Below are 135,276 nucleotides of genomic sequence, written 5' to 3'. Positions count from 1 at the left end.
GGGTTTGGGATGGTGGATGGAGGAGGGGGGTGGGGGGTGGGGGTGAGGGGGGGTGGTATGTCATACTGCCCTGACAGGTCAGGCTGTTTATAGGAGGCTCATTTAGATTCCCCCTCCAGAGGCAATGCAGCTCTGCCTGTCTGCTCCTGACTGACAGGTAAGTCCTTGTGGTGGCTGCTTGCCCGTGGAGCAAAGGGCAGCGTGATAGAAACAAAACAGTCTGCTAAGGTGGAAATTTCCTCTAATGAGTGCTTAACCTTGATGACATGGGGTCATATAAATATAGCCTTATGCCTAAACACATGGGGTTGACAGACTGCTCCACATTTCCAAGAATCAGTATACTGGCATTAAGGATTCTATTCTAGTCTAGTCTAAACTACAAAACAAATGATGTCACATGGACTATTTTATCAATGTCCTTACTTCCTTTCTGGGCCTCGAACGTGTCAGTTGTGTTGCTGTCTATGTATTTCAGAAAGCTCTCAGATTTAATCAAAAATACTGATGAGGTCAAAAGTTTTCAAACACCTTGCAGAATCTGCAAAATGTTAATTATTTTACCAAAATAAGAGGGATCATACAAAATGCATGTTTTTTTGTTTATTTAGCACTGACCTGAATAAGATATTTCACATAAAAGACATTTACATATAGTCCACAAGAGAAAACAATAGTTGAATTTATAAAAATGACCCTGTTCAAAAGTTTTCATACTCTTGATTCTTAATACTGTGTTTTCACATGAATGATCCACAGCTGTGTTTTCTGAACAATTTGTGGGACCTTAAGGATTTTTTCTGAATAACAGCAGGCAGTTTAACTGTTCAGAACAAACAAGGGACTCATGAACAACTACCACTACACACACACACACACAAATCACAGCTGTGGATTATTCAGGTAACAACACAGTATTAAGAATCAAGTGTATGTAAACTTTTGAACAGGGTAAATTTTATAGATTTAACTAATAATTTCTCTTGTGGACTATACAGTATGTAAACATCTTTTTTTAAAAAAAACAACTAAAACCAGCCTCAGCTGGTTGGCTGGTTTTAGCTGGTCATCCAGGCTGGTCTGGTCAGCAGGCTGGTTTTAGAGGGCTTTTGGCCACTTCCAGGCTGGTCTTAGCTGATCAGGCTGGGAGACCAGCTGGAACAACCAGCTAAAACCAGCCTAGCCAGGCTGGGAGACCAGCTAAAACCAGCTACTTCCATCCGACCAGCCTAGGCTGGTTTTAGCTGTGTTTTTTTTGTTGTTGTTGTTGTTTTTTGGTAAAATAATGAACATTTTGCAGATTCTGCAAGGTGTATGTAAACTTTTGACCTCAACTGTATCTTATTTTGTGTTCCAAGGATAAACAAAGGTCTTACAGTTTTGGAACAACATTAGAGTGAGTATTTAATGACAGATTTTTAATTTTTGGGTGAACTATCCCTTTAAGTAAACCACAAATATAAGAATTAATCCAAGTAACTCAAATTATTATTTTTAAGCTACTACTACTATGTTGCAGTGACACATGTTAGCATGCTAAATATAACTTCTTTTACTAAATATAATGCATGAGATGAGGGAATAAGAAGTCACTTGTCACTGCAATGACAATAGCACAGCTACTGCCATATACTGTAGCCACCCACAACCTAAGCGCAAGCTGCACTATTCAACACAAAACCAAAAAAAAACAGCAAAAATAAAGTCTTCTAAATTAATATCCAACAAAACTGAACATTAAACCTAAAATAGCACAATTTCTGCATGTACTCTCATGCTGGGAACCAGAAATCCACTAGTTTTAAACAAAAATGACTCATGTTTTGGCAACGCAAAACGGTTGTTAAATTCTGCCTGACCAATAAATAAATCAAAAGTTGTCCTTAAATTTTTAAAAAATCTTTTGACTTTAGCTCATTTTAATGAAGTAAATTGTGCACAAGCAAAAGTGGACTGAACCTTGAACAGCCACAAAACATGGTCACCATTTAGAAGAAATGAAAAATTCTATGCATGTTTGATTACATTTTTTAGTAGAGAAAAGATGGTGGTGCGTGAAGTAATGTATTGTCAGTGGAAATGAGTAATGAGCAGGAAATGTTCTTGAAAAGAACAAATGGAAGAATAAACACAGTACTGTGAAGTCTCCACAGCTCCAAAAGGCAAAAAATACATATAACTCATAGCAAAGCCTGAGGCAGATTTTTTTTTCTCACTTCTAATTCTGTTTTATCATCAAGCTAAAATCTAGCAGTGCAGCAAGAGCAGCAATGAGGCTTCCACGAAACGTGGAAAAAGAAAAATTTGCTTACAGATGGTCATGGGCTAAACACTTTGATGGAATGTTTTGTGTTTGGCTCTGGCAACCCAGAATGACCCTCATTATTGGTTTTGGTTCTGCTTTTACAGTTAAAAGCCGATATTGTGTATCAAATGGTTTTATAAAATGACAAACATACTGTAATAAGGACTTCCCAGAAGTTCAGTCTATTTTCAAATGATGAGCCAGCAAAATCCACGCTGCACTGACTCCAGGTGCCTTGTGATTCAAACTATAATTAAAGCAAATAACGAAGCTAAAGACTCATTCTTAATAAAACTGAAGAAACTGAGGATGCCTGGAAAAGTAATTGATTAAACTATCAAGTAAAACAATGATCGATTAAGCTATTGATGAATCACTTGTTAGGAAGCCTTGTCAAAGACGCAGAACCTCATCAGGTTTTGTCGAACAGGCCCAGGCTCCATTGATTAAGCATTATTAAGGAACGCATGCTTTTGTATTGACTGCCTATTAAATGCATATCTGCAAGCAACGGGTATGACAAATGATCAGGGTGTTTAGAGACTTCATTATTCATAAGCCATTCCAGGAAGATGCTGTAACATAATGTAAATAATGCTCCTCTCTCCCTCACCGAACCCCTCGGGATGCCATCGAACAGAGGAGAGTGTAGTGGAAATGACGAGGAACTGTGCGTTTCGGTAGGAAGTAGGTGTTTAAATCCCTTCTATCAATCGCTGAGGCTTAAAGAGACAATCTGGAAATGCTGATCCCAGCAATTAGTGCTGTTTAATCACATGTGGGTGGAAACACATTAAACATTCGCATTAAGAGGGTGCTGATATTTTGATGTACCACCAGCTGCCAATATTAGATATTAAAACGTGTCGCACATGGTGCAAAAATGGGCATGCTGGACCATCTTGTCGAATTGACACGACAGCTGCACTACAAATTCTAAGATATATATATATATTTCCCACCATATCCTACTAAATGTGGCTGTTGTGGCATAAAATAAGTAAAAGAAAAAAGTCATAAAAGCACCAAAAATGTGGTCCAGATTTATCCAAAATTTAATGTTTTTTTTTTTTTTTCACTTGTAAACTATTGTTCAAGTTTGGTGTCAGTAAGATTTAAAAAATAATAATTCTCTTCTGCTTATTGTAAAAACAGTAATAATGTGAAATATTACCACTGAAAATAAAGTTTTATATTTTAATAGAATTTAAAATGTAACTTATTCCTGTTATGACAAAGCTACAGAAATAATTTTAACATGATGATTTGGTGCTCACATTTTTTTATAATTACAAATGTTGAAAATGTTTTTTGGCAAAACTTTGATGCATTTTTTTCCATATATTATTAAAAATATATATACACTACCAGTCAAAAGTTTTTGAACAGTAAGATTTGTAATGTTTTTTTAAAGACTTCTCCTCCGCTCACCAAGCCTGCATTTATTTGATCCAAAATACAGCAATAGCAGTAATACTGTGAAATATTTTTACTATTTAAAATATCTGCTTTTTATCTGAATATATTTAAAAATGTAATTTATTCCTGTGATCAAAGCTGAATTTTCAGCATCATTACTCCAGTCTTCAGTGTCACATTATCCTTCAGAAATCATTCTAATATGTTGATTTGCTGTTCAAGAAAGATTTATTATAATTATCAATATTTAAAACAGAATGAAATTATAGAAATTAATACTTTTATTTAGCAAGGATGCTTTAAAGTGATCAAAAGTGATGATAAAGACAATTGTAATATTACAGAAGATTTCTATTTCAAATAAATGCTGTTTTTCTGAACTTTATATTCAGCAAAGAAAGTTGAATCAATTCTACTCAGCTGTTTTCAACATAATAATAATAATAATAAATGTTTTTGAGCACCAAATCAAAATATTAAAATGATTTCTGAAGGATCACGTGACTGTAGTAATGATGCTAAAAATTTAGCTTTGAAATCACAGGACATATTTTAAAATATATTCAAGTAGAAAACAGTTATTTTAAATAGTACAAATATACATATATTACTCTGGATCAAATAAATGCATGCTTGGTGAGCAGAAGAGACTTCTTTAAAACATTAAAAATCGTACAGTTCAAAAACTTTTGACTGGTAGTGTATGAATATATACAGTATAGCACCTGAATTATGAAAGACAAGTCAAATGTCATTGGTTGAGTCTCGTAACCAATAACCATTAATGTTAATCAGTCGAATGCATCTTAATGCATTACATCTGAACATTTTCTAAGTAACTATTAAAGTTTCATCCTGTTCCTCACTCAAAGCTACCATATAGCTTCAGAGGACTTGAATGCATGACATTCTGTGATATCACAAGGCTCTCTGATCATTCTGGGAGCCTCATCCCTGATGGTGTGAATTGCAAATTGCGAACTGGAACAGAACTGCCCGAGTAGAGATGAAAGAACGCCATTGTAAGTGGCTGCCAAGTGCCAAGCAATGTCAAAATACCATTCAGAGATGACTTCAATGCTTTCTCCTGTCCTCCATCGCACCTACAACAGATGCAGCCATGCACATAAACGCTACAAGAGATCTTATAAATCTCTGATTATTTGGCTCCTGGATTTCCTGAAGGCATATAGTGGCTAAGTGGCTCGCTCAAGGCCAAATAAGGATAGCGCCATGGCACGGGAATTTTTAAAAGTGATTTTCACCTTGCTGGAAAATCTCAAGGGGATTTCATTCCCAAGGTTCTCAAGTACATTACCTGACCTGCAAAACAGAGCATGTGTCCGATGCAGTATATCATGCACAAGACAGCAGTGGTATGTGAAAGGTCTTGAGCCTCTAGTTCAACTTCTATGACATGGACGACTGCAAAAAAGCCTGCCTTTTCTTTCATGCTTCGCTTTGATGTCAAAAGTGCTGCTTTTCTCTCTTTTTTTAACATTCTGTCCTTGTTTGCTTCAGGTATGTCTATCTGTCTCAGTTTTTCAGTCTCTTTCTCACTCGCTCCCTCTGTTCTTTGCCCGGCTCATCTCTCTAGACGCCACACTAATGAGCCCAGCTGTGTGAGAACATCAGCGAACCATTTATCGGAGCTTATGAGGGTTTTGCAGGAAGAGGTGTGTTCGGCTATAATTCAAATTATTCAAACCATCTCTCAAAACCACTCAGCACTCGCTCCCACCTTTCATCACTTTCACCATCCCCTCTATCACTTTATCCCGCTATCGCTGGCTGTCGATCAACGGTTTTTCTTTCTTCCTCTCCGATGGAGCTTCTACTCAGCGTCGTCCTAATCTGTGAATCTCATCGGAGATATCTGAAACTGTTTGTAGACTTTGAAAACCCCATTTACGAGAACTTCAAACCATCATGGGCAGATGAAAATCTAATAAAAGTGACAGAAGAAATGTGTATATTAAGATGGGAACCACTAATCATTTCATCAGAGTGTTCCAGACCCCGTACGTTCAAAGAAAATGGCAGATATCTCTCTCTATCTTTCATTTGGCGGCGAGTCTGAAAGTCTCCATTTGGCTGGAGCAAACTGAATATTCTTTTCTATACATTTTGATAATATCCTTTAAAAATAAAGTCAAAGTAGCTAGAATGGATCCTGAATAAATGCCAATGTTTCCATCCCTTTAAAAAGCACTTTACATGACAGGTGTTTTCATCACGCTTCCTACCTACTCATTATGTTACGGCCGGAGATCGCAAGAGGTAATGGGCGTTTTGGGTGATATTCAGGGTTGTCCTTGAAGTCAACTTTCTTTTCAAGCTGTTTTCAGCTGTTTGATGAGAAAACAGGTGCTTCTTAACAAACAAAGGGAGAAGGATGTCTGTATGAGGATGAGTTTGCGCCTCTGTTGAAAGCTCAGACAGGCAGATGGGTAATTTGTGTCTTGCAACAGCATAGATGTGAAGTTATTCTCTTTGATTCTCTCTCGCACCGGTCGGTGCATCAATGGAGATGTGGCGAATACGTGAAACCTTAATGCATAAACCTTTACAGGAGATCAAATGCTGAACAAAATAAACAAATGTTTAACAGCTATACTGACATGCTTAATTTACAAAAGAGAACTTTGAGACCAAATGCGAGTCATTCATAGGCATGAAACATGCAAGCATGAGTTTCCAGTCTGAATACCAAGGATGCACCTGTTTTTCCTCTTGCCGATGGGTTCTAACCCAGAGTGGAGTTTGTGTGAAAGCTGATCCCCAGTCAGTTGTGGTCGACCACCGCAGTATTGGCTTCTCGTCTGACATTTGTTCTGAGATCAGATTAGTGAGGAAAAGCGTCCTCCCTTAGGAACTAATGGGGTTTTTATCTCTGCGGTAAGGTATGTGAAGCTCGCTCCACTGTCAGAGGACCCCTAACTTGTTATATGACCTATCGCTATCTAATACACATACCCACTTTCAGATACGAGAAGTAGTGGCCTGAAAAGTGCTGTTTTCATGGAAACACTCGCACAACCGTCTCACTGAGGTCTGATTAGGCTCAAAGATTCTCATACATTGTCCCTGCCGTTGTAACCATGGTTACATTTTCTACAAGTGTTGATTGTTCTGTTTTACTCCCTGAATCAAACAAAACTAGAACTACTAGATCTCGTCTGCTCATTTTCTTTTCATCTCTCCATTAAAGGGACTGGTCAATCTAAAAAAGAACTTTCTGTTATTTGCTCGTTCCAAACCCTTATGACCTTCTGCTTTCTATGGCGTAAAACAGATATACTGAGTGTATGATATATATACAGTGCTGCTTGAAAGTTTGTGAACCCTTTACAATGTTCTATATTTCTGCATATACAGGTGCATCTCAATGAATTAGAATGTCATGGAAAAGTTCATTTATTTCAGTAATTCAACTCAAATTGTGAAACTTGTGTATTAAATAAATTCAGTGCACACAGACTGAAGTAGCTTAAGTCTTTGGTTCTTTTAATTGTGATGATTTTGGCTGACATTTAACAAAAACCCACTAATTCCCTATCTCAACAAATTAGAATATGGTGACATGCCAATCAGCTAATCAACTCAAAACACCTCCAAAGGTTTCCTGCGCCTTCAAAATGGTCTCTCAGTTTGGTTTACTAGGCTACACAATCATGGGGAAGACTGCTGTTCACAGAGTGCTGTATCCAAGCATGTTAACAGAGAGTTGAGTGGAAGGAAAATGTGTGGAAGAAAAAGATGCACAACCAACTGAGAGAACCACAGCCTTGAGAGGCTTGTCAAGCAAAATCAATTCAAGAATTTGGGTGAACTTCACAAGGAATGGACTGAGGCTAGGGTCAGGGAATCAAGAGCCACCACACACAGACGTGCCCTCTTGTTAAGCCACTCCTATACTACAGACAACATCAGAGGCGTCTTACCTGGGCTAAGGAGAAGAAGAAATTGTTCCAAAGTCCTCTTTTCAGATGAGAGCAAGTTTTGTATTTCATTTGGAAACCAAGGTCCTAGATTCTGGAGGAAGGGTGGAGAAGCACATAGGACAAGTTGCTTGAAGTCCAGTGTTAAGTTACCATAGTCTGTGATGATTTGGAGTGCAATGTCATCTGCTGGTGTTGGTCCACTGTGTTTTTTGAAAACCAAAGTCACTGCACCCGTTTACCAAGAAATTTTAGAGCACTTCATGCTTCCTTCTGCTGACCAGCTTTTTAAAGATGCTGATTTCATTTTCCAGCAGGATTTGGCACCTGCCTACACTGCCAAAAGCACCAAAAGTTGGTTAAATGACCATGGTGTTGATGTGCTTGACTGGCCAGCAAACTCACCAGACCTGAACCCCATAGAGAATCTATGGGGTATTGTCAAGAGGAAAATGAGACACAAGAGACCAAAAAATGCAGATAAGCTGAAGGCCACTGTCAAAGAAACCTGGGCTTCCATACCACCTCAGCAGTGCCACAGACTGATCATCTCCATGCCACGCCGAATTGAGGCAGTAATTAAAGCAAAAGGAGCCCCTACAAAGTATTGAGTACATATACAGTAAATGAACATACTTTCCACAATTCACTAAAAATGTTTTTTTGTTTGTTTTTTTTAATTGGTCTTATAAAGTATTCTAATTTGTTGAGATAGTGAATTGGTAGGTTTTTGTTAAATGTGAGCCAAAATCATCACAATTAAAAGAACCAAAGACTTAAACTACTTCAGTCTGTGTGCAATGAATTTATTTAAAACATGAGTTTCACAATTTGAGTTGAATTACTGAAATAAATGACCTTTTCCACAACATTCTAATTTATTGAGATGCACCTGTATGTGATCCTGGACCACAAAAACAGTGATAAGGGTCAATTTTTTTGAAATTGAGATTTATACATAATCTGAAAAATATCATTGATGTACGATTTCAACTATCTGAATATCTGGAATCTGGGGGTGCAAAAAAATCTAAATATTGAGAAAATCACCTTTAAAGTTGCCCAAATGAAGTTAGCAATGCATATTAATAATCAAAAATTAAGTGTTGCCATATTTATGGTAGGATATTTATGGCATAAAAGAAAAATTGATCATTTTGACCAATACAATGTATTTTTGGCTATTGTTACAAATATACCCAATGATAAAGACTGGTTTTGTGGTCCAGAGTCACGTATATGAACCAAAACATAATCAGATATTCGCTCGAGTCCTGAAAGTAAACAAAGAGAGCCCAATCGAACAAATGAGACAAATATATTTTCTTTGTTTGAAAATAATCCAATAGTGCATATCTGTAAGTATGTGAACCTCTAGGATTAGCAGTTAATTTGAAGGAGAAAGTAGAGTCCATTTATTCAGGGAGATTTTCAATTATTGGGATGACTATCCGGTGTAAGTGCCTGGCCTGTTTTATTTAAAGAACAGGGATCTATTAAATCTGATCATGTTTGTGGAAGTGAATCATGGCATGAACAAAGATGATTGTTGTTAGTCATCAAGGTAGAACATCTATATGGAAAAAAATCTCTAAAGAGTTTGGACTCCACATATCCACAGTCAGATTGTGTACAAAAGGAGGAAATTTAAGACTATTGTTACCCTCCCAAGAAGTGGTCGACCAACAAAGATCACTCCAAAAGCAAGACGTATAATAATCTGTGAGGTTGCAAAGGAACCCAAGATAACTTCTAAGCAACTAAAGGCCTTTCTGACATTGGCTAATGCTAATGTTCATGAGTCTATGGTTGTTCAGAGAACACTGAACAGCCATGGTGTGCATGGCAGAGTTGCAAGGAGAAAGCCACTGCTATCCAAAAAGAACATTACCACCCTTTTGCGGTTTGCAATAGATAATTTGGACAACCCAGAGAGCTATTGACTACTGAAGAAATATTTTTATGGAACGATGAGACCAAAATAGAACTTTTTGGTTTAAATGGGAAGCATTGTGTTTGGAGAAAATAACAAACTGAATTTCAGCATAAGAATGCATATCCCATCTATGAAACATGGTGGTGGTAGTATCATGGTTTGGGCCTGTTTTGATGCATCTCAGCCAGGATGACTTGCCATCATTTGTAGAACAATGAATTATGAATTATACCAGCAAATTCTAAAGAAAAATGTCAGGACACCCAAAAACTGAATCTCAGGAGAAAGTGGGTCATGCAGCAAGACAACAACCCCAAGCACACAAGTCCTTCTACTAAAGAACGGTTAAAGAAGAACAAAGTTAATGTTTCAGAATGGATGAGTCAAAGTCTAGACCTTAATCCAAATGAAATGTTGTGGAAGGAGCTAAAGCAAGCAGTTCACAGGAGGAAACCCACCAACATCACAGGGTTTAAGTGGTTCTGTACTGAGAAATGGGCTAAAATTACTACAGGTTGTTGTGCAGGACTGATTATAAGTTACAATAAATGTTACCTGCAGTCCTGCAGTTATTGTTGTAAAAGTGGTCACACCAGATACTGAAAGCAAACGTACAAATTTGATGTTTTGGGTCACATTTATGCAGAAATATAGAAAATTCACAAACTTTCAAGCAGTATTCAAGTATATACTGTATGAAAATAAAAATTTTGCCTTGCTGTTTTTTTTTTTTTTTTTTTTTTTTTTTTTTTTCGAAACCATAAAGTTCTAAACTGAAGAATGGAAGAATGACTGTCTGTTCCTCACATTTTTTTTCCATGGAAGAAAGTAAAGGCTCAGTGGTTTGGAATTGCAATATTGAGCTATTTTTATTTTTATTGAAGCCACAGTTTTAGGTTTTTGGATCAACTATAAGTAAATAGATAATTCTTTAAAAAATAAATAAAGTGATAGATAGATAGATAGATAGATAGATAGATAGATAGATAGATAGATAGATAGATAGATAGATAGATAGATAGATAGATAGGTAGATAGATAGATAGATAGATAGAGCCAAAAAATCTGTCATCCCCAACATAAAGAAAGAAACAACATGTAACATTAAATGTGAGAAGTTAAATGTGCTTTTAAATGTGAGAAGTTATTCAGTGTGAGATATGAACCATTTCTCTCTTTTCAGGATCCAAATTTTCACCATCAGACTACATAAAATGTGCCAAATACTGTATGTGTGATGACTGCGCAATTCACACTGACAACACACATGACAATTAAAGTTATCGTCAACATTGTATCAAAGTTTTAAAACACTGTTTTATAATAGCCCTCTTTATTTCTCCAGTTTCTTTTGCTCTTTCATTTTATCATCTTTTGTTTCCCTCTGTGTCGAAGTTTTGTGGTTGGTCTCGCTGCATTTGTCATTGATACAGCACTGTTTGATATTGATCAAAAAAGCTCAAAAGCCACAAAGAAACAGATGTGTGGAAAGATTCCCAAAGCAGCCACACAAACACAACCATGGACTGTACTGGAGCTCTAAAGTATTCATGACAGCTCAGATCCTAATGTGTGTGTTCATGCCACTGCAACACGGTTTTCTGCATTACTCCAAGAACTACATGTTCAAACTGCAACACAAATGCTTTAACCTGTTTAAATAATGGATAAAATGAAGCCTAGATGCATCACACTACCAAAACAGATCAATCATGCTGCCTCACTTCACAGTGTTAAGTGCCTGGAGATGGAAGCAGTATCAACAGTTACATTTATTAGTATTGATGAACCAATAAAAATACTTCTAACACATTTCTGACATGTTCATCACAACTGGGTCCAAAGGAGACTTTGATGTCATGACAACACTGCTTCACACTATAAGTATTTTCTAACAATATACAATACCGTTCAAAAGTTTTTTTTTAAAGAAATTAATACTTTTATTTAGCAAGTATGTGTTAAGTTGATCAAAAGTGATTTATATAAATAAATGCTGTTTTTTTAAAGCTTTTTATTCATCAAAAAATCCTGAAAAAAATCACGTTCCAAAAATAAAAATAAATTGGTCAATACAACTGTTGCCAACATAGATCATTCTAATAATAAATCAGCATATTAGAATGATTTCTGAAGGAACATGCGGCACTTAAGACTGAAGAAAAAATAGAAACTTATAAAACTTATAAACTTATAAAAAACTTATAATATAAAATTTCTATAAAATAGAAGTTTTATATTAATATAAAAATATATATTATATATATATATATATATATATATATATATATATATATATATATATATTAAAAATAATAACATTTTGCAATATTACAGATTTTTCTTTATTTGTAATCAAATAAATGCAGCCTTGATGAGCATAAGAGACTTCTTAAAAAACATCACAAGTCTTTTGAATGGCAGTGAATATGTAGATGTTTATGTTTGCCTGTACTTATTAAAACATGCTTATTCCATGCTCTAATGAATTTATAAAACTATTCTGCCTAATTAATCTCAACATCAAAGCCACTGAGCTTTGGTACTGACATGAAGAGCTTGATGTACTGTACAAACTTGCGATTGCTGCAGAACTGCATCACTAGAAAGAACAGGGCTGATACTGCTGGTTAGAGAGAACATAGACTCTCTTGTTCTGCTCCAGGTCTCCAAATCAGGGCCAAAACCCTTGGGAGAGAGAGGGCAGCATGTCCTCTGGCTCCTCTGGATGAAGTAAATAAAGTTTTATCTCTTACCTGTCTCTCAAAAACTCCAAACTGCCTGGCACAAATCCAGTGAGCACTCCTAAGGCATAAGAGGCAGCAGGGGCTGACCTAATCACCGTGGAGACGCTGTCTAACAGATGGCATTATGGGATGTGGGGAGAGGGGGGGATTTGTCAGTGTGCTGCTTGTTTTGCTCCTGGCTGATTCCAAAGGTGTTACTTTCAGGAAGCTGATGATCTGTGAGTGGTGGAAAGGAAGAGAGGAAGAGAGGGAGACAGAGAGAAAAGAACTATTCATGCTTGAGTATAAAGCATTAAAACCTAGAATCTATTGGATTGAATCTTGGGTATTAATATAGACTTGTGAGTCAAGTTCAGGTGGTGGGTCACACAACAAAACAATGGTTTAAAACTTAAACTCTGGGTTCAGATGTTCTGGGTAGTTCACACAGCTGAAAAGATCAAACTAGGCCACATTTACACTGTAAAGCCTAATTCTCAGATTGAAGACATTGAAGTCAAAAGTTTACATACACCTTGCAGAATCTGCAAAATGTTAAGTATATATCAAAAAATAAGGGGGTTCACACAAAATGTATGTTATTGTTTATTTAGTACTGTCCTGAATATGATATTTCACATAAAAGATGTTTATATAGTCCACAAGAGAAAATAATAGTTGAATTTATAAAAAATGAGCCTGTTTAAAAGTTTACATACACTTGATTCTTAATACTGTGTTGTTACCTGAATGATCCACAGCTGTGTTTTTTGTTTAGTGGTAGTTGTTCATAAATCCCTTGTCCTGAACAGTTAAACTACCTGCTGTCCTACATAAAAATTCTTCAGGTCCCACAAATTCTTTTGTTTTTCCAGCATTTTTGTGTATTTGAACCCTTTTTTGCAATAACTGTATGATTTTGAGATCCATCTTTTCGCACTGAGGACAACTGTGGGACTCATATGCAACCATTACAGATGAATCTCCACGAGGAAAAACAATGCATTAAGACCCAGGTGTGAAAACTTTTGAACAGAATGAAGATGTGTACATTTTATCTTATTTTGCCATCCCCAAATCATATTTTTTCATTTTGTACTGACATTCAGAAGCTACAGAAGATAAAACAAGTTACATTTACCCTACCCAGATAGCACACGTACATCTGTTAAAGATCACTTGATCTAGAAAGTATCTGCTGTGTACTAACACAGCAGATTTAACTGTTCAGGCAAAACAAGGGATTCATGAACAACTATCACTAAACAATAAAACACAGCTGTGGATCATTCAGGTAACAACAAAGTATTAAGAATCAAGTGTATGTAATCTTTTATGTGAAATATCTTATTCAGGTTAGTACTAAATAAACAATAACATGCATTTTGTATAATCACTCATTTTTTGGTAAACTAATGAACATTTTGCAGATTCTGCAAGGTGTATGTAAACTTTTGACTTAAACTGTAAACTGTATTTATATTAAAGTTTTAAGGTTTTTTTCCACATATAGTACACTTTAAAGTCTGCATTACTATTTCTTCGCTATTGTGACAAATAACTAAGTGAAGTGGCTTCTCAAACAAGAAAAAAAAAATTGTAGGGCAGAACTGTACGTGCCCTTTTGTTTGCCAAGGAAGGAAGAAAAAAGGCAATGGGTTTTGGGGTGAACAAAAAACAAAATTCTATGAGAATCTATGAGTTGCAATTTTGATTTCTTGAATATTCATTCATTTCATTTCCTGAATATTCATTTGCTAAAAAGCTTCAAAGGACCCCTAAGTTTGCGCCAGGCCTTCATTCATCAAAGACCTTCTGCACCAAACCAATTCTCTCTCATCAACAGAACTTCTGCGGAAATGCTCTGGATTCTCAACAAATTGCGTATGACTCTCTTTCAGATGGGCGAGACATGCCAGATTCAAACCTGGTCTCAATAATTCAAACATTAAATATCATCAACCCCTTTTTACAATAGTGCTTTTGAACTAAGAAAATGATGTTTCCTTCAGGCTGTAGATCTGCTGAATATTAAACATTGCCATAACTTCATGCTTTTATTCTTTTCTCCTTTACCTTTAACCTTCATCCTACACTTAACTGTATGTGTGTGTATATTAGAATAGTTTAGATGTTTTGCGTAGTTAATAAAGTCTTGTATCTATTTGATACATAGAAAGATTACTCACCTCATGTCATTCTAAAAAATCTGAGAGCTTTCTTGCCCTGCATAGACAGCAACCACCACGTTCAAAGCCTAGAAAGGTGGTAAGGACATCGTTAAAATAGTCCATGTGACATCAGTGGTTCAACCGTAATTTTATGAAGCTACAAGAATACTTTCTGTGTGCAAAGAAAACAAAAATAACGACTTTACTCCACAATTTCTTCTCTTCCGTGTCTTCATGCATCATGGTACTTTCATGAATGTGAGTCGAAGACTGACACCAAAGAGAAGAAATTAGAACGCTCTCGGATTTCATCAAAAATAACTTAATTTGTGTTCTGAAGAGAAAGGTCTTATGGGTTTGGAACGACATGGGGGTAAGTAATCAATGACAGAATTTTAATTTTTGGGTGAACTCGAATTGGCAATGACTTCTTTAAATGTCCTGCTCATGTCCTGTTAGAAACATTTCAGCAGCAGTCAAGTTGTTTCTCCTTTAAAAAATACAGTAAATACAAGAATGTGCAGTCACGTAACAATAACAAAAAAACATTCATGAATAAGAGAAGAATCAGATAGGAGTATTTAGACATTGCAGGTCAAATGCCAAGATATCAGATACATATTGGATTTAGAACCATGTCTGAAAACGGTCCAAATCGGATGCAAAAAATGTAACAATATGTAACAATATCCATGCAAGATATTGGTGAGGGGAAAAATCGTAATTGATTTACCACACAAAATGCTGATCAATAAACTAAAAAAAAAAAGAAATTGAGTATTTCACTTCTTTAGTTTTTCGCTACTTCAGCTGGTACTTGATTAAAATAATCTAAACTCAATTAATGTAGATGTTAAGGCAAGTTAGTAGCGCTCTAGATCATCAACTGACAAAAAGTCAACCACTTTGTGGGAAAGTTCACCGGTTAAGCTACTCAAAAACCCTTGAAGTGGCACCTACTACATGCATCTCTCAAAACTCATATCCAACTCTGTTCAACAGGGCAGTGTTCACTCTCGATCATCTGCCACATTAGCATCCGTGTATATATCTGCCATTTTCTTTGCCTGACTCCATTAGCGATGGCTGTATATCTTTGACTCCATATTGACTTTCTTTCATCTTCTAGAGGAAACTCTATAGCTGTAGATTACAGTCTGACCCTAAGGCTCCCTGCTCAAGAACAGAGAGAAACCCTTGCCAGATGAAGGTATAAGGCATACGCACACACAAAAAAGCCTATGACAGGACGAGAAAATGCTGTCATGTTTCTTATAGTCTGAAAGTGTCTAAAGCATTCAGCCAAGCACATGTTCCCTCACCCACTCAACACCGCCTCTTTCTCTCTCACACACACACTCAATTATACACGTGTGTATGATCACACAGGAATGAGTAAGTCTGTGCTCTCTGGAGACTAGCGGTTTATCAGCTTATCACTGCTGACTGACGCAGCTCGCATTCTTTCTTTCTATCTCTTTATATTCCAGCACATTCAAACTGACTTATTGTCCTTCGTTTGAAAGACAAGCCTCCTCTAAACATCTGTTTCACAGTGAGCGTCGCAGGTGAGCTAAATCCACGTCTCCGCCGTCATTATGAAAACACACACCCTGAAGAGACCAACAGGAGGGAGGATTTACACCATAGGATCATTTTCGGTGTCTGAATGCAAAAACGTGATGTGTGTGTTAGGTTTTACCGTCTAATTTGGCGCTACCTGGTCTCCATGTCCAGACATCTGATACCAAATGCAGCTTGCCTGGGCAGGTAGGAGAGGAAGTGGAACGGATCGATACACTTGTTAAAGATTGCAGATAATGAAAATATGGAAAAAATATATTCCTGGCCATCAATTTTTGATGAGAAGAAAGCCCATGGATGCAAAAAGACCCAAAAGACGCAAATGTAGAAATAGTACACCGGATAAATAATTGAATGAGTATTCTCATTGATTTGTCAGTCTTATTTATTTTTCATCGTCTTCAACTCTTTTTTTAAAGGCTAAAATCTAAAACAATGGATCTGAAGGTCATAGCTGTGCATGGTGCGTTTGCACTGAATTATGCTTTATCTTTGTAATGCAAGCTGTCAACAGTCTTAAAGGGATAACTCACACAAAAATGGAAATTCTCTCATTATTTACTCACTCTCGTGTCATTCCAAACATGTACAGTTGAGGTCAAAAGTTTACATACACCTTGTAGAATCTACAAAATGTTCATTATTTTAACAAAATAAGAGGGATCATACAAAATGCATTTTATTTTTTATTTAGTACTGACCTGAATAAGATACTTCACATAAAACACGTTTATAAAAATGACCCCGATCAAAAGTTTACATGCGCTTGATTCCTAATCAACCAGAATGATCCACAGCTGTTGTTGTTTTTTCAGTGATAGTTGTTCATGAGTCCCTTGTTTGTCCTGAACAGTTAAACTGCCTGCTGTTCTTCAGAAAAATCCCTCAGGTTCCACAAATTATTTGGTTTTTCTGCATTTTTGTGTATTTGAACCCTTTCTAACAATAACTGTATGATTTTGAGATCCATCTTTTCACACTGGGGACAACTGAGGGATTCATATGCAACTATTACAGAAGGTTCAAATGCTCACTGACGCTCCAGAAGGAAACATGATGCATTAAGAGCCAGGAGGTGAAAACTTCTTGAATTTGAAGATTAGGGTAAATTTAACTTATTTTGTCTTCTGGGAAACATATAAATATCTTCTGTAGTTTCTGAAGGGCAATATTAAATGTAAAACATATGAAATTTAGGCAAAATAAGAAAAATGTACACATTCTGTTCAAAAGTTTTCACCCAACGCTCTTAATCCTTTGAACCTTCACAGAATCAAGTGTATGTAAACTTTTAAACAGGGTAATTTTTATAAACTATTATTTTCTCTTGTGGGCTAAATGTAAACGTCTTTTATGTGAAATATCTTATTCAGGTCAGTACTAAATAAAAACTAACATGCATTTTGTATAATCCCTCTTATTTTGTAAACTTTTAACAGCTGTATTTATGCAGAACACAAAAGATGATATTTTGAAAAATGAATCAATGTTTTATTTTATCAAGAAAAATGAGAAAGTAAGTGGGGACCAAAACAATGCTAAACACATGAATCATTTTCTGCACAAAATTTATTCAAAATATTTTCTTTTGTGTTTTAAAGCGAATTTGCAGAAGTAAAAAATTACAGTTAGGCTATAAACAAACTACATTATGGTCACATTAACTTCATTAATTAATCGACAGCTCTTTTAATTATTTCTACAAGTCGAAAGTTTAGAATAATAAAACAAAGCTGTAACAGCAGACTAGAGTTTACCTCATGTGATGATGTCCTCAACAACCTCTGTATTCCCATTTAGCCACTTGTCATCTCTTTCAAAACACCTAAAAAAACAGAGGAAAAAAAGATGATGGGAGAGAGAACATTTTTTTTTCTGTTGTTAAATGAAACATGAAAAATATCATGAGCTTTGCTGAACCACAGCCCTGATTTCAGGGCAAGGCATTTAACCAAAATCCATCATCTTTTAGGGAGTTTAAAAATGCTAACATGTTTACAGGTTTTAGGACACTCTAAAAAATAAATGTTTTAAAAAGAAGTTTTTTGCAGCAATGCCATAGTAGAACCATTTTGGGTTTCCCAATGAATCTTTCAGTAAACAGCTCTTTAAAGAAATGGTTTTTCTTAGTTTGAACCTTTATTTCTACTGTAAGTTTGGAACCAGGTTTGGAGTTCATTTTTGGGTGATCTATCTCTTTAAAACTGCTGAAATGTGGAATTAAAAAAAATGCTCATTGATCTTGCATTCAGTATTTCAGTGCATTCTTGTGCATTCTTGAAGAATGCACTGAAATACTGAATGCAAGATCAATGAGCATTTTTTCATTATAAGTGCATTTCTAAGCTAGTAAGCATTCTGTATTGTCTAGTTACGACATTTTGCAGAGTTTAATGGTTTGTGCAAGGTTTGCTGATTTACTTCTCTAGTCTAGTCCTACAGATGCTTGTATTAGATACAAACAAAATACTTCAGAAATCAGAGCTCATCATTATACTATAAATGTTTGCTTTTAGATCTCCATGGGAACAGCATAGAAAATATGTCATTAGAAGGCACCTGCTTTCGCAGGCTTTCATTAGCTCAAGCTTAGTTTCAAACGCTAAGGGGGTTTAATAATATGCAGACCAGACGAAGCTCTGCACGAAGGTGCAAAAGAGACACGTTGAGACTTGCACGGAGGCGTTGAAAATGTCTCCTGCTCCGTCAAGATAACCTTTACATCAAACAGAGTAACAGCTGAAACTCCCAGAGAGAGAGAATTTAGTATTCTACAGAATTTAAATATATGCAGAAACATCCTACACATTGCAAGGGGGGAATTAAATAAATAATGTGAAATAAAGCAGGTGGAATAAAGCAGATACTCGCTCATAATTAATATCATAAAGACAGTACTTAGTTCCCGCTTTAAAGTTAAGCTCACACAAGACACATTGCAACATCCCTTCAAATACAGTATATGCTCATAATCAATTACAAAGTTCTTCAAAACTGACTCAAAGTAAAAAGAATAAAGGTGAGTTTGAAAAAGCTTCACAATACTTTAATAAAACAAGGTCTATATGCACAGGGAAAGCTGTTCTTCAATGGAAGTTCAAGGTCTGAAATGTGCCATCTTCTCCTCATCATGAGCTGTCATGTGACTAACCTCTCTGGAGCTGCAGAACATTTACATCATGGCAACTCTGACATTACCAGAGCATACACACAGTCCCAAGTCTTCCTGTGAGGTCAAAGACAACAGAAAAATGTCAAAAATGTCCACGTCAGTTTAAATTATTTATAACATCTTGTCAGAATATTACAAAAGCACATTAACTTATACCATTGAACATTGCTACAAAAAACACAGTGTTACAGAGTACAGATGTTCAAGACAATCACGTAGTGGTAAAACATTGGCTATAATATAATGGAATCTCAGCGATTTTTGAAAAGCCATCAATTCACAAGAATGCTTTTTTGAACCGTATAGTATAATTTCAACATCTACTAGGAGTCTCTCAGTGCATCAGGTTAACCAGCCAAACTTTGACCTTTTTCTTTTATAGCAGCCAGCAATGTATCAATGCCATAGCTTGAGAGACAGTGTGCAACATAATCTATTGCTTGCCATCACACACTATCAGTAATAAATGTGTATTTATATGAATGTATATAGACATGATATCTGCCCTGTTTTCATCATGCCACCATATCTAAAAATATATTTTTGTATTCAGGATACTTTATCCTTAACTTCTACTTGTATTATGTAAGAATGCTATATAGCAATATTCAGTCCTTTACATTTATTGCGTCTCAATGTTTTAAAAAGTCTGGTTGGAGTAAATGAACATCACAATTTCATTTAAAATTGATTTATTAAATTAATTAAACACCGACCTTGACTCTAAAGCGTTCATTTCTACATCACATGCCTACTGAAATGCAGTGAATAATATGGAAAAGATGCACTACCATTCTTTTTTTTTTTTTTTAATGCTTCTAATACTTTTAAAAATATTGTTTATGCTTCAGGCTGTATTTATTTGATCAGAAATCTAGCAAAAATAGTTATATGTGACCCTGGACCACAAAACCAGTTATAAGTAGCATTGGTATATTTGTAGCAATAGCCAACAATACATTGTTTGGGTCAAAATTATTAATTTTTCTTTTATGCCAAAAATCATTAGAATATTAAGAGCATGTTTCATGAAGGTATTTTGTAAATTTCCTACTGTAAATATATCAAAACTTAATTTTTGTTTAGTAATATGCACTAAGACTTTTTTTGGACAACTTTAATGGTGGTTTCCTTAATATTTGGATTTTTTGCACCCTCAGATTTCAGATTTAGTTGTATCTCTGTCGAATATTGTTCTATCAAACCATACATCAATGGAAAACTTATTTTTTATAAACTTTCAGATCTGAAATCTGAATTTCGAAAAAATTGACCCTTATGACTGGTTTTGTGGTCCAGGGTCAAATATTGTGAAATAATATTATAATTTAAAATAACTTGCTTATTAATGACTGCAAAGCTGAATTTTCAGCAGCCATTTCTCTAGTCTTGTGTCACGTGATCCTTCAGAAATCATTCTGATATGATATCAAGAAACATTTTTAATCAATGTTGAACACAGTTGTGCTATGTAATATTTGTCTAATATTTCTATTTTTCAAGATTTTTAGAAAGCTTAAAAACACAGAAAACAGAAATCTTTTGCAATTATATACAAAAAAACTTTACCCTCACTTTGAATTAATTTTTTGCATCCTTGCTGAACAAAAGTATTAACTTATTTCACATTTTTAAACGGTAGTGCATATACACTTCTCATTATGGAAAAGTATGCATGCACATGCATACATTTACACATGAATAAGATGACAAAATGGAGATTGCATGAATCATCACTTGACTTAACAACGATTAACTGAACACTAAAACATCACAATTCCACTTAAAATGTATTTATTCATGTAATTAAACTCCTTGACTGTAAAGTGTTTATTTCTACATTACAAGCCTACTGAAATGCAATGTATATTATAAAATACTGTAGATACACTACCATTCAAATTTTTAACTTAATTTTTTTATTATTATTCTTCTAATGATTTTAAAAATATTTTTTATGCTTCAGGCTGCATTTATTAGTGAAATAGTGAAAAAATAGTGATGCTGTGAAATATTATTCCAATTTAACCCTTTAACTGTCACCATCCCCTCTGTAGGACGCCTAAGTTTACTTCACTATATTACAAAAAAATCCTAATCTAATCATGACAAACCATACGTCGTTGGAAAGGTCTAAGACTCCTAAATAGGTACTTTATCATATTTTTGTGTTACAAATTATGTAGGAAAAGTAATAGGTTAATATATGTCAAGAGTGCTTGATACATGAGTTCTGACCTTTGTCACAAAAGACTTTCTTCGTCACCTTTTTCCCTATCAGGTTTTAGAAATCATAAGAAATTCTATATCAGTTCAAAACTTAAAATCTCAAAATTCATCCTTCGAAAGGCATTTTAAAATCAGACATTGCATTACCACGGAAAATGTACATTAAAATCATATTACAAAATGTTTTCATTCATGAATTATAAAAATTTAAGTCTGGATAGTGCATTTTTATTTCTGTGTTCAAAAATGGGATGGACAGTTAAAGGGTTAAAATAACTGTTTTGTCTGTTAATGATTGAAAAGCTGAATTTTCAGCAGCCATTTCTTTAGTCTTGATCCTTCAGAAATCATTCTGATATGCTATCAAGATATGATATCAAGCAACATTATTTAATCAATGTTGAACACAGTTGTGCTGCTTAATATTTTTCTAATATTTCTATTTTTCAAGATTCTTAGAAAGTTCAAAATAACATAGAAAACACAGAAAACTTTTGCAATTAATAAAAGTATGAATTTCTATCAATGGTAGTACATACACTTCCAATTTTGAAAACGTATGCATGCACATGCATGCATTTACACATGAATAAGATGATAGAATGGAGATGTGTAAATCATCACTTGCCTTATCACATCAAGCCTTTGGAAAATTAACCGAAGAGGTGGAGGGCGGCAGAGTTCTTGCTTTTCCTCATCAGTGGAAACGATTCCCATGTCCGCCATTGAGTGAAGGGCAGTGGAGATGAGAAGGCAGATTATGCTAAAAAATAAAGGAGAGGAGAGAATGTTTGCAGCTTAAAGGGTACGCTTCATTTCTCTTCATTTACTCTGAATTACCCCGGAGTCCCTCGGGAAGCTTGTCTTGCCCGGTGCCCTTCAGTTCATTTTCACAGAGCCTTGAGAAGTTCACACTTACTTTACCTTATAGGAAAATGAAGACCCGCTATGGGTATAGGTTATGTAAAGTTAAACGAATTCAGTCTCAACACCAGCTGTTAACCTGTGGAAGATAACAGAGGGATTGAGAGGGTGAATATGGTGGTTTGAATATGTTTTATTTGAACCGGCAATCACTGTAAACACCACAATTTTTCTGTGTGAAAGATATTATTTTCTTTCATAACCAGGGATATAATTGCAGTTTTTTAACTAAACTCTCCTCAAATATTGTCCTAGCCAGTTCTGATATTTATCTAAAATGTATAACTTCCTCGTGGCTTATTTACAGAACACGTATACCTTTTTTTACTCTAGACAAGTCAGAAGTACTGCCATCAACTGCGTGACATCTTAAATGCATCTCTTTGATGTGATGTGCCTTTGATCTCCTCTCTGCTTTCTTCTTTGAATTGTAGGATATTCACTTTTGATTAGACGCAATACACGAGTTTTATCAAGAGCGCATATGGATTGAAAGGTCAGACAGTTGCATATTTATAGTCTCAATCATTGTAATTCAATGCTTACTTATTCATAGACTCTTCTAAAGATACTGCCACCGCAAGCTGTCAGCCAAACCAAACTTCTTCATTAGCAGATCCTACTGCGTTCTCCATCTGTACATCTAATCTTGAATCAGTTCACACTTGGAAACCAGTACTGATGTAGTCAGACTTATGACTATGAGCGGTTTTTGTGTACACGTGCGTCAGATGGTTAGAGAAAGCGAGCGGCCTGTGGGTGTAACTATATCCAACTGGTGAAAAGCGGTCAGTTTAAAAAGCAATATAAACAAAAGATAGACATATAATAAAGACGTGAAACTGGCTTTTCATGTGTCATCAGATTTTATCTACTTCATTTCCTCACTTCTGTTTCTGTAATATTAAAGTGAATTGAACTCCAGCATGGAGTGGATGTCTCATGGCATTTCTCCCACACAGAGAAATCGCCCTCTACTCAAGCTCCACAGCGGGAGATCAGTAGGTCAGACCTGTTTTAATGAGACACACAGACAGCACGCGTGAGAAAAAGAAAGACAGCGACAGTGTATTAGAAAGTTGTGTTCACATCCTTGCCGCTCTTTACTCTGGAAAGGATCAAACAAACATGTCCTTCAGATATTTACTCAGTCTGAAGCTCATGTTTTCTCATCACACACACACGCCGAGTACTCCCCTGGTGCATCAATATGTCATGGTGATTTCAATTCACTCCTTGGCATGAAGGAACTCTCAATATCACCCCAAAGATCTGTCAGCACCTGCTCAACACCAGCCGAACAAAGCGGACCATCCTGAACCAGAAAAATGACTTGTAACGTAAACATATTGCAACCCACATACTGGGTTGCAAGTCAAAGGTTTGGAATAATTACATTTTAATGTTTTGGTGGAACATTATGCTCTAAAAGAGTAATATTGTTTATCATTTAATTTATTCTTCTTGTGACATATAGATGTATGAAATCAGATCATTTAGGGTAAGTTCAATAAAAGTCTGACAAATATGTTTTATGATTGATCACCCTTTAAATATCAGGAGACAATCAAATGTAACTGTCATTAATAATTGTCACAAGGGTCTTTGCCACTATGAAAATGCTTTGACATCTTCGTGGATGTGATCCAGCTTCAGTTAAACAACTGATCTCAGCAAACACAAGGAAAATCCACTGGCAAATGAGAATGCTCTTCTTAGGCACAGGCCATAAATAATACAAGTCGCATACACAGTTGAATTAATGATATAGCCTGAATGAATATTAATGTTTTTTGTTTAAAAATGTGGCTACAAGATAAAGGCCTGTCTCTTTAGCAGATACACTAGCGTGTCGCCATAAACATGGGTAATGCTGTTTTATCAATTTCGCATTTTTGGATATTCTAGTACTTCTAAGTTATTGTTTTTGCATTTTATACAGTGGGCAACACAGTGAAAGAAAATATAACAAGTCTCCCCAAGGCATGTTACCTAAATCCTAGGCACGTTATTTTTGACAGGGGTTTTCAAACTTTGATGTCAAGACCCCCTAATGATCTCTTTTTTTTTTCAGAGGGTTCACCTTCATAAAAGATAAAAAGGCATATACACTACCAGTCAAAAGTTTTTGAACAGGGAGATTTTTAATGATTTTTAAAGAAGTCTCTTCTGCTCACCAATCCTGTATTTATTTGATCCAAAGTACAGCAAAAACAGTAAAATTTAGAAATATTTTTACTATTTAAAATAACTATTTGAAAATATTTCAATTCTTCAGAAATCATTGTAGTATTCTGATTTCATGGTCAAAAAACATTTATTATTGTTAAAAACAGCTCAGTAGAAAATTTTCAGGTTTCTTTGATGCACAGAAAGTTCAGAAGAAAATTATTTTGTAACAATAAATTATAAATGTCTTTATCATTACTTCTAATCAATTAAAAGCGTCTTTGCTAAATAAAAGTAATAATTTCTATAATTTCTTCATATATATATATACTGACTCCAAGCTTTTGAATGGTATTGTGTACAATTTTACAAAAGCTTTTTATTTCAGATAAATGCTAATCGTTGGATCTTTATTTTCATAAAAGTGTCCTGTTTTAAATATTAATAATAATAACAAATAATAATAAATGTTTCTTAAACAGCAAATCAGCATATTAGAATGATTTCTGAAGGATCATGTGACACTGACGACTGGAGTAATGATGCTGAAAATCATAAAGCTTTAAACACAGGAATAAATGACATTTTTTAATATATTCAAATATAAAGCAGTTATTTTAAATAATACAAATATTTCACAGTTTCACGTGTTTCGAAGGAGAATACTTTAAAAACATTTAAAAATGTTTTTGTTAAGTCTGTACATGTATAGATAAAAACCTGAATCAGATAAAAATAAAAAATAAGATTAAAAAAATAGCGTTAAAAAGTCAATTTAAGAACATTTTAATATTTTTATTAACATTTCTAAACAACTTTTTTATAGCCCTCCCTTGAGGCTTCTTGGTCTAAAAACTTTGATTTATGTTATCTCAATAAGAAAAAAAATAAAAGCTCAGCTAGACAATATCTTTTCGTTGTGGAGCTCTCCGTGGTCCTGAAATCGAGAGCACGCCACTATCCTCAAGCGCATAGTATCCAACGAGCGAGTGACTGAGATCAGCACTGACCGAGAGAGAGAGAGAGAGAGAGAGAGCAGCAGAAAGAGAGCGAGCGCACAAGTGTTGGATCAGTCCTTCAGAGGGATCTGAGGAAACGGCAGGAGGCGCGCGCTCATTCGCAGCTGCATCTCATTGTGGAGTGAAGTCAAAGCGCTACCTTGACGAGACTTAACGCTTTTCCCTAACGGTTTTAACCGGCGGAGGTACGTCGGAAGTGTGGAGCGGAGTACTTTTCCAAACATGAGATTCCACAACAGCATCGGAATGTTCCTCCTCACGACGCTGAGCGCGTTAACTTCAGTTTTATCGGCGAGTAACTGTAAGTTAAATTCACTTATTCTTCGAAATACAACTGTTAGACAATATGTCCTTGTATTAAACCCATCCAGACTCATTCAAACACGAGAGCTTTGAACAAATCCAGTCAGGCTGTTAAAAAGCAGTTTAAATACGAAAGGCAGCCAATACGAAAACTGCAGTATCTTTATTTATTAAGTATTAACGAATTACATTCATTAAATCTGTTATGTGTTTTGTATAACAGTTGATAACTTCATTGTGACGTTGTTTGGGATCATGATTTTAATGCCTTCGCTGAAATTTGACGTTAAACTCTCTTATAATTGTGCATTATTTTATATGCTAACTTTAAATATAAGGCCGTATTAGTTATATGCCATCACAGCTGGTCTAAGCTTACACATAAATGTCGTGAACCCTCTAGAGAGACAAGATTCGGTTCTTCGATAAATATACAGAAATTATCATGTCAAAAGAATAAGAAAGAAAACAGATTCATACAGCGTGGTAAATGCTTTCAACTCTCTTACGCGCACACTCGCATACACACTACAAAGCTTCCACGAGCTGAAAGACACTTCTTGAAAAGTCACGCGCTGAGTTGCTCGCTCTCATTTACCATTTTATTTTATGTGTTTGGAAGCAAGCGTGAGAGATGGGAGGAGTACTACACTAAGAAAAAAAAATGCAAGCGATGCTTGTGAAGATTGCGATCGAACAGCTTCAGATGCTCGCACGAAAGGATGCAGTGTGTGTGGGTCAGGTGTTGTCCACGTCCTCCGAGAATAGTTAAAACCTAAAATCACCAACACTGGGGAGACTAGCAAATTGTGCATGCTAGGAAAATCGCTTGTAAAGACAAACAATGTCTTAATGAACATGCATAGAAATGTATATGTCAGGTTTAGGAGTAAAGACAGAACATGTTGTTAGCTCTGTATACAATAGAATAAGCAATAGAAGGCATGGAAAATCCGAACTATATTAGGAAAAACGTTAAAGCTACACTTGTGGCCTAAATGCTCTAATAATATAGAAAGCTGTCATAACCTAACTTTGTAATTTTTGAGATTGTTCTCACTTGGAAAAGCTCATAAATTGGCCAAACATATTTTGGTTTAAACCCATTATATCCTTATATTATTATATCCTTATTTGGTTTAAACCCATTATATCCCTTATATCCACAGGTTTAAGATATATTCATCGCCATATGAAACCCATTGAGTTTATGAGAAGTCCTCACTAATATAGTGAAACCACTGTGTGTTTTGGGGTACTTTGAAAGAATGTTGAAGGTGCTGCAGAGCAGTAGGTTTGTTTGATTAGTGTGTGAGTGTTTTGAACGTTGCAGTGCAGTAGCCTGGAAATATGATTGGTTTTGGTGAGAGAGAGTTTAGTGCACTAAAGCAGAGATTTTTAAAACTTTTTTTTCATTCCAAGTACCACCAATTATTTTGATTTCCTAGCATGGAGCTGCCTTCTTAAAGTATAAAAGTTCTGGAAATATTGTCATGTACAAAGCCATTTATACTGCAAGAGCAAGATATTGTTAGCAAAATTAAATGAGTTTTAAAGTGTCATTGTACCAAAGCCGAAAGAGAGAAAAATATCTCAAAGAAACTGAAGTGACTAAATAATGTGAACATGTTGTTATAAGGATTAATATAATTTGTGTAGGCTATAATATAGTAATAATAATAATAAAGCTGTGATTATCTTATTTATTTATTTATTGGCTATATTCTCTACACTCCAAAAATGCTAGGTTAAAAACAACCTACCCCTTCTTGGTGTTTAACTTAACTATTGCTTACAAATACTGTATTTCTTGCTTAAAATGAGCCCAAAAAGGGTGGAAATTAACATTTATTAATATGCTCAATAAGTGAACATTTATTCATAAGTTGAATAAATAATAATTAAATACCATACGTGACCATGGACCACAAAACCAGTCATAAGGGTCAGTTTATTGAAACTGATCATCTGAAAGCTGAATAAATAAGCTCCATTGATGTATTGTTTGTTAGGATAGGACAATATTTGGTTGGGGTACAGCTATTTGAAATCTGTAATCAGAAAAAAAAAATCAAAATATTGAGAAAATCATCTTTAAAGTTGTCCAAATGAAGTTCTTAGCGATGCATATTACTAATAAAAGAATTACATTCAGATATATTTACAGTAGGAAATTTATAGAATACCTTCATGGAACATGATCTTTAATATTCTAATGCCATAAAAGAAAAATCGATAATTTTGACCCACACAGTGTATTTTTGCCTATTGGTACAAATATACTCGTGCTACTTAAGACTGGTTTTGTGGTCCCGCGTCACATATATTTTTAATTGCAATAAAAGTAATAAATGTTCACCTTTTGATTTTGGCTAATGCCTCTAGTAATTGTATGTCTGATTTTTAATTTACAACCTATTTTAGGTTCATTTTAAGCCAGCCATATAATAATTTTTAAACAGTAGTTGAGTTAAATAAAACTATCCAGTTGCTGGGTTTGTCCATGTATTACCCAGTGCTGGGTTGTATTTAACCAAGCATTTTTAGAGTGTAGGTTATATAGTATGTACCGTAAGTGTAGTATAAGTTGTGTTCAGCAGTGTTTAGTACAAGCTGTGGGTGAAACGGGTGACTTGTCAGACTTCCAAAAAGGGCAGATCATGAAAGCCCATTTAGCAGGAACATCTGTTACCTTAACAGTCCAATTGTTTGGTGTTTTAAGAACAACAGTCTTTACGATTATGTGTACACAAAGCTTGCCAAGACTTCATCAGTAAAGAAGAATAGTGGATGAAAACTGAAAGTGAGTGACAGGAACCAAGAAGGATTCTGAAAGAAAAAAAATTCTGTGCAAACAACAGAACTGACAAACAACCTCAATATTCACCTTGAAGTCCCTTTTTCCAAACAAACCAACCACAGAGTGCTTCACAAAGCAACACCCATTAAAGATCTGCAACTGCTAAAACTTTAATCACAAACAGTGCTGCAAAAATGCAGAAAAGATGCTGTCATGATCATAAAACCTGGACAGTTGGAGCACCAAAATGAACTTCTGACCTGAATATTATCAAACCACTGTGGGCAGTTTTAGAGAGAAGAGTGAGAAACAGGTTTCTTTCTTCAACAACTGCCAGATGTTCTGACAGATGACACTGGAGACTGTTTAGAAGTTGTATGAATCTATCATAAGACGGTTGGAAACTGTATTACAGGCACATGCTGGTAGAATGCCTTTATAAAGAAGCATTGCCTATTCTGCAGTTATTCACAATATTCTGTCCAACCCCTGTATTTCAGATTTATTTGTGTTGTGCTTTTACAATAAATTTGGTTTCAAAGCAGTTTTACATAAAATATTGCCTTTTAGTTCACTTCCAGAATAAAAAGTTCTGTCATCCAAGATGTTTATTAAGGTTTTTGTAAATTAAGGTTTTTGAGGAAAACATTCCAGGATGTTTCTCCATAGTGAACTTCAATGGGAACCAATGGGTTGAAGGTCCAAACAGCTTCAAAGGGCTCTAGCTGAGGAATAATGGTCTTATCTAGCGAAACAATCTGTCTTTTCCTAAAAAAAATTATAATGTATATACTTTTTAACCACAAATGCTCATCTTGCACTAGCTTTTGAAGCTGCATTGAACCTGCAGTCTGGACCTTCAACCTGTTGGCCACCATTGAAGTCCATTATATGGAGAAAAATCCCGGAATGTTTTCCTCAAAAAACGTAATTTCTTTTAGACTGAAGAAAGAAAGACATGAACATCTTGGATGACATGGGCTGAGTAAATAATCAGGAAATTTTCATTCTAGAACTGAACTAATTATTTAAAACACAGCAAAACTGCTGTGATTAAGCTAAAGGCAACAAAAATACAAGCTACAGTACTTTTAAAAATGACTGAGAAGGTGTTTTCACATAACTATATCATTTTATCCTATTATTGAAATAGAATTAAGTAAAAAATCTCATGATTTTCAACCACTCTTTAGAAATCAAAATGAAACTATGATAGCTTTGGTAAATGTTAAGTTTATTTACTTGTTTACAGTATATTTTTCTGAGATGTTCAACCTGACAAAAGCGAACCTGAGGGAACTCCATGTACGCTTCATGATATATTCGATGTGAAATGTCTAATGAGTGGCGCTAAAAGAGTGTTCATTTTTTTCTCCCAGAACAGATGAATGTACATATGGTACGTTTTAGGTGACATTGGTTTTGTAGGTGTCACTGCAGTTCTGACATTTTGCTTTTAGATTTCTCATCTTTCAGCTCTTTCATTGTGAGTCATGTTTTTCACATGATTTGTACCCAAGGATTTCACATCCAATTCCACATCAAGTCCAATTTCATTCCAGCTGAGTTATGAGCGAAACATGGAGCACTAAGCATAACTATAAAAAGATTACAAGTGCTCGCTGTTTTACCACCTTTAGTGTTCATTTCTGTAGGAAACTGCAGTGATATGTACTTATCGGTACGTATTCCGTTCTTGCGAAAAAGTTCCCTCATATTCGTCATGAGATCAGGTAGGAAATGTTCTCTTAACTGCAAGTGTGTTAGGGTGCATTAAAGGAATTAGTCAGACTGGAAAGTGTTTTTGGGTTGAGTCGAGGATATGAGTGTGATGTTTGGAGTAGTGCATGAGTGTGACGACGTAGTGAGTGTTTTGTTGGAGGAATGTGGAAGGCTGCTGTCGACGAGCAATCAGCACCGCCCATGTCAGGCAGAGGTGCTGCAGCTTCTGTAAGACAGAGAAGTGGCGTTTAACTCGCTCCCCGCTGAGAACAAAAGCCCTCTGCGGTTTTCAATCTGTCTCTCACAGACTTCAGCGCCCACGAACAGGTGTGTGAGTGATTGAACTTGTGGACCCTTGCCAGGAGAAAATAACTTTCCTTTAAATAAGTTACGCTTTGGAAAAAGCGCTCTGAAATAGACAGAAACTGTGAGATCAGGGCTATATGAAGAATAAGACGAACCCCTAGAGTAAATGCAGCTGATTATACAGGGAGAATGCTTTTAACAAAACTTCAGAGTCGAAATGGCAGGCAGAAATGGATTTTAGTCATTTTTATACCTGTAAATGAAGCCGCAATTATTATAAGCAGCACTTTCGCTTTGTAATGTGACAACGTCTTTCTAGCATCATACTACAGAAAAGCAAATTGCACTGAGGTTTCTTAGGCATTTGCTAGGTTTACATGCATGTTAGCATTACACTGGTTGAGCAGCAGAGTTGTTTCTTTGCCTGCACAGAATGTTCTTCCACATACCAATTTCTTTAAGAAACAGAAAACATGCTTACACAGGCTTACAGCTGTTGATGTAGATTAAGGAATTTAGGCAGCCAAGTCAGCCTGAATTATGCTCTGTCTGTGTGATTCTGAGTCATGTGTTTACAGTCTTTTCTACTGAGTGTTACGTGTGTCTTGTGGGTGTTTATTTATGATGCTGTTTTCTGTTGGTTTTCACCACATTCATGAAATGCTGGAGGGACGTCTTGCGATATTTATAATCAGTTTTGGGCGTCACTCCAAATACTGAAGCTAGATTTTAAATCATGTAGCTTTTCAGCACTGAAGCTATTTTATTGATTAGTAGCGGGGCAGAGCTGACAAACTCTACAGCATTTAAGCGATCAAGTCGTGTTTTTCTGTCGGCTGTTTTGAATCAGGCCGGATTCATGAAAATCTTCTTAAGGATTAGTTTTAGATAAATTCCAAGTTCATAGGAATGTTCCTAAGTGTAGTTCTTGAAATAGTCTTTAGAAGTTCTCAAATATTTTCTTAAGAGCATATATATTTTATACTTTTGTTTATTTGATTGTATCTCACTGATCAACTCAATGAAAAACACACCAAGGCTTTGTTTTTGTGCTGCCTTCAGTGAAAGCATATGCAAAATATGTAGATATTATTGTGTTAATTAATGCTCAATTAGCCCAATAAATTAATTAAACGTCTTACTTTTGAAGACAAGTTAGAGGTTATCCAGTCATTTATGACTATCATTTATTATTAAGAAGATTATTTTGAAGTTTTAAGACCATGATTTTTTTTCCTTTAATTTTTTTTTTCCAAGTGCAAAGTACTGAAACCCTATTATAATTGTTAGAATGGCCAAGGATCAGCAATCTCCACATAAAACTGATTGTGCAGACCAAACTGTAAGTCGTAAAGACTTGAAACTTGGAGGGATGGTAGTACCCACACCCCAGACAACGTCACCAAGGCCCAGCCCAATCGGCCTGATGGGGGCACCGCAGCAATCAAAAGTATGAAATCACTCTTAACACCTAAACTGTCAGTTGCTCATGTTTTTGTCTTATGTTGTTGGAATCCTTGGCTCAGATTTGATCGTGAGCCTGCAGAAATTTTGGGGTATTTTGGATTTTTTGCAAATCCTGCTTTTGCGAACTAGTCCTAGGTTTTTTCACTCGATTGGAACTAAACCAGTGCAGAAAGATTCTCTGGAGAGCGAATATCAATAATTATCCAAAAAAAAAAAAAAAAAAGCTCAATCTGAGGTCACAGGACAAAAATCACAGAGTCTGGCCACTTTGTGGCGCTGTAAGAGAGAAAAAAACATAAAAATGGCTATATCTATGCAACCACTTGTCTTATCAACATAAAAATCACTGTGCGTGGTCTTGGTCCAAAGTGTCACATGTGTCTATAAGGACATTTGCGTATTTAAAAAAAAAAAAAACATGGCTGCCATTGGCCGACGAAGTTTGAGCACCTGTTAGACAACGTTAACGGAGGCCAATCAGAATGAAACTCAGCGGGCCTGTTTGACTCACTGCCCCAAAGTTCTGTGAAAAATGGCAAAGAAATCGGCCACTGGGGGGAGTGATACCATGTTTTTCAAGGGCGTAAATGGTTGTACATTGCGTGGTTTTTCGCACATACACGTGATATTCATATCATACGATAGAACTCATCATTCCAGACAATTTTGCCTCTAGAACCACTGCTGTCAATCAAATCGTTTGTTAAATGATTGAGAAGATGTAAAAACTTTTATACTTTTATAAACTAGTCCTTGGTTTTTCAGTCAGTTTGGAAAAAAACACTGCAGTACAATACTCTAGAATCTCTAGGTCAATAATTATCAAAAAAAATTTGAAATTTACCCTTTGGGAAGCTATAACAGGGTCGTTTAGAAAAGTGGCCTTACAAATTTACCCAGAATCCTATAAAGCCTAATGGAAAACTCAAAACTTCACAAAACCTGGTTAGCCCATGCGACAAGTGATTCTAAACAAGCATGCAAAGTTTTAAGGAGATCGAACCACAGTTGGCACTATAACAGTCATAACTGTTAAAAAACAGAATATTTCTATGGTAAATTACCTGGATTTGCCAAAAATGCTTTTTTAAATCATTGATTTAGGTGGTAGACTTTTATTCATAAGAATGTTTTGTGAATCCAGCCCCAGTGATGCCTGATTCATGAATCACTCTTTTTGAGTCAGGTCTTTTCATCGAAACGGTCAGGAAAATTGGTTTGCGTTTCTGTTTCAGTCAAGACAGTTCACTCATACAGTTGGAGTGGTTTCTCCCTTAGTGAAACTTCAACGTGAAATATATGAGCATATGCTATAAAGTGATGAAGTGAACATGCACACAGACACAGCCAGCAATGAATCCTTTGGGACAGGACAGAGGTGATACTCTCCTAATCCTCCATAAGGTATTCAATTAAAAAATGGCTTTCACCCTTAATTCCAGGGCCTATGTTTTATCCTCCAACAGATCCAGCTCTATATGATGGTGTGCAAGAGCGCCTATATAAGAAAAGCTCCAGACTCAAATCAGAGCAGAGCTGTTAAATTAAGAAAGGCGCAATCTCTATAAAGCATGAATGTTAAATGTAAATTAAATGAACACAAATCCAAAGCACTGAAGGCTTGAAATGCCAACAGCAGATGGGCATAAGTAATCACAAAATGCCGTGTGTAAGAATGCATTTGTTTGGGAGTGGCTATGATGTCTGAAATAATCAAAATTCAGCTTGCCAGGAGATCAGTGTAATTGTTTTCTGCTGACCTTAAAGCTGCGGGTTCAGTCAGTGTTGTCTGCAGGACGTTGCCCAGATCCACAAGAAATGACTAAAACTCTGCATGCAAAAAAAATTTAATGAACTGACTTTGATTTGACTGCATCGTCATCACTGACCTCACTTTTACTTTGTTTAAATAAACACAAATTATAAGTATCAGTATTATTATTCATTTTGTGTGCATTATGTTTTAGTACACTGAGAAAAAATTGCTGGACGGCAAGTAACACATTAAATTAAGCATTCAATTTTAAAAATAGAAAAACTGAAATTGCAATTTCTTGTAAAACATACTCCAATATTATTTTTTGCTAAAATACAGTGTAATATGACTGACTAGTCTTGAGATTGCATACTCCTGAACAACATCTGTACCAGTTACCATCACTAGCACAAACTCATCTCATGTTGAGTATGCGTCATTAAAAATGTGCTCAGCCTCAAGATATTAAGAGTTAAGCATACATCATGCAGTATGTAAGGCAGGCATGCTAAGTAGGGCTCCCTCTCGCTTGATGGCTGGATTAGCTCTTGATTTCAGAGGAAGTAGCTCAGCCCACAAACTGCAGCTGTTAGGCTTGCCTCATTCTGTTAAAACGTCAGAATTACTCAAAGTTCTACCACTGAATTATCTCAAACTCTGACGCCCAATAATGCACTAATGGATAGAGAGGGTGGCTAAAAATTAACTTTGTATAATTAGATCATCAGGTAAACATGCAATGAAAACATTTTGTATGTGCATGCATTTTGTGTCCTACTGTACATTACATGAATAGAGTCAGCGTAAACTGCTTGCTATTTGCTCATTATAAGTTGGCAGTGTTTACATATTACAGGTTATTTATTTTCTCCAAACAACCGAGACAAGTACAAGAATATTGGTTTTCTAAATAAACTCTATTACCTTCACAGTCACTTAAATTGCTCTTCACTGTCAATAACGTCAGAGCTGCATATATATAGTCCATGTTGTCCTAATAGCCACAGAGTGTTTGTGAACTTTCAGAGGATCACTGAAGCAAGGTGAGCTTACTGACTGCATAAAGAGATGTGTCTGGTGTCATACTGTCTAAGGGAATTGCTCATGTTAATTTATATTCAGTGTGGAGTCTTCGAGGATGTTAGATACTCTGGTGTAGTTTCTTTAAAAAAAAGATTACAAGACTGTTTCTTTTTTGGAATATTTTGCTGCATCTCAGTGATTCTCATAATATTTTTTTAAACAGGCTTTCTAATTTAGAATATTGCTCGGCCTGTGCAGTTCTTAGTTATATTAGGCCAATTTAATGTTTGAATTTTGAATTTGTTCCCCTTCATTGACGGAAATTTATGTCAATCATAAGACAACGCTTCTCCGCCATTGATGGATTTTTCCGGCATTCCGTGTTTTCACTGGTCTAAGATAGGAGGCACTGTTACTCATCGTCTGAAAGATTATTAAATCTCTGAATCATAACATGGAGAAGAAGACGCAGAAAAAAGCGATTGTGTATGTAAGCAGATGCATATGCAAAATAATGCGATCATCAAATATTAATCATTACATTAATCAAAACTGCCTAACGTTACAGAATGAAATGATGATCCAGGAAGTGGTTTAGGACTGTGCAAGCTTTGGATGCATTGATGGGAGCGATCAACTCCATCTATGCTTTGCTAATGAATCTGAATCTGTAGTCTTTTGAAAAAAAAAAAAAAAAAAAAAAAAAAAAGCATTACTTTTTCAGCTTTTTGTTAAAAATGTTGCTTTTTTTATTAAACTGTCATGTGGTGTGACATGCTAAATTCCATGTAAAACTTCTTGAAACAGCACTTTTCAAATTGTGTTAATTTTTTTGTGCATTTTCGTTGACATTAATTGAGAGACTGTATGAAAAACTTGTAAAAATCCATCCATCCACTTCATCTATGCTTTGATAATCAATCTGAATCTGATCCAGAAGCTTTTTGTTCAAAATGTTGCTCTTTTATGAATCTTGGCCACATTCAAGTGTTGATAAAAAACAGAATGCATAAACAGGGCTCTATGTTTACTTTTCTTTTAAGGAGAAAATTTTGGAGCACAGTCAAAATTTCAGGAGCACCTTCTAAAATTTGACTCCTTAAAGTGATTTACATTTTGTTTTTACCTTTGTAATGGCATTTTTCTAACTTTATTAAAAGTGTGTCATCTTTTATGTCAAATATTTATATATATATATATATATATATATATATAAGCTTGTTAAAATTTCTAATTAAAACAACAGAATAAGAACAAGTACAATAAAAATGCGTTACCATATGAAATCAGTATTAAAATTAATTTGCACTACAGAGGTGGCACAGAAGAACACAAAAGTGGCTTGTAGGTGTACTTTCATATGTTTAATGAGGCTCAGAGGTGGCATGAGAGCAATCAAATTCATAAATTCATGTTAATTAATTATTAAATGATTTAAATAACTGCCAGTAAGTGGTGGCAAGTCACTGATTTAATACTGAATCATGAATTCATTTGACTCGTTAGAACAGCTGATTCATTCAGGAATGGGAAATTGAATCACTGGCTTGCTAGATTTGTTTAAAAACACACGTTCATTCATAAACGAAACATCGCTCTGCTTGAATGGAGATGCGCAGCGGCTCACTTGTGAATTGTTTCAAACTATTTTTCACGACGAAATAGAGAAAAATCGGGCAATGGTGTTATAGTCAGACAATGTAAGTCACTGAATATTAACTTCTTGTTTATTTAACCGTTGTATTTAATCAATATCTCATTCACTCATCTTAGTTCATCACAATCTCACAAAGTTTCATTATAATCAACCAAGCTCTCTACGCTGCACAATGAATCTCTTATTCACACTCTCTCTACACTTTGTTTATGAAAGGATTTGTGAGATATGCCTGTGATACATTACTTAACCTTGCAAAAACACATTGAAACCTTTGAGGTTCCCCTGCTTTGAGGCGCACTGCTGCTCCTAAATATTTTTTCATAGTCGCAAACAGTAGTTTTCAGTTGCAAATACACACTGAAATGGTCGCACTGTAGAGCTAGAATAAAACATTTTGTTTTGTTTAAAAGCAGAGGTTCTGTTCTGTCTTTTGACATATGTGACCCTTGACCACAAAACCACAAAGTCTTAAGTAGCACAGGTATATTTGTAGCAATAGCCAAAAATACATTGTATGGGTCAAAATGATTGATTTTTCTTTTGTGCCAAAAATCATTAGGATATTAAGTAAAGATCATGTTCCACAAAGATATTTTGTAAGTTTCCTACTGTAAATATATCAAAACTTATTTTTTGATTAGTAATATGCATTGCTAAGAACTTCATTTGGACAACTTTGAAAAATTAACACTTATGACTGGTTTTGTGGTCCAGGGTCACATATTGCATGTGCCTATATTCATATGATAAAATTGTGGGGGCCATGAAAAATTTGTGAAAATGATCAAAAATGCTGGCAGTGGCTGCCAACTTTTTTACCTTAGTACAAAAACAAACTTTTAAAGTGATTTGAAATTTGGTCCCTGGCAGAAAATATCACTGCGCTAAACCACTTACCAGGATTTGACGCTGACTTTTTTCCCCAAAGTGGCATATGCACTTCAAAGATGAAAAAGTTCATGCTGCACATGTAGGGGTCTAATAAAGTAAATCTTCAATAAAGGCATATAAGGAGAAATTTACAGAATCATTTATCAGAATACAACAACAACAACAAAACACTAGATTTTCAAGTATTTCTGCTTCATATTTATGTGATTATTTAAACGCCTACTTTAAAGTGTATAAACTGTGCAAACTCCTAATGTTAGTCTAATCTAATCTTATTCTATTCTTCCAATGTGACAATAATTATTTAGTTTTAATTAAAGATTAATGAAGTATATTTTACAAGAAAATCCTATTTGAGTTTTTGTACTTAAAAATCCTTTGTAACTGTTTCATCAGTAAATTCACATTTGCAATGTACCAAAAATAACCAGGAAAAACAAAAACTTTATGCATACTTATAAACAACCCAAATATACACAAGAACTCTTATTTTGAAATGTGTTTACTATTGCTTATTCAAAAAGATGAGGGAGATAGAATATGTACTCTTACAACCATCTACAACATATTACATGTAAACACTATGAAATAAGCCTTGTCATAATTCATCAACAAACCATAACCAATCTATTAGCATAAAAGCATAGTATTCATTAATTGGAAACTGCTCTGAAACTGCAAACTTGTAGAATGATCAACAGCAGAGGCAACAGAGTGTGGTAGTTGCCAAACCCTATCTGATTTTTTACATAGTTTAGGTACCCGCATTGACTTTTCACACACGTGTTCCTAAATACAGCTTACAGTTCACACACATCTATTTTTGGGTGGAAATGAGAGAGAAACACTTGCACTGTCGAGTCTTGCAGAGCTACATGAGGTTCAGATCTTTCTGCCTCTTTCTGCTTTCTGTCTATCTCTCTACTGATCTTTGAGAAACATGATAGATGAGTTATTCCAAGGATCCAGTCGGGTGGGGGAGTTTGGCGAAAGGGCCCTCCCAGACACACACACATATCGAGAGGACCCTCCCACTCACACACAAATGAAGATCAAAGAAGGCAGGCAGGGATTTACAGAGATTAAAGCAAAGTGAAGGACAAACAAAATCCTCCCGAGTTTTGATGAGGGGAAATTAAGGCCACGGCTCAGCATCGGATGAATACAAACAAATAGAGTGCCTGCCAAATGACACATCTCAGGAAAAGAAAAAAAAAAACATGCACATGGCAGTAATATGTTTTCAGCTTCATTATATCATTAGGATCTGTTATCATAAAAAGGCTGTTTGGGTTGTGTGACATGGTAAATTTCAGGAGTAAATTTCAAGACTACTTTAAACAGCATTTTTAAAGCATTAATTGAGACTGCATAAAATATTTGTACTTTTAAAAATCAATCTCCCTGCAGGTCCATTAGATTGAACTAGTGAGATGTTAAAAGTGTTAAAATTGTGATGTTTAAAAAAATCGTTCATGGCCCTTTGCCCACTACCCTCTAGACGTTTTTGGAAAGAGATCTCAGATTCCTTTTTCTATGGTTTGAATCTCCAAAAATGATATCATACATCAAATCGCTAAAGCTAAAGGACCAAACAGAGTTATTTGTCAGGCAATCTTATCAAAGCTCCTATTTACACTGCAAGTACTGCTGTCATTCTGCTGGGAGATGATTTAAACAATGCCTGGCGGAAACACTGAGGAAACCCGTTAATCTGCCATTAATCTCCCACCTTAATCAGAGCTATCGTGGCGGCCCATCAGATGGGTGATCGATCCCGCAAGCTATAAATAGCTCAGAGCGGTGTGGGCTAAACAACTCTCTGATGTGATGTACGTTCATTAGACCTGGTTGCTCAGGGTGTTTAGCACATCCTGTCCTCTCAGTGATGATTATAATCATTCCCTCTCTTTTTTTATCTTTCATGCTATCCAGCACTGTTTACAGCTGTTAAAAACTGGCCTGTGATTTCTCTGTAGAGGGGTCGGCAGACTTTTTGACATGAAGTGCCATGTCAGTGTCCGAATTAATTGTGTTATATCATATAGACTGTAATACATGGACCCAAAGAGTATTGGTACATTTAAAAGTATTAAAAATGTATACATTTGCATACAATGACAAATTAATATTCAAGTGTTTTGATATAGAAAAGCTTTTTGAAAACATCGCTCATTGATTTTTAATGGATGCATAAAATCAACTATGCATATGTTCCACTATTGTTTGACCACAAAAAAACATCTAAATACTTTATATCCCTATTTTAAACCATATGTAGGTCACTATGATTTCTGTGATGTGGAAAATGCAGATGAAATCACAGAATCCAGTCATAAAAATGGAATTCACTGTACTGTAACACGGAATGTTATGGAATTTGCCAAATTTTGGACAAATGGATCAAAAGTATATCAGTTTACTTAAATCAGATGGTGATTTATACTAGTGTCTGTGAATATTAAGCTGCAAAAATACTATTTAAATATGAATCCTGCATGTTCTGCATATCTTTGTGTGACTGAATGGCCCAGATGTGTGTGATGCTCACTGTGTTTTCAGCGTCCGCGGTCTCACTTAAATGAGAACGTGATATAATAAATATCATCTCCAATGCTGCAATGAGAGTCACTTTATGAGCATTTTACAGATTGAGTTGAGAAAAACTGCTGTCATATCATATACAAACACAAATTAAATTCTTGCTGGCAACCCATGTTAAAGGAGAAGTCCACTTCCAGAACAACAGTTTACAGATAATACTCACCCCCTTGTCATCCAGTATGTTCATGTCTTTCTTTCGTCAGTTGTAAAAGAAATTATATTTTTTAAGGAAAACATTTTAAGACATTTAAAACATTTTTAATTTTAAAACATTTTAAAACATTTTTTCTCCATATAATGGACTTCAATGGTGCCCCAAGTTTAAACTTCCAAAATGTAGTTTAAATGTGGCTTCAAACGATCACAAATGTGGTTGTAAACGATCCCAGCCGAGGAAGAAACCATCAGTTATTTTCATAAAAACAATACAATTTATATACATATTGTCTTGCTCTCCCTGAACTCTGTGTATTCTGGCTCAAGTTAGGGTATGTCGAAAAACTCAGATCGTATTTTCTCCCTCAACTTCAGAATCATCCTATATCGCTGTTTTACCTTTTTTTGTTAAGGGTGTTTGATCTTCTTTGCATGTTCACTTTGCAAAGACTGGATGGGAACTTCTGCAGCGACGTAGGATGATTTTGAAATGATTGTGAGGTTGAGGGGGAAAAAAAGAGTTTTTCGACATACCCTAACTGTCTTGAGCCAGAATACACAGAGTTCAGGGAGAGCAAGACAAGACGAGCGTTTGAGATTAAAAAGTATTTAAATTGTATTTTTTGAATGAAAATAACTGATCATTTCGCTATATAATACCCTTTTTCCTTGGCTGGAATCATTTACAACTGCATTTGGGATCGTTTGAAGCCGCATTTAAACTGCATTTTGGAAGTTCAAACTCGGGGCACCATATCAGTCCATTATATGGAGAAAAAATGCTGAAATGTTTTCCTCAAAAAACACAATTTCTTTACGACTGAAGAAAGAAAGACATGAACATCTTGGATGGCAAGTCTTCATTAAGTACAACTATTGCTAATAATATAATTATTATTAAACCTAAATTTTTTAAGGAATAATCAATCACACAAATTTTCTTCCATGTTTTAACAGAACCTGTTGTGCATCGCTTTGTTTGAGTTTAATTTTCATTGGAAATTAAATAAATGTTTTAGGCCTTTATAAATCGTAAAATAAAATGTATTATATAGAGACATAAAAATGTAATTTTTATGCTTTTTGGTTAATAAACTTTAATTTTAAGCTGCAGTCCGTAACTTTTTTTGTGTTTAAAAGTTACAAAATGTATAAAATAAGCGAGTACATCATGAAACCATTTTCCAAACCATGTTTTTGGCTTATCCTGAATCACTACAGTACACCTAATGACCTTACGTAGACCTGCCCCTTTTTAGTGCTGCATTTCCTGTCTTCTGTCTTCCGGTTGTATTTTCTCAATGATCTGACGGATTTATGAATGAACTGCTCATTTTAAAAATGTTCTGGTCTACTGACATTTAAGATTTAATTTGTTTTAAACATTACAATGCTCACGATAACTGTTTTATTTTACTCTTAGACAGTGATGCCATAGATATATACAGAGCACCCCCCCAATGGAAGTTCAAAGACAATATTGTAAAGATGGTGACATGCTTGTTTCTCTGGAGAATATGGTCAATAATATGTTTTAGACTGGTTCTAGTAGGAACGGCTGCGAAGTAGCCCAGTACCTGCGTGATTCATCATAGATATAACCAAAGAGAAATAGCTCCGGCTACAGTGTTCTGCAAGAAGTATGCAGTTCTGTTTTTTAACCACTAGAGTGCCAAAAGTTATGAACTGCAGCTTTAACCATTAATATTGAGTCCAGAAAAATAAAAAACGGAATCTAAAAAATAATTAATTTGGATACAAGTAAAACGGAACTTGGGGGAAAAAAATTAAAACTTATGCAGTGAACCATATCTATATTTTTTACCATTTGAAACTTAACTCCTTAATATGAAATCTTTTCCTTAAAAGGTAGGGTCCCTGTATAATACTGCACTATTGAAGTAATATCCTTTTATTTTACAAGGTATTTTTAATGTGCAAAAAAAAAAAATCTAAACAGCAGACCCAAAATGTGTCATTGCTGCAGCACTGCTGTGGGCGTGAGTATTGTAGGACTGTGCGAACCTCAGAACAGCAGATTCGCTTTGTAGAGCATTCCAGTTTTAGTACAGCGCAGATCATTTTCTGGTTTGCGCTGTCTGTAGGTTGCGCAAGTAAATAGAACAGATCTCTTTGCTGTTCAGTGGGCTGTGCAAGTAAACAGATCCGCTCTCCAGTGATTCGCGCTGTGCGATTCGACTGAATAGTGCAGTTTCGTCCCACTTTTGGAGCGTTTGGCTTCCCAAACAGCTTTAGAACTCAATAAAACCGTCTGTGTGATTACAAAGTAGAGTTGCTGAAGGATTCATGCAGATGTGATTGACTTCAGCATTTCTAAAATAAACAACAAAATAAAATTACAGTATATGCATAATATTCCTCTCGCTTCTCTATTATTGCCTGCATTCCAATGATTACACCTCCGTATTCCAATGGCTTGCCCAAATTCCTTGCCTTCATACTCTTTCTTCACATGCTGGTCTTATTACCAGCATTCCCTTAAATTCTTCCTCTCATTTCTGTCTGTTATTCCTACTCTCTTCCACTCTTTTCTACGCCCCCATGACCACATGATTAAAGCTCTCCTGCCCAAGTCACACTGAGGCAGCACAGTAATAATGTCTGACCTTTTGAACAATGACCATGTGAATGCACTCTCAGGTAGGTCAGGAAGAGTCCTTCAGAGACACGGACCTGCCTGATACGTCACTGAATCAGGCCCACCTTTCTCAGGCCAAAAATTCCACATAATGTCTGTCATTCAGCTACTTCAAAATGCTGCTGCTGATGGGTTATTTCATGTTGGAAAAATATAATTATGTCCCTGTTGCTAGGCAAACACTTTACTCTTCTGGATCTGTGGTCTCTGTCATCATTATGTTGGGATGTCAGTGTGTGACTGTGTGTGTGCATGTGTGTGTGTATATGGCCAAAAGGGAGTGAGAGTGATGCGAAATTGTAGATGTGGTGATTTTTAAAAAAAATGTTGAAAGGTCAATGAGATGCTGCTGTAGATGAAGAGGCTTGAAGAGAGCTGCTTTTGTTGTTTTAGCCATGAAGGGCCATAAACCATTTTTTATGAAAGATAAAAGCACACATTTTGATTGGCTGATACAGTGAAAGGGGTCTAGCTGAGAGTACTTATGAAACCACCAACAGTGGTGGACTTGCAACAGTTTATTTTTCTGTTTTTGAAGAATAATATTTCATAGTACTTTTTGGTATAAGTAGTTAGCAGCGTATATAAATGCATGATCTGATGTCACATAAACTAAATCCATTGAATGCTTAATTATCAAATTGTCTGTAATGACTGACGAGGATATTTATAAGTGAGATGAGTTATCATTATTTGGTCTTGAACTAAATCAGAGGTTTCGAATTCTGTTCCTAGACAACTACCATCCTGCGAAGTTCAGTTCCAACCCTAAAGTTTCCAAAGTTCAACTCCAACCGTGATCACACATGACGAATTGCGTGCTGCCCCGAGAAAAAGCATGCTTAATGGCCACATCTGGAGACTTGAACCAGATAAATAAGATTTTCAAAAACACTTAATAGTTACAGCCAGCATGTTAGAGAAAACTTGGAACTGAACTCTACAGCAGGGATTCTCAGCTGTGGCTCTCGAAGTCCACTTTCGTGCGAGTTTGGTGCCAACCCTAATCAAACACACCTGAACAAGCTCCTCAAGGTCTTCAGGATCACTAGAAAGTTACAGGCAGGTCAGTTTAACCAAGGTTGGAGCTAAACTTTGCAGGAAAGTAGACCTCAAAGGCCAGAGTTGACAACCTCTGCTCTACAGGATGGTAGGTGGATCTCCAGAAGCAGGATTAGGTACCTTTGAGATAACTTTAAGAGAATTCAGTTCTTAAATTTGTGATGAAAGTGAAGTAGCAAGAGATCTTTTCTTCTGAGAGAAGCCTGTTGTCTCACCCCAAAGTCAAGTCATTACATTTTGATTAAACATTACAAGATCACATTTTTAAAAAAAAAAAAATGAAACATATGCTTAGAAGAATCATTCCGAATGAGATCAATAACATCCACTTAGAAAATAGTTCTTGAAGCAACCAGTGGCAGACCCTTCCCACATTTGCTGTGAAGTCAATATAGTGCCTATGATTAAGTTTGTGTTGATTAAATAGTACAAAAAAGGCTAAACAGGTTTTTCTTCTGGGTGTTCTAATAGTCGATTGATGCCTTCTTTGGGAAGAAAATTACTGACAGGAATAGTCTTTGATGAAACAGTACTCATTAATACCTTTCTCTAAAAAATGCTGGTATAAAAACACCCAATTTGGGTTACTTGACAACTCAGCCCTGGGTAAATATTGAACAGAACACATGCTGGGTAATTTTGACTCAATTGGTTGGGTTAAGTGTTTTTACCAAACATGCTGGGTTATTTTATTTAAGTCAACTATTGTTTAAAAATTATTATATTGCTGGTTTAAAATGGAATGGAAGTTATGAAAACACACACAGAATTACTAGAGGCAACGGCAATAATCAAAAGATGAACATTTATTATTAAGCAAGAATGCATGGACAAAATACAAGACAAATTGAATTTATTTTGTTTTATTATACAACATAGTTTACAATGTTACATACATTTAAACTTGTTTAACAAGCATTTTAGACATAAAAATATAACATTTAAAAGTATAATTTTAATTAAAGTGTATTCAACCATTCTCTTTAATCACTTTTTACTGAAGTAGCGTGAATTCACATTGCCGAAATCTGAGCCGGGGAAAAGGCTGCTGTTCGCCGGGTTAACTGCGAACTTCAGACTGCACCCACGCGTTGCTGAAAGATGCCACACTGTAAAAAAAAAAAAAAAAAAAACAATTTGCTGAGTCAACTTAAAATAATTTGTTACCCTGTTGCCTTAAAATTTTAAGTTCAGTCAGCTCAAATAAGTTTAGTCAACTTGAAATCTTCACAACTTAGATATTTCAGCTGACTAAACTAAAAATTTGGTTTGTTAAACTTAAAAGCTGGGCGTTAAAAAGGTGAGTTAAAAAATAACCCAATAAAATGACCCAACGGGCTGAACCCAGCATTTGGGTTAAAAAAAAAAAATAACCCAGCATTTTTTAGAGTGTTGCTTAAATGAGGTTAATACAAAATTAAACATATATGACAGGATCTGTAGAATATGTATCGAATTTCAAAGAAAATTCATTCTCTCAGCTTTTGTTATGATTGTCAGTTTCTCTCAAAATGGGTCAACAAGCGACTGAAGAAAGCCAGCAGGATCAGTTTTCGTGGTGTATTATGTCCTATTCTTAGCCCTTGTTCATTTTTTCCTCCACATGTCATGTTTCTAAATCTTGAGTAGGATTATTAGTGTAAATATGTCCATCCCTAGTCTGTGGTTATGGTAATTAAACATTAGTACAATTTTGTGTGCCCTTATCATCCGTAACATCTTCAGGTCTAGACACTCCATTGGGAAATTAACTTTATTTAATGAAAAAAATAGTGTTAGAAATATCGCTGGAGTCAACAAGACCTCTAGTGTGTTTATAATCTTGACACTGGCTGTTTATTAATTTTCCCACGCAGAAAGGGCGTGATTACTTTCAGGACATGCAGAAGTCCGGAAATATGCGCTTCAGTGAAATTTATAAGGTCCTTCTTGTGAATTCAGACGTGAAATATTTGGTTGTACCCATCAAATGATGTCATACCCTTGAGGGTGTCACATAAACGTCAGGTGTATCATTTGTAATCTGCGAGGTTGTATTTTCAGTGCAAACAAATCAACCTCAGATGAACTTTGCAGAACATTTAGTAGGACACTTTATCACTTTCTTCCGTGAACTTTCTTAAAATGCTACTTATTACTGTAGGAGTAAATCAGAGGAGGGGTGTGCTGCGTGTCATTTGCTTAGCTGAGAGTGAAAGGACGATGCCGCAGCTGTTCTCTCTGATGCAGCGGAGAGCACTGCTGACTCAGATTATAGCTCCCTTATGGTGACAATAACGCATGTGAGCCCCCTCACAATGGCGAGACTTCTCTCTTTTCTCATTAAGTTGAAGAGAAGGTGGGAGTGTGTATGTGAGAGATGGCGAGAGAGGAGGAGGAAAAACAGAAACTGAAGAGTGGGTGAGCAGAAAGATGGGCGAGATTGAGGAGGAGAGAACAAAGGATATGGAAAAATGGTCATAGAGAAGACAATTCAATGTCAAATGAGTGATTGTCAGGCAAAATGTTGCCACAAACGCAAAGGCTCTCTAAATAAGGATATATTTTTACTCTGGTCCATGGAGAGTGCTGCAAAGTGCTTACGCTGCTGAAACAGGAGAGAGCTTTAAAATGCTCCCTGGACACAGCTAATGGCTCCCTAACCTGCTGTTCATTGTTTTGTTATTCTGACGATACATGCATATTTCGGAGGCTCGAGACTAATGTGTTTGGGCTGTCGAGCTGTGCTTCATTAGAGTTCTTTTGATCTGTGTGTTTCCATGGAAAAGGCCATTGAAGGATGCAAGAAAAGCAAATGACGGAATGTTTATTTACCAGTAAGGTACAATAGGTAGAATACATCTGGTGTGGTCTCGCGTGACCTTTCTGACATTTAATCTCTGTCCGTATGAAAGCAGTTTGGGTGCTTAATGGTTGGTTGCATGGTTATAATGTCTATACATGGGTGATGTATGAAAAGCAGTTTGTAATTGGTTGTACATTCCTCACTTTACAACTGAAGGCCATAGAAATGTTTTTTTTTTTTCAGTCTCTTTCATCCAAACCGAAAATGGCCTTGACCTTTAGCAAATGGGTATTCTTGCCAACACACTGAGCAAAAAATCAAAAGACTAAAATTACCACTGCTGTAATAAACTGACAAGATTTGAATGAACTGTCTGATTCAGCTGGTGCTGTCACATAATGTACCCAATATCTCACATTTGAACCTTCCTTTTCCCAGCTTTGGTTTTGAATCCTATTATGAAAATCAAGATCTTCAAGTGTAAAATTCCTGACAATCCAGACATGCAACATGTTGAAGTGAATTCTTTAAAAACAGACTGGGGTCAGTGACTGACTGGCACTGACAATGCAAGCGGATGAAAGGCAGATTACATGTGACAGCTTGCAAGACTCAAGACTTTAATTAACTCTCACAAACTGGCCGTCTTTGCAGAGAGCAGATGTCTTTACATCACACCCAGCAATATGAGACTGCCACTACAATTAAGAGAGAGACAGGTTGTTCCATTTCAAATTTGAACCCCATTAATGAGCTCAAATTGTCTTTTTAGTATACTGTATCCAGCAAAGCAAACAAACAAAAAACAAAATATTTGATTAGTCTTTAGTAGGGTCGACCAATTATCGGCCTGGCCGATTATCAGCAGCAATATTAAGCATTTTTATTAGGGATGCACAATATGGAAGTCACAGCATATATTCCAAGATGATAATCTAATGTTAAACCTATAAAAATGTTTTTAAAAAGCACATGGCTCCATAGCACCATCACATTACAATGTCGCAATGACCATCATTTGTCAGCGCCTCAGTCCTCAAAGTTTAATGAGTGTTGACATGTAGCTGCCAACTTTAGCTACATTAAAAACAGATGGACGCAATTTAAATAGGTTCCTATGGAGACCGGAACAGAAGAGCATCCAATCAGAAATTTGAATTTATAATGGAGGCACTCATCATTTACTCAGGAAAAAGGTCTATATCGGAATCGGCCAATAAAGGTTTTAAATGTAAATATTGGCATCAGCCTGAAAAATTATGCCAACATGTGTTGCCGATAAGACAAATAACTCACCTGAGCTCAGGGTGTGTTAGCGATTAGATTACGTCAGCAGTGTGGCTCATTGTTGAAGCAAAGTTTTGCCTCAGTAATGATAAGGTTCACTGTTTTGGATCATGTACAGAATGACACGTTCAGTGTGTGATAGCGCTAACAGTAATAGCACGGGTAGTGGTAGCAGAGGCAGCCTTCCCCAGGTCCCAATGCCCTCTTAGGAGTTTTAAGGAGTTTTAATTCTGTAGCGGGTGCTGTTGGCCTACTTCTAATAAAATGAAAGTAAAATACACAAATAACATTTAGACTGTGCTTCTGAATAAATAAAGCAGTAATTGATGTCATAAATGAGTATGTTTTGGTCAGAAGCTATAATTTACATGATTAAAAAAAAATACATGACACTTGTAAAATTAAAATTTTATATATACTGATTTATTCATTAGTGTGTATTACGTTATATTTTTTAAACAAATTATGTGCTCTAAAGGATTTTTAGAATTTTTTTCAACTTGTTTGCTTTAGACCATCTACAAATGTTATATTTTTCTGAGACAAAAATGCAGTGATTGATAAACATTGCATATATAGTTATTTCAAAGCTTCAATGTACTGTCATTATAAAAGTACTTCATTATTGTTTATTTAATTCTAACAGATAAGTTCGTGTTTAAAACTAACCCAAATTAAAAATAATTTGCTTATAATTACCAGAGACTTGTTGTTGTTTCCAGACAAAAGGAAATATATCGGCATCGGTTATCAGCAAAAATGCAATATCATGCATTCCTTAATTTTAAATGGTTCTTAATACTGTGTGTGGTTACCTGGATGATCTACGACTGTTTTTTTTTTTTTTTTTTGTGATGGTTGTTCATGAGTCCCTTGTTTGTTCCAAACAGTTAAATTGAGTACTGTTCTTCAGAAAAATCCTCCAGGTCCTGCAGATTCTTTTTCAAGCATCTTTTGCATATTTAAACCCTTTCCAGCAGTGACTGTATGGTTTGGAGATCCATCTTTTCACATGGAGGACAATTGAGGGACTCAAACACAATTTTAAAAAAGGTTCAAACATTCACTGATGCTCCAGGAAAAAAAAAAAAACACAATGCATTAAGAGTCAAGGGGGGTGAAAACTTTTTGCATTTGAAGATCAAGGTAAATTGTACTTAATTTGTCCTCCGGGAGACACCCAAGTTTCTTCTGTTGCTTCCGAAGATGATACTTCAACAAAATAAGAAAAATTTGGACATCTTCATCCTGTTCAAAAGTTTTCACCCCCCGGCTCTTAATGCATCGTGTTTCCTTTTGGAGCATCAGTGAATGTTTGAACCTTTTTTTAATAGTTGTGTTTGAGTCCCTCAGTTGTCCTCAGTGTGAAAGATGGATCTCAAAATCATACAGTCACATTTTGTATGATCTCTCTTATTTTGTTAAAATTTTCACACATTCTGCAAGGGGTTCCCAAACATTTGCATAAAACTGTATATATCGGTTTAAAATATTGGATATCGGTCTGCTTGATCTGTTGTAATCGGTATCGACATCTGTCCTGAAAAACACATATTAGTCGACCCCTAGTATTTAGTGCATGCAATAAAATTATAGAATCATATGGAATCATGTAATAAAACCCTTAGCTCTTTTGCATTTCAAATGAATAACTAAAGGTTTTTGGTTTTAATGCAAGTTTTCATTGCATTTTTCTCCAGATTACTGCGAAGAGCCCCTGGTGACATCACTACCCCCAGCTTCCTTCCAGAACTCATCAAGATTCTCTGACAGAAGGTCACCACACTATGCTAAACTCAACAGAAGAGATGGTATGCGCTTCTGTCTTGTTGTTCTCCTGCCCTCTTTGTACCAAATAACATCCACAGTTGTCTGTGTTTATGTGACTAGAGAATTAAGCAGAAGGGAAATTTGTCCTTGTCAGAGGAAAGTGTTGACGTAAAGCTTTTTTATGAATACCTAACGTAATGCGATTTGGCTTCCACAAACACTGCAAAAAAGTATTAGAAAACTTCAGACTGTCATTGGAGGCAATGTAACAGTCTGATGGTGTCCATGAGCAGTACTGATGTGAAAAGCTCTGGTGATTAGCTGTGCCTGAAGCTACATTTTAAGATTTTAAAAGTCATTTCTCAAGTGTGACAAGACAGAGACAAACATAAATCTCTAATGACAATACGAAACAACCACTCAAAATGTAAATACGGACTCAGAGTAAGGGAATTGATTTAAAAGAAGTTTAGAAGTTTTAGTAACCAAATGTAATTTGTCAAGGGTGTTTTTTCTCCCTTAATGCTCGGTGTCAGTTAATATTCAAATGCATGTTAACAGATTCTAATTTTTATTACATGTCTTGCAAATTTTCATCCAACAGCTAGCATTTTCCAGGGCTGGCCACAGCATTGTAAGCCTAAGTAGATCATAAAAATCATAAAATGTCCTCTTCAGATTTCTTGTGCTCACGATGCTTTTGGGAAATGCAGCCCTTGTCGTTTTTTTTTTTTTGAATTAGAAGGTTTACACTAAGACAGTGGTTTTCAAACAGGTCCTGCGAGCACCCCCAACACTGCACATTTTGTAGGTATCTCACATCTGACACACCCATTTTAGGTTTTGCTGTCTCTACTGATGAGTTGAATCAGGTGTGATAGATGAGGGAGACACAGAAAACGTGCAGTGATGGGGGTGCTCGCAGGACCGGTTTGAAAACCACTGCACTAAGATATTGTCCTTTTCCTGTGTTGCTTAATTAGTTCATTCTTTGCACCCGTGTCTAGTTAATTATCCTTATTAGTTTCTTGTTTGGTTTAGTATTTATAGCACTGCCTTTCCCCAATTACTTTGTCCTGTCTCTGTTGTGCTTGAGAGGTTGTTTTCTCTTTGGTTTTCTTTTGGATTTATTACATACTTTATTTGTTTGGACTTTCTGGCTCCTTCGTGCATCTTCGAGTTTCTCACCCTAACGACCCGTGACAGTCCTAACATGAATTATAATTTTTTTTTCATCATTAGCTCACCCTCTTATGTTGTTCCAAACCTCTATGACCTTTTTTTCTACTGTGAAACATTAAAGATTAGAGCTGTCACTAGCGATTATTTTGGTAATCGATTAATTTTGACGATTAATCAAGTAATTGTGTAATTGTAAAAAAAATTTAAGGTAATAAAAATAGACCAAAGCAACGAGGCAATAATAATTGTTCAAATAAAGTATCAAAAGCAAGTATAAAAACACATAATGTATTATAAACCACAGAACTTAATTATTTTATTTTATTGATTTATTTTAATTCATACAATGGAAGTCAATTGTCACCCAAACCTTTTGGGAACTATTGTTCAAAATATCATTTGTGTTTCACAGAGAAAAGAAAGCCAAACAAGTTTGGAAGGTGAGCAAATGACTTTTTTTGTGTGTAAATGTGATTAAATCAGAAATGCCAGTGGATGCATGGGTTCTGAACAACAGCAGCCTCAGAAACGATCAGGATTCAAATCCCGAAACAGTATAATGGCTGCTCTTGATTTGCTTAATGATTCTAAAACACTCACGGACAAACCATTGTGCCAGACTGAGCTTTGGCAAAGCACTGGGTATAACAAAAGGACTGTATAAATTATGACTAAGCAAACATGTTGTGGTTTTTACTTCGGGGAGGTGGAGAGCAGTTTGATTAATGCAACCTTACAATCAGCAGCTGATTACAGTCTGTAGAAGCACTTGAGAAAACTCCCCAGCCAATTAAGCAGTTAAGCATAGACATGCCATAAATACCAGTTTATGCTGAGGCCTTGCTTTGAGAGTTTTGTTTTGTGCATTGTAAGATATTTGACCCCATGGCACAAACACACTCCAAGAACCACCTTATGATGCTCGGTGGTGCTCGCAAATGATCACACTACCAAACTCTGTAGTGGATTCGTAACTTTTTGGATCAGCGGTGTCTTCCAGCGGTAATAAGAGGGGCTATGATATGTCGGTTCGTCCCTGTCACCCCCAAGGCGTTTCTTTTTCTCGTCATGCCTCTTGCTCAGTAACAGCAGGAGGTTTCCTTTTACTGTGAGACACAGACAGGCAGCCCGTTCCCAGTCACTGCCAGCCCGATCCAAATGTGTACAGACACCAAATGTTCGCTCGACCCATCTATTGCATGATCTGTCTCTAATGGTCATTAGAATTCAAGATCTGTATGTTGTAATTTATGTCTGTGCTTATTATTTGTGTCAGTTTGGAAATTATTTGATGAATTAAATAAATTGTTCATGCTAAAGACACATTTTTTGTATGCACGTGCAGTATAAGAATGTTTTATCTGCCTCCTCATGGAGTCTGCACTGGAATGTAATGAGCTCAGAGTGTTCACCCTGACCTTTTGCGAAAATCTTCATAGATGATATGTACCCAGTCACAGAACAGCACTGATGAAGCATTTATTATCTGACCATCTTGTTCTGACTTGCCCTGAGGCAACCCTGTCACACCTGACCTTGAGGGTTTCCTTTTTCCACCCCAGCTTGATGTCCTCTCGAAAAACAGCTTTAACTTGAGCTAGGAGTGTGCAATATTGACAAAAAAGATCTCTCTCTAAATTTTCTGGGATTTTGTCGATAAAGCTAGCTAGACGATATTTTGTTTCGTTTTTTTTTTGTGTGTGTGTGTGTGTGTTGGTACCTTTACTGGTTTAGGTCTGTCATGGACATCTGACTCCCGAAGCTTTTCATATTCTTCATATTCTGCGCAGTGGTTAGTTTACATTAATGATAGAAATGAAATTTTGCACGATGAGGCAATATTTTTACCTGTTTTATGCATTTTATGTCAAACTCCTGATTATTACAATTGCTTAAGTAATGCTATGAGGATGTTTTTTTTAATAAAATGATTATGAGGTGTTTTTATTTTATATATATATATATATATATATATATATGCAAAAATATCAATTATATCTTGATATTTTCTGTAATTTTGTCAACAATGATAGACAATATTTTGCTGAACGTGTTATTGTGCTGGTACTTTGACAGGTTTAGGACTGCCGTGGACAGCTGACTCCCAAAGCTTTTGATATTCTGCATATTCTGTGCGGTTCATCATCTTTGATGTCAAATTTTTACATTTAATCAATAAATTCTAATACTAAGACACTATAAGGCTGTTACCAATGAAATTAAATAAGTATCAGAAAAAATTGTGTTTGCAATGCAGAGGTGGCACAGAATCTGCATCTGAAGTAACATTCACACAGACTGTTTAATGCAGGACATGAATGCAGTTAACCTGCATTTACAAATGCATAAATAATGTTTAAAAAAGAAAACATTGAATATTGATATTTGAAATGTTTTTGGGATAAAAAAGTGAAAATATACTTTAAATACAGTATAAACCTAAAATCCCTAGTAGGTAGAGGCAAATCACTGCGTGAGTGAATCATTGAGTCATTCATTCAGCCAATTCGTTCAAACGGCTGATTGATTCAGTACCGAAACACCATTGTGTGTTGCTCAGAGATGCAAAACAGTTGCTTTGTTTGAAACTAGTGTTAATTTCGTCAACAAAAACTATGACGAAAAATGTTTGTTCAGGAGCATTTTTTCCCATGACTAAGATGAGACGAAGACGAGATAACAATAAAGTCATTAAACAAAAACTATGACTATATCAACATGCAATTTCATTGACAAAAAAAGACAAGACTAAAATGTATTCAAAAAAATTTTAACTTTACAAAAACCTCTCTTTATTTTCATCAAAAAAAAGGAGACAAAATGTTATTGCGGATTGCTTTACACGCCTCTACTACGCGAGCTTTCGTGTGTGGTTGCCAGTTAATGAGTTTTGCTTATTTTAAGCAATCTGGCAACCATGTGCACATGCTCAGCTGGAGTTTAGCTATCCAAATGAAAGCATCATTCAGCTGGTCTGTGTTCTGTCATGAGATCTCGACTATACTGTTTGCAGTTGTGGTTGCTGAATAAATGCACTTACTCAACCGCTGTTGTTTTAATAGAAAAACATAGGCTATTGCAATTTGGAGTTATTGGAATTACTATTAGAAATTTCATAATATTTTTCATTTGTTTTGTAGACAGAAAGACTGCATAAGTCTTTGGTATTAGTTTATATAATAAAAAGCCTGTAATAAATCAGTACACCAGATGAGGTACAATAAAACCAAGTGTATTCTATTGATTTGTGCTTACTGGTGAAAGTGCAATACCTAAAATGCAAAAGTAAATTTCTCAAATGACAACAATCACAACGATTATAATTCTGAGCAAAAATAATTTTTATCAGTTTAACCATTATACAGCACAACAAAAATGTTACTAAGATTTCATTGACTGAAACCTGACTAAAATGCTTATACATTTCGTTGACTTAAACTTGACTAAACAAAAACAGGACAAGGTTGACTAAATATGGTAACTAAAATATGATAAACTAAAACTAAAATTAGAGCAAGACTAAGAATTAAAAATGGCTGCCAAAATTAATTGTCTAATGGTTAATTAATAATAATCTTATTGATAAAATGTTTTCATTGACTAAAACTAAACTAAAATGTTGAGACTTTTAGTCGACTAAAACTTGACTAAAACTAAACTGGATAAAGTTGACTAAATATGATAAAACCTAAAAGGACATTTGACAGAAATCCTGTCTGAAAAGGTAAAAAATAAATACAATCTCACGTTATGTCAATCACACTTACACACTGCCTCTGAAACTTTTGTCGGTCATAAAAAAATTCAGATCAGGTTAAATTTTCTGTGTTTTTGCATCCATAGCAAGCATTTTGATAGGAAAGGATGAAAAAAAAAATGCATACAAACATTTCAGACTCAGTGTGCAATGGCTTTAAGACTAAAATAGCTGACAAAATGAACATTATTTGAAACTATTTTCATTGATGAAATAGAGTGAAAAACAGGAACTGCTGTGTCTAAAATGTAAGTCAAATAATATTGCTTATTGGACTGTGTTATAAAATCACATTTGCAGTCGTGCTGATATTTGGGAAAAAAATCTACTCTTCATGAGATATTAATTTTATCAGATGATGTAGATATAAAAGACATATAAAAGTCATTGTCTTGAATTTTGGGGGTATTCTAAATGTATTTTAATAGACTAAATCATGCCGTGAAAGCATAGATGCACACACACAGTATTCTAACCTATAACTCATCGTGCATGTGTGCACTCTCTGGGTTTGTTTTTATGATATGCTTGATAATGTTAAATTGCATATCATTTAAACAACAATTAGAATATTATTATAGACAATATATATCGCACACCCCTCCATCAGAAACAGATATAAATTATTTTTTATCCTTTTGTGCTAAAATAGGTTACGTCACACAGTGAAAGCTTGCACATCTTTAAAACAATAATTATGAAAAGATTGCAGACAATATATATATATTGCACCCCCTAACCTAAACCTATTTATTCAGCAGATTCAAATCGTTAGAGGCTGCATTTTCTTAAGATGTTCTGCATTTGATCCAAAAGTTATTTTAGAAACCAAAAACGTGGGTAGTGTTCTTTAGTGTTGTTCCAGGGAATATGTCATTTCTTTGCTATCGTGCCACTTGCAGAAATCAAACACAGCTCCTTTAATGTACCACTCGCTCGATTTATAGATTGTCCTGTCTGCCAGCATAATCCTTCCTGCAGGTACCGTTTGCTGAATTCTGGCGAAATAAAAAGAAAATGAGGTGGGTACTTAGTAGGTCTATGTGGGTGGACAAACATTTCCAAGAATTCTGTGAAGTTGTCGGCATGTGAGTCTTGATTGTATTTTTGCTCTGAACAAGAGATGAAGGAACAATGACAATAAGACATACAAGTGTAAAAATGTGCTGTGTAATTTCCAAATTGCCTTTTTTAAACTGCTGTAATATTATACTGCGCTGAGGTCTGTCTGCTGTTCTCCAGGGATGGATTGGCGATTTCTATCTCAGAAAGAGAGAGGCTGAGCCACAAAACTGCTGGAACAAATTTAATTCATTTTTTCCTCTGACCACTAAGCTTCAGTCCTGTCAGCATGATGAACAAGAGTATGAAATCTTAGAGAGTGCTTGAATTGTGGGGAGAATTACGTCCCAATTCGGTTTCATTTCTCTGTACTTTTTTAAGGCTCTGGCTCTTGATCTGTCCCCTTAGGTGGTGGGGGATGGTCTCCGAATGGAGACGACCAACAACCTTGGCTACAACTGGACCTACGGGACAGGGTGAAGGTCACATCCATTGCTACCCAAGGTCGGTGGGGCAGCTCTGACTGGGTCACTCGCTACCAGCTGCAGTACAGTGACTCTGGACGAACCTGGAGACCATATAGACAAGAGGATGTGATATGGGTGAGTCTAGCTCAGTTCTGGAACATATGCAAATGGAGTGTTTGCCTAGACATTGTTAGGCATTGTTTGAATTAAAGGACAAGTGAGAAATAAAACCATAGCAACAATAACTAAATAGAAGAGACTGACAGATAAAACCTCAGACACACACATAAACACTGCTGTAACAAGTCCTCTAATAACTCTAAAATGTCCAAATGGCACTACAGAGAATGCTATTAATGTTTTTAACATCTTTTTATGAAAACTGAAAACAGTCAGTACACTCAGTTCCAACCTGCAGGGCATCAAGAGTCACTTCTGAGAGTGAGTCAGGTCCTTTTTATGATTGTACAGTAATGTTAGAGATTAGGAAGAAACAACAAAATGCTGAACTCTCAGAGGAGACCATATTTAGCATATATGCTTTGAATCCAAAGATACAGAAAGTGTATTCGCCGCTTTGTTCATTTAGGGTTATTTCTATACCATTATAGTATTTATTAATGTTTTGAATAAGCTATTGCTTGAACGATTAATTTAGCTTTTAATTTGATCCCCTTGAAAAAATACTACAGTGTGTGTAGTCATTGCTATACAGATATGTATGACCATTGGGTTTGTGTCTTTTGCAGCATTTCGCATGTGAGCATCACGTTTAAGACGCCATGTCACGTTAAAAGAATTTAAACTTTTACATGCAGCGCTGCTCATCGATGTCAGTTCCAAAACTGTGGACCAATCAGAAGGAGTAGGCATTTAAAATAATATTAATTTACGAGAGATACAAGCTGTTTTCTACTTTTCACATGACAGTATTTAACATTTATTTTGATTGCAAGAGATGCTGGTTATTTTCTACTTTTAACATTGCAATATTCATTATTTTGAATCATTGATTCAGATGATTCATTCAAAATGTGGATTCACATTTAAGCTTGTGATAGATTGGGAGAAAATCAGCACTCGTGTCATATTGCTCTTGCTGCCTGTGTGATATTGTGTGATATGTGATATATATATATATATATATATATATATATATATATATATATATATATATATGAGACAGAACACATACAGGGGCAATTTTTTTGCACCAATATCTTGAATTTTAAGGCACACAGTAACTGCATTTGTGGAGTATATTTGTCAACAGTCAACCTTATAAAATCTAGGATGATGTAAAGGTCTGGGGGCGGGGCCAGCATGTTAACTGCGTTAAAATATTTTAAGCGCATTATTTTTTCATAACTAATTAATTAACGCGTTAAACTGACAATGTAAATGTATTTGTAGTATACATAGCATGTACTTTGAATACATTTTAGTACATTTATTTTTCACTAGGCTAGTATAAGCTTTTAATTTCAGTTTTAATTTTAAGTTTGGTTTAAGGTTTAGTAACTTTGTGCTTATTTTAAAATACGTTTATTTCAGTGTTTCTTGTATTTTTGTGCTAGTCAGTTGGCAAAGGAACACGTTTTTCACCTGCTATTCATATTTTATTTCAGCTTTATTTCAGTTCACCAATTTTTTTTTTTTTTTTTTTTACAGTTTTAGTTTTAGTCACTAATAGCAACTCTCATAGGTTTTCCATAATAATCCAACAGTGTGATCTTTGCTACTAAGAAGTTCATGGGTCACCTGCAGAATTATTTTTTTGCTGGATCCTTTTACTCCATTTGACTGTCAATTTTTCCAGCCTGTATGAAAGGATCTGCATGGCGCATGTGGCATTGATACAAGATGCAGTGAAGCACGAGGCATTATGATGAACTGTGTTCGGTGATGGAATTTTGTTTGGAATATGTTGATAAATTATTCTCCCTGTCTGAGATCAATAAAACACACTTCGGGTCACTTAAGACCTGTCAGTGCATGCGGCACATACAAATGATTCATTAGACTATGTTAATTAATCCTGCGGCTCTCTAGTGGCTTGTTTCGGTGAAGTGATTTTCCTCTCTTCAACGCGAGAAGAAATTTAAATCAACCTGATCTCTGTCTTGCATAGCGTTCCGTCGTCTTGTTTTAAGTACATTTAATTGTCGTTTTGACTAAAAGGCAAGTTGTAGTGTTAAATTTCCCGGAAATGTCAATCAATCTTGTGCTCTTCTTTATTCCCGGGTGCTTTGTGAGGTCTTTCCTGCTTAAAGTTGTGTAAAAACCATCAAATCCTAATAAACTGCTGGGAAGGGAGCTTTAATTATGTATGAATTTTTAAGCATCCACAGTCCACTGTGACAATACCGGTGACACAGTGACTTGAGCATTAATTATCCTGAAGGACATCTTGCTAATTTGCTTAATTATTTTAGATTATTAATTAATAAGATGAATATTGCCCACTGGGATGACTTAATAGTAATTTGAGCAGGAAGAAACCCTATTTTGCAGCAAGCAACCCTTGTAGGGATACATGCACATGTGATATTTAAGACTTCTGCAATAAATAAGAGAATTGGTTAACCAAGATTCAACACAGATATATAAAAAGAAACAGTCTGTTCAGTCTCCAGTCTAACCAGCAGGTTTCTTTTCACCTTGAAATATCAAGTCTGTCAACAACAGAGATGGTGTGAGCTTTGGTGTGGCCAAAAGGAGAAGCTGAGCTTCTCCTTGCTGTTGGGCACACACTGGCAGTAGGACCTTGAATTTAGCTTGTTTACCCATTCAGAGGAGGAAACCATCTCACAGAGGTGCCAGTCTGTGCCAAGGTGAGTTGCAATGCCAGCTGGAGCAGATGCCAGTGAGTCAGACAGCCAGACAGACAGAATCCGATGCCATCTGTTTAACGCCAGAATACAGTCACACACTTTGCCTAAACCGAAACACGCTGCTCATTAGATAAGGGTCTTCTCATCGCTACTGCCCACCAGCTAATCGTGCTAAACATATGAGTCAGTTTAAATCTAAATTGTGTGATTCTGCTACTTACGTGATATTTATGAAACCATTCTGGCTGTGCGTTTGTGTGTTAATGTTTTTGGACTGGTTATATGTCAGTAACTGTGTACGGATCTACAGCTGAGGTCATAAGTTTACATACACCTTGCAGAATCTGCAAAATGTTCATTATTTTACCAAAATAAGAGGGATCATACAAAATGTGTTTTTTTTTTTATTTAGTACTGACCTGAATAAGACATTTCACATAAAAGACATTTACAGTCCACAAGAGAAAACAATAGTTAAATTTATAAAAATTACCCTTCAAAAGTTTACATATGCTTGATTCTTACTGTGTTGTTACCTGAATGATCCACAGCTGTTTTTTTGTTGTTGTTGTTTTTTAGTGACAGTTGTTCATGAGTTCCTTGTTTGTCCTGCTCGCTGTTCTTCAGAAAAATTGCCACAAATTCTTTGGTTTTTATTGCAATCAGATATACTTAAGTATATATTTAGTTGGACTCCTAGATCCATATAATTCAAGTGCAGTAATTCAGTAATTCTGTTGTTCCTCTCAGCGCGTTTTCTTCCAGAAACAAACAGTAGCCGAGATGAACTTGATGAATTGTCAAGCTTTGTTTACGGTGATGTGGGCGTTTACATGCCGCGCGCAGCACGTGGCAGTTTATCATATCAAAAAGCGAAAGTAGCTCGTGGGCATGATCGCATTAAAAATAATTAGCTCTGATGGCAAAACTGTACATGGTTTCATACGGATTACTTTAGCACAGAATATTTGCTTTCGATAAGACTTTATTTAAAAGTAGAGATAGCTTTTTTAGATATATCACTCCTGTCTGTGTGCTGAGTATTCACTGAGTTTAGGTTCATTTTAGTGGCGCATTTCTAAAAGCAGTTTGCGGAGACAGTGAAGACTGAGAAAGCACCCATTTCTTTATTTTAAAGCAGCACACAGTTCAGTTGTTATTGTGAGTGTGCACAAATATAAGTATACACTTAATGGTTTCGAATGATGTATAACACTTATTTGTGTGACCAAAATCAATAGAGTATTTTTAGTCACTTTCGCACTGATCTTAAAAAAAAAGTGGCAAACTCGGCATGACCGTCGACCCCAGGGAGTTAAGTACAAAACTGGTTCTGCCGATTTAGGAGACTTTAAATATACCAGTTTAGTACTAAAAGTCCTGATTGCAGAGTATTTTTATTAAGTACATAATATGTTAATGTATTTTAAATACATTTTAGTATATTTATTTTTCACTAAGGTTATATAAGCTTTTATTTTCAGTTTTCATTTTAAATTTGGTTTAAGGTTTAGTAACTTTGTGCTTTTGTATTTTAAAATGTTTCCTTAGCTTTTTTTTTTTTCAGTGTTTCTTGTATGTTTGTCCTAGTTAGTTACCAAAGCTACATTTCTCAAGCTTTTCATCTAATATTCATATTTTATTTCAGCTTTATTTCATTCACCAAAAAATGTTTTTTAATAGTTGGGTCACCTGCAAAATAAATTTTTTGCTGGACTCTTGCTGGACAAAATTTTTGCAGAAAAATCCTTCAGGTTCCACAAATTCTTTGGGTTTTGTGTGTGAATAGATGGATCTCAAAATCATACAGTAATTGTTGGAAAGGGTTCAAATACACAAAAATGCTGAAAAACCAAAGAATTTGTGGCACCTGAAGGATTTTTTCTGAAGAACAGCAGGCGGTTTAACCGTTCAGGACAAACAAGGGAGTCATGAACAACTATCAAAAAAAAAAAAAAAAAAAAAAAAAAACAGCTGTGAATCATTCAGGTAACAACACAGTATGCAGAATCAAGTGTATGTAAACTTTTGAACGGGTCATTTTTATAAATTCAACTATTATTTTCTCTTGTGGGCTATATGTAAACATCTATGTGAAATATCTTATTCAGGTCAGTACTAAATTAAAAAATAATAAAAAAAATAACATTTTGCAGATTCTACAAGGTGTATGTAAACATTTGACCTCAACTGGATATGGATAGACAGAAAAAATGATCTATAGGCACTGTAGGGTTGAGGCTAATGGACTGACGAGAACCGAGAAATACAGCGGTGATTCTGCAAAGAGACAAATTTGTCATGATTCAGTCAGCCTTTCAGAAGGGCTGCTGAACTTTTCCATTTCCATCACGAGTTTTTTTTTTTGAATCATGGAGGGTTTTGTGGAACAGATAACCCTCTCTCTCTTTCCCACCATCTGTGTGAGAGCTTTCTGGGGCCTGGAGTACAGCTGAGGTTTTATTCCTGCTGGCACAAAGCGTTTTATTCTCACCACAGCATGAAGGTGGTGCGCTTTGACAATTAAATCCTACATTAGCCACCATCCCCTCCATCTGCCCCCCCCCCAGCTTTTTTTTCCAAAGTCTGTACAGTACCTTTCGCTCCTTTTCTTTGCTTTAATCTATATCTGTGCCTTGACGTTTGCCTTCTGTGTGAATGGGAGAGAGAAGAAAGAAATTGAGAACCATTATCCAAGCAAAGAACTAGGGACAGTGAGTTTCATTCAGTAATCATTTTATTACTCGCTTACTTGTGTGTACAAAAAAAATGCTCAAGCTTTTCTGCCAAAACGGGTGCGTACACATAGTATTATTCTTACCGTCGCTCTAATGTTAATTAATCTGGTTTATTCTGAGTGAGGAAGTGCATACTTGTGATTAGTAATTAGCATAAAACAAGCCAAAGGGCTTTCCACACACACAGTCAGTAAGATTTAAAAAAAAAAAAAAAAAAAATTATAATGAAAATAAAAATACTTTTTTCTCAGAAAAAGGATTACATTAAAGGATTAGTTCACTACAAGAAAAAAAATTCTTGATAATTTACTCACCCCCATTTCATCAAAAGACGTTCATGTCTTTCTTTCTTCAGTCGCAAAAGAAATTAAGGTTTTTGAGGAAAACATTCCAGGTTTTTTCTCCACATAGTGGACTTCAAAGGGAGCCAGCGGGTTGAAGGTCCAAATTGCAGTTTCAATGCAGCTTCAAAGGGCTCTACACAATCCCAGGTGAGAAATAAGGGTCTTAACGAGTGAAATGATTGGTCATTTTCTAAAAAGAGAGAAAAAATTACTTTTTAACCACAAATGCTCAGCATGCACTAGCTTGACTTCACGCATTACGTAATCACATTGAAAAGGCCAACGCATATGTGGAAGTACCGACCCAGTGTTACAAAGTCAAAGTCAAACACCTTTTACAAGAAAAGGTAAAACAACGATGTTGGACAAGAGTTTTTTGCCCTACCCTACCTTTTTGAACCGAAGTACATAGACGAAGAACTAACCACGCGTGACCTTTTCAACATTATTATGAATGCGTAATAATAATGGGAAGGGTTCAATTTCGTTAGCAGAGCTAGTGCAATATGAGCATTTGTGGTTAAAGTACATAATTTAATTTTTTTTTTTTTCTTTGGAAAATGACCAATCGTTTCACTAGACAAGACTCTTCATGTAGAGCTTCTTTGAAGCTGCACTGAAACTGCAATTTGGACTTTCAGCCTGTTGACCACCATTGAAGTCCACAATATGGAGAAAAATCCTGGAATGTTTTCCTCAAAAACCTTAATTTCTTTCTGAAGAAAGAAAGACATGAACTTTTTGGATGATATTGGGGTGAGTAAATTATTGTTTGAACATTAATGTGTGTTGGAAGTGTATGTACACATCTACCCTATAATGATAAAAATCCATGCAGTGGTTTTTAATTAATCTGTAAAAATAATATTCCCTTTTTCAAACCGAGCCATTCTCAGATGCCTGTCGTTGTGGTGTCACACCGACAGAGGCAGCTCCCACGATAGTTGATTGACAGGAGCGTCTTACCTAAGATCAGTTGTAACAGTCCAACCTCCATGTTTTGATGCCGGAGCAGGGATGTAAGTTAGACAAGAATTGAGCGATTGAGGTTGCTGGATGTAATAATGAACGCAGTGGTCGTCATTTACTCCTGACATCTGAGCTGCTGAAGATGCAGTGCATTACATTTGTTAGGGAAGGGAATGCGCCTCCAGATCTATCTATATCTGTCTATGTTCGTGCGAATCATTCGTGATCCAGCTTCACTTACAGCAGAAGTGAGTATAAGGGTTTTTTTTAGGAATCTTTGCGATTGCCTTTCCTAATAATGTGCTAGTTAGCAAGTTTAGAGGCTAAACACGGCTAAAGTAAACATGCTCGTCACTCCACAGAGAGAAGAGAGGGGCGGGGCGAGCAGAGCTCATTTGCATTTAAAGCAGCCTCGACCAGAATGGGATGATTTTTGCAGAGCTGATTTTGGCATGGTAAAAAGGGTGTTGTTTTACACTACCATTGAGAATTTTTAACCAAAGTATATTATAGACTTTTCATTAAGACCCTAAAGAATCATATCAACTTGTGGAAAATGGGCATCTGATGACCCCTTTAAAATGTATTTAAAATCTAATCATAGATCATTTAAATAACAAACCATGTTTTGAATAAATGTGGCTCTAAATTCTATTCTGAATTTAGAATAAATTTAAGTGCATGCTTATTTATGAATCATTATTTCAGCATAAAAATGTTAGCAAATACATAAACACGGTTGGTGAACGAAACCTGTTGTGTGTGCTCTTAATGATAGAATGTGGAAAACTCTCAAGGACGTGTGTGTGCCGATACCTTTCCCACCGCTGTAGTGTCAGTGTAATGAGGCATGACATGAAGCGGCATGACAATACAGCAAGCCACATCCACTCCATATCTATATTCAGTATCCTCCTCAGTCCTTAAGTGCACACACAAAGACATACGCACTACATGAGACAACGGCCGAGATATTACACTCTGGCTTCTCCCTGCTCTAATGGTCATGTTCAGGCAAGAGAGACTGAAGTGACTGTTTGATGGCCATATCCTGTGCACAGCAGCATCCAGGAGAAGTAAACACCACTCTGCCTGGCGCACTCTATGTTTGGGCACGCAAGATAAAATGTTTCAGTCCAATGCAGAGGCAATACCTGATATGTTCCAGTCCAATATTGTTGAACACAATTTACCGCCTCATTGTCCCGGTGCATGCAGACCTAGTTTGGTTGTTTTTTTCTGGCAAGGTGACACTACATATGTTTGCCGGCTGATATGAACAGCTACAGATGCAACTGCAGCCCTTTGTCTCGTAAGTGCTATCAAATGAGTGCATTTTGGCTTGCATACTTTGTTTTCTCTCATTTATGTTATGTGTGCAAAAACAGTGCACACTTATGCCAGATATATTTTATGTGCTTTATTAGGCTGTTGATGGCAGACACTAATTTAAAGTGACTTACAAATGAGAATAATACAAGGATATGCTGTTAATCAAGGACAAATTAACCGCTATCTGATTGTTAGCTACAAAAGAGCAAAAGAGAAAAAGAACAAGACAAATGAAGATTTACATCAGCAGACAGCAGCTTTAATCACAGACAATACAATGAATGAGGATGCGATCTAAGGGAAATTCACTAAAAATGTAGGTTTATCTCAAGAACAAGCAGTTGTGTCTTTCTATATGAAAACAACAACAACAAAAAAATAGATTTTTTTGGGATATAGATATGAATTGCTTTGTATTTCCCATCGATGTCCCTTTAAACAGTGCAGCTGTGAGAGATATTACTGTTGGCAGTATTTTCACTAGTCTAAATGGAAAGTGCTTAGTTTAAATCAGCTTCCCTGTGAGGTACATGGATGGAATGTTTATAATGGATTGGCTGCTCAATAAGGAATAGCAGTAAAATGTTTGCATTGGATTACCTGCTGATGGAGGTATGCAGGTAGATGTTTTTTTTATTAAGCAGACTCTCTAAAAATCAAAGCAGATGTGAAAGAACAAAGCAGCAGTGAAGGGTTCAATTTCTTTAAAGTATTACAAAGTGTACTAATATTGAGTCCCCTACAACAGGTTTAAATGCATTTAAGTTCAGAAAACATTGCGGTTTTCTCCAAATATATATTTAGAGTCATTTTTTCAATGATTTCGAAACAATTTGTTCGATTAGTTCAGAGCATAAACCCCTCCCTTCCATAAGCCTACTCTGCTCTGATTGATCAGCTAGCCAAGCTTGTTGTGACTGGCACTAAGAGATGAGTACTTGAGCGAGTTAGGGAGTGCTACCATCTTTGTTGCCAATCCACGGTTGTTTTTAATGTCCATGGTTGAAGCAACCCTAATAACGTTATATTTAATATGCAAATTCACCAGGAAAACTCTACCAAAAACGTGTAATTTACACCTCGGAATGCGTTTTTTAATGGGGAACCCCCCCTCGAAATATGGGCGGGTTTTGTTGTATAAACCTGGCAACCCTGGCTACCATTGACGAAGCATGCACCAAAACAATAATATAGTGCTCAAATCCGTTCTTAAAATTATGACATAAAAACATTTTGACAAACACTTATGCAAGCGAATTGAGCCCACAGCTAAAGTTCAGCTGCAAAACAAAACAAAAAAAAGTAAACATTTAACAAAATATGTTAGCTGAGTGCTAACAAGACTGATGAAACAACACAGTTTGTAAACCAAAATATATTTATGTTCTTTATTATTACACAAAGTAATTAGAACAACGACAGTCTACATGAATCAACACATTCTTAGGAAATAGTGGGTTCACAGTGAATTGTGCGGACTATTTTAGTTGTATCGTGGTTTACCTGGAAACGCACACAAAACGTATTAATCGTACTTAAGGGTTGTGGTTCAGAGACGCTTGTTGGTCAAAATAAGGAAGATTAGAAGCCATCAATGATAAAAGCCAAGATTAGAAAAGCAGTTCTAGGTAAAATGATGAGCACACAACAAAAGGTTTGAATTGTTTTGCTGTGGTATAGTGAAAAATTAATTTGAACCACTGATTCTTCACATCATGAAAAGAAAACACTCGCTTTGAAATGTTAAGTTGTACTAAGTGACAACTTAGATATTTGAGTTGACTTAAAAAATTTGGTTTGTTAAACTTAAAAGCTGGGTAAGTAACCCAGCTGCCTTAAAATTGTAAGTCGAATCAACTCAAATATCTAAGTTGTCACTTGAGTTGACTGAACTTAAAATTTTAAGGCAGCCAGGTAACAAATTATTTTAAGTTGACTCAACAAATAGTTTTTTACAGTCTAACGGAAGTGTTTGTGGGCAGGCCAGAGTGTTCGTATCTTGCGGACATGCAGGGACTACACTGTAAAAAACAATTTGTTGAGTCAACTTAAAATAATTTGTAACCTGGCTGCCTTAAAATTTTAAGTTCAGTCAGCTCAAAAAAATGTATTCAACTTGAAATGTTAAATTATACTAAGTGACAACGTAGATATTTGAGTTGAATCAACTTAAAATTTTAAGGCAGCTGGGTTACTTACCCATCTGTCAAGTTTAGCAAACACAAATATCTAAGTTATTACTTAGTACAACTTAATATTTCAAGTTGACTAAACTTATTTTAGTTGACTGAACTTAAAATTTTAAGGCAGCAAGGTAACAAATTATTTTAAGCTGACTCAACAAATTGTGTTTTTTATTTTTTACAGTGTGTGCAAATATGTTACCTAGTGATGTATATCAGTAACAGGCAGAACATTTGAAAATATAATGACTTGTTAAAGCAATTCAGAGTCGGCACTTTCAAAGAGACAATATCTTTATTTATCATCAACTTCGCAGACTGTTTTCATTGAAGGATGGCTGTTACAAACTGCAAATAATATATTTTTCGAAAACCCATGTGACCTGCTCTGTAAAACACTGCTTGAAGCTACAAACTCCCATTCACTTTTGAATGCATTTGATTAAATATTATATTCATTTCTACAGATTCTACAGCACTACCCAAATTAATCGGGATCTCACACAATTTATACAGTTTTTTTATATCACGTCCTTCTCCTCAGACCTTATATTTTAACTGATTTCATTATACCAGAAAATGGTTCCACCAGAAAGGATTTTAACTATAGTCTTAATGGTTTATATTAGAGTTATTTGGACTAAATTGCAGGCTAATCATAAAACATTGTGGAGAAAGTTAAAGCAGGGAGGCATAAAAGAAGCTATTTATTTTCTGCTGAATGATTGTGTGTTGATTTATGACCAGTTGATGTGGCTCCTGCTCCTTGGGGTTGTGCATTATTTAGAAATACATCAAATGAAAAAGATTTGCTAGTTCATTATTAGAAGAAATGCTCTATGTAAAACTGATTTCCCCCCCAAGAGGAATACAGAGGTCACCTTGTTGTCATTATGTAAAAATGCAGAACCTGTAATTTTGAAAATGTCAAACGAGTGGAAAATTACAACTGAGAATTGCTAAAACTCCAAAGATCTTTATAATTTAACACTCTTGAATTCTGAATAATGTGAGGTTTTGGAGTTGGTGTTTTCAGATCCCTAAGACCTGATGGTGGCAGATCCAAGTTCTCAAGACAGACAGAATCTTATTGTTTGGATTACTGTAGTGCCTCCCCATTGACTCTAGTTGTCTTTTCTTTAGTTTGGGCTTATTGCGACATCTCTGAAATCGATTTCCTCTGCGTCTCCCCACCACTGGTTTGTGTTCACGTGGTCCGCCAGGTGTAAAGCCAAAGACTTGCACAAACCCACACGTGTGTACGCATTCACACAAAATCAATATATTTCATTTCAGAGCTCTCTCTTATCTGTTCCTCTGTGCTTGGATTGGTAAAGCAGATTGACCTACACTTTTTCACTAAAATAATACTGTGGCAAAATATGAAAGTCCCTTATCGTGTATCGTAAAGATTGTCTGTTGGTTTCCTGTAAAATTAATACTTGACATGAAGGGTGAGTAACATTTGAGTGATTTTTTACTTGAATAAATGAACGCAGTGGTTTGGAAAGAAATAAATGTCTGTATTGTCTAAATCTATTATGCAAGTGTAATCCATGGTGGTGGTGGTGGTGATATTAAAATATTAATTAAAGTAATTATTGATTTTTTCCACTTATGAACCGATTTTTTCAGTTAAAAGAAGCATTTGAGGTTTGATTGCAAATTTAATCTTCAGCAACATGAAAAGGTCAGAGCTGTGTTGTGTTTTGTGCTTTAACGCTGATCTCCGAGGCTTTTCATAATGTTTCTTTTTTCATTAAGAGCTTTGATGCCTTTGCTCTACAAACCGCCCACTTTTTATCCCACATAATAAGATTTTGGTGTCCATTTAAAATCAATGGCAGCGACTGGGAGGAGCTGTGGCGTAAGCCGCTAACAGCAGCTAATGTGGCAAGGAGGATTCATCACGTTGTGACAGATTCTATTAAACCACTCTAAAAAGGTCAATCAGTTCAGAAACGTGTTTATAGATATTTTCTCCCAGCCATTCTCGTATGCTGATCTATCTCTGTCTGGCTCTAAAGTTGTTTGGCCACTCTTTAGGTGTGGTCCAACATGTCTTTGTGTTTCCACAGAGCTGGAGGTGACCATGGAAAATATTGATTATGTTGAGCTAAAGCTGCTAAAGGCTTAATCAGATCATCTTCCTGTTGTGAGGAATCTTTTCACTTGCTTTGGCTAAAAGATATTTCTTTAATCTCTTCCTCACTTTTTTATATTCAAAGGACAACATTTTTTTTTTTTTTAATGCTAAATGAAGACTTGTAACGATGTAAACTCACAAGCCAGATGCAACTTTCATACCTCCACTTTCAAACAAGGGTCGATAGCTCAAAGTTAATTGACCTCCCTCTTGAACTTTAGAAATGACACAAAATGTCAGCTGTACCTTTAAAATGCAAAATAATAATGATTATAATTTAAAAATCAATACCTGCCGTCTGTGTATTGACTCTGTATCGGGATGAAAGAGCGTCACGGTGTTGTACTATATTGATTAGCTTCTCCCACTTTAGCTCAGGGCATTCAAATACCATCACATTGGGAAATAAAGAAACAAGAAAGCTGCTAGACAGCATTTTGCAATTTTGAGCTTTGTTTTAAATAGATTCTTTGCATACTTTGCATTTTCAGATGAATATAAACCAGTTTGGGAGATGCTGATATCTGTAAGATCTGGGATGTGTAGTTGGCCTATTTTGCAGGTTTCAAGTTTTATGATAGATTGAGAACATTTGTGAAACAGCTTATGTAATACAAACTTAAAGGGTTTATTTGAGTTTTGTTTTGTACCTCCTATAACGCATATGACCTGATTAATTTAGTTAAGTATAGTCTATATCAGGGGTGGCAAACGTCGGTCCTGGAGAGCCGCAGCCCTGCATAGTTTTGCTTCAACCCTAATCAAACGCATTGAACAGGCTAATCTAGGTCTGAAGGGTTACTAGAAAGCAACAGGCAGGTGAGTTTTAATTAGGGTTGGAGCTGAACTCTGCAGGGCTGCGACTCTCCAGGACCGGCATTCGCCACCCCTGGTCTATATAAAGGAACTTCACAGTTCACAAACTTTGTCTGCATGTCAAAGAAAGTACCATCTCCTTTTTTAATAGCTTAATTCAAGGCTTAAGAATTTAATTTAACTTTCAATAAGTGATATTTACAGTGTGTTGCTTGGTCCTCTCCGTTTTGTGTGTCTCACTAATGAGAAGCTATTGTACTTGTCTCCGTCTCTCTCTTTCCTCCTCTCTCTTTCCGTACGCTAAATGAACACATAAAAACTAAGCCTATTGTTTAGTACATGGATGAAACACCTGGCCCTTCATCCTTGAGTTGAGAAGGTGAATCACTTGTAAATTAAGTTTTCCTGTCTTCGTCCTCTGGGATGTTGAGGGGGGGAGTTCAAAAAGCATTGTATTATTCCCTTCTTCTCTGAATAAAACATACATAGAGCATTGTTGAATTATAGATTTAGAGAATTTTTGTGTTGCACTATTTTTTCATCCTTATTCTCCTGTGTAAATTTTTAAGCACAAAGGTGATGATATTATGGATGTTGTGGCAGAAATATCTGAAGGAATGTCAAAATTGGCCATCCACATATGTAGGTCATTCAGACACAATTCATCATCCAATGTTATATTAATAAGTGGGCACTGTAAAAAACAGTTTGTTGAATCAACTTAAAATAATTTGTTACCTGGCTGCCTTAAAAGTTTAAGTTCTGTCGGTGCCGATAGCCTTGTGGGAAGTGTGCCGACATGTGGTGCAATTGCACCTCGGGTGTCCCGAGTTCGAATCCCACCTCGTGGACCCTTCCCGATCCCACCCTCTCTCTCACTTCCTGTCATATCTACACTGTCCTATTGAAGAAAAATTAAATAAATAAATAAGTTCGGTCAACTCAAAAAAGTTTAGTCAACTTTAAATGTTAAGTTGTACTAAGTGACAACTTAGATATTTGAGTTGATTCAACTTAAGCTTTTAAGGCAGCTGGGTTACTTACCCAGCTTTTAAAGGAGAAGTTCACTTCCAGAACAAAAAATTAGATAATGTACCCACCCCCTTGTCATCCAAGATATTCATGTCTTTCTTTCTTCAGTCATACATAAATTATGTTTTGTGAGGAAGATATTTCAGGATTTTTCTTAGTGAACTTCAATGGCTTAGTGGACTTCAACTCCCCGAGTTTGAACTTCCAAAATGCAGTTCAAATGCAGCTTCAAACGATCCCAATTGCAGTTGTAAATGATCCCAGCCAAGGAAGAAGGGTTTTATCTAGCGAAACGATTACATATATATAAGTAGCGATTACATGTATATACTTTTTAATGTCAAACGCTCTTCTTGTCTTGCTCTGCCTGAACTCCGTTTTTTCTGGTTCAAAAAACTCCCATCTCATGTTCTAAGGTTAAAAAGTATTTAAATTGTATTTTTTAAAATGTAAATAACCTATGGTTCCTCTAAATGAAACCCTTCTTTCTCAGCTGCGATCATTTACAACCATATTTGGGATCATTTGAAGCCGCATTTAAACTGCATTTTGGAAGTTCAAACTTGGGACACCATAGAAGTCCATTATATGGAGAAAAATCCTGATGTTTTCCTCAAAAAACATAATTTCTTTACGACTGTCACGCTCAGACGAAGCACACGAACAACGACGTAAATAAACGAAAGGTATTTAATAAATCCAACAGGGAACACAGGAGACACAGGAACACAGGGTAGTAACATTAACGTCCAACAAAGCAAGAGGGGAAACACACGCTATATATACACACAGACTGATTACAGACACAGGTGTTGACAATGAGGGAGAAACCAAAATACACAGAACTGCAGGGGAGATGATGGAAGAAACCAACTAGAAAGTCCAGGGGTGTGACGTTACCTCCCCCTCCCGGAAGGCGCATCCTCGCGCCAACAAACAGGGACAACAAGATGTACAAAGTCTTAGGAGGGGGCTTCGGTGGAGGACGGACTCCCGGGAGGAGGGCAAAAGATGGAGTCCAGGGTGATGACGGGATATTCCATGGACGTGATGATGGAGGGAGGAGCCAAGGAGGTGACAGGAGGGGGCTGGAGCAGGAGGAGCCAGGTGAGACCCAGACCGCAGCCATGATGGAGCCCCACGGTGGAGCCGCTGGAGGGAGGAGCCATGGTGGAGGAAAGGCTAACGACTCCGACGGAGGCGGAGCAGGTGGTGGTAGAGCCCGAGGCGGAGACGGAGAGCCGATGATCCTGGACGACCCCGAGGATCCGGAGGGCCCAGGCGGAGCCCAAGGCTCTGGCGACCGAGGCGGAGGCGAAGATGAGGGATCCTCCAGCCATGACACCGATGGAGACTGGCAGACCTGGAGGCGAAGATGAGGGATCCTCCAGCCATGAACCCACCGCACAGATGGTGGGCTGAGGGTGAGCAGATGGGCTGCCAGGAGACAGCGGTGGCGGGACTGAGGCCGCAGAAACAATAGACAGAGGGAGGGTGGGTGGGAAATGCAGGCAGTCAGGTCATTTAGATGGTGGAAGGAGAGCGGGCATGTCTTCATATATATCTTCAAAGACATTAGTTAAAATTTGTTCCAGAAAAATTTGTCCCAGATCCAGGCGTCGCTCACCCTCAGCGGTGGTGCAGTGGGCGGTGCTGTCCTCAGTGTCCTCGGTGCTGTCCTCAGCACCCTCACGCCCATCAGGAACGTCCACCGTCGCAGGCTCTGTGGCCGGCTCTCGCACCTGGTCAGAAGCAAATTCCTCCAGCTCCGTGGCGATCACTCGCTCTGTCGCTCCGATGGGCGATGGCTCCTGGGTCGCGCTGGTAGTGTGGGATCCGTCTGCGGTGGGCTCGGGCTCGTGCTCTGCGTGTCGGGGTGGTGGTTGGCTGGGTTCTGGGTCAGGAGTGGCACTAGCGAGACTCTCCAAGGAGCAGGCGGGGAACGAGGGTTTGTTTCTCGCCAGTGTCCACTCCACAAATGCGGCGAAATCCGCTCGAGGGCCGTCCTCGGACGACGGCGCTCTGCATGACGCGTTGAGGCTGGCATTATAAAACGCACAGAGCGTGTCGTCCGGGTAGCTGGTGGTGTGAGCTACTACCTGGAACATGATGGTATATCCCTCGAGCGGTAAATCCCCCTGCTTCAGCCGAAGGAGGATGAATTCAGGACGGAGTAGGGAAGCCATGGGGGAAACACAACGGAAATAAAAGACTGTGGAAAAAATGACGAAAAATAAAACGGAGGGGAAAGCACGAAAAAACTGTTTCGGTTGGACGTTCTGTCACGCTCAGACGAAGCACACGAACAACGACGTAAATAAACGAAAGGTATTTAATAAATCCAACAGGGAACACAGGAGACACAGGAACACAGGGTAGTAACATTAACGTCCAACAAAGCAAGAGGGGAAACACACGCTATATATACACACAGACTGATTACAGACACAGGTGTTGACAATGAGGGAGAAACCAAAATACACAGAACTGCAGGGGAGATGATGGGAGAAACCAACTAGAAAGTCCAGGGGTGTGACAACGACTGAAGAAAGAAAGGCATGAACATCTTGGATGACAAGGGGGTGAGTACATTATCTGTAATTTTTTGTTCTGGAAGTGAACTAATCCTTTAAGTTTAACAAACCAAATTTTTTGTTAAGTCAACTCAAATATCTAAGTTGTAACGAAGTACAACTTAACATTTCAACTTATTTTAAGTTGACTGAACTTAAAATTTTAAGGCAGCGGGGTAACAAATTATTTTAAGTTGACTTAACAAATTGTGGGGGGTTTTTTGTTTTGTTTTTTACAGTGTAAGGAAGTATAAGGACTGGCTTTTCCAGAGATTGTTTAGATTTTATGAAAAGATGAAATTTTAAAGAACATGCCAGGAGCTCACTTTAAGCAGTAAGAAACTAACCAGAATTCTAGTAATTCTCTCATTTAATGACCTCTAGGAGAACACATTTTATTCTGATTGCTGCCTGTAATAATTCTGAGAATGGTTGCGCTGTTACATTATAAAAATCATTTCATCATCCTAGCTTATTTTCAATTTCCTCACCATTTTCTTTGCATCTGTGATTTTTGTGTTCTCACTAAATGAATTATTAATATCAAGTTCAACAGCCTCAAAGACAACAGTCAACAAAGATCAAAATCAGTCACATAGTACTAGCTTCTAATTAGGCATTAAAAAGAAATGCGAAAGAAATATATATTTATATCAGCTATGCTGACTTCTTTCACCTTACTGGCAGTAATAGGCATTTGTTTATTTATATATTTTCATAATTAAAAGTAGATGATTGAATAGGCCAGTTCACACAATGTTTAATGATATTCCACTCATTTACATCATACCTCAGTCATGCTGGAAGCTTGTCAGCCGTTAGTCAGAGGTTTATTCATGCTCACAGTCTGTGAGCAAGGGCTTAAAATCCACTTGGCAATGAGCAAACATTCCAGTCACTCTATCACACAGAAAAAAAGGGAGAGATCTTTCTCCCTCTATAAGTTTTCTCATACTTTCCCATTGTTTCATCACACCCTTGATCTTTCATTAACTTTAATGATGCAGACAAGATGAAGGAAATGAGTTTATTCTGGTTTGTATGCTGTCGGCGTGCGTTAGCTCGATGAAAGACAAACAGACTGGCCGCCATCTTCCAAAAATCATTTGGCAACTTCCCCCCTACAAGCTCGGGGAGTGATTTATTTTTCAAGGATCCTTTAATAAAAATGACAAAACAAAACAGCCCAGCAGAGATGAATCAGCACACAGATGAAAGACTGAGAAGGTCAGAACTCATCAGAAAATCATTTAGTCTCATTTCATCATCGCTGGGGAGCAAAGAACCGAACTCAGAGTGGATAATTTGTGCTAATATAATGTCTGCATCGTACAAAGCACTGGTGTCTGCAGGGCCTGGTTAGCATGGCAGCTGTTTTCTTGAAGAGCCTTTAATAAACTGTCGCTGAACCATGTTGAAAACACACATTTGTTTTACTGTACTGTTTAACCAACATTTTGGGGGACATTCTGGCCTGTTTGACAGACAAACACCAAACTAGGACAATAAAAGAGTATTCTAGTCTTTCATGCAGGTCCATTTTTGAACCTTTGAACTGTTTTCAACATTGATAATAAATGTTTCTTGAGCAGCACATCAGCATATTAGAATGATTTTTCTTTAAAAAAATTACCAACCCCAAACTTTTCAGTGGTAGTTTACATAGAACCTTTCATTTCATTATTAACATAGTAACTATTACAGGAGAAGTTCACTTCCAGAACAAAAATTTAATAATTTATTAGATGTTTTTACCCCCTTGTCATCCAAGATGTTCATGTCTTTCTTTCTTCAGTCGTAAAGAATTTTGTTCAGGAATGTTCTCCGTATAGTGGACTTCTATGGTGCCCCAGAGTGTGAACTTCCAAAATGCAGTTTAAGTGCAGATTCAAAGGGCTCTAAATGATCAATCAAATCAATCGGTTGTTTTCTAAAAAACGATTTTGAAGTTGGAGGAGAAAATGAGATGTATTGAACCGGAATCCATAGAGTTCACGCAGAGCTAAACAAGACAAGCATTTCAGGATTAAAATGTATATAAATTGTCATTTTTTAAAAACAAATAACAGATCGTTTCGCTAGATAAAACCCTTCTTCCATTGGCTAGGATGGTTTAGAGCTCTTTGAAGCTGCATTTAAACTGCATTTTGGAAGTTCAACCTCGCGGGCACCATTGAAGTCCACTGTATGGAGAAAACTCATGAAATGTTTGCCTCAAAAAACATAATTTCTGTACGACTGAAGAAAGACATGAACATCTTGGATGACAAGGGGGTGAGTAAATTATCTGTAAATTTTTGTTCTGGAAGTGAACTTCACCTTTAAGGACTACCTGACCAATATCACTAAATATATGTTTTTGTGTGCCTGTGTGTATATTTACAGACATTTACAGGAAACAGTGACACAGACACAGTGGTCCAACACAAACTTCCTCACTCAGTCAGAACTCGTTATATGCGTCTACTGCCCCTTGAGGGAAGTCCCAAAGGAGGAATGGGTTTACGGCTAGAGGTCTATGGCTGCACATACAGTAAGTAATATCTTACATGAACTGATCTTTAGAGATTCTCCATCATATGTTATTATTTTTTTACTGAGCTATTGATATCTTCTATCCCATACCCCTAAACCTCACCATCACACAAAATGTTGTGCTTGTTTAGAGGCAATATATAGTATGTTTATTAGGGCCCGAGCAGCGATGGTGTGAGGACTCTATTGGAATTGTTTTTTTTTTTCTTCTTCTTCTTCTTCTTCTCCAAAATGAATCACATTTTTGAGGGTCTAAAAATACTTGAAAACTCATGAAACTGCACACGCGCCAAAAGTGGGTGTGGCAAAATGGCTCGATAGTGTCACCTAAAAAATTTAAACGAAGTGCCACTCGAGCTATATTTCACATACATACATACATGTAACACACCAATACCTACAAATGTCCCGCGTTACAAAGTCCAAAACCCAACAGAAAGTCTGTTATTTTAAATTTTCTCTGCAAGTTTTGTGCCGTTTTTGCCATTTTCAGGCGTTGTATTTAAACAAACTCCTCCTAGAGATTTAAACAGATCAGCACCAAAATTTGGAGAGTGTAATCTAAAGCCCTTTGTGACGTGCAAATATCTTGAATTTCCGTTGAAGGGCGTGTCCGAACTTGACAAGGGCCTGACAAACTTCGATGTTTCGCCACGAAAGAGGAAGTTGTTATAATTCAGGCATGCGATGTCTGTTCTGCACCAAAATTCACGTTTGATAAGACTCCTGTCCTGAACACATGCCCATATTCAGTTATAGTCATAGCGCCACCGGCTGGCTACAGGAAGTGGCATGTTTTATCCTCTAACAAACTCCTCCTAGAGATTTAATGACATCAATATTATATTTGGTCAGTCTAATCTAAAGGACTTTGCAATGTTAAATTGCGAATGTGTTGAGTTTTCGGCATGTGTGTGGCAGCCTGACAAAGTTCGATGCTTCGCCATGGAAAAAGAAGTTGTTACAACTCAGCCATTCAATGTCCAATCTGCACTAGACTTCACATGTTTGGTAAGAGTCCTGGCCTGAAGACATCTAATGGCCAATATTCAGATATAATCATATCGCCACCTGTTGGTAACAGGATTTGTTTTTTTTAACACTAACTCAAACATACCATGTTTAATCTGCACCAAACTTCATATGTTTGATCAAAGTCCTGGCTTGAAGACATCTACATGCCAATATTCAGTTGTAGTCATAATGCCACCAGCTGGTAGCAGGAAGATTGGCACATATAAATGACTTTGACATATTCCTCCTATATTTACCACTTTAAATGCATATTGCTCACTGTTCGCTGTTTTTCTAAAGCCATCGGCTGGTGGTGAGCCCAGGTGCGAGGGCCTTTTCAATGCTGCTTGCAGCTTTTATTTACAGTGTGTTTTTTTTAAATAAATGTTATTTACTGTTCTTCCCACAAAGCAGGTAAAGCATGATACCCACACCTTCAAGAAGCATATCAAAAGTACCATTTCATTGTCCATCAGTTTCTGTTAGCATCTTTCCTACCATATTTAAGATCTGAAGAAGTCAGCTGCCTTCAAACATTCAGCACAGCTTCATTCTCAAATCAAGAGGAAGTATCAGAGCACACAGATCCTGGAAGGTCAGAGAAAGTGCACAGAGTGGAGGGTCTTCTCTCATTCTCTTTGATCTCCTTTTGCTGTCCTCCTCAGAATCTGACGTGGCTGACTTCGATGGTCGCAGTGCCTTACTCTACCGGTTCAACCAGAAGTCCACCAGCACAGTAAAAGACGTGATTTCCCTGAGATTCCGGAGCCATCAAGCAGAAGGGGTTCTGGTTCATGGGGAGGGACAAAGAGGAGATTTTCTCACTCTGGAGCTTCAGAAAGGAAGACTCATTTTGCATCTTAATTTGGGTGAGAGAATATAGGGTGGGACACAAGTGTGCGCAAGTGTCTTGATGGATCAGAGAGTGAAATGAGAGATTAAAGAAAAGTACCTCAGACGTAGCGAGTTTAGATGCCTGGCTGAATTCTTTGCTTTTAAGTTCCAAAGTCTAGGTTTCTATTCTCTCTTTTGCTGTCCCCGTACAGATGATGCCAAGCCTCAGTCTACTGGTCGTTCATCTTCTGTCATGCTAGGAAGTCTGCTGGACGACCACCACTGGCACTCTGTTCAAATTGAGCGCTTTAACAAACATGTCAACTTCACCGTGGATGGACACACACAGCACTTCCGCAGCATGGGACAAGAGGACACACTGGAGATAGACTATGAGGTGAGATCTGAGTGTAAATTATTGTAAATCGGAATATAATACAGGTAATTTGTTTATACAACACTGAAAATATGATGACAGGCTATCCCTAATACATAACAGACTCTGACACAACTAAATATTTGAAAAGAACTTTTTGTCATAACAGAACAAAACAATAAGAAGAAAAGAATAAGATATATTACTGTGACATGCATAAAGATATCTCGCACCCTTGTTATCTGAAACCATGTTTCAAAACATTTTATTCAATCACTGTCACTGCAGACTTATGAAAGCTTGAAACAAAGTACTACAGAGAACAAAGTCAGTAATTTCAGGAATTTTAGCACAGCCAAACAAACAGACCCTTTGAAATGAAATACCACTAAAAAGTTTGGGGTCATTGAGATTTCTTTTTTGATGCTTTTGAAAGTCACTTATGCTCAAAAATACAGTAATATTGTGAAATATTATTACAATTTGAAATTACTGTTTCCGTTTTAGTATATTAAAAAGTAATTATTCCTGTGATGTTACTTTCAGTCTTCAGTCTTCCTTTAGAAAGCATTCTAATAAACTCATTTGTTGCTCAATAAACATTTATGATTTTGGACTACAAAACCAATTATAAGTAGCATGGGTATATTTGTTGCAATAGCCAACAATACATTGTATGGGTCAAAATTACATATTTATCTTTTATGCCAAAAATCATTAGGATATTAAGTAAAGAGATATTTGTCAAATTCCTACCGCAAATATATCAAAACATAATTTGTGACTAGTAATATGCATTGCTAAGAACTTAATTTGGACAGCTTTAAAGGTGATTTTCTTTCTTTTTTTGTGCACCTTCAGATTCCAGATTTTCAAAAAGTTGTATCTCGGCCAAATATTGTCCTAACAAACCATACATCTATGGAAAGTTTATTTATTCAGCTTTCAGATGATTAATCTGAAAAAAAAAAAAAGAAAAAAAATGTATCCTTATGACTGATTTTGTGGTCCAGGTTCACTTTTTTATTACTATTAATAAAGCGTTCCTACGCGGTTTGGAAAAGTAATTAAAAGTTTATTTTGCTTTAAGTAATTTCCAAGTCTGGAAAAGTATGGAAAAAAGAAAGCAGAGTATATTTGCATCTCCAGACTTTTGCACCCTATTTAGTTTTTTTTATATATATATATATAATAGAAAACTAAGAATTTACTGAAAATAAATGTATCATACAAGTAGTTTGTTTTCATGCCATCTGTTTAGTGATTATTTACTGATTGTCAAACACGACTTAATAAATTCAAGATGAATTGTAGGACCTTTGCATAAAAAAAAAAATACAGACTTTTATGTGCACACAAGAAACTATTAAACTTAATGCACACTGAGCCACCTGTTGTGCCATCAGCCTATTTCGCGGTGTGGTTTCTTGGCCACCACAGAGTATGTGTTAAAGAGACTAAAAGCTTAGAAATATGACATACTACCCTAGCGAACGCCAAAATTTGAACACTTTTTACAGTATCGGTCTTTTTTTATAGACCCTTGAATTTGGCAAACAGGACAATGCACACAGCCATATTATACCCTCAGCCGTTTTTGTGTCATGGTTTCTCTGCTGCCACAGAGGTTAAATTGGATTTAGGCCTTGATATTAGAGGTAAGGAAAGCCAAATTTTGAGCAAGTAGAATTCTATTAATTCATGTGCCTCCATGCTCTTGTTTTATTCATAGTAAGATGGCAGTGATGCACAAAGGCAATAGTTTATATGAAACTTGGAATTGTAATGCAGAAGCATGCAAAGACTTTCTCGAGGGCACAAAAAAGTTTCTTGTGTGCATGTAAAAGTCTGTATTTTTTATTGTTATTTTTTATTAGACCTGAGAAAATAAAAATAAGTACAGATGACTGAACTGTATACCAAATATAAAGCCGAAAATAATGCTGTATGAACCATTTGTGTTAAATACGCTCTAAATATCTACTGAGATATTTGGAAATTTGAATTTGGAAAAGTATGAAATTTTCAAATGGAAAACAGCTGGGCTAATTAATATATTTGTGGAAAACAATGCCCTTTTTTTAGGATTCTGTAATGAATAGAAGCTTCAGTGGAACAGTGTTTATTTGAAATAGAAAATAAGAATTTTTTGTGGGCATTATACATATTTATACTGTCACTTTTGATCAATTAAAACCACTATTATTTCTTTAAAAACACAATTTTGGGTAGTGTAGATACTTGGATCACTATCAGTCCAAAGACTTAAGTGTTTTTCTCATTTTCTGTAATTTTTCTGTCATTTTCACCTTCAGTTCTTCAACCTTCCATCCCTCCATTTATTCTTTTGTGTGTATAAGTGATTATTTCAAACATGAGAGCACACATCCCCTGTTTTTGTATTTTTTACTCATTCACGCTTAAATGATTAATGGGTTCAATACTGAATGAAAATTGATACCATTTATTATAGATTAACCTCGTTACAAACAGCTGAAATATTTACAACTTCCCTCTCTCTCTCTATTTTTTATTTTCCTTGTTTTTTTTTTTAAGAGCTTCCAATCTTGACAAGGGCAGCAGGGTATATAATTTTCTCATGGAGATTGTGAGTGCCTACTTGATACTTTGTACCATTACTATCAAGGTGCAGCACTCAAAATAACAAGCAAAAGTGCACCTACACCACAATCAAAGCCCAACTAGATATATGCTCTGAAAATACAGCAATCAGCTTACTGATTTTATTAAAAGCTGGGTAAAACAGGCCCACAAAGTAGCCCTAAAAACTATTCCTTGCCGTGAAAACAGTATTGTTACTGATCTCTGGGATATGTGGTTGTTTTGTGTGTTTGTGTGCGTGTGTGTGTTTCTGTGCTTGTGTGTCCTTATTCAAGCTCAGTTTCGGAGGAATCCCTTTGCCTGGTAAGCCTGGGACGTTTCTCCATGAAAATTTCCACGGCTGCATAGAAAACCTCAACTACAATGGCGTCAATGTTATAGACATGGCAAAAAGACGGAAGCCACAGATCTATACAGTGGTAAGCATGAACTTTTACAAGTGCTTTTGTAAGTGGAAATATCGCTTTTTCAGCATGCCCATCAATGGTGAGAATCAAATGGCACCTAGTGAGTGTGAAGGCCATCAAAACTCACTGTGAGTTGCAGTCTTGCTATTTACAAAGTAATGTGAGACCACAAAAGCATAGCTTTGTTGACATTTTTGTATTATGTCTTTATTCACACAACAGGCCTTTATATCTAAAGTAGTGTCACTTGGCAAATTACAGTAGATCTGTGTGTGTTTCTGCAGTTGCGTGAAGTTGTGTGCATCGTACCATAAAAGAGCTCTCTTTCCCTAATTAACAGGCTGTGAAGGCTCTTCTCTTGTCCATTTCTCTCTCGCTCTCTCCGGGTGGTCTAATACACTTATCACAGACAGGAAAAGAAGAGCAGTGTCACATAGTGATCTTCATTTTGTCTTCCCCTCCCTCTTGTCAGAGGCATTTTAAGATAAAGATCTTACCAGCTTTTTGCACTACAGTACATGCTACAATCTACATACTGTAGATTGAGGCGCTCCACACGTTACTCACTGAATAATGTTCATGCAGTGCTATAGCTATTTATTTATACAATAAACTGTTGTGGTACAATATAATTTAAGGCTGCATGATATTATAATTATGATTATTAATTGTGATTAAAAGGCTGTAGCAACTGTATGCCACATTCTTTTCCACTTTCAAAACAAGAACTGGGAACTGAGAACTTCAGTTTCAAAAAGGACCTCAAAACAATAGTTAAATTAAATTGAACCTAGGCTTTAATGTACTTGTAAGGAGGAAACCTGAATTTTTCATCATTAAAATGTTGAGAGGTATTAATCTGTAGCAGGTTTCTCAATCTTGATATTATAAAATCAAGGTTCCCTTGGGTCCTAAAACTCTTAAATTCAGTTTGATCAAATTTGTGACCCTGGACCACAAAACCAGTCTTAAGTTGCTGGGGTACATTTGTAGCAATAGCCAAAAATACATTGTATGGGTCAAAATTATTATTTTTTTTTTAATGGCAAAAATCATTAGGAAATTAAGTAAAGATAATGTTCCTTGAAGATATTTTTTAAAGTTCCTACTGTAAATATATGAAAACTTAATTTTTGATTAGTAATATACATTGTTAAAAACTCTATTTGGACAACTTTAAAGGCAATTTTCTCAATATTTAGATTTTTTTGCACCCTCAGATTCCAGATTTTCAAATAGCTGTATCTCGACCAAATATTGTCCTATCATAACAAACCATACATCAATGGAAAGCTTTTTTATTCTTATTATTATTAGATATAAATCTAAATTTTGAAAAATTGAACCTTATGGCTGGTTTTGTGATCCTGGGTCACATTTAAGGTCATAAAAAGTGGTAAATATTTTAATATCTTAATAGTCTTAATTGTCATTCTAAGAGATATTAAATTTGGAACAAAACAGGAATCAGTATATTTTTAATATACTTTCATCAATACAAAGCCCCGATGATTTTCTAGTACACTATTATATTTTTCCCAATCACACTACTTATATGTTGAAAAAGCTGTATGTTTTGTTAAAAAATTATGTTCATATCACATACAACCCTGGTATTCAGATGTCTGATTTTGTAAAGTTGCTCATTCTACTCTGCGTTTAAGTATGAAAATTACCTCAAAAATAAATTCATTTCATAGTTTTGCCTTTAGTTAGAATAGGTTATCAAGACAATTATGTTGCGCTTCAAAAATAATAAGTGTTTATTGTGATATAACTTGTTTTATTTGTGTCTGAAAAAACAGTCAACTAAGTTACCCACTAGAACCCCCCTCAAAAAGAACTGGTTTGTCCAATTCTCGCATAATTTGCACAGTATGATGATATTTCTTCTAGAAGCACATGGATGAAACACTAGAAGTTATGTTCTCTCTCTTTCCCCTAATATTGATTAAACTAGCAAACCTGTGTCAAGAGTGGATTGCTTGACTGTCAACAGTGTTACACAAGTATTATTGCTGCAAATTTGAACACAGTTTAACTAAATCTTATGTTTTGTTTATGAAAATATATTTCTAAACATACCTTATGCTCAGTAGTTCTAGGTTCCATGTTGAGTATAGGCCCAAAACACTAAAAATGTCAACTGTGTTAGCCAGTAAAGGTAACATGGTGGACAGTAGCAAACATAGATGGTATTTTATGCACATATTCCTACAGATCACCTTTATTTATATAGCACTTTATACAATATAGATTGTTTCAAAGCAGCTATGTAAGGTCATGTTTGGGTTTTTGGGAAACAGGAAAACTTTTTTCTTCACATTGTCAAATTCTAAATGTACCCCTAATTATAGAATGACCCATATGACCTAGTGTGATTATTAAACTTTAAAAGTTAATATTTTGCACCGGATTATCCATAAAATATTTTCAGTGTAAGCTAATAGCGCTTCTCCCTAGGCTGGAAGAATAGACTAACAGCATTATTTGTCACATTCAATATATAAATAGACTGGTATCGGCACAATAATCTGTTTATTGCCTTATTTTAAACACATTGCTTTATGAGCAAAATACAATTTTGCTCAACCTTTAATTCACATTGATATTGATATATTACTATTGAATGAAAAATGTCTCATGTATTTTAAATACAAATTTTGCCGTTAAATGTGTCTGTTTAATTAAGTAAAAGAATTTAGGATTGACTCTGTTGATTTATATTGAAATTGTTTGGGTTTGTTCAGTAAGGACATTCAGTATTGTTATTTGTTCAGGTCTAAAAAGTCTTACATTTTCAAAACTTAAATTTGATTTTAAAAACCAATTTGTTTTTGTCCAGCCCCAAGGCTTTAAACTTTTTATTGAAGAATTTTTTGGCAAGTCTATGGCAAATATGTTTACAGAGGCTCTCAGAGGCTCTAGAAGACAAGCTGCACTCTATCATATTGTTCGCCATGGTTTTGCAATGAGATTTTTGCTCACAGTTTTTTTTCCTGCAAAACCTCAGACTATCTAAGACAGACCCCAAGGGTCCACAAACCCCAGTTTGAAAAATGCTGATCTAAAGAGTGTTAAGCTATTTGCTACGCTAAAAGAAAAATGACTTTTTTGTGTTTTAACCCATCTACCAGCACACATCTTTTGCTTTAATAATTCATCTGCTGTGCACCATGTACCTATGCTCAACATCAATATTATTCCATCCTCCATTTTCCCTTTCTTACACTACAGCTAGTTTTTTATTATCCTAAGGTTTACTTCACCTTTCTTCAATATCTTCTTCCCTCTCTCTTTCTTACTAAGGGCAATGTGACATTCTCATGCTCTGAGTCTTCTTCAGTCGCTGTGACATTCCTTAGTTCCACGGGCAGCTTCATGATGCTCCCCGCAGATTACAGTATGGAGAGTCTCTCTATACGATTACAGTTTCGCACATGGAATCAGGAAGGGCTGCTGTTCTCGGTCCCGCTCTCTCGTGATCCGGACCCCATTAACCTGCTTCTGCATCTCAGCCAGGCTAGGCTACTTCTCTCGCTCTCTGGAGGGCCACAAAACTCCGCTCAGGTTTTCAGTGGTAAGATGTATATAGGTTCCTGTGATTTTCATGATGCGGAAAACATGGGTGGAATTCACTACACAAACTCAAACAAACGTGTCTCTTGTGATGTTTTCAGCATCTGCCGTCTCACTATATGAGGACATGAACATAAAATTTTCATCCCCAGAGATGCTCTGAGAGACACTTCACCATTTCATTGGAGAAAACTGTTGTCAAATACACACAGACACTTAAAGGTTTTCACGGCAACTTGTCAAAACAAAAGTTTGGTTTAACTTGAAGAAATTGTGACAGAAATATTTGTTTTTATGAAATAAGTTGATTATTATGGAAGCAAATTTCCACCACTGAATAAAAAATAAAAAAAGGTTATTGCAACTTAATTCTGACTTTTTTTTCTCAGAATTGCGTGATACAAACTTGCAATTCTGACTTTTTTAAAGGTGCAATTGTGATATAAATTCACAATTGCGAGTTATAAAGTCAGAATTCTGACATAAACTCACAATTCTGAGAAACAAAGTCAGAATTTTGTCATATGAACTCGCAATTCTGAGAAAGGAAGTCAGAATTGAGAGATATAAACTCGCAATTCTGTGAACATATCAGTCTTTTTTTGTCTCCTCAGAACTGGACTTTATAATGCTTTTACTGTTTGTGTTTTAGGTCAGAATTTGAGTGATGGACAGTGGCACTCCATAGCCGTCGAAGTCAAGGGTCAGAAAGTGTCTTTAACAGTCAACAACCAGAAGCCCGCCACTATGGAAATCAGGGGACTTATTCAAAACATGCAAAGAACAACCATCTTCATTGGAGGTATAGCAGAAAAGTAGAAATTGAAATAGCTATTTTGTCCTGATTCTTGGAAGGAGTTGCTGGCTACATTTAAATGCAGGGATAGTAACTTATTTTGATCTGTCATCCACAAAGCTCAGTTCTGAACAAGCCTGATGGCTGGGGGCAAAAAGTGGTTATTACCGAAAACATTTTTCTGAATGCAAGGGACAATTTTCTTCTACCTTATTAACTTTAAACTCTAAACTCCATCAACTGAATGTTTCTCATACTCCTGAATAAAATACAGGCTTGGCAAGCTGAGTGCATTCTTAGGGTCCATTCATTTCACACGCATAGCTGTTATTCCCAAATCTCCTGCTTTTTCTTGAAAGATTTTTGTTCTGTTTAGTTCATTCAGGCAACACTAACCACATTCAATTACTGTAGAGGATAAATGCATTTTCCTTAAAGCTGTTATTGAAATCTTTGACTCTGACTTCCAATGTCTTAACTAAGACTTCTAAATCTCTCATTTTGCTTACTTCAGGGACAATGCAGTCCTGCTGAGATTTTATAAGCTGCTTTGCATGAATTTCTCAGAACAGAGATTTTTCTATGTGCGACTTGGTATTAGTTGTGGATGTTGTTTTTGATTTAAAAGACAGTAAGTTGGGATTTTCCATTATTTTAGGCTGCCCTTTATTCCAGAGCGATTTCAACTGTGAAAACCCCAACAGAGGATATCAGGGCTGCCTTCGTCTCTTTTTCATCAACAACCATCCAGTCAACTTCCTTCAGATTCAGCAGGAAAGCCAGAGCAACTATAGCCAGATTAGCTTTGATGTTTGCAACATACAAGACAGGTCAGTTTTCTCCATTGATTTTCTTGTGTTCACAGAGTTTTCTTTAGGTGTGTATGTGTGATTCACTATGCCTGTGCAGTATTCAGTATTTCTTGCAGTATGCACTGATCAGATAATGATGTAATTTGGCTTATAACCAGGCCCAGATGGATTTGGCCAACACGTTTTCACTACCAACCCATCACATATTGATGCTTGGCTTTTCAAGGGGTTCTCCATTGCTTTCAGTTGTTTGGCTTATGCGTCAGATCAAGATGCATTTATTGGTTTATGTGCATTTGTAAAAACAGAAATCATTTTGTATAAACCCATTGCCATCATAAAGCTGGGAAGAGCCAGAATAATTTTTAATATAACTCCAATTGCATTTGTCTGAAAGAAGGAAGTCATATATACTTAGGATGCCTTGGGGGTGAGTAAATAATGGGTTTAAGAATCCGCTCAACAGTGGTCAAATGTTAGTGGGAAATGGACGGTTTTTAAAATTTCAGTACCGACTGATATCACACTCAATACTTTTGACAACACTATGGTGGATGGAAACAGGTTGCGCCTATTCCTCTCAGAAATCAATCATTTTGCCTTGGAAGACTTGGAATATTAATATTTTTTCCTACTTTTTTCCTTACTTAACCTTAATACTTGTTTTGGACTGATGAAAAGAAACTCCCTCCCATTGCCATTATAAAGCTTGGAAGAGCCAGATCAATTTTCAGTATAACTCCAGTATAACTGCATTCCTGTGAAAGAAGGAAGTCATATACATTGAGCAGGTCCGATGATCGTTAAGCATGTGAACACAATGGCCAATCAGCTGTGTTAAGGAATCCGCTTAACAGCGTTCAAAAATTTCAGTACCAACTGATATCACGGTCGGTAATTTTGACAACATTATGGCGGATGGGGATGAAGAATGCATCTAATCCTCTCACAAATCAATCGTTTTGCCTTGGAAGACTTGGAATATTAACAGTTTTTTTATTATTTTTTTTATGTTATTTTTTGGGCTTTTTTATTCAGATTTTATTCAATCTACATATATCCGTCTATGTTCTCGCAAATCATTCGTGATCCAGCTTCTTAGATCTCTTAGAGCAGCCCATCACTCCACAGAGAGAAGAGAGGGGCGGGGCGAGCAGAGCTCATTTACATTTAAAGGAACAAGAATGGGATGATTTTTGCAGAGCTCATTTTGACAAGGTAAAAAGGGTGTTGTTTTACACAACCATTGAGAATTTTTAACCAAAGTATATTATAGACTTTTCATTAAGACCCTAAAGAATCATATCAACTTGTGGAAAATGGGCACCCGATGACCCCTTTAAAGCAAAGTAGGACCCTGCACATCAAAAAATGACACTAAAGGGTCCTGACCAAAGGGTCATTATGTGATAAGTTGGGAGTGAGAATGTGTTGATTTGGCAGAAATTCTTTGCCTTTTCTACACTCATTTTGGAGGAAAATCTGTGGAGTTCTTTGAAATGTTAATGGAATATAAATGGGTTAAACAAAGCTCAAAGAAAGTGAAACAGTCTTATTTTTAATCAGCCAAAATATTTAATAATCAAACTTGCAAGAAGCAGGGGATGTGTAGAATTTGGTGAATGATGACCAACTTATACCACTTATACTCAGAAAAGAATACAATAATAGCACCTCTCCTGAAAACGTTGTGTGATTTGAGGTATTATTTTATGTTTGTAGCACAAACTGAGCAAGTATGAATAATAATATCAATTGTTAGGCAATAGTTAGGCAAGCACTATTCAGAAATTATCACTGCATTTGAACATGTTCATCCCAACAGGTGTTTGCCCAATCTGTGCGAACACGGTGGTCAATGCATCCAGTCATGGGACCAGTTTTACTGTGACTGTTCTGGAACAGGATACACAGGAGCCACCTGCCACAACTGTGAGTTATGCAAAGCCCCAAAACAGCCGATGCCTGCGTGATTATGCAGATGCAATGGATTTCACTGTTTTGCAGTTTTAATGTGTGCACTTAGGTTTATTTCAGATATCACAGATGCATTGTCAAAGCTGTAATTTTCTATTTTTCTATTTCAATTAAAGTGGCTAGCAATTGTGTGGGAGAAAGCAGCTTATGAAATTTAAATTGTTATTATGTTTCAGTAAAATTGGTGAGCTCTGTCTTTCCCCATATTTTTATTTTTATTATTCCTATAAACCGTATTTATTATTTTAAATAATGCTTATTGAATTTGTCCAACGCTGCTTAGTTTTTATCTTTAAATCATTAGGATTAATTAGAGTATACATAATGCATGGCTTGACAGCTGCAAGCATACGTGTTGTGTAATGATGATTTGAAACTGTGCGCTTACCAATTTACCCATTTAATTTTGGCATCTGTGTCTATGATAGTATTTGGAGTAAGCTGTAATTATTTTCGTCAGATATATTTTTACGGTTCCTTGCTGTAATCAAATTTGTTGGATCAATATGTTCTAATCTGCCACCACATGCACCGTTTTATCATACGCTCAGGACCGTACATGTTCTCTGGAGGAGAGAGAGGCACGACAATGCCATCTGTTAGACTTATTGCATTAAAAGAGCGAGAAATATGATATTCCCTTTTTTACAAGTCCTGCTGTGCGATTCACCGCCAGCAAAACAACACGTGCAACAAATTAGCTCACTCTGCCGCACAGAGGACTTCTCTGTCATGACGAACAGGTCCCAAGTAAACAATAATTACCTCTGTTTGCTAAATGAACTGTTTGAAATTGTTACGCCCTTGTTAGGAATATTCATTTAACATAAATGAAAGTCTTTTTTTAATGTGTGACTGATTTAACAGATTGCTGCTATTACTGGCAGAATGCTCTGTCTGAACAATACTGCTGAATAGCAAACATTGACATAATTTGTCTTATATGATGTTAGTTTAAACTTTCAGGCAACAAAACAAAGTTCTTGATCTCACTTTTGTGTTTACCTCCTACAGGCTCAGTTTCCCTGTGCCAAGCATGCTGATGTGCCAAAATGCAAGCGTTCGGTAATTAAACACAACATAAAAAAACAGCAGCAGATTTATTTCAGTCATTTCTGTGATTCATCATTTTCAGCAATATATGAGCGATCCTGTGAGGCCTTCAGGAAAACAGGAAGCCAGTCAAGTGTGTTTACAATCGACCTTGATGGGAGCGGACCTCTAGAGCACACTCAAGTCAACTGCACCGTGGCAGGTGACTGACCCAATTATGCATACTCAGCTTTGCACATTTCTCGACGTATTACACACTGATGTTCATCATCTTTCACGTTATTGAATGATGAAGCTCAAAGCTCAGCACTTCTCATTTACAAACCTGATTCAGTGCATGGACAGGTGTGACCTCAGCATGTGTGGGGGACTGCCTGGAGAAATCACACATCTCATTAAGTGAGTTCAGCATCTCATGCGGCTGTCTAGTTCAGCAGGTTGGATCAGGGTTGGCCAACCTTTCTCTCAGGGAGTCTCCGGTGAGGCAGATTTTTTGCTCAGGCACCACACAAACATCCCTGATTCAGCTAGACTGGATCCAATGAAGCAGATGATGAGTGTTACCAAGATATCTAGATGGCGTGATATTGCTGTGGCTTGGATGTTTTTGTGTTATCCCAAGTCTGGGGTGGGGGGGGGGGTGATTGCTTTGTTTATTTTCCTTGATATATGGTGCATTATTAGTTTTCCATTAGTTAATCATAATTTAAAGGGATAGTTTACTCAAAAATGAAAATTCTGTCATTAATTACTCACCCTCATGTTGTTCCAAACCCGTAAAATCTTCATTTATCTTTGGAAAGCAAATGAAGATATATTTGATGAAATCCAAGAGATTTCTGACCCTGCATAGACAGCAACGCAACTGACACGTTCAAGGCCCAGAAAGGAAGTAAGGACATCATTAAAATAGTCCTGATGTGCCGCGCTTTGTCGCAATTGCGACTTTATATCGTACAATTCTGAAAAAAAATATATATATATTAATATAATAATTGCAAGATATAAACTTGCAGAATTGCAAGTAAATAAGTTGTAGCACTTAAATTGTGAGATAAAAACTTTTTTTTTCACAAATGCCTGTTTGTATCTTGCAATTCTGGTGGTTTTTTCTTGCAATTACAAGTTTATATCTTGCAATTCTGACTTTTTTCCTCAGAATTGTGAGATAAAACTTGCAATTCTGATTTTTTTCTCACAAATGCCAGTTTGTATCTCACAATTCTGACGTTTTTTCTTGCAATTGCGAGTTTATATCTTGCAATTCTGACTGTTTTCCTCAGAATTGTGAAATAAACTCACAATTGCAAGAAAAAAAGTTGTGAAAATTGTGAGATAAAACTTGCAATTCAGATTTTTTTCTCGCAAATGCCAGTCTGTCTCACAATTCTGATGTTTTTTTCTTGCAAGTACAAGTTTATTTCTTCTGGAAATTGTGAGATAAAACTTGCAATTCTGATTTTTTTTTCACAAATGCCTGTTTATATCTCGCAATTCTGATGGGGTTTTTTTCTTGCAATTGCGAGTTTATATCTTGCAATTCTGACTTTTTCCTCAAAATTGTGAGGTATAAAGTCAGAATATTGGGATGTAAACTTGCAACTGCAAGAAATAATGTCAGAATTTCAAGATAAAAACTTGAGATAATTCTGAGATAATTCTCAGAACTCATAATTGTGAGTTATAAAGTCCAGTTCTAAGGGGTAACAAAGTTTTTTTTTTTTTTTTTTGCAGCTGCAAGTTTATATCATGCACTTCTGAGAAAAGTCAGAACTGCGAGTTTATATCTCACAATTCTGACTTTATAACTCAAAATTATGAGTTTATGTCTTACAAAAAAGTCAGATCTGTGAGCTTGCAATTACCTTTTTTTTTTTTATTATTCAGTGGCAAAAACGGGCTTCAGTAGGATATAGCGAGATGAAAAAAAAATCTGGTTTACCACATCACCAAGACATGTGAGGGCAAGCAGATGCATCCTCCATCACTGGGAACAATGTGTTTTCTCACATCTGTCAGGTTTCATCACCAATTTCACTGACCTTGGGTTTTGGCCTCTGGCATTACTCTCCGCCGCATCAGATGCAGGGCTGATTTGTCTGTGAGATAAGACTGTAGTACATTATATCATCACGCAGGGAAATTCAAGCCCCATTATGTCAGCAGCAGGGAGGAACGCAGGTGAAGGAAGGAAAAAAGTCAAGGAGCATGTCTGCCTGCGGAGACTGGCAGCGCGTACTAGCCGAGACTGATAGCTTCATTTTTCTTAGTTTCATAGGCAGCGGGCTTCAACTCCGAGGTTATTGGAGCTGCAAGCCGTGCTGAGAAAAGTAAGCACTGGGAAACTGTTCTACGCTGTGGCCACCTGCTGCACGTTGGCATGGCTAAGCTGGCTTTATTTTACAAAGCTAGCTTTAGTCAGATTGCAAAGTTGAATGCATTAAAAGATCCACAGTCCCAATACCGATAGACCTTTTCTCTGAGGCGACGCCAACAAGCACTGGCGAGAAAATCGTTTGAAACTGACCTCAATTACAGGAGCTATTAGCCATGCTAATTCCGCAAGACACCGCAAACCGGCACCTTTGGACATCACACGAAGCCATTTCAATTTGCATAGGGAAAGGTGCTAGCGCAGACTACCGTACTCTCATCATTTCACACCCTCCTGAATGAATGACCTTCTGTTCTCTGCTTAATATTCATCAGGTATTTGCATACGACTCCATCACTCCGTTAATCTCTCATTTTCATTCACGAGCACATACGGTCGATTGAGTGCAGGCTTGAGAGGGTTGATACACGATCCGAGTCAATGGGGGTTTCAATCTGTACTAGTGTGTGTGTGTGTGTGTTTCTTACACAGAAGATAAAGTTTGGACCGTAGTGGGCCACGATCACATGAGGCCCATTGACGTTCGAGGATCCACTCCACGCAGCCCTTTCGTTCTCATCTTCAACTACACCATCTCGCCGTACCATCTCCGCTCGCTCGTGACCTCCTCGGAACACTGCCAACAGGAAGTGATATATCGTTGTAGGAAGTCTCGCCTTTTTGACACCTGGGGTTGGTCTTGCTTTATTACTCTAGTCTATCTTATTGTTTTTTGTGTACTGTGGCACTAAAATGTTGTCTTTCTTATGAAGTGTGTGATTTATGTTACCTTAGGAATTCTAATCCCCTAAATTCGACTAATATGTTCCAAAGGAACAAAAAAGTACCTCACAGCTAAATGATTCACAACAGCAGGTTATTACCACAGATATTAAAGGGGCTCAAGTGTGACATGACGACTATGTGCGGTGAATGATGATGTTCGCTTAAAAAGCGGTTAGAATGTAATTTTTGTCATGCAGGGTTGGTTACGGGACTTGATGAGAGCATTTGAATTGCAAAGGCATGCATAAAGCCTTAAAAAAGATTACGCTAAATTATTCCATATGTTTTTTTTCTCACACTCCTTTAATACTTTCGACTTTGCGGGGTTGATATGCTTAGGCTTTTTTAACAGAGTTGGAGTTAACTTATCCTCAAACACTTGGCTCACTCTTTGGGTTCATTTCGAACGGAGTGAGATTCAAAAAAGCCTTTGAGCTAAAGATCAACCTTTGATGAAACGTTAAACCTCCAGCACTAGACATCTTGCATATCTGATTGCCATTTGTCATTGGCTAAGCTCACGGCCAGATCTCTGCACCGCTGTGATAGCAGATGTCTGGTCACGCACATTGTATAAATACTATAACAGCTACTTGACTGACAGGAGTCTCAGAGCCCATTACTGACCAGCAGGGGCAGGAGACCAGATGTCATCATGCATGACTAAATTACATTAGACTCTGAACAGTGGTGTTGTTATTTGCATAATTATTTACTGCCGGTTAAGTAAAAATATTCTTATCCTTGGGGGATTTTGTCCATTTTCAGATGGAACTCCTCTGTCATGGTGGCTGGATAGAGACGGAGTGAAACGTACATATTGGGGAGGATTTTTGCCTGGGGTCCAGCAGTGCTCTTGTAGTTTGGATGGCAACTGCAGGGACATGAATTATTTCTGCAACTGTGATGCAGACCAAGACACCTGGTAAATCTTAATTTTACAGTGAATCACGATTGCCAGTTCTGCCTAACAAAACTAGCCCAATGACCACTCAAAAATAGCCCAATGACCCTAGTCCAAATATCAAAAAATGCATATTTTACAGTTGTATCTTATATGTTTACATTTAAAAAAAATTTTTAAGAGTAATCATAAACACAGTTTGTTTTCATTAAGGAGCTCACAGGAGTTCGAAGGCTTCATGCAAGTACCCATCTTTCACCAAACGTAACATCTAGCACAGTTGTATCATTGGCAGACAGTGTTGGGAAGGTTACTTTGAAAATGAAATGGGTTACGGTTTACAAGTAATGTAACTGATTACATTTGATTACTTTTCTAAACCTCTAATGATTGTTTTAAACTGTTAATTTAATCATTTTGAAACATTTAAAGCAGTTGGGGTTAACCTTTCAATAGCCTAGTACTCAACAATGATTGCTGTCAGACTTCTCAAAATCCTTCATGACTTGAATTAAGATTAGAAAAATGTAATTTTAAAGTACAGGCATCACAAAATTAGACTTTCGAACCTCTTTTTACTTTGAGATTGTTCTGAGGTTAAATACTGATTTAAAGTCATAAGATATAGTTTAATAGCTACTCTTTTTAAAACCAAATCTTTGCATAGCTACGACAAGAAACCCTGGCATCTAACAATGCTTTGGAAAAACAAGTTAAAAGAATAAAACATGTACATAAATCTGAAAATAGGAAATTAAACAGTTATCAAATATGCATGTGTCCTATTCTGTGTCCTAAACCTCTGAAACTGTGGTGTCTCATATTTTAGAGCACTCAATGCAATTTGGGAAAGAAATCAGTATGTGAAATCAGTGTGTGAAAATATTCAGATGTAACCCACTTTGTAATCATAAGCATTTTCATAAGTAAAGTTGTGGTCAAAAGTTTACACACACCTTGCAGATTCTACAAAATGTTAATTCTTATTGTTTTTTATTTAGTACTGACCTGAATAAGATATTTCACATAAAAGACGTTTACATATAGTCCATAACAGAAAATAACACAGCTGTGTCCCGCAAATTCTTTCATAGCATTTTGTGTATTTGAAGCCTTTCCAACAATGACATTATGATTTTGAGATCCATCTTTTCACACTGAGGGCAACTGAGAGACTCATATGCAACTATTACAGAAGGTTATAACATTTACTGATCCTCCAGAGAGAAAAAACAATGCATTAAGATCCAGGGCATGTAAACTTTTGAACAGAATGAAGATGTGTACATTTTTCCTATTTGCCTACATATCATTTTTTTTTCATTTAGTACTGCCCTTCAGAAGCTACAGAAGATACTTGCATGTTTCCCAGAAGACAAAATAAGTTAAATTTACCCTGATATTTAAATTCAAAAATTTTCCCCCTCTGGCTCTTAATGCATTGTGTTTTCTTCTAAAGCATCAGTGAGCTTCAGGATTTGTAATTAAATTACATTATTCCATTAAACATAAGTAGTTACTTCCCAACGCTGTTGGTAGAATATATATATTATTTAAACACAAGAATTCCTTCAAAAGTAATTAATTTAATATGCGGCATCCTTTCAAAAGTAGCCCAATTTCCCACACACTTGGCACTCAATGAGCATTTTTTCCTACTTTGTGAAGTAATAGGATTGTTGTTTTTTATAGAACGAAAGAAATCTAGGGCAGATTAGAGAGTTTTAGTCAATTAAATGACTGTATTGAAATGGCACTTTAAAACCCTTCATTAGTTTTTCTGTTAAAGTGACCGAGACACTGCAGAAATAGCCTAATACTCGCCATAGGGAAAGTATTACCATTTTTTAAGCAACAAGTGAAGCATGCACACTCCTTGGAGGGCAATCTTGTACCTCAGAGAGAGATTAAAAAGACTTTCTCCCAGCCGTTCGCTCATTACGTCTTCTCTTGCACATTCTCTTATTCTCTTTCTCCTCCTGCAGGGCAAATGATACTGGTGTGCTGTCTTACAAAGACCATTTACCCCTTAGTGAGATCGCCATCGGAGACACAAACCGGACAAACTCGCAGGCCGAGCTCCAAATTGGACCGCTGCGTTGCTATGGCGACCGTGGGTGTTTTGTTTACCAAATTTAAAAAGGGAATGGGGGGTAATATGGCTCTCTACTGAATATATTTTCATATTTCAAAATGCAGAAAAGATGGAGCCTTTTTTATCAAATTCAGTGCACAATTTGGTTTTCAATGCACTGTGTGCTTTCTTGCCTGTCCCTCTGCTGCAGGATTTTTCTGGAACTCTGCATCTTTTTACCAGGAATCCTCCTATCTGCATTTTCCCACCCTGCAAGCCGAACTGAGTGTCGATATTTCACTCTTTTTCAAAACTAGTGCTCTCTCAGGAGTCTTCTTGGAGAATCTGGGCGTCAGAGACTTCATAAGGCTGGAACTTAGTTGTGAGTGCTTGTTTGAATATTACTTGCAATTGTTTTTCTTATTCTTTTTCTCCATCTAAATTATAAATTAGGGGTTTCTGCATGTTTCTTGTTAAGAGGTGCTCAGAGGTTCTTTCAAGAAGTACATTTAGTGAACTTTCAGTGAACTTCATTGTCATACTTGCTTAAAACTTTTTCTTTCTCAGCTCCCTATACAGTGAACTTCACTTTTGACCTAGGGGATGGACCAGTGATTCTTACTGTTCAATCATCCGTAGTCTTGAATGATCGTCAGTGGCATTATATCCGTGCTGAACGAAATGTGAAAGAAGCTTCTCTACAGGTTGACTCTCTGCCACTGAAGCTAAATGAAGCACCATCTGAGAGACCCTACCGGCTTCAGCTCAGCAGTCAACTCTTTGTGGGTGCGCAGACATGTAATCGAGCAAATGTCACTAATAATGATGAAATAACATCGAGTGTACTTTAGCTGCAGCTAAGAATACCCCAGGGAACTGAGAAAATTGAGATCATTTTAATAGAAGGAATATGTGATCATATTTATAAGTCAGGAACCATGGCATTGCTAAATGTTACAGGGTTTAAGATCAGTTCAAAAATATCATTACACCCAGGGCTTGACAGTTCAAGCATTTCACTCGCATTTTTGCAACTACAAATTGGTTCTTCAAATTTAAGGTTATAAAAAGTCATACATATTTTAAACAGTATAAAAATCATAATTGTTAAGGGTCTTAAATTTAGGGATGGAAAAACTGATAATTTAACTTCATTAGTCTCTGGTTTAATTAATTGAATGCAAGCGCTGCATGTTTCAAAGTAAAAATGTGACATGTTCTGTGGGTCTTCTCTGGGCTTCCAGTTTCAAAGTAGTTTGCAGTCAGTGAATACTGCACGTTTATGCCCAGCTATTACTGTAATGAATAATAACAAAGTTTTAACTTTGGTGTTTTATACACTGCTGTTCAAAAGTTTGGGATCAGTAAGATTTTTAGAGGAGAAGTCCACTTCCAGAACAAAGATTTACAGATAATGTACTCATCCCCTTGTCATCCAAGATGTTCATGTCTTTCTTTCTTCAGCCGTATAGAAATTGTGTTTTTTGAGGAAAACATTTCAGCTTTTTTCTCCATATAGTGACTTCTATGTTGCCCCAAGTTTGAACTTGGGTCTTATCTAGTGAAACGATCAGTTGTTTTCATAAAAATAATGCAATTTATATACTTTTTAATGTCAAATGCTCGTCTTGTCTTACTCTGCCTGGACTCTGTTTTGTTCCGGCTCGTGACAGTTAGGGTATGTCGTTAAACTCTTATCTCATGTTCTCCCTCAACTTCAAAATCGTCCTATATCGCTGTTTTACCTTTTTTGTTAAGGGTGTTTGATCTTTTTTGCATGTTCACTTTGCAAAGACTGGGTCAGTACTTCTGCAGCGATGTAGGATGATTTTGAAATGATTTTTGAACTTGAGGGAGAAAATACGATTGGAGTTTTTAGACATACCCTAACTGTCTTGAGCCAGAATACACAGCATCACAACTCTTTTCAAGATTGATAATAAATCAGCATATTAGAATAATTTCTGAAGGATCATGTGACACTGGAGTAATGATGCTGAAAATTCAGCTTGCATCACAGGAATAAATTACATTTTAAAATATATTCACACAGAAAACAGTTATTTTACATTCAAATAATATTTCACAATATTACCGTTTTTCCTGGATTTTTGATCAAATAAATGGAGCTTTGATGAGCATAAGAAACTCATTTAAAAAACATTAAAAATCTTACTGATCCCAGAGTTTGAACAGCTGTGTACATAGTATGTCATAGACGCTTGTAAGATGCATATTTTATCTCCCTCATCTATTTGAGTGAGCAGCTGGAAGTAATACAGACATTTCAAAATAAGTCAAAATGTATTTTTGGCTTATGTATAATCAAAAGCCCCATATTGCACAATAATCTGCATCTGGCATTTAGTTCAACATTTAAATTATGAATAATTCTGTAATTATTAAATAAATACAGTTTGAAGCCAAAATATTTAAAAACCTAGTGTACTAGTGTGTTCAAATGAATAATTTAGATTGTAAATGTCTCAGCATATCTCATAATTAAGGAAAAACTAATTTTATTGTGTCCCTGAAGTTTTTTAATTAGGAGCACATGTGCTCTTTGCCAAAAAAAAAAAAGAAAGTGTCAAGCCCTCAGACCACACCACATTATGCAGGCAGTGTTCTTGTGTTTTTGCCAAGAACAATATTTTTCAGTAAACTTATCTCTGTTGAAAACATGGTCAGAAAATCTCTTAAAGGGATAGTTCACCCAAAAATGAAAATTCTGTCATTATTTACTCACCCTCAAGTCGTTCCCAACCCGAAAGACCTTTGTTCATCTTCAGAACACAAATTAAGATGTTTTTGATGAGATCCAAGAGCTTTCTGATCCTGCATAGAAAGCAAAGCAACTGAAACATTCTAGGCCCTGAAAGGTAGTAAGGACATTGTTAAAATAGTCCATGTGGCTTTAAGAAACCGTTGAATAAAGTCGTTATTTTTGTTTTCTTTGTGCACAAAAAGTATTCTCGTAGCTTCATAAAATTACAGTTGAACCAATGATGTCACATAGACTATTATTTATTGATGTCCTTTCTACCTTTCTAGGCCTTGAACGTCTGTAAAAGCTCTTGGATTTCATCAAAAATATCTTAATTTGTGTTTTGAAGATGAACAAAGGTCTTACGGGTTTGAAACGACATGAAAATGAGTAATTAAAGACAGAGTTTTCTTTTCTGAGTGAACTGAAAGCATGAAGAACATAAAGGCATGAGAATTTAAAGGGACAAAAATGGCATCGTTTTCCGAGAATGACACTATTATGAATTTCAAAGGTCTTGGCTTTATTAACTGACTATTAATCATTGTCCTCTCCCCACTAGGAGGAACGGCTTCAAGGCAGAGGGGCTTTCTGGGCTGCTTACGTGCCCTTACCATTAACGGGGTTACCCTTGATCTGTATGAACGTGCAAAGACCACCCCGGGGGTGAATTCAGGCTGCCCGGGTCACTGCACCAGCGACAGCGTCTGCCATAACGGAGGGAGATGTGTCGAAGAGAGGAGCAGTTACACCTGCGACTGCACGCAGACAGCCTTCGATGGACCACACTGCAGAACAGGTGAGGTTACAATGGCCTCTGGGCGAACTCGCTTTCATAGAGCCCAATGAAACAGGCACTCTGGACTAAATCACGCCTTAAATGCTTGTAGTTCTCAAACGCCGTAATGTTGGCATTCCTGACGGCGGAAGTATTTTTATTGGATTTACAGTGTAAACTCACACAAGTAGATCAAAGCCCACGGAGAAAAATTAAATCAGGACTCTATAGGAGTTGATTTAATATCCGTTTAAGCCAAAGCTTGCCGTGAGCTGTTGGATATGGCATGAGCCGCCCAATAGGAGACATTTGTACCAAAAATGTGTACAGCAGAAATGAAAGTCAACCCACTATATATATATTCTAGGGAAATATTTTCAATTTCAGTTATTTTAGACAACTTTTCGTTTTCTATTAGATCAGGAAGGTCGGCCGGCGGTGGATGATGACATGCCCTTGATGGTGTATTCACCTTGAATTCCTTGAGGCTGGGCTGACAGGCCTTGGCAGAAAAGCTTTAACTGACAAATGGAATTTAATTACAGCGTCCATTCGTCTGCCTCATGCCCATCCAGCAGCCTGTCAGTCAGATTAGTGATGTAATGGCTTGGTTTCTTTACAATGCGATGTCGCAACGGGTCCGCTCAAGCCACGGCTGTTTACTGCTAACTAGAATAGATGACCAGAAAATGAGAAAAGACAGAAAGAATCAGTAGGACACCTCCCCGCCACGGTCTCAGCTGTGGTTGGGGAGGAAACAATGCTAATGTTGTTGTTTTTATTATAGCTCTAATAATGACAGATGAGACGTAGAGTTCATTGCCTTTGCACGCAATCTGCATTTGCATAGAGATGATGATGATGTTCTCGGTGAAGTTCACCAGGGACTGCTTTGTCTCTTCCTGTCCATCACAGCTCTAGCAGCTTCCTTTGAAAGTGGATCTTCAGTCCTGTACACTCTCCAGGAGCCGTTTTCCGGAATACTGAATGAGGAAGCCAGGAGATCACCGGCGGGTTTCCATGACGCAGAAGTTAGCAAATCACAAGAGAAAGTGTCGTTTGGGTTCTTGACGCATCATGTGCCAGCCGTGATACTGACAGCTCACACTTTGGACCAGCACTATATGGCTGTCATGTTGACATCAAACGGTACCAAGTCATACGTTACTCTAAAACTTGGGGAATAGTTGTAATTTGCTCACCCTGTTGCATACCCACATCAAGTTCCAAAAAGTGTTGTGTTATTTTTATTTATTTATTGTCATTTGATCAGCTTTGTCATTATCTTGCCTCACTGAGTAAAAAAGAGCGTTCGCAATATTAAAAAAAATTTTTTTTTGGAAAGTCAAATAGGTTAGAGGAACATAAGGATGAGCAAAAATAGATATTTAAATATTTAATATATACTGTTCAAAAGTACTGTTCAAAAGTTTGGGATCTTATTAAAGTTCCATCTGATTTAAAAATACAGAAAAACAAGTAATATTATGAAATATTATTCCAATTTAAAATAACAGTTTTTTATTTTAATATACTTTAAAACAGAATTTATTCCTGTGATGCAAAGCTGAATTTTCAGCATCATTACTCCAGTCTTCAGTGTCACATGATCCTTCAGAAATCATTCTAGTGTGCTCTTTTTTATATATATAAATGCTGGAAACAGTTGCTACTTCATATTTTTGTAACCTGTGATACTTTTTCAGGATTTATTTAAAATATAAATCTTATCAAACAATGTAAGTCTTTACTATCACTTTTTATCAATTTAACACATCCTTGCTGAATAAAAGTATTAATTTCTTTCAAACAAGGAAAGAAAAAAAAATGTACTGAACTCAAACTTTAAAAGGTAGTGTATATTGTTACAAAAGATTTATATATTAAAAAAATGCTTTACTTTTTAACATTTTATTCATCAAAGGATCCTGAAAAAATTAAGCAGCTCAACTCTTTCCAGCATTGATAATAAATCAGCCTGTCAGAATGATTTCTGAAGGATCATGTGACACAAGACTGGAGTAATGATGCTGAAAATTCAGCTTTGCATTGCAAGAATAAATTCTATTTTAAAGTATATTAAATGGAAAACCACTATTTTAAATCGCAATGATATTTCGCAATAATTCATTTTTTTTTCTGTAATTTTAATCAAATAAACGCAGCCTTGATGAGCAGAAAAGTCTTCTCTAAAAAGCAGTAAAACCCATAATACTTCAATTAAATTCATTTAATAACTGTTTTCTTTTTTAGTATATTTTAGCCATTATTCAAGTCTTCAGTGTCACATGATTCTTCAGAAATCATTCTAATATGCAGATTTAATCAAACATTTCTATTCTTTTGGAGAAACTAATATATATATATATATATATATATATATTCTTTTTCTCACTGTTACACCCACACCTTTTACCTAAAGAGCACATGGCATCTAAATTGAAGGCTCTTGCAACCATTGTCTCTCATCACCATTTACAGTACTCTTTCATGCCTTTCACCCCTTCGTGCCTTTTTTTCCAGTTAGTGAAAAAGACTTTGTTGGCATCTCATCAACAGCACACATGACTGGCTAACATGTCTTGCACAGCAGATAACAATACGCATCAATCTCGACATGGAAGGATAAAAAGGGAGAAAGGTGGTAAAAAGAAAAAAGCACTGAGGAGAGGAGCCTAGGAAATGCAGAACAGAAGGAAAGTATGTTTAGGAAAGACATGAAAAATCAAAAATCAATTTGCAAGCACGCAAATACTTGATTGCAAAAATTTCATTTGACAGAAAATAGTAAGATTTTTCAGCTCAAGTCAGTTCAATGTTAATTCAGTTCAGATCAATAACACAAAAGAGTAGTGTCATCATTCTGCTCATTTCAAGTTTGTTCTCTTCTGATAGTGTCAGTGCAGTCAAATCAATATTATTACTGAATATTAATTGTCTTTTAAACCCCAACTGAGAGAACGGAGAGCTAATGTATAAAGTTAGTCATGTTACACCTACAAGGGAAATAATAATTCACAAGAGAACTTTTCAAGTGCAGAGGTGATTGCAAAGACTTGCTTGATCCTGTTATCCCAAATGACTGTTAAACATGTTCAAGCATTCCTTTTTATAAATTGTTAATTGCAGTGAAACAGAACACTTAATTAATGTACAAACAGTCTGTTTTATTGTCTATTTTAGTAACTACAGATTGCAGGTGACTCACTTTGTCTAAAAGAAAAAAATTACTTTTAAGCTTTTATTATGCCACAGATATTTTGGAGGCTTCATCTCATGAACACTACTAATCAAAAGTTTGGCATCTGGAAAATTTTTCAATGTTTTTATATGAAATAAGAAGTTAAATAAGTCTCTTTGCATCAAGACTTTATTTGGCATTTATTTGATCAAAAATACAGTAAAACCGTAATATTGTGAAAAGTCTTTCTAATTAAATATATTTCAAAATGTAATTTATTCCTGTGATAGTAAAGCAGAATTTTTTAACGTTGTGTCACATGATCCTTTAGAAATTATTCAAATATGCTGATTTGCTATTTAACAAAAAATTCTTATTATTAATGATAAAAATAATTGTGCTGCTTAATACACAGTCAAAAGGTTTTTTTAAGAATTGTCTTCTGCTCACCAAGTCTACATTTATTATTTGATCCAAAGTACAGCAAAAGCAGTAATATTGTGAAATATTTTTACATTTTTAAAATAACTGCTTTCTATTTGAATATATTTTAAAATGTAATTTATTCCTGGTAGATGTTTCTGAGCAGCAAATCAGAATATTAGAATGATTTCTAAAGGATCGTGTGACACAGTAATGATGCTAAAAATTCAGCTTTGAAATCACAGGAGTAAAATACATTTTAAAATATATATATATATAATAAAAAAAACATTATTTTAAATAGTAAAAATATTTCACAGTGTTACAGTTTTTGCTTTGGATCAGATAAATGCAGGCTTGGTGAGCAGAAGAGACTTCTTTAAAAAACATTAAAAATCTTACTGTTCACAAACTTTTGACTGGTAGTGTGTTTTTGTGAAATCTACATTAATACATTAATTTAGTCAAAATACAGTAAAGAAGTGAAATATTTAAACATCAAGTCACATTAATTCATACAGTGCTGTATACAGAGTGTTGCAAAGCACTTTTACAGTAATAAAGAGGTAATGTTGCAAAATGAATTATGAAACAAGTTCAATTTAGCTGTAAGCATCTTTACAAAGGCAATAGTGTCATTACTCAGTTCAAGACAGTTGATTCAATTTAGCTCAGCAGCAGTGAAAGATGTTGCAAAGTTCATCAATTATGAAACAAATTCCATTCAGCAATAAAGCAGCTCCACAGAAGACACTAGTGTCATTATCCAGCTTAATTCAGTTCAATTTTTGTTCTCATACAAAAGTCTGTGTTCATTAATTCATTTCTTTGGTAAGCAGCCAAGATGGTCATTATCACAGACCCCATCATAATGTTACAAAAACACTTTACACTGGGTTCTTGAACTCCCTTTTGGACTGTGTTTTGCAACCTATTACTTGTCTCCGTAAATTTAAAGGGGACATTGGATGCAAAATTCATAGTCTTAGCAGTGTGTGGACACAACCACCTTACAATGATAAAACCCCATTCACTCCTTTTTTAATCTGTAAAGAACCTAAACAGTCTCAATTATCAAGCCGTTTTGATTTTGTGAACAGTATGATGTCATACTGCTCAGGCTCCACCCACGTTAGCATATTGTGGACATACGCGAACATAAAAGTCTTCATTTTCTCCCGACATGAAAGCCATTGTGGAAGCAGTGGATTCGTTTTGTTCTTGATAGCAATGCGTCACCGAATACACAAAAAAACGGAAGAGGGGGCGGGGTGAGCAGTAGCTCATTATCATTTAAAGAGACATGCACCGAAACAGGTCGCTGTGAACAGAGCTGTTTTTGACAAGGTAAAAACAAGTTGTTTTACACAACCATTTTAACCAAAGTGTGTTGCAGATACTTCAGCATCGATGTCTTCATCTTGTCATGTTACAACCCTGCATTCATTGTATCAAACAAATACCCTATGACTTTAAGTCAATAGCTTTTCCTCTGATTTCCCAGGCAGCCTGCAAATACGATACTTGAACAAAGAAAAACGAACAGAAGCGTTCAGCCCAATGTCGTCCAGTCTAGCAGACGGACGGTTCCACTGGGTCAAAATCAATCGAAAGGGACAAGAGCTCCTTGTCCAGGTGAGTCTTTGTCTCCATAGCAACAAGTGTTAACACAATGGCCAATATCTGATTCCTAAAAGAGTTGTATTTGACCTCCTATACTCCAAAGAAATGAGAACGGATGACTTTTATGCTTGTTTGATAGCTTATCTGAAATTTTAAAGGTCTAGTGATATATAAATTATATTTCCAAAAGCATGTCATGGTGACCTGAGATGGCTTCTCCTGTGACCAATTCAAATCTATTACTGGTATCAATCTTTCCAAGTTATCTGGCATTATATCTGTCCCCTTTTAGATTGACAACACAATAACCCAACAGTACAGCCTGTCTCCTGGCTCTGCTCTCAGCCCAGCGAGGTCGGTGATTCTGGGGAGAATCCAAGGTGAGTTCCTGACAGGCTTTTGAAGAGGACTCTATTTCTTCATGTTCTTCGTGTGGCGTTTCACACATTTCTATTTCACTGATGTGGCGTCAGGTGTTTGAGTCCAGGCAGGTTAGGACAGGGTGGGTGGTTGTCTGGATAGGGAGGCACACTTTTGACAGCGCCGTCACAGGTGAGTTGCCAAGTCAAAGCCAAATGGAATTTCTCAGTGTTGCCTAGGAGACTGTTTCTTTTTACCGAATAGCCAATAAGGAGGGTCTGAAAGTGGCACGAACCCCAGCGCTTTGATAGAGGCGTGAGAACGTTTAAGAGGAATTAGCAATAAAGCACTCTCGCAACTACAACAAGCCCCTTTTAAACTCATTAGTCATTACGGACGCAAAATAGAAAAGGAACCAGGGCTGAATGTGCTGATTTATTCTGTTTTAGAAAGCCTTTGTAGACTAAAAAAGGGACTTGAGTAATATAATAATGAAGCTTGTTAGAAAGGTTATTAAGCAGATTAGAGGTTACTTGTGTGCTTCTGCAGTCTGTGGAGTGGTTAAACAGTGACTTCGAATTTGTTTAAAGGTGATATGCATAATTACTCTCAAATTACTCCCCTCATTTCCCATTTGTCAGACAAACAGCAGAACTCAAGCCATTTGTTGAGCCGAAACCACTAAAAGAGTCTTGTTTTGGTTTCTCTTTTCATTTATTTCAAATAAACTTTTTGAACTTCTAATCGTCAAAGAAACTGAAAAAAATATATATCATGGTTTCCATTTCTGAAGGATAATGTGAGACTAAATACTTTAACTACTACTAAAAAGCTTTCCCCTCACAAGAGAAAATTTTACATGACAATAGGAACTTAATTTCCAATTGTAGAAATATTTCACAACATTACTGTATTTACTGTATTTTTGATCAAATAACTGCAGCTTTGTTTTTCAGATAAGTCTCTAAAGCTCACCATTTTAAAAATCTTATTGACCCCAAACTTTTGAACAGTATTGTTGTTGTCTGTGCATATTAACCTGGGATGGTAGAGTGTATTTTTAACACTTTGTAAATATCAGTGTTGGGGAAAGTTAATTTTAAAGGGAATCCCAGGTATTAAGACTTGTATGGCTTAATAAAACATAAATGATGTCTCTTACTGAAATATGTGTAGAAAAACCATGAAAGATTGACATTATTTAAAAAAAAAATCCACATTGTTTTATACATATTTTGGACTATGGGGGGCAGCATTATGACATGAAATGACATGAAGCTGTTGCTATTTTTACCGCAACACAACTCGAAAAATAAAATACTGATATGATGACATATGATGACAGCTACTGAAAGAGCTTACAGGTGGCGATGAATATAAGCATATGCTTAAACCAAATGCTGCACCATTGATTTTTACTGAATTTTAATTCGTACTAATTCGTACTAATTCATACGACCTCACTCGTTCAAATTTGTACAATTTCAGTGATTTCAGTTTTTTATGCCAAAAATCATTAGGATATTAAGTAAAGATCATGTTCATAAAGATATTTTGTAAATTTCCTTAAAAATAATTGTATCAAAAATTAATATTTGCTTAGTAATGTGCATTGCTAAGAAATTCATTTGGACAACTTTAAAGACTTTAACTTTAAACTTTCTCAGTATTTTGATTTTTTGCACCCTCAGATTCCAGATTTTCAAATAGTTGTATTTCAGCCAAATTCTAACAAACCATACATCAGTTATTCAGCTTTCAGATGTATAAATATACATTTCAAAAAACTAATACACAAAATATACAAAAGAATTTTTGTGTTAGCATTTAACCATTGCAGGTTTGTGTCATATTCTGAGTTTGCATGTGTTTTTGTGCAAGTGAGATGAGTAAATGCATGGTCACATTTAGTGTAGAACTACAGTAACCATCAAATTTTCACGGTGCACCTCTGCGTTTATTCCCAATTTCTCTCAACATGGGGACAGGGGAGCTGTCAGTCAAAAAAATGGGGGAAAAAAGTAACTCAGATATTTTCTTTAAAATTAAAAAGTAATGCGTTACATTACTAATTATTTGAAAAAAGTAATCTGATTACGTAACTCGCGTTACCCCCAACACTGATAAATATTACATGCATCACTTTTAAGTTGAGTTTCTCAATTCTTTTTTCATGTTTCAGGTAGTGACATTACTGATAAGGAACTGGTCCAGGCTGGATTAAGAGGGTTTATTGGCTGCTTGTCCTCCGTGCAGTTTAATCAGGCGACCCCTCTGAAAGCAGCCCTGCAAAACAGCCAAAGCCCGTTAGTTACTGTTATCGGCCGTCTGGAAGCATCAAGTTGTGGGACAATATCCAGCTCGAACTCTTTGAGCAACACACACACACTATCAGGTAAATGATCCTTTTTAATAATTTCCACACGTTACTTTTCAGCCCTCTGAAAAGAATTGCCAAATCCAGTTCTTTGTCTTCCTCTCGCTCTCGTTCTGTGCTTGCAGATGACTCAGCAAAAACAGACCGAGGCGAAGACCCACTGAAAAAGGCTGATCAAAATGACTTGGCACTAATCGGAGGTATAGATTCCTATGATATTGTGCTCTGGGAAAAACTTTTCAAAATAATGCCTAGAAATGACAAGTAATAAAGCATCCTTAGAAATGAAACTGTGCAGCCTCATACATCTTTAGTATTATTTCACGCTGTTCTCATTTGTACCGCATTACAGAGCGATCAAAATATTAATACATCTTCCATTTATTCTTGAGATACATTTATGAGATCCAAAGCCACATCATTATATTCAAGTAGTGAATCAGTGTAACTATTCAATACTTAGCATACTCCGTATTTCTAAACAGGAGTAGTGGCTGCAGTGGTGTTCATCACGCTCTGCGCGCTGGCCGTCATCATCCGCTTCCTATATCGACACCGACGGACTCCAGCGCCATCCGGAATCACCGGAAAGACGCACCGACCCAGCACGGAGCATCCGCCGTACCGGGCCGCACTGGACCTGCACAAACCCAACCACGACAGCAAAGAATACTACATCTGACCTCGCCGTGTCGTGCCTGGCCTTTAATCGATCAGCCTGTCGCCAGTGTACATGCTAGCAACCCCACCGCACTGTATTATCTACACTGCAAGCTGAGCAGCCAATCAGAGGCCAGCATAGACTCGACAGGCTGAGACGTTTTTGTTTGTTTGCTTATTTCTACGAAGAGAGTAAAGCCTACGTGAAAGTAAGTGTGCGCCGGCCTCCCGGATGATGACAGAGCTGTATATTGTTATTTTACAGGCATAATAATAGGTTATACATGCACAGCACACACACTTTCCAAGCAAACAGCACAGCAGGAGGGCTGAAGCATCACTCTGAATTGTCTTTATCCAGTGTGCCTGCTCAAACCTGTCTGTCTCAGAGCCCGCATATAGAGTGGGCTTAAGCTAATGGACTGAAACCCCAGCGGAGAAGGTTCTGAGAGAATGGTTTTGTGGCAGGGCGGTGGACCTTCCCAGACGTTGTTTTTAAAGGATCGATCATCGCTCAACATGTCCAAAAAAAAAACAAAAGATTAAAGACGTCCGCATCCGACAAGCCCGCATTTGATGTTGAAACTATTGACTGGTGCGAGGAGCCGCTAAAGGCTGGGATTAACCACCAAAGGACTATAAGAATATATCAGCTGTGGCTGAGGGATGGAATATGAGTCATTTGTGTGTATCCCAATTCCCATGGGCTGGGCAGATTCAGGCAGTTTAATTCTCTTTCCCACCGTAATCGAGCCGGTCTCGCAACTGAGCGTATTCAGCGTGCCCCAGGAACGAAATCTCGTCCTTATTGAAGTGCATTATATCTCCTGACTAGAAAAAACAATACAAAGAAAAAGAAAACTTGCTTTCTATTGAGAATGAATTCTATGGCTTCTATGGGTTTTTTTTTTTCTATATGACTATTGTAAATGAATGGTGTACATACATTTCATAATTATATTTAATAAATGGAGCTTTCTAAGAGCTTATGAGTGCAGATGACCAGTTGAAATGGATTTGGTATATTTATGCAGAAATTAATGTGTGTATGGCGATGTGCACTCATGGCTCAATCGTAAGGATCATTTCTGCTTGTTAAGATTTTATACATGAAATAACAAACTTCACATTTTATTCATTTAAAAAATTAGAATTTTATGTTCTATTTTTTAAATGTAATTTGTATAATTTAAAGATTTTTTAATAAATGAATACACATTTTTACATTTAAAATATTTTACATATATGGCATTGACAGCAAATAATTACTGCTTAAAGGAGAAGTCCACTTCCAAAACAAAGATTCACATATAATGTACTCACCCCCTTGTCATCCAAGATGTTCATGTCTTTCTTTCTTCAGTCATAAAGAAATTATGGTTTTTGAGGAACATTTTAGCATTTTTCTCCATATAATGGACTAGTATGGTGAGCTTCCAAAATGCAGTTTAAATGCCGCTTCAAACAATCCCAAATGCGGTTGTAAATGATCCCAGTCGAGAAAGAAGGGCATTAAAAAGAACATTTTAATGTCAAACGCTTGTCTTGTCTTACTCTGCCTGGACTGTTTTTGTTCCTGTTCATGACAGTTAGGGTATGTCAAAAAACTCCCATCTCATGTTCTCCCTCAATTTTAAAATCGTCCTATATCGCTGTTTTACCTTTTTTTGTTAACGGTGTTTGATTGTATTTGCATCTTTACTTTGCATATACTGGGTCGGTACTTCTGCAGAGATGTAGGATGATTTTGAAATGATTTTTGAAGTTGAGGAAGAAAATACGATTGGATATTTTCAACATATCCAACTGTCTTGAGCCAGAATACACAGAGTTCAATGAGAGCAAGGCAAGACGAGCGTTTGAGAATTAAAAATAAATTAAACTGTACTTTTTTAATGAAAAAAATCGATCGTTTCACTAAATAAGAGCCTTCTTCATCGGCTGGGATTGTTTACAACCGCATTTGGGATCGTTTGAAGCCGCATTTAAACTGCATTTTGGAAGGTCAAAATCGGGACACCATAGCAGTCCATTATATGAAGAAAAATGCTGATATGTTTTCCTCGAAAAACTATTTCTTTACGACTGAGGAAAGACATGAACCTCTTGGATGACAAGGATGGGAGTACATTATCTGGAAATCTTTGTTTTAAAAATGCATGTACACTACCGTTTGAAAGTTTGGTGTCAGTAAAACTTTGTCTAATAGGTGCTCAAAATCCATTGGCCGATGTTTTTTGACATACGCAAATGTCCTCAAAGACACTTGTGGCACTTTGGACAAAGACATGTCATACCAATTTTCAAGTCAATATCAGACTAATAGGTGCATAGTTATGGGTGCATATTTTTTCAGCTGTTATAGGCATTTTAGTCGAAGTGGCTCCGCTCCTTACAAATGTTTAGACGTCCTGTCACGACGATGAGTCAAAAGTTCAGCTTTTTTTGAAAACTGATATTCACTGTCCAGAGAATCTTTCTGCACTGGTTTGGTTCCGACTGGGTGAAAAACCTAGAACTAGTTCACAAAAAGTAGCTTTAAAAAAAAAAAAAATCCCAGAAATTGTTGATCAAATCTGAAGACACTTTGGACAAAGACACGCCATAACAAATTTCAAGTCAATCAGACAACAAAGACACGCCATAACAAACTTCAAGTCAATCAGACTAATAGGTGCGTAGTTATAGTCGGTTTTATGTTTTTCACCTGTTATAGTGCCATCAAGTGGCAATGCGCCTCATTTTTTTTTTTTTTTTTTTTCTTACCGCAACTTCAAATTGAGCTCTTACATATCTGTTCAGAGTTTGGTAAAAATATCTCTTTCTATTCAAGAGTTATATGCATTTTTGTAAAAGCTGCTCGCTCCGTTTTGCTGTCCCGTCGCAACGATGAGTCAAAATATCAACTTTTTTTTTTTAATAATTATCAATATTCACAGAATCTTTCTGCACTGGTTTGGTTCCAATTGGGTGAAAAACCTAGGACTAGTTTACACAAAGTAGGTTTTAAAAAAAAAAAAAAAAAATTCCCAAAAATGGCTTATCGAATGTGAAGACTGACTATGTTTTAGGACAGGGGTGCCCAACCCTGTTCCTGGAGATCTACCTTCCTGCAGAGTTTAGTTCCAACCCTGATCAAACACACCTGTCTGTAATTATCAAGTGCTCCTTCAGATCCTAATTAGTAGATTCAGGTGTGTTTGATCAGGGTTGGAGCTGAACTCTGCAGGAAGGTAGATCTCCAGGAACAGGGTTGAGCACCCCTGGTTTAGGAGTTATGAACGATTTAGTACTTTTGATCTCTATAGCGCCACCATCAGGCCGATTGGGGCAAGCCTTGGTGACGTTATAGAGGGTGTGAGTACCACTATCCCTCCAAGTTTCATGTCTTTATGATTTATGGTTTGGTCTGTATGATCAATTTTAACTGGAGAATGCTGATCCTTGGCCATTCTAACCAGGGTTGCCAGGTATTCACAACAACACCTGCCCAATTGCTACTTAAGCAGTAAAAATTGCATTCCGGGGGGTAAAATACACATTTTTTGGTGGGGTTCCCCTGGTACAGTTTGCAGTCCAGGGGCTAAATGTAACGTTATTTAGAAAAACAACTCGTGACAACAGTGTTAAAGTAGCCCAATTCCACAGGAAAACTGCGGACTCAGCGACACTGTTTCTAGCAATTACAATAGGGTTTCAGAACCTCTATAATAACTATTTTCTATTATGATATATTTTAAAATGTAATTTATTCCTGTGATCTCAAAGCTGAATTTTCAGATGACATTACTCTGGTGTCACATGATCCATTCTAATATGTTGATTTGATGGTCAAGAAACTGTCAGTTTGGTCACTTTAATGTAAAAGTAGTATTTTCTTTCGAAAATAACTTCTTACTGACCCCAAACCCTTATATAATAGACCAAATTCAAAAATATTACAGATATTGCAAGCGCAAATATGTCAGCTGTCCTATACTCTCTCATAACAGCAGACTATCCATATTGTTGAGCCGTAATGTATTGCCATACTACTCTTATTATTTCTGCAGTGTATGTATGTTTACTGTGCATACTATGCTATTTTTCTGTATCTGTGTAATACAACCTGGCTAAATGTGCGGTGTACAACAGAGCACATTGCGCTGGGTACTCTATTCTACATTGCAGTCTGTTTGACCTTCTATTTCCTGTGTGTCAAATGAACTGCTAGTAATATAAGCCAAGATGGAGAAGGAAGAAGAGAGAGCGAATCGATTGAGAACCCTTAGGATACAGTGGTAATGAAACAACTTCTCTTGGCCATCTGCTGTAACAGGTAGGCTGTAGACAGAGCCAAACAACACCTCTCAAGGCGGGATGCACCTGATTGTCTGACAATCACAATGATCGCACCTTCAAAACAAGCCCTCTGTTATATTCGGCTTCGCAACATGTGACCACACTTGACTGAATTTAGACTATAAGTCAAAGTGTGGACAGACGTTACTGGGTTTAGATTGCTCGTGGTCTTAAAAAACGTTGAATTTGCCGGATTGCAAGGAATGTTTGATACAGAGGTTGAGCTAGACTAATATCATTCTGACGGACAGGGTCGTAAAAGTTCCATCATAATCTATTATTAGCCATCATTTAATTAGAATAACACATTTAATTGATTTTATTTTTGTTCACGTTTTCATTTTTAATCATGAACCTACAGGAGGACAGGGCAGTGTTTAAAAACAACAAAATATGCTATAGGGCTGGGTAAACAAAACAAAACAAAACAAAAAAAAGACTTCTTGATTTTAATAGGTTCTCATTTTGATAAACCAATATCGGCTTCTAAATCCCAATCGGTCTTTTGGGCTATGCTGTTTTCAGCTGTTGAATAAATAAATTGATGAATATAAATTGGGCATTTTCTTTACAGAATTATTTTCATGGATAGAAGTCAAACAGTGAAGGATAACAGCCAAAGCCCAGCATACGCTGAAATGCCAGGATTGTCGGGAAAGTATCCCATGATGCACCTCATGAAATTGGTTGAGCAGGTCAGGAGCGTACAGGGATGTTATTTAGGTAAAGGGTGGCTAATTTTATTTTTTATTTATTTACTAATTTTAAAGTTTATTTTATTTTTATTATGTTTATTTATTTATTTGCTTAGTTATTTATTTTATTGTTTATTTTTTGGAAATTAGGCTGCATTCATTTGCAGTTATACAGGAAAAACTGTAATATTGTGATATCATTTAAATTTAAACATAAAATCCATTTTAATAGTTTTTAATGTAATTTATTTTTGTGACGCAAAGCTGAGTTTTCATCAGTCATTATTCCAGTCTTCAGATATTTAAAAAAATAATAATAATAATCACAGTTTTATTTAACAAGGATGTATTAAAATATGTATAATGTTGTAAAATGTATTTTATTTTTGCTTATTTTTATTTTTTTGCTTATTTTATATTTTTATTTTATTGTTTTTGGAAAGAAATCTCACACTCACCAAGGCTGCATTTATTTGATAAAAAAAATACACTAAAAACAGTAATATTGTGATGTGATATTTAAATTTAAATTTTTTAGAATTTTAAAATGTTTTCTATTTGAATATATTTTAAATGTAATTTATTTCTGTGATGCAAAGCTGAATTTTCAGCAGTCATTACTCCAGTCTTCAGATGTATTAAAATATGTATGTTTTAAAATGTATTTTACTTTTAATAGTTTTATTTATTTATTTACTTATTTTATTTTATTTTATTTTATTTTATTTTATTTTATTTTATTTTATTTTAATGTTTTTGTTTTTGTTTTTGTTTTTTGTTTTTTTAAAAAGTGTCACACTCACCAAGGCTGCATTTATTTGATAAAAAAACAGTATTATTGTGATAAATTTTTAAATTTTAGAATTTTAAAAATGTTTTTTATTTGAATATATTTTTAAATGTCATTTATTTCTGTGATGCAAAGCTGAATTTTCAGCAGTCGTTACTCCCGTCTTCAGACATTTGTAAAAAAAAGAAAAAGAAAAATAATCATAGTTTTATTCAACAAGGATGTATTAAAATATGTATAAAAATTTAACTATTTATTTATTTATTTATTTTTATTTTTTTTTTTTTTTTCTTGAAAAGAAGTCTCACACTCACCAAGGCTGCATTTATTTGATTAAAAAAAAAACAGTTATATTGTGATCATTTAAATGTAAAAATTTTAGAATTTTTTTTTTCTATTTTAATTTTATTTTAAATGTTATTTACTCCTGTGATGCAAAGCTGAATTTTCAACATGAATTACTCCAGTCTCCAGTCTTTTTTTAAATAATATATATTATTCAACACAGATGTATTAAAATGTGTATAATCTTAAAACGATAAATAAACAAATGCTCAAATTAAAAAATATATATGTAAATTCTGTTCATGATCTATTTAAAAATATGCATGGTATGAATAAATAATAATAAAAAAATGCAGACTTGGTGAGCGTAAGAGACTTTGTTTTTGAAATTAAAAAATAAAATATGTAAAATATAAGATACATTGTTGTTTAACATTTGTGTTCAGCACATTACCTCCATTTGTGTGATTTCGTATTCTAAAATGCATAAAAAATTCTTCCAAAAAAGATAAGACCACAAAAGCATGAGAGATGTGTGGATGCAGGCTAATGTTTCACACAACCAACTTGTTCAGCTATTTTCTCTGAGCCAGATAAAAGAAAAACAGTTTGCTTGGAGAATAAAACCTATGAAGATTGAATTATCGATGAGCCCAAATTCAATTCCCCCCAAATGTGAGTGGATATCTGGAGAAAAGTCTAAACTGCAGCATGTAGAAAAATGCAGGTGCGCTAACCTGAAAGTGATTTTCAGATGCGTTTTTAATCAACACCTCAACCCTTAAAGCAAGAAGAAAAAGATAGTGAAAGGGAGATAAAAAGAAATACATTTGCTCTTTGTTCTCTGCATGGATATTTGGCTTGAAGAAAGGCTGAAAGACAGACAAAATGCTTACACCTAAATGAGTTAACCAATTGTGTGTCATATTCATTTTTAATGCATTCACGGTTGCGTCGTGCCAGAAGTACGTTTGCCATCACAGGTGAGGTGGATGAAAGCTTTAGGCAGCACAATTTAAGTAGCAGCCTGTTGACTGAATATGTTTGAACCACCCAATTACTATAAAATACAATTATAGTTCACATTGATTTTAATTGGATGCACAGTGGACAGTTGAAACGCCAGGAGCGGAGACTAAATCACTGCTGGTGACTAAATCTCTTTTACTTAATGCCTTGATTAAACCCATCACCCTCCGCACTTAACAAAAGCAAAACAATTTTGATACCGTCGATCAGCCTCTGGGGAGGCCAGAGAAGCCAATTAACCTTGCCTGCCATTTACTTTGGGATGAGATCTGAGGGAACTCTAACCCAGTGTGTCGTCTGTTATCTGCTCATGATCTCATGGGGACAAGCTGGCATAAATCTCGTAATTAATTTTTCTTGGAACTGGCTGCATGTTTTAAAAAGTCAGCTGGACCAGTGGACTTCGGGGTGGCTGGTGTGAGTTCTGGCCAGCGGTCACGAAGCTCAGGAAGTTTAAGCATACTTGTGTGTTTATAACTAAATTAATTGGTGGAGTTGGCAGCTTCGCCTGCGTTGGCTCAAACGAGTGGTCCAAGTGAAGGTTTAATGCCGCTGCAGGATAATATCACTCACATACACAAGAAAGTTCTAGTGCAAACTCAACAAACAAATGAGATAAAGCTGATGCAAACAAAGAAATGGGATAAAGTTGATATCAAATATCTGCAGAGAGGAAACTGACAGAAAAAAAAAAACTTGAAAATGTTCGACATATTTATTCACTTTAGATTTGATCTACCTTTCTCTCTTTTTTTTTTAACACTACACAAACTTTTGTATACTTATTTGGCCACACACTGACTGTGCACAATGTGGAACTGAATACAAAATACTGATAGGATACAGAAAAATAAAATGTTTGTTGTCAGTTGGATTGATTGATTGATTGATTGATTGATTGATTGATTTTTTTTTAAATACTGATTAGGGTTGTAGACAGAATTCTTAATCTGAGAAGGAAAAAAACAACAACAATAATAATATAAAATAAATAAATAAAATGTTACTGACAACAAACATTTTGAACTGTATATTATAATGATATGTATTTATTATATAGTTATAATAACTATATATAGTTATATAGTTAGATTTTATTTTGTTTTGTTTTTTTAATACTGACTGGAGTAGTAGACAAGATACTGAAGTCTAATTCTGAATTTCTGATAATAATAATAATAATTATTATTATTATTATTATTAATAATATTTTAAATACTGACTAGGGTAGTAGACAGGATACAGAACTTTAATTCTGAATTTCTGATGATGATAATAATAATAATAATAATAATAATAATAATAATAATAAAAATTGTACTTACAACAAACATTTTATTCATTTATTATTATTATTATTATTATTATTATTATTTTATTACTGACTGGGGTAGTAGACAGGATACAGAATTCTGACTTTCTGATAATTTTCTTCTAACAACAAACATTTTTATTTATTATTATTTTCACATTCTAATAATAATAATAATAATAAATAAAATCATACTAATAACAAAGATTTTTATTTATTTATTTATTATTATTATTATTTATTTATTTATTTATTTTTTTTTTTTTTTAAATACTGACTGGGGTAGTAGACAGGATACAGAGTTCTAATTCAGAATTTCTGATCATTATAATATTATTATTATTAATAATAATAAATAAAAATCCTACTAACATTTTAAACTATATATTATAATAATTATAGTTAACAATGATTGCTGTCCATTAGATTTTATAATTATTATTATTATTATTTTAAATGCTGATTGGGGTAGTAGACAGAATACAGAATTCTAATTCTGTATTTATGTACAGTGTATTATCATAATATATAGATAAAATTTTGAACCATTTACTGACCCCAAAATCTCAGAATTATTAAGTTTAGTAAGTTCAGTAAGTTTAAGATGTTTTTTATCGTTCAAAATGCTAAATACTTTTATTCGTATATTTTTTTTATTTTTTATTTATAAAAAATATATAAATTTTTTATTTATAAAAGCGACAGTAAAAACTTAGTTTAAAATGTTTTTGAAATGAAATCAGCATATCAGAATAATTTCTGAAGGATCATGTGACACTGAAGAAGTAATGATGCTTAAAAATTCTTAAAAAAAACCTTCATGGGCAAAAGAAGTTTCGAACTATACATATACATATATATATATATATATATATATATGATTTTACTGCAAAACTTCCATTAAACTAATCACTTGTGTTTGTATTAATTAATTGAATGCGTGCCAATGAGTCACTTTCCCATGGTACACAATCACATGTGCCGCTGTCTGAACACAAGACACTGTTTTGTATTCTCAAGGCTGCTAGTAAATCTCAAATTGCAGCAATATTACCTGAGCCTCCGCACACTTCAATTTGCAAACTTGGCAGGATATAGGAAATGAGGCTCCACTGTAGCGCAGAGGGGTACAGTCACACCTGTTCGTACACACACACACTTTACATCTGGCGGCCATCGCTTGTTTCTGCCAGCTATGAGAGTCATTGATTACTCAAGCAGGATAATTGTGTAAATTTACTGCAAAATTGCCTCTGCCTGTGCAGTTGAGTAACTGGAGCTTGAATTTCTCCTTTTTTTTTTTAAATGTTGTTGCTGACAAGCTACAGGCTTTGTGCTCAGCACGTCTCTGAAACGGCTGGATGTGCCGGGCAACATCTTTTCCCATCAGGCGTTCCCGCTGATCGGCCCCGCAGGCGTACACAGATGAACCCATCCGCGATGTGTTTTCACCGGCCTCTGCTGCGCAGGGAAGCATATTTATCATACACGTTTGTTAGAGCTTAGAGTTTAGGGTGTAAATATTCATGATCTACAGTATCAGACTGTTGCCTGAGAGCAATGCACCATCAGGGAGGTCAAATGGATTCTGCTGGATGCGGAGTTCGCTGTTGTTTGTGCCAAGCAGCATTGGGAGGAACGCTCAGGGTTCAAGTTAAGCTCAACCAACGGTGCTTGTTGCACATTTTCTATTATCACAGAAAACAACAGTTCTTTTGTTTTTTCAGCAGCATATGGAAAGTTACATTGTCAACATATGAATCTTATATTTCAGTTTAAGCACTTACATTAAAGGAGAAGTCCACTTCCAAAACAAAGATTTACATATAATGTACTCTGTCATCCAAGATGTTCATGTCTTTCTTTCTTTAGTCGTAAAGTAATTATGTTTTTTGAGGAAAACATTTCAGCATTTTTCTCCATATAATGGACTGCTATGGTGTGCCAATTTTGAACTTCCAAAATGCAGTTTAAATGCGGCTTCAAACGATCCCAAATGCGGTTGTAAACGATCCCAGTCGAGGAAGAAGGGTCTTATCTAGCGAAACGATTGGTTATTTTCATTACAATTTAGATACTTTTTAATCTCAAACGCTCGTCTTGTCTATGTCTCCATGAACTCTGTGTATTCTGACTCAAGACAGTTAGGGTATGTCGAAAAACTCCAATCGTATTTTCTCCCTCAACTTCAAAAATCATTTCAAAATCATCCTACGTCGCTGCAGAAGCACCAACCTAGTCTTTGCAACATGAACATGCAAAGAAAATCGAACAACCTTAACAAAAAAGGTAAAACAGCGATATAGGACGATTTCGAAGTTGAGGGAGAACATGAGATGGGAGTTTTTCAACATACCCTAACTGTCATGAACCAAAAACAAAAACAGTCCAAGCAGAGTAAGACAAGACGAGCATTTGGCATTAAAAAGTATATATATTGTATTATTTTTATTAAAATAACCTATCGTTACGCTAGATAAGACCCTTCTTTCTCAGCTGGGTTTGTTTACAATCACATTTGGGATCGTTTGAAGCCGCATTTAAACTGCATTTTGGAAGTTCAAAATCAGGGCACAATATCAGTCTATTAAATGGAGAAAAATGCTGAAATGTTTTCCTCAAAAAAAAAAACAATTTCTTTACGACTGAAGAAAGAAAGACATGAACATCTTGGATGACAAGGGGTTGAGTAAATTATTTGTAAATTGTTGTTCTGGAAGTGAAGTTCTCCTTTAAAGGAGTTGAAAAGAAATCAAGGTTTTTGAGGTAAACATCCCAGGGTTTTTCTCCATATAGTGGACTTCAATGGTGGTCAGTGGGTTGAAGGTCCAAATTGCAGTTTCAATGCATCTTCAAAGGGCTCTACATGATCCCAGCCAAGAAATAAGGGTCTTACCTAACGAAACAATTGGTCGTTTTTTAATAAAAATACAAATGTATGAACTTTTTAACCACAAATGCTTGTCTCAGGTCGTATAAGATCACCAACGGATCCACTGCAGTGAATGGTTGCCGTCAGAATGCGAATGAGTTAGCAAGTGATGTAATACAACCCAACATTTCTAGCACCTGTGAAACTGCACATTGGCTTGGAGGAATTTTGTCCGCAAAACTGCTTCAACTTAGTGGCGTGAACTTTTCAAGTTGTCCCTTGACATATCTGTTGATGTGGCTGTTCCAGACATTACATTTCTTATGCTTTAAACATTCAGTGTGACTTGTGTGTTTACAACGTTGCAGGACTGACTTTCTGTTGAATTTTAGTTCACAGGCTGAACTTTGATTTTCTTCTAGTATAAAGCAGAATTTCTTTTGACTAAAGCATGAGACACTTCTGCTGACCTACACTGCTATTCAAACATTTAGGGTCACAAAGATTTATTTTTCTTCTTTTTTTTTTTTAAAGAAATTAATAGTTTTATTCAGCAAGGACATATTACATTTATCAAAAGTGACAGTAAAGACATTTCTGTGTCACAAAAGATTTCAAATAAATGCTTTCCTTTTGATTTGCTTGAAATATTTATCAGTTTTCATACAAATATTAAGCTGCACAACTGTTTTCAACATTAATAATAAGAAATTTAATAATACGTTTTTAAGCTCTAAACGATCCCAGCTATCTAGTGAAACGATTGGATATTTTCTTTAAAAAAAAAAAACAAAAAAAACAATATACTTTGTAAGCTCAAATGCTTTTTTTTTCTGTTGATGACAGTAAGGGAACATCTAAAAACTCCTAAATTTTCTCCTCCAACTTCAAAATCGTCCAACATCACTGTTTTACTTTTTTTGTAAAAGATGTTTGATTTTCTTTGCATGTTCACTTTGTAAACTTCTGCAAATTTATTGTAGCATGTGCTACTAGAGCATTTTATCACTCACTAAAAACCTAAAAGGGAAGCAAGCTTTCATCTTGTAGTGTACTTAAAACATCCAGGCAGCAAATATACATGTCCATGAGGACATGACTGTCTAAAACATCAAGAGAGTGTGTGCTTTTTAGCATAAATGTCCAGACAGATCAATAGCTCGATTTAAATGAAATTTCCTGCCTCAATGTAAGAGAAGAAGCGCTTCTTCTGGTTAGATGGTTTTCTCAAAAACCAGAGGTAAGTATATTTTTCGGACCTGTCACATACTGCTCATGCCAGTAAAGGAGAGATCAGTGAACAGGACGAGGATCTGTGCTCTTAGAGGTGGAAAATGTGTACTTCAAAGTCCATTGAACAAAGCCATCAGTGAGAGGTCTAATAATGCTTTCACGCAAAGCAGCGTTTCTAGACGCTCCTCAGCTGGAGGTGTTCCCAGAATGCATTGCCAGCCTCATGCTCTATTTTAAAAAGCAAAACAAAGCAGTCACAGTAATAGGAATTGTATTGACTGGCATGACAATTACAGGTATGTTGAAAACATTTACAGTTTTTTTTATTATACAGTTTAGTGCAATTTTCCTAAGCAAGTGAAAACTTTAAAGGAGCTGACACCGGATCATCAAAAATGCACTTTTTAAAAACATTTCAGTGTGTTTTTAATTGCATCAGTAGCACAAAATCAACAAAATATACTTTTACAGCAGTGTTTAATCTATGCAAACATTTCATTCACAGTAACCATGATTTTTATCATGAAAGTTCTTAATCATGTTCTTTTTAAGAAAGTTCAAAAGAACAGCATTTATTTAAAAATAAATATTTAATTTATAATTTAACATGAATGTCTTTACTGTCATTTTTAATTTGATGTGTCCTTGATGAAAAAAGCATTCATTTCTTTTACAAAAAAAAAAAAAACCTAACTTTAACATGTAATCTTAAAAAAAAAAAAGAAAACAGTATGTAACCTAAAATTTATATTAACATTTAATGTTGCAGTATTTTAATATTATAAATCAGTGGAACACTGGAGGATGATTAGTCAGAGAGGATTGAGACATGAAGTAAAGTTTTTGATGGTGAAAAAAAACTTCTGAATATATTAATTTCTACTTGGTATGCTACAAAAATAAAAGGGCTTCTCAGATTTTGATCACTCTGTTCCCTTGATCAAAGAGTCATGAAAATATAGTAGTTGGGATGCAGAAAGAAATGTCTGAGAGATGTAGCGCAAGGACTCATATTAGAGACATTTATACATTTGCATTTATTCATTAAGCAGACTCTTTTATCCATGTGACGAGAACAGACAGTTCCTTCAGGAAATTTAGAGGATGAAGGTTGTGTATGTGCAAGGCTGTGGGGGATTTTTTCCACCTGCACTGTGTGAGCTATATGGACATGAATGATACCTCACAATGCATGAGGTGTGATCTGATTAAAAAGAGGGGTGCCTTTTTATTTATGTAAAGAACAATAAAAGGAGTGAAAATCGCATAGACTTACATTAAAAGAGAACATCATAAAATCTTTTTTACAGCATATGCTATCATGATGGTATATTTGACGGTGCTAATACTGTTTTGTAAACGCGATCAGAGGCCGTTTTTTTAAATGAATGTCAATGGATGAGAGGTTTGACTACGCTGAACAAACAGCTCTTTTGAGGAAAAGCTTATCATTTACGGAATCGACGGCCTATCGGCTAATCTTTAACATGTTTTACGCAGTTTTAACAGCAGTTTTGGATTTAACTATTTTTAGAGTTTACCACGAAAAAATGTCATTTTTTAAGAGAAGTCACAGAGTTTTTGTGACAGGTGGGATTCAGTTTACTTTAGTGATGGGAGAAAAGAACCTTTTCAAAGCTTCGAATTAATTGAACCAATTGCTTCACAAAATTAAAACGCCTGCTGGTCAAAAATGATGTAAATGCAACAAAAACTCAGGCTAAAACAATCATAAAACAGCTTTTAAAACTCCATTGCAAATGTTTTATTGAGAGTATAATATATTAAATCCAATAAAAATAATAAAATACCATTTAATATAAAGTGTCTGTATAATATGTGACCCTGGACCACAAAACCAGTCACAGTTGAGGATAGAATAATATTTGGCCGAGATACAATTATTTGAGGGTGAATGAATCTGAGGGTGCAAAAAATCTAAATATTGAGAAAATCGCCTTTAAAGTTGTCCAAATTAAGTTCTTTGCAATGCATATTACTAATCAAAAATTAAGTATTGATATATTTACAGGAAATTTACCTTTACTTAATTTTTTGGCATAAATGAAAAATCTATAATTTTGACCCATACTGTGTATTTTTGGCTATTGCTACAAATACACCCCAGCGACTTTAGACTGGTTTTGTGGTCCAGGGTCATATATGTGGTTTTAAAAATATTTTATATTAATTTGCAGGGCTTGTTCTGTTTGTTTTATGGTGAGCTTGTAGAGACCAGTAAAGATGGCCGCACACTAGGCGATTTTAAGGCTGATTTTAAGCCTGATTTGCACCCCTGAATGATCGAGTGACATGGCCAGATTCGAGGCTTGTCGCAAATAATTTTTTGCCAAAAAATCCTCTATTGTCTGGTGTCATTATGATTATTTAACTGCTCCCGATCGAGACGAAGCGTCCCCGAAAACAAATCGTAAATATCAAAAATGTTTGATATTTAGGATTCTTGATCGGGCTGCCTCTAAAGTGATACCCACGACGATAGCCAATGAGAGCAAGCAAGCGTCACTTAACGGATGCTGCGTGCTTCTATAGCTGAAAACTGGCAGCTGCAAAAATGCCACAAAAGCATATTTTATATTTTTTATACTTTGTTTTTCACTGTGAAACAAAACGCGCACCATGAGAACCAGCTGTCAACGTCAATTGTCTTCCATTTGTTTTTCTTCTCTAGTCACATTTGACCAACTGTGGGGTCTCGCAGTCTGGTCGAATCATCTAGTGTGTGCATTCAGAGGATTATAAGGCTAAAAATCGTCTGAAACTGTCTTCATGTCTGTGGTCTCCCATGGTTTTAAAATCGATTAAGATTTGAAAATCGTCTAGTGTGCGGCCAGTTTAAGAAACTATTACTACCAGTAAGAGACTATTACTACCTATTACTAACTACTTCTCATTCTTTTAATTACACACGTCTAGTGAAAAATGTCTACAAATTGATGAAACTGACCCAAGATCAGGTAAAAACCATAGACTTCAACGAACGCATGATTCACGGGTTTACAGCGATCAGCCCCCAAAAGGCAAACCATTGAAGTTTTGAAATGTTTTAAAACAGTTCTGATATAATGAAGCCTCGTTTACGGAAATCACGTGACTTTGGCAGTTTGATATGCGCTCTAAACCACTGTTTCTAAACAATTGATTCACAAAAATTTCGAAGCTTCACAAAGCAGTGCTTTAACAACACCCATCACTAGTTTATGGCATTTCCCATTCATCCAAGGCTTTTCTGGCACTTCCTATTCATCCAAGTTGACTGTTACGCTTTAGTAATTCCAATAGTAAGACCCTCTTATCTCCCAATAGTAAGACAATCTCTGGTGTTGCTTTGACTGTCTAAAGCACGTGAATACAAGGCATGTGGTCATTGGCAATCGGTTGCAATCTAACTGTAACATTCTAACACCATGTTGCGTCACACTGTACAAGTTTGGCACCAAAATATGAGTTTAAAACCAGAAAACGCACTGCTAACACTGTTCCAGAGCAAGGTTCCGTGACTGTGGGTAAAGAGCCACAAAACCGAGTCTAAATTACATGCGTGCAGTGTACCTTCAGGGTTAAAAGCGGGGTTTAGAACAAACTAGTGTTAAGCGCAGCTGGACCAGGAAACAGTTCCAAACATCCAGTTCATATAAAAATATAATCTCCAATGAAAGATTCGATTTTTGTAAATTTTTAAAATGAAACATCAAAAGGATTAATGATACAGTTTTATTTTCACAGCCTTCTTTGATCATATTTACCAAGGTTATGAATACTTTTGAGCACAACCGGGTGTCTGTGTGTGTGTGTGTGTGTACTTGTTCTTGCTACATTGTGGGGACAAAATGTCCCCACAAGGATAGTAAAACCTGAAATTTTTGACATGGTGGGGACCAGCCTGTGGCAATATCGTTTGGTCAGTATAAAAACTATAGTCTATGGAAAGTCCCCACAAGTCACAAAAACAAACGTGTGTGTGTGTGTGTGTGTGTGTGTGTGTGTATATATATATATATGAACAATTAGTTCAGTAAGTATTAAAAAAAGTAGTCTTTGAAAAAGCAATTGAAGCAAAATCAAGTGTCCTTTCTTCTCTGAGAGCCTAAGCAGATACCTAATGTGCTCAGAAAATCAAGCATCTACACAATCTAAATGGACCACGCATAAAAAACTCAATGGCAGAAAAAGTAACAATTACTACTCAAAGTTAATACTTGTTGGAATTGCTCAAAATCAGCCACTTAAGCTTTGATGGGGTCCCCGCATCTCTGTAAACTGCTGATTGGGAGTCTCTAAGGCTTGTATTTGACATAATGGGTTTCTGGGAATTTAGGCCATTTCAAAAGCGTGGTTATGCCTCTGGGGAAATAAAATCAATACACAATTAAAGTATTACAGGAAATGGAAACTCCATTAAAGTGTACTTTGAACCTGAAACTGCAGCACTGATATTTTAAAATGACCAGCAACATATAGTTTTAGCTGGCTGTTTTATGGTAACACCATCACCAGCAGTGATTTTAGTTACTATAATGGGGATTTTAAATAAGTTTAATTCTATTCAATTAAGACAAAACATTATTTTATATTTTTTCATTAGCATTTGTTCGCTTGCTTCCAAGAAAGACAGAAAGTCATATAGGTTTCGAACCACTAGATAGAAAATAATTATGGAATTTTCAATTGTGCTGAACCACACTACTTTTTTAATAAGGGTAATATTCCTTTTCGTGCCTTTAAGTTTGCTATGGAAACAGATTAAAATCATATAAGAGCCGTTTAATGAACTTCTAGACATTTACTGCCAATTTAGTTTTTTATATTTTTTATTCAATATGCCTTGTGTGAGTACGTGTGTAGCATAAAGACAAACTACCCACACGCCACTACCTGAAATGGCACACCACATAATCAGCCCGTAACCTCTCATCATGACACCATTAAACCTTCAATCAACATTTTCAAATAACCCTCAACCTTTTCCATGAAACACACGCTCTTATTATTATGCTACGGCTCTAGCAGATGCTTTTTGTACAAATGAACATTCACTAATTTCAGATAAAGTCTTTCCAAAGCAACCCGGAGCAATGGCTGTGGACCAAGACAGGTGCTTAATTTATTTTCCAGTTCATAGGTCATGCAGATTTGGGAATGAACATCAAATATTTGCGTGATCCGTAGCCATTAGGCAACTTCCACATCAGGTGATGCGCAAATTATGAGAAGAGTCATAGCAAAACATGCTTAACCTTTAGAAAGAGCAAACAGAATTTGTATTTACATTATGTTTTTATGAACACTCACCAAAGCAACTTTATAAGAAAACATGACTAATTAAATCACATTATCATATTAATGCCAATTCCCTGGACAGATAGCGGAGTTCGCATAATTAAGCAAAGACACAAATGCCAAGCAGAACGGAGTAAATAAAAGTAGCAGTGTAACTAATCTAACTCTATTTTAGTTTAACTACTTTTAAATTATGTCTGTTTTGTAGTTTTCAAGCTAGAAAGTAGCTTTCTCAACACTGTGACCAAAGACCAAAATAAATCAGCCCATAAGAGCTTTTAAATAATCAATAACAGAAGCAAAGTCATTTGAAGTTCACTAAAGTGTGTTAAAAAAAATTAGACGTGTTGATCAAACGAGAAAAAAAGGAATTAAGAACTAGTTAGTGTTAGTTTCGGCCAAGTCTCAAAATACTTTTGAAGAGACATTTGCTTTAGTAAAAAGAAGCACCTCTATTAACTTATCCAGCTAATTAGCAGGAAATTACGTGACAGCCCGGAGGCAATACGGGGTTTGTTCAGAGCTAGTGGAACTATGATGTAGTAAGTTTTCAGACTTCTTTCTAATGAGGATATTTGCAAATGTCGTTCTTATGAATTTTTAGTCTTGTTAACAACCTTACAAGTTGAGAATTAAGGGAGTTTTCTTTTCAAGATACACATAGTAGTGTTACTACTTTACCCATTGGCTAAATGTAGCTCTTAAATGTAGTTTAACTAAACAGGCAGGTCATAATATATTATTGCAAGTACAAATTCTTCCTCGCTGACCTAAAGAGCCCATGGGCATGTAACGCACACATTTGTTTTTTTCTGTCAAGGTAGGGATTTTCCATTAAAGGAATAGTTCACCCAAAAAATGAAATGTACTCACCCTCAGGCAAGCTAAGATGTAGATGAGTTTGAAAAATTTAGCTTAACCACTCACCAGTGGATTCTCAAGCGAACGGGTACCGCCAGAGTCCAAACTGATAAAAACATCACAATAATCTAGTGAAAAGCTGTGCATTTGTAGTAGTCTATTATTATGATGTTTTTATCAGCTGTTTGGACTCTCATTCTGACACCTATTCACTGCAGATGGCTTTTATTTTTTACAAACCATTTTCCTCTGTTGGCTTATCCCCTCAATGTAGGTGATGTCAGGGTTTACTATTCTTTCAGGGACATTCTTTCCCCAAAATGTAGGCAAAACCACACGCTTTCGCACATTATTTTGGCAGTGCTCTCTGTGAAATTAATTTAAAATGATCAAAGCTGCCAAACACACACAGGGAAAAGCCAGATTTCCTGGTTTGGTTTAAATATAGCTCTTTGTTACATAGCATTTGGTTGAGGAAAATGTGTTCTGTTGGGAGCAGGCCAGAGGGGAGAGAGATCTAATTTGGTATTCTCGTCGATTCCCCTGTATATTTGTCTGGAACAATCAGGTGATTACGGCAGCGGAGTTGGATGGCAAATCAATGGTGTGCCTTTCCCTGTTGTTTCTCTCGCTCTTTCTCGCCATCTCATCAGGAAGGCCAGATTCAGTTCAGACACATTGAACATACAATGCAATATGCTAAAGGTTAACAGAGCACAGGTCAGCCTTAATCAGATTGCTTGAAAATGTCAGCAGAGGGCAGAATCCTTAAAACTGCACTAGCGCATTAAAGGAATAGCTCATCCAAAAATGACAATTATATCATTTTCTGTAATGTTTTCACCAAAAAGATCTATTATACCATGTTAGAAATGTGTAAGCCTTCATACTGTGTGTGTTTGAAGAACAGAAGCTCAAGTCATAAACAGGTTTAAAGGGATAGTTCACCAAAAAATGATATTCTGTCATCATTTACAGAATCATTTTTAAGTTGTTCCAAATCTTCTCAGCTGTTGAACACAAAAGAATATATTTTAAAGAATGTTGTTAATCAAACAGACAGATTTTTCATTTCTGGGTGAACTATCCTTTTAATGTTTGATGTCGATGGCAAGAAACATGAGGACCAATGACTTTTGATCTTTGATTTGAATTCTGATTTGATTTCTGATTTGATTCAATATTGATTATTTTGGATATACATCAGGTACAGTACCTTAAATTCTTAAGGAAAAAAAAATCTTGTAAAATGCTGTAAAATGTACACAAGAGTCAGTTGGTACTACATTACTATAATACTGAAGGTTCAAATTAACTGATTTGTATACAAACACTTTTATTATACTGAATGATTTTTTTACAATAATAAAGTTGTAATTACAAAATTATATGTCTACTCCAAATTGTTTTATATATATATAAACACAAATATATCTATAATAAAAACTTTACAGATTTATTTAAACATAAATTATGGTGCATATATTTTAGCAAAATGCTCCTCTCTAGAGTTTTTATATGTTTTTTTTTTTCTGAGGTAAATGTGACATGACGTTGTTTACAAGCTGTTGACGTCTTTTGATGGTTGAAACACAGAATGAGTGATTACATGAGACAGGACACATATTTCGGTAAGTTTTAATCTTTCTTTTAACATACCTTTGGATGTCCATTCATGCTAGATAACAAGTTCACAATCAGTGCTGTTTCTCTTGAACTGAGGCGGTACAGCAATCTGTCACTCCATATTAAACAGCGCCAAAATGGCATTTATTATTTGAATACTTTAACAAAATGGACAGAGTTTGAAATCTGAGACGTTGCTTCATATCAGAAGTAACAAAGCACTACATTTATTGTGATTTATTGAATGGGAGGTGCACTACATGTTCTGTTCTCTGAAAACATAGACTAATCGATTCTTGCGACTTAAGAATCCATATCGTTTCGTAAAGATGAGAATCAATTAAAAACGAGAAATCGTTATTTTTACTGAGCTGTCTGAGCTTACTATTTATGAAATCGTGAGACTTATCTTTTACTCTGTGCCCATTTTTATTGTACTCTGTCTGGTGCTCAATCTATACGCTGCCACTCCTGAATCTTTAATGCCAAGGCAGTTGAGAATGTCAGTTTGCAGTCTGTAATGAATGTCATGTGACAGATTTATTTCTATTGGGCTATCCTTATAGCTACATGCAAAAACAATGATACCCAACAAGTGTTATTAGATTCACCACCAAATGACTCCAATGAGCTGGTTCTTCTTTGTAAATCACAAATATACACCCTCATCAGCGTAGCCCAGTTCCTGAAACAAATGCATCTCTATGAGCCGGTTCCATTTAGAAAATACTTTTCTAAAAGACTAGTTATACAGTTTACATACACCTTGCAGGATCTGCAAAATGTTAATTATTTTATCAAAATAAGAGGGATCATAATAGTAGAATTTATAAAAATGACCCCGTTCAAGTGTACATCCCCTTGATTCTTAATATTGTTTTGTTACCTGAATGATCCACAGCTGTTTGTTTGTTTGTTTAGTGATAGTTGTTCATTCAGAAAAATCCTTCAGGTCCCACAGATTCTTTGGTTTTCCAGTATTTTTGTGTTTTTGAACCCTTTCCAACAATGACTGTATGATTTTGAGATCCATCTTTTGACACTAAGGACAACTGAGGGACTCATATGCAACTATTACAGAAAGTTCAGACGCTCATTGATGCTTCAGAAGGAAAAACAATGCAATAAGAGCCAGGGGGGTGAAAACTTTTAGAATTTGAAGATCAGGGTAAATTTAACTTATTTTGTCTTCTGGGAAACATGTAAGCATCTTCTGTAGCTTCTGAAGGGTAGTACTCGATGAAAAAAAGATATTTAGGCAAAATAAGAAAAATGTTCCCATTCTGTTCAAAAGTTTACACCCCTGGCTCCTTGTAATAGTTGCGTATGAGTCCCTCGGTTGTCCTCAGTGTCAAAGGATGGATGTCAAAATCATACAGTCATTGTTACATTAGAAAGGAGCTGTGGATCATTCAGGTAACAACACAGTACTAAGAATCAGGGTCATTTTTATAAATTCGAATATTATTTTCTCCTGTGGACTATATGTAAACATCTTTTATGTGAAATACCTTATTCTGCAAGATGTATGTAAACTTTTGACCTCAACTGTAGATTTGAATCAGCCTGAAACAATACCATGTGTAATAGCAGATGGTTTCTTTCATATATAAGCAAAATGGACATCTGGCTATAACTGCAATATGAACCTGAATTGGAGTCGAGAATTAAATCAATTGCTTCTGAATCATATCTGTATAGTTGAATAGCCTACAGAAAAAGTTCTTGTGCATGTATATGTATGGGCTTTTAATTTTCATTAAGATATGTTCTGTAAAGTAGATGTGTTTGAATAGACTCAAATGGCTTTGAATATAAAAAAAAAAAACGAAGGTCTGTATATGCTCATCCTCATTTTTCACTTCGCAGCTCTAACCTAACACCCGCTAATATACCAAGACATTACGTAAATGGCAGACTAGAGATGTTTAATAACTTCATCTAAATACAGCGAGGCAGGGAGTCTTCAATCAGGAGGCCAGCGATGACATTTAAACAGGCACCTGAGCAAATTAAACCTGGAGAAGGTTAAGCTCTGTTAACACCATCGCAATGTCAAAAAATCCTGCATAAAGTTACTTTCCCATGCCTTCTTTATTTGAGGTGGGATTCAGTGTGATGGCTCACAAAGCCAGGAGAGCTCTCACACTGTGCTCTGTCTGAAACGAATTATCTGCTTTTAGCTTACTAGGATTTGTAGACAGAGAGTACAGCAAGAGAAATGGGATACTGTCAGTGTGACCCCTTGGGGAGGGCTGTGAATTTGGTGCACTGTCGTCCCTTTATGTTCCTCAGTAGGCCTGGATGCAATGAAGACTTTACTTTATAGGCATTTTTGACAAGGTAATGGTGCAGGAAAGTTATCCCATTCTAAATGGACCAAAGTTATAGGATGTTTTAGGTGGAGCAGTGCTGTCAGATCTTTCTAAGCAAACCATTCACATGTGAAATTGATAACTCTGGGTTATCATTTTTAACCCCGGGTTATCTTGTTCCATGTACATTGTAGGCATTTGGCAGATGCTTTACGGTGATATCAAGCTGTTTTTTCCAGTATGTACATTCCCTGAAATAGAACCATTAGTTGAGCTATAGGGAAGGTTTCACACTGTTCATACAGTACTTTACCCAGGTGGGCAGGTTTTGAAAATTCATGATTCTTATTTGCATTCCTAATTGACAATATTTATCATTTTGATTGGACAAATACAGCACGCAACAAGCACACAATCTTTTTAAATAACTCCATCTGTGGGAATGTTGCCACTTAAATCCATTGTGGTTGTCTTGTAAAAACAAAGACAAAAAATGAAAGAAGATGAAGAGTAGTAAGTCTTTATTTATATATTTATTGCAGATGAGCATGCCTTTTTTATTAATTAATTTATCACAAAGGAGCATTAGCATATCACTTATATTTATTTACCTATTGCAGAAGAGCATTATTTATTGCATATACATGTCACATGTATTAGTATGTCACATATATCACAAAAACAGTTATAAGTATCACAGGTATATTTGTAGCAATAGGCAAAAATACATTGGAAGATTATGTTCTCCTAAAATCTCCTACCGTGAATGTATTAAAACTTAATTTTTGATTGGTAATATGCATTGCTAAGAACTTAATTTGGACGACTTTAAAGGCAATTTTCTCAATATTTTGATTTTTTTTTGCACCCTCAGATTCCAGATATTCATATAGTTGTATTTTGGCCAAATATTGTCCTATCCTAACAAACCATACACCAATAGTGATGACTGAATTCAACTGAATTTCAATTGAAATATCAGTTTTAAAAAAATTGACCCTTATGGCTGGTTTTGTGGTCCAGGGTCACATTTATTATTAATTAATGTGTTTAAAAAAAACATTAAATAATTTGTTAATGGTATTATTGATTCATTTATAGATTGGTGGATGGATTGATATTTCCCTCATATGTTAAAAACTAAACATAGCACATTAAAGGTTTTTTGCATAATTGGTTGGTTTTGTTACATACTTTCCTGTAGCTTAAACAGTAGAACATAGTCATCAGTATGATTCCCAAGCGGTAAGTGTAAACAGTGTAAATATGATTTCCGTTGGGGCGATTGAAGTCACGCTGTGTCTGCTCCGGTCCAGAGACACGATAGCACGGAGCGGATCATATGCATGAATCAGCACAGATCACAAAATATATCAGACCCATTTGAATTCTAAACAGAATGCTGTATTTTATAGAGATATTGATGAGATTGTGGCTGTCATACTCTGTCAAATGCACCTTTACCGAGCTCTACACTATTGGCTATTTAAAAAAGAAGACGGGACTGCTTGATATATACCGCTCTTCCTTTTTCAGTTTAAATTACATCAACACATAGAATAACGCTGTGTTTCAAAGCACTTCAGTGGACCTTTAAAATCATCTTTCACATGCATAAATGTAAAACTTAAACATTCATGCTCATACTGTATACCTTAGAACATCAAAACTAGATGTTAATTAGATACTAGAAAAGGGATAGATGCTAAGTTAGATACTAGAAAAGGACATCATAACCCATTGGTCAAATATTGCCATTCTTCTTGCAAAGGCCTTACAACTGTGAAATGTTACAAACTCTGAACCAGTCTTAAGTAGCATGGATATATTTGTAGCAGTAGGCAAAATACACTGTAAAAAAGTTTTCACCAGTTTCAACTTAAAAGCTTATGTTCAGCAGTTAGAATAAAATGAGTTCAAATGACTTGTACTTTTAAGTTGATTTAACTTATGCTAAACTTAAGTTTTTAAGTTGAAACTGGTGAAAACATTTTACAGTGTACTTTTAATGGGTTAAAATTACAGATTTTTCTTTTATGCCAAAAATCATTAGGATATTAAGTAAAGATCATGTTCCATTAAGACATTTTGAAAATTTCCTTTTTTGAAAATATATCAAAACTTAATTTTTGATTATTAATATACATTGCTAAGAACTTAATTTAGACAACTTTAAAGGTGATTTTCTCATTATTTAGATTTTTTTGCACCCTCGATTCCAGATTTTCTAGACAGTTGTTTCTCAGCCAAATATTGTCCCATCCTAACAAACCATACATCAATGGAAAGCTGATTTATTCAGCTTTCAAATTATGTTTAGATCTTTATTTTAAAAAAATTGACCCTTATGACTGGTTTTGTGGTCTAGAGTCACACTGGTCAAATATTGCCATCCTAGAATCAACAGGTACATCTTTCCCTAGACATTCACGTGGACCTCCATACTCAGAAATGTCTATTTCCATGAGATTCCAACGTTTTGTTTTTAAATGACAAAAGAAGATAATCTTTACCTCCCAGATGATGTCCTGGTATAGACAATTGGCAAATGCCTGTTGACAATTGGAACGAAAAAGAAAAATATGTTTAGGCAATACAATCTTCTTTGTGTCCACAAAACAGATGCTGTACCATTATGTTACTACAGAAACTTAGTAACTCAAACCAAATTTGCCCAAAAGTGAGCAAAACTCGCTGTCACACTGATGAATGATGCAATTAAACATTGGCATCTTACACTCAAAACATCTAATTCACCCCCCACATTTTACAGCTTCATTACATGCTGTAGATTTAATGCCAATCTTAACTAAGATATCCGTGAAAGCATTTCCTTTCTCCCATGTTCCTAAATCGTAAGAAAATGAGCCCGAAAAATCAATAGGTAAAGTAATTTCATTTTAGTGACTTCCAATCAAACACCAAGCTAAACAAAAACACTCAAGCACACTTTTTCCCCCGATGCACAAGCCATGATATCACTTGTCTCCTGAATAAAACATGCGTCCCATTTAGATTCAGTTGGCTTCATCTTAGGGAGAGGGATAGAGAGAGAGAGATCTGGCCTGATGGGATGTAGAAAAGAAGCAACGTCTAGAAATAGTGTTGGCACAAAGAATCGACTTATTCGTGGATAATTATGTCAATTACACAACTCTGAAATCCTGTTTTCCTCTTTTTCCTCAATAGCTTGCGATGAAGATGTCTGGTTGCATTCGAAAGTCACCACTTGAGAAAGTAAGTAAACCAGAAACCAGCAGCTCCGAGCACCTGCCATGATGGTACTCGTCTCAATATGCTAATTAAGGACAAAAAGTAGAAGATTTGACAAGTCAAGAACACTTCTCAGTCACATATGCTGGAGCATATATAGAAGAGACACCATTAATGCCAGCACACACACACTTCCCCAGACGTTTCCCTCTCTAAACTTTAGCAACTTTGATATCAGCCGTGTTTATATCGGATGAGTGGGCTACCATAATTTTCCTCGGCGGATCAATAATATTAATCAAAAAAATGAACTGGGCTATGTTTGGACAACCAGAAACCCGATAAGCATGGCTGCACCTGCGTTTCCGCACACAGATCCCCGGCTCTGCGCTTGTCGCTTTCCTTTATCCACCCGGAAGGTTTTCTGTGTGTGACACATATTGACGTTTTCCATGCATACTGTCACCGTGATAGATTTTCAGTCCTTTGCCATAACTCCCCGCAGTCCTGAACCTCACTGTTTCCATCAGTCCGTCTCTCTATTCAGCCGTCTTTCTTTCTCATACGCACACAAATTGATCCAACACGTGCAGGAGTACCGAACGTCGACGCTAGTCAATCAATGCGCCCTATCGTTGAATAACAAAGTCTAGCAAGTACAACTATTCCCACTCAGCATGAATAATTAAAGACGGCTACTCTTATGGACACAGGCTCTATATTTTCTTTCCTTATACTTCATTCGCACTCGAATCGGCCTCTGGGCACAGCATGATTTTTACACACCGCAGTCAACAAAGCAAATGCACTGCGGGCTCCACAACAAATATCTGGTTTGATGTAAATCCTTAATTAGCAGACACTATACACTTCTGGCTTCCAGCTAGCCATATCGCAGCCTATATTTCAAAAATGTAGTTAAGTTTTTTTTTTTTTTTTTTATGGTGCTTTTATAAAGGCACAACATAATCAATGAACAGAGAGAGTAAAGTCTATTCGGCCCAGTGAGTCTGAATAAAAATTAAAGATGTTTATTAAAAGGCTGCTCAGTGAAGGGAAACAGCACTGTGCCATAACGTAAGGATATAACCACATATTCAAGACTGAAAGGGACCAAAGGTAATTATGTATTATATTATACTGCAATATATATATATATATATATATATATATACATATACAGTCATGTGAAAAAGTTATGGTTTTCTGTATCAGGACGTATTAAAAAATTAGTTGGTCCGTACCTCTGATTGAGCGATTGAGGTGTTGTGTTGCTGGATGTAATAATGAACGTAGTGGTCGTCATTTACTCCCGACATCTGAGCCGCTGAAGATGCAGTAGATTATGTTTGTTTGTGAAGGGAATGCGCCTCCAGATCTATCTATATCTGTCTATGTTCACGCGAATCATTCATGATCCAGCTTCACCTACAGCAGAAGAGAGTATAAGGGTTTTTTATGAATCTTTGCTATCGCCTTTCCTAATAATGTGCCAGTTAGCAAGTTTAGTGGCTGAATGCAGCTAAATGCGGCTAAAGTAAACAGGCTCGTCTCTCCACAGAGAGAAGAAAGGGGCGGGGCGAGCAGAGCTCATTTGCATTTAAAGCAGCCTCGACTAGAATGAGATATTTTTGCAGAGCTTATTTTGGCAAGGTAAAAAGGGTGTTGTTTTACACAACCATTGAGAATTTTTAACCAAAGTATATTATAGACTTTTCATTAAGACCCTGAAGAATCATATCAACTTGTGGAAAATAGGCATCTGATGACCCCTTTAAGAAAAATACAGCCAAGAGGGAAAGGACATGTGTGA

The 135,276-nt window shown here is 35.9% G+C and overlaps 1 protein-coding gene across 1 annotated transcript; it reads left to right on the top strand.

Annotated features, from left to right (window-relative positions):
* Window positions 1-25,669: 25,669 nt before the first annotated feature.
* Window positions 25,670-108,859, top strand: cntnap5l (contactin associated protein family member 5 like). Its single transcript, XM_051123264.1, has 24 exons — window positions 25,670-25,896; window positions 49,777-49,887; window positions 56,256-56,449; window positions 75,667-75,814; window positions 77,496-77,699; window positions 77,877-78,061; window positions 80,938-81,081; window positions 84,379-84,649; window positions 85,301-85,450; window positions 86,103-86,274; window positions 88,082-88,188; window positions 89,369-89,488; window positions 92,153-92,353; window positions 93,215-93,371; window positions 95,336-95,463; window positions 95,636-95,806; window positions 95,992-96,210; window positions 98,751-98,987; window positions 99,882-100,115; window positions 104,075-104,205; window positions 104,486-104,573; window positions 106,736-106,948; window positions 107,056-107,130; window positions 107,416-108,859. The coding sequence occupies exons 1-24, from the start codon at window positions 25,818-25,820 to the stop codon at window positions 107,610-107,612; spliced, it is 3,936 nt and encodes a 1,311-aa protein (XP_050979221.1). The 5' UTR covers window positions 25,670-25,817; the 3' UTR covers window positions 107,613-108,859.
* Window positions 108,860-135,276: the final 26,417 nt, after the last annotated feature.

The sequence above is a fragment of the Labeo rohita genome, chromosome 11 (assembly GCF_022985175.1).
Source record: "Labeo rohita strain BAU-BD-2019 chromosome 11, IGBB_LRoh.1.0, whole genome shotgun sequence".
NCBI classification, from domain to species: Eukaryota; Metazoa; Chordata; class Actinopteri; order Cypriniformes; family Cyprinidae; genus Labeo; species Labeo rohita.
Note: the sequence above shows the minus strand (reverse complement) of the source record. Positions and strands in the feature narration are given on the sequence as shown.

Bases quoted from the DNA above. Each gene is read 5' to 3' on its own strand.
- cntnap5l (XM_051123264.1), top strand. From the start codon at position 25,818: ATGAGATTCCACAACAGCATCGGAATGTTCCTCCTCACGACGCTGAGC. The intron at 56,450-75,666 runs GTGAGTCTAGCT...GTATATTTACAG, and splicing joins GACAAGAGGATGTGATATGG to ACATTTACAGGAAACAGTGA. The intron at 89,489-92,152 runs GTGACTGACCCA...TTTCTTACACAG, and splicing joins AGTCAACTGCACCGTGGCAG to AAGATAAAGTTTGGACCGTA.